The sequence below is a fragment of the Meriones unguiculatus genome, chromosome 8, assembly GCF_030254825.1.
Source record: "Meriones unguiculatus strain TT.TT164.6M chromosome 8, Bangor_MerUng_6.1, whole genome shotgun sequence".
NCBI classification, from domain to species: Eukaryota; Metazoa; Chordata; class Mammalia; order Rodentia; family Muridae; genus Meriones; species Meriones unguiculatus.
Window position 1 is genome coordinate 3,856,918 of NC_083356.1, and position 114,194 is coordinate 3,971,111.

General features: G+C 49.4%; 3 protein-coding genes across 11 annotated transcripts; 2 read left to right on the forward strand and 1 right to left on the reverse strand.

The window, feature by feature from the left end:
* The first annotated feature begins 15,887 nt into the window (after positions 1-15,887).
* On the forward strand, positions 15,888-68,163 carry Fmnl3 (formin like 3). Its single transcript, XM_060388633.1, is given in 28 exon segments — positions 15,888-16,183; positions 47,897-47,980; positions 49,674-49,754; positions 50,567-50,643; positions 53,399-53,482; positions 55,968-56,120; positions 57,216-57,324; positions 57,482-57,558; positions 57,804-57,897; positions 59,214-59,288; positions 59,394-59,504; positions 59,855-60,004; positions 60,349-60,450; positions 62,020-62,302; positions 62,729-62,797; positions 62,883-63,007; positions 63,202-63,404; positions 63,696-63,930; positions 64,057-64,125; positions 64,233-64,313; positions 64,407-64,536; positions 65,046-65,206; positions 65,437-65,538; positions 65,863-65,955; positions 66,211-66,334; positions 67,091-67,132; positions 67,135-67,209; positions 67,212-68,163. Coding segments are annotated over 28 exon segments (3,270 nt in total). The 5' UTR covers positions 15,888-16,057; the 3' UTR covers positions 67,367-68,163.
* Positions 68,164-68,352: 189 nt separating this feature from the next.
* Prpf40b (pre-mRNA processing factor 40 homolog B) lies at positions 68,353-89,686 on the reverse strand. Of its 9 annotated transcripts, none has more exons than XM_021634948.2 (26): positions 89,547-89,686; positions 82,043-82,123; positions 81,204-81,347; positions 80,859-80,924; positions 80,186-80,213; positions 79,931-79,956; positions 79,692-79,802; positions 79,277-79,397; positions 79,164-79,188; positions 78,776-78,979; positions 78,445-78,571; positions 78,296-78,360; positions 77,647-77,811; positions 77,438-77,546; positions 76,990-77,140; positions 76,123-76,256; positions 75,526-75,640; positions 75,289-75,380; positions 70,793-70,909; positions 70,487-70,624; positions 70,181-70,276; positions 69,896-69,982; positions 69,544-69,721; positions 69,229-69,290; positions 68,995-69,138; positions 68,353-68,913 (listed from the first exon to the last, which is right to left on the reverse strand). In XM_021634948.2, the coding sequence occupies exons 1-26, from the start codon at positions 89,547-89,549 to the stop codon at positions 68,821-68,823; spliced, it is 2,682 nt and encodes an 893-aa protein (XP_021490623.1). In that variant the 5' UTR covers positions 89,550-89,686; the 3' UTR covers positions 68,353-68,820. The 9 variants fall into 9 exon arrangements, with proteins under 9 accessions (XP_021490623.1, XP_021490619.2, XP_021490620.2 ...); XM_021634944.2 differs by having other exon boundaries at positions 69,884-69,982; XM_021634945.2 differs by having other exon boundaries at positions 69,896-69,985.
* A 7,448-nt stretch (positions 89,687-97,134) lies between these two features.
* Positions 97,135-111,371, forward strand: Fam186b (family with sequence similarity 186 member B). The gene is made up of 8 exons (XM_021634918.1): positions 97,135-97,230; positions 98,315-98,540; positions 99,810-99,992; positions 102,708-104,301; positions 104,936-105,128; positions 108,368-108,549; positions 109,143-109,330; positions 111,262-111,371. Exons 1-8 carry the CDS (start codon positions 97,135-97,137, stop codon positions 111,369-111,371), a joined length of 2,772 nt encoding a protein of 923 aa, XP_021490593.1.
* Positions 111,372-114,194: the final 2,823 nt, after the last annotated feature.

Here is a 114,194-nt window from a genome sequence, read left to right on the forward strand (position 1 = left end):
CCCACCCCATCTCCTCTCTTTCTCTGAGTCCTTATTCCTCTAAGTGGTGAGAAAGTGAGGAGTCTTAGCCACATACTCCCTCCCTCGTGAAGCCACAAGCCAGTATGCCTTCACCCTTGTAACAGGGCTTTAGACTAGCACAACTGACTCCATGATGGAAGTACCATTCAGGTGACAATCAGCTCATAGACAGCACCACCTGTCTATGGCCCAATCCATCAAAGCCCACAGTTCTGGGAAAGTCTCTAAGTGCCCTAACCTTGCTTTTTGGTTTCTGTAGTTCTGTTCTGTCTAACTGTCCTTGTTAACGGAAACATGTCCACCCAGGACATATTCTTTCTGTGATTAAAAGCTCACCCCAAGAGAAAAACTCAGTGCAACCCTGGGATCAGAATGCCCGGTGTAGTTGCTGGCTGGCTGGTAGCCTTTTCAAGCTAGACGTGGTGGCGCACACCTTTGATCCTAGCACTTGGGAGGCAGAGGCAGGTGGGTGTCTGAGGCCAGCCTGGTGTACAGAGTGAGTTCCAGGATAGCCAGGGCTACAACAAGAAAAAAAAAATCCATGTTTGAGCAGTTGGCTCCCCTACAGCACCTATCAGGATGGCCTACTTGCTGTCAAACAGAGTCAAAATAAACTGTTCATCCATTTTGTCAGGTACTCGGCCAACAGCAATTAAAAAAGTAACAGACAGAAAATTAGTACCAAGAAATGCAAGTGCTGTTGTGATTCTGTGGCCATGTGGCTCTCAAGACAATACAGCTGTTTTACAGGAGGAATATGAGATAGTTGGGTGCTAGGTTTGCTAGCAAACCCTTAAAATACAGTAAGCAGAGCTACAGTGGGGTCTCTGATGGAAGCTGAGAAAACCAGGATGCCAAGAGAAAAATGAAGGCCAGGTTTTGAAATTTCAGAACAGACCAAGCCTCTATCAGGTTCAAGTTAGAGGCCATTCATAGTGTCTGGCAAAGAATATGGTTACATTCTGCCTGTGTCCTGAAACTTTGAGTGAGGCTGAATTTACAAGTGAGGAGCCAGCTGGGCTCCATGGCACAGGCCTGTAATCCCAGCACTCGGGGAGGCAGAGGCAGACGGATCTCTGTGAGTTCGAGGACAGCCTGGTCTACAAAGTGAGTCCAGGACAGCCAAGGCTACGCAGAGAAACCCTGTCTTGAAAAACAAAACAAAACGATAACAACAAGAAAAGTAATGGGCCAAGTTGTATAGTAGAGGAAATGTCAAAGCTGCTTAATAGCTACATTGTGGCTTGGTTTCGACTTGCCACTCTTACCCATATTTACAGTAAGAGAGAACAGGAAGAGATGTAAAACGGATGCTGGGGTAAGGAAAGAAGCCTGAATGTCAAGTCGCTGAGACAGGTGGACAGAGCACGGTGCTTGTTAATGAGATCAACACATTAAAGAGAAACCACAGACTTTACGCTGGGACAGTAAGATAAGTGTCTTGTCCTGACACATAAACTCCAGGGCATAGAAATGCAAAGTCATTTGGAAAAAATAATGCTCAGAATTACAGAGGCATGGGGTATGTCATGCTAGAAAATAACTGTGTGAGTGAGGCAGGAGCTTGGCTTCTGTGCAGATGAGGGGAAGCATGTTTCTCACATGTGTAGGAATAGACAGTAGGGGTAAAGGGAACGTTAAGATGGCGCAGCGTTTCCCGGAGCATTAGAGATGAGAAACAAATAGCTTACAGAGAGCTATGAGGTGGTCAAGTGTACCTGAGGAAGAGACAGACAAAAACTCTAAAGAGCAAGGCCAGTGTTGGCAGGAAGCTTTCCTGAGGTTTCTCCGGGACACCTAGGCTGCTTCTGGGCACTGTTCTTTTACATAATCTTGCCCCAGCTGCAGCAAACTGTGACAGAGTAAACATTAGTTTCTAAGAAAGCTTCAAGAAAGGGCCCAGAGACCAAAGACAAGGAGTTAACTAGGATATGCTGGCACACACCTTTGATCCCAGCATTTAGGGGGCAAAGGCTATGTACAGAGAAACAGTTTTCATGGTTTTTCCTACATATTTCAGTTTTGTCGGTGAGCCTTCAGTAATTTCAGGAGGCTTAACTCGTAAGGTGAGTCAGCACAATAGCTTGTCACCAAGCAACACAGCCTTGCATGGTCCTGGGACCCCAAAAGGTAGAAGGAGAGAACTGACTCCCGAAGCGTGTCCTCTGACCTCCACTCTCAAACCACGGCACAAAGGGCATGTACGTACATACGCTTACTCACACACACACACTGAAGAGACAGATACATTGATAAATAAGATTTAAAAACAAGATTCTTAAATCTTTTTTCCATATCATTTCCTGTTTTTTAGAATCCTAGTCTAGCTGCTGTTTTTCTTTTTTTTTAATCATTTATTTATTTATTATTTTAATGTAGGAGTCCTCTGTCTGCATGTACCCCTGAATGCCAGAAGAGGGCATCAGATCTCTTCATAGATGGTTGTGAGCCACCTTTTGGTTGCTGGGAATTGAACTCAGGACCTCTGAAAAAGCAGGCAGTGTTCTTAAACGCTGAGCCGTCTCACCAGCCAACTTTGCTGCTATTTTTCAGAGGCAGAATGTCAGTTTGTATATATCACTCCCCACAGAAGCCTGGAAGTCCTTTTTCAGAAATTGTAAAAGCGTGCTTAGGAAACAGTCCCTGGCTCTACAGACAAAGTGTTCAGGGAAAGGCCATCATTCAGATGGCCATCATTTTCATGAGCAGATGTCCGGGCTAAACTTAGAATCCACCTGTAGGTCCACACGTAACCAACCATTTGCCTGGACCGGGGGTTGGCATGGGATGAGGAACTTTTTTTTTTTTTTTTAGATTTATTTATTATTTATACAGTATTCAGCCTTCATGTGTGCCTGCAGGCCAGAAGAGGGCACCAGATCTCATTACAGATGGCTGTGAGCCGCCGTGGGGTTCCTGGGAATTGAACTCTAGATATTTGGAAGAACAGCCAGTGCTCTTAACCTCTGAGCCATCTCTCCAGCCCCAGGATGTGGAATTTTTGAGTGCCAAAGCCCTCTGCTAGAACTGGGACAGGCAAACTAGAACGGTTGGCCACCCTAAATTCAGGGTGGAGTCAACTGGAGAGACAGGAAGACAACAGGAGAAAGCTGCAGAGCTTCTCCACAGAAATTACCTGGAGGAAAATCTGTTGAGTTTTTAATCATTTCAAGAGAGAGCACAGATAATTAAGTAAGGAAAGCAAAAACACGAAAGGCTTGGAGAGTGTCTTGAGCTTTGTAACCCTCATATTTGTAATTTGAGACCCTTATCTGTTTCCTATTAGCAGAATTGCAACCTTGCGATTATCGGCTGTTGGACTTTTCTCCTTAAGTCAGGAATGGTGCTATGAGCCTGCAGCATCAGCTACTCAAGACGCTGAGGCTCCAGATCAAGCCTGTGTGGCATATAGAGACCCTGTGTCTCAATCTTTCTTCCAGCTTTGGCTGGTCTGGAGCTCACTATGTAGACAAGGAAGGCCTTCTTGAATTCATAGAGATCTGCCTGTCTCTACCCCTTGAGTGCTGAGATTAAAGCACTATTACGACACCTGACCATTTTTTCCTTTTTAGAAAATGTGTTTGCGTGTGTGCATGTGCATGTATGTGTAGCTGGGGAGATGGTGTACTTGCTGCTTTTGCACAGGCCCGAGCTGATTCCCGGCACCCCATGGATACAGCCATCTGTAACGCCAGTTCCAAGGGATCTGACACCATCTTTAACCTCCATGGATACCAGGCATATATATGGCACATATACACATACATGGAGCAAAACACATAAAAAGTAAACAAATCTAAGAAAATTAAAATGCATTTTTTGTTTTATTTATTTGTATTTACAGTTCTGGAGCACAAACCTAAGACCTTGTGCATGGCGTTCTACCACCAAGCAAAACCCCCACTTCATTTTTTCTTTTTTTTTGGGGGGGGAGTTCCTTTTAAAATAACCCTGGCTAGCGTCTGTTGCGTAATTATCCAATATATTCATGGTGCTTTATATGTAAACAATTAGTCCCCGCAGCTGCCCGGCAAGGTCGGAACAGTGATTATGTTGCAGATTAGAAAAGGCCTAAATAGTCGCCCAGTGTCAGAACCTGAATTTGAGCTCTGGTCATCCACTCTGGAGCCAGGCTGTTAATCATTACACACATTAGTCACGCTTCTCACAGCACAGCATTGCTAATGCAACTTTATAACATTCTATGAATTTTTAAAAACAAATGAAACCTTCGTAAGAAAATGGCAGCTCTGCTTAACTTTGCCAGGGGAGGAGAGACCAGAGAGGGGAAGAAAGAGAATAGCAGGTTCCGTTTTTTTTTTTTTTTTTTTAAGGTTTATTTATTTTATGTATATGAATGTTCTATTTGCATGTACACCTGCACAGCAGAAGAGGGCACCAGATCACACTATAGATGGCTGTGAGGCAGCATGTTGTTGCTGGGAGTTGAACTCAGGACCTTGGGAAGAGCAGACAATGTTTTTAAGCACTGAGCCATCTCTCCAGCTCCAGGTTCTGCTTTTTAAAAAATTTTCGATTGAATCTGAGTGTTTGCCTGTGTGTATTATTCACGCCAAATGTGTTTCTGGTGACCATGGAGGTCAGAAGAGGGCATTGACCCCCTGCAGCTGGAGTCGTAGACAGCTGACCTGTCTACGTGGGCTGACCTGGGCTGTCATGCCAGAATGAACCCCAGTCCTCTGCAGCTTAAGTGCCCTTAGGCTGCCCAACCATCTCTCCAGCCCCAGCTCTGCGTTCCTGAGGTTAGGGATCAGGGTGTGATAAACAGAAGAAGCCTCAGTGTAGCACCAGGATGGAAGAAGATAAAGTGAGGGCCACTTGGGGACAATTTGGGGGACCTACTCTAATTTTAACCTTAGGCGTGCAAGCGCAGATCCTCCAATATGTAAGGATAACATGGCTCCCGTAAGGTAATTTCTGTTTCTTAGAACTGTCCTTGTCTACTTTTTTCTTGTTTTAGGTTTCTTTTATGTGATGGGTGTTTGGCCTGCATGTGTGTCTGTGAGCCAAGTGCATGCCTGGAGCCCTAGGAAGTCGGAGGGGGGCAACCGGGTCTTTCGAAACCAGGGTTACAGATGGCTTTGAGCTGCCATGCAGTTGCTGGAGCTCAGGCCCAGGCAGTCCGAAAGAGCAGGTGCTCTTAACCACCGATCCATTTCTCCAAACCACTTTGCACCTTAGCTTTTTCTGACTGCTCCTTCTCTCAAGCCAAGTAAGTGACCTTGTTTTACCCAGTGACAGTGACAGCGGAACTGCCTCCTTCTGCTGGTGGACTTCTAAAAGCTGCTTTATTTGGATTTCTTATGCCGTTTTCTTATACCCTTCTTTACCCCAGTCTCTCCCAACACCAGATAGAGAAAGAAGGTTAATGGGGAGAGGGGACAGAGTTCTCTTTAGCTACTCCCTGCTGGTTAGGGTTCTTGGCTTCCTTTGGGCAAGTCCAATCTTTGTTTTAGAATATCTCTGACTTTTTCTCATCAAACTGAAACAACAGCAACCAGGAGCAGCAGGGGGGAACAGCAGCCTTCTTTCTTGGAGCCCCCTTTCTCTCTCTTCCTTTCTCTCTCTTCCTTTCTCTCTCTTCCTCCCTCTCTCTTCTTCCCACCCCCTCTGGGCTCTGGCATTTATTTTCTCTCCAGAGTCCTCAGAATTAAACTATCTGCAGCTGGCAAAGAGCCCCTCTCAGAGCCTGCACAGGACAAATAGTCCGCTGCTGTGGACCATCTGAATCAGCCCCACGTCCCACACCTGGGATTAAAACATGTTTACACAACTGAGTTTTTAAAGACACCAAAACTTTCCACTACACCCTTCTCTGTAAGTTTTTCAGGACGAAGCCCACACTGGCCTTGAACTTCTGAAGTGGCCCTGAGTCCCTGGTTGGTCCTCCCCTCTCAGCCACTGGGATTGTAAGCCTGTGACAGCATCCTCAGAAATGTAGCAGTTCAAACTCCACATAACTTAGGTCTTTAGCTCAGCTGGGGAAATGTCAGGCGTGTTGAAGAACTCAGTTAAACACCCAGCACAGCATAAATTGGGTATTGTGGCGTGGGCCTGTAATCCTAGCACTTGAGAGGCAAAGGCAGGAAGATCAGAAGTTCAAGGTCCTTCTTGGCTATTTAGGGAGTTTTCCTAAAAAAACTTATCATGGATGTGTCATTCTCATGGGTTAATGGCTTCTTCCCATGTCTTGGTCAGCTCCTTCAGCGTTTCCAGGAACGCTGATATTTGCTGGTGCTTTCGCTCTTCTAGCTCCATTGCACAAGGCCCCTGGGAACACCACCACACCATACACAGACACACCCACACAGACACACACACTCCACACAGACACACACACACCCACACACACCCCACACACGATATAATGAACATCACTCTGTCTTCCTTTTTGTTTTTGTTTTTCAAAATAGGGTTTCTCCGCTGGAGAGATGGCTCAGAGGTTAAGAGCACTGGCTGCTCTTCCAGAGGTCCTGACTTCAATTCCCAGCAACCACATGGCGGCTCACAACCATCTATAGTGAGATCTGGTGCCAGTGCACATGCAAACAGAACACTGTATAAATAATAAATAAATAAATCTAAAAAAAAAAAAAGCCAAAACAACAAAATGGGGTTTCTCTGTGTAGCCCTGGGCGTCCTGGAGCTCGCTCTGTAGACCATGCTGGCTTTAAACTCATAGAAATCTGCCTGCCTCTGCCTCCCAAGTGCTGGGAGCAAAGGCCTGCGTTCCCCACACACTTACTTTTCTGTTGAATTTTATTGTTATCAGTGTTCCTAACTGCTAAACCCAAAGCCCTGCTGGCCCTCTCTAGTCTTTCTCCCCATGCAGCCGCTGCTCTGTCTGGCTTCTCACTCCGACCCTCTCTCCGACAGTCCTCTCCACCTGCTTAACAGCGGCACACTCCCCTCTCCACGGTGAAACTGGAGTTGTTCCCAACTCTCTTCTCTCTCTTTCCTTTCTTCAACATCTGCCACATCTCTCTCGTGCACCAGACGCTGAATTAAATATTGGACATGGCCTTGTGCAGATGGGCGTGGTCCCAAACCTTACGAAGTTTTCACTTTTGTGGAGAAGACAGATGTCTAACAAATACATAGGTAAATACAGTCAGGCCTAGTTTTATCCCAGTCCAAATACCTGCTTCCTTTATTTTTTCTTTCAGTTTTTTGAGACAGGGTTTCTCTGTGTACCCCTGGCTGTCCTGGAACTCACTCTATAGACCAGGCTGGTCCCTGCCTCCTGAGCTCTGGGATTAAAGATGTGCGTCACCACTGCCCGCCTTCCCTTTTAAAACAGTTTTATTCAGACATAATGAACATATAGCAAATGATAATATATGTAAACTTCAATTTTGACAGGAAGTTATGATCACAGCCCTATTCGCACCACCATTTCCTCAAGCCTTTCTGTAACCCCTCCTGCCTTCATCCTCCTCTATCCCAATCGCTGATGTGCTTTTATCAGGATAGATTGACTTGGACTCTTCCTAATTTTACGAAACTGGAGCCATCAGCATGTACTCTCTTTTTGGTTGGGCCTCTTTGACTTAGCAAGGCTAGTTTAAGAGCTGGCCATACAGTAGTACAATAGCCCATCACTTTTTATTGCTGGGGGCACTCTGCTGTATAGATTATCATACGATATTTATCTGCTCACCCGCTGATGGACTTGTGCATCTTCGCCAGGTGCTGTTTTGTTTGCTTGTTCGGCAACGGTGTCAGCACAGATTCTGGCCGCCCTGAAAATGCTGGGTAGACCAGGCTGGGAGACCTGCCCGCCTCTGTGTCCAACTCCTGGGGTTCACATTAGCTCCGGATCTTTGGCTGTACATGCGTTTTCTTTTGGGTAAATATCAAATGAAACAAAGACAAATGACTGTATCGTATGAAAGGTATATGCTGAGCTTCTAAGGATGTTCATTTTTGCTTTGTGTATGAGTGTTTTGCCTGCATGTGTGTCTGTGTATCACGTGTTCAGTGCCAGGAGAGACCAGAAGAGGGGGTTTGGGTCCTCTGGAACTAGAGTTACAGACGGTTCCCAGTCAGTGTGGTGGTTTGAGTGAGAATGTCGCCATGGGCTCAGATGTTTGAGTACTTAGTTGGGGTAGGTTTAGGAGGTGTGGCCTTGCTGGAGGAAGCATGCCACTGAAGGAGGGGCCCTTCCATGTCACCCTCCGCTTAATGCTTGCAGAAGCTCTTAGCTTCCTTCCAGCTATAGCCACCATGCCTTTCCTCCGCTGTCACTGCCTCTTAATCCCAAATAAACTCCTTCTAGGAATTGCTTTGGTCATGGTGTTTTACCCCAGCAATAGGAAACTAATCCTCCCACTGTGTGGGTGTTGGGAACTGAACCTGGGTACTCCGCAAGAGTTAAAAAGCTCTTAACCTCTGGGCTATCTCTCCAGCCCCTACTTATTTTATTTTAAGATTGTGTGCGTGCGTGCGTGCGTGTGTGTGTGTGTGTGTGTGTGTGTGTGTGTGTACAGAAGTGTTTTGCTTTGGTGTGCATATGTGCATGCAGTACCCATGGCGGCCAGAAGAGGGCATAGGAGTCCTCTGAAACTGGAGTGGCCATTTGTTGAGCCGCTGTGTGTCCTGAGACCAGAAGCCCAGTCTTCTGCAAGAGTAACAGGTGCTCTTAGGCTCAGCCCCATCTCTCCAGCCCCGAGTATTTATCCCCGAAGCAACTACCAAGCCCTTTTCCCAGAGGCTCTGTATCATTTTACACTTTTACACAAGCAAGTCCCAGAAGTTTAATTTTTCTCTGCATAGTCACTAATAGTGTAGACAGACTTTCACTTTTTAGATATGTAATGTTAGCTCATTGTAAACATGTAGCCGTGGCTGTCCTGGAACTTGCTTTGTAGCCCAGGCTGTCCTGGAACTCGCAGAGATCCAGGCTTGCCTCTGCCTCCTGGAGTGCTGGTATTTCAGGCAGGGGCCACCGCGCCTGGCTGTTTTACCTTTCATTGTGATTTCCCTAATTTGTCTTGTTTTTTTTTTTTTTTTTGTATTAGGAAATGAGTTAGGGCCTTGTGTGTGCTACCATGGGGCTCTACTCCCAACCCTCCTCACTTGTTTTTAGTTCTCTCAACAGTACCTTTCAAAGAGCATTAGTCAGTCACTCATGGCTCCTGAATATAATCTCTGTATTCATAAGGCTGAGGCAGAGGGGTCACCATAAATTCAAAGTCAGCTTCAGTCACAGAGTGAGATCCAGAGCAGCCTGAGCTAAGATCTTATCTCAAAAAACAAATAGCAAATAATTTTAGTTTTGCTAAGTGTGGTGGCTCATGCCATTTGGGAGACTGAGGCAGGAGAATTGACATGGGCTCAAGGCCAGCCTGAGAGATAGATAGCATGAGGCCTTGTTTCAGTTATATAAGAATTTAAGCCTGGTGGTGGTGGCACACACCTTCAATCCCAGCACTCAGGAGGCTGAGGCAGGCAGATCTCTGTGAGTTCGAGGACAGCCTGGTCTACAGAGCAAGTCAAAGATGGCCAAGGCTACACAGAGAAACTCTGTCTTGAAAAACCTAAAAAAAAAAAAAAAAATTAAGTAGAATTTTGAGGCCTCTGTGTTGAATTCCTAGAGGGGAAAAAAGGCTTTTTGCATTTTGTTTCCTTGTTTTTGTTGTTTTCCCTGAGTGAGAGTGTCATTTTGTGGCCTTGGCTGGCTTCTAGGATTATAGGCAGAAGCTTATAATTAGCCATGTTTGGCTATTTTTTAATTCTGGTATTCTGGTGAACACCAACAGATTAATTTATTATTTTATAGATTGCACATTTTGAATCATAGCTAAAATCTTTTGCCAAATCTAAGAAAAAGAAAGGGACACACTCTAGCCTGAAGGGCAGGCTAAGGCAGCACCAGACCCTGAAGCAGCCTCAGGAGAAAACTGGCAGCGGGAGTCGGTGCAGAGGAAAAGCCCCGGCTGCAGACGAGCCTTTCCCACCCACCGCCATCGCCCCGTGGACTTCCACAGAGTGGCTGAGAGCTGTCCTCAGGCTGACTGGTAGCCAGTCGCAGGGACTTGCGTCAGGTTCAGAAGTGACACGAACGACGTCATCCTCTGACTGCTTCACAGGCAGGCTGTGGGGACATGCTTTTCGACCGCGGCGAGTCTGCGACACCGTAGCCGTGCAGACCCTGAGAACCCGTCACAATCACCAGCGGCGGTGTCCTGACAGCTGCAGGAGCCCTGGATCGCAGCTGCGGTCAGCAGAGACCTCGGGGGCCTTCCATCCTGGGCCGGCAGAAGGAGCCGAGCACTTTCTCTGGCAGAGAACTTCTGAAGTGTTCTAGGAATCATTTCTGGAGTTGGAGCCCACTTGAGCGACTCCGGACTTTATTTTTTAACGTACTTTGTGTGCGCATGTATAGCACTTGGAAGGCTTCTGTTTTCCTATGCTGGTCCTGGAGTGACACAAGCGCCGCAGTCACGTCGTACGTGGGAAGAATGACAAAGAACAGAAGGCCGCCCATCATGTGGAATGAAGCTGAGGGCAGGGGCTACTCATTTGTTCTTGAGCATGTAGCTGACGCTGTGACACTCTGGCTATACAAGGAAAAGCCTTTCTGTCCTCAGGAGCTTACCTGATGACATCATGGTACGGGAAAAGAGACATGTTAGGATACATGCTCGCAGGGGTGTCCCTGACCATTTTTGGTAGAGAAGTCATGAAAGAGGTGATCTTTAAACTTGGTTTTTATGCATGAGTAGGAATTTATCTAAAAGGAGGAGGAGAGAGCATTTTATCTGTAGGGTTTTGTTTGTTTGGTTGGTTGTTTGTTTGGTTTTTTGAGACAGGGTCTCTCTGTATAGCTCTGGCTGTCCTGGAACTGCCTCTGAGATCAGACTGGCCTCGAACTTGGAGATCTGCCAGCCTCTGCCTTGTAAGTGCTGGAATTAAAGGTGTGAGCCACCACCACCTAGCAGCAGGGCATATTTTTTAAGGTGAGGTGGTGCAGGCCTGTAATCCCAGCACTCAGGGAGGCAGAGGCGGTGTATCTCTGTAAGTTCAAGGCCAGCCTGGTCTACAAAGAGAGTTCCAGGAAGGCCAAGGGTACACAGAGAAACCCTGTCTCAAAACAAATGAAAACAAAATCAAACCTACACATGTATGTATGCCTAAAAAACCCAAATATATATGTATATATATATATATTATTTTTGAAACGGGCTCTCATTATACAGCCCTTGTTGGTCTAATTATGTAGACTTGCTTGACCTCAAATTTGTGGCAATCTTCTTGTTTCTTCCTGGGATTATGGGCATGTGCCACCAAACTTGGCTAAGAAGAAAATTGAAATGTCTGTGTTCACATTTCCAAGAAAAAACACAGAAAGAAGTGCATCTCTCTGTCTTTCTCCTTCAAGACAGGGTCACACTATGTACTTCTGGCTGTCCTGGAACTCACTATGTAGAGCCTCAGACTCACAGACTCCTCCTGTCTCTACCTCCAAGTGCTGAGGTTAAATTGCACCACCAGGCCTTGCAGAGGGGATGTTTCTAAACACCCAAAGAAAGGGTTGGGAGTAACATGGATTCTATATCATTGCATCTTATATGTATATTATAGAGGCTTTAATGCAGGCTGAAGAGGGGTGGTGGGGTCCATGAAGGCAGGGATGGGGTGGAGGATGGAGAAAAAGCAAGAGTCAGTGCAAGCAGCTGGATTAAAGGGGTTCTGAAGGACCGGAGAGATGGTTTGGTGGATATGAGTGTGAATTGCTCAGCTGGATGTGGTGGTGTACCCCTGTAATCCCAACACTCAGGGAGGCAGAGTCAGGTGGATTGCCGAGTTCAAGGCCAGCCTAGTCTATAAAGCTAGTCCAGGGCAGACAAGGCTACAAGAGAAACCCTGTCTCTAAAATCAGGCTGGCCTCCAGCACACAGAGATCCGCCTGCCTCTGCCTTCACGGCGTGCTGGGATCACAGGCGTGCGCTATCATGCCTGGCTAGGTTGGGTATCCTTAAAGTAGACTCAACCCTCCAATCTTCATTATTCTCTCACTTCTTACGAGAGAATTAGAATGATATGGGCACAATGAAACTAAAGCCCAGGGTCAGTGCCAGGTTAACGGACTGTGGCCTTTTAGTCTGTTTATTTCCCCACAAAATTAGGGTAAGGATGCGTCCCTCTGATGAGGATGTAAGGATCAAATCAGAGGACAGACAACATTTCAAATCATAAAACATACAGCAGAGAGGTGGCTCCATGATAAAGGCACTTGCTGCCAAGGCTGACGACTGAAACCCAATCCCAGAACTCACATTCTAGAAAGAGAGAACTGACTCCTGCGAGCTGCCCTCTGACTTTCATACTTGTGCCATGGTGTGCGCACACACACACACACACACACCCATGTCTTCTAGCCACGGTAATAAATTTACATTTCAAAATTAGAAATACTATAAAGCGTTTTGTGCCATTCTTTATCTGATAGTTAACTAACTCTAGTTGAGTTGGTTATGACTCTTCAGCTTGTTTAATCTTTCTGTCCTGATTTGGTTCGTCTACATTCTCCTTCATACCGTTTCTGCAGACCTTTCCAGATTCTGAAATGCTCTTAGGAAAATCTTCCCAAAGAGTGTATTCAAAAGCTGTCTAAACTGGGTGTAGTGGCAAACACCTGTAATCTCAGCACTTGGAAACCTAAGACAGGAGGATCACAAGGTCAAGGATAGCCTGGGCCGTATAGGGAGACTTTGCCTCAAACTCATAAGGGACCTAACCTGGGACACAGAACTATTTACAGAGCAGAGTGTGAATTCTTCAGCCCTGTCCACGATTTCCCTTCAACGGGAGCCAACCTGCCTTTGTTCTCTTTCTATACACTCTATCCTTTAGCCTAGTTAAACGTCCTACCGTTGCTGAGCTCCCTCACTCTTTCACAGTTCCTTTCCTTTGCCTCTCCCCCTTCCTGCTCAACATTCCCGGGAGCTCCAGGGTTCTCGCTTTCCCAGCCTGCCATCTTTTCTCCTAAGGCTTTGCCTTCAGCTTTCTCAGCAGTGCTTTATTGCAACACTTACCTCACTGTTTTGTAAACTTTGTATACATTTCTATTGCAACATTTATTGCACTGTTTTGTAAAGATTAGTTTGGGTATCTACTATGAACTTCCAAACTTTGAACACCTGGAAGAGAGACACCTGTTTATCACTGGATCTTCTTCACGATTTGGATGGAACAAATGAACCTTTCTGGCTGAAGAAGAGTTCATTTGAATGATTAGAGCTAGGTGAGATAGGAAAAGTGGAATAAAAGGACATTAAGGTTTGGAGTTTATTATATAAAAATCTTTCAATGACAGAAGGAAAAAATGGCTACCAGTAAGCAGGGAGTTTATTGTGAAAGTGGTCATCCAGAAGATCCTTAGAGCTCATAGGTCTGCTGGTTAAGCACATGCAACCGAAAGCAAACCTCTGGCGACTCAGACACCACACAGGGAAGACATGCTATTGGCTATCCCGTCAAGTTTCTCTTTCTGCTATGTGTTATACAAGTATCCACGATAAATGAATAGCGATTTATTTCTCCTCTTGAATTCTCCATTTTTATTTACTATGGGTCTACAATTTTATCAGGTCTCTGCTCTAGAAGTGTCTTTTGAAGGGATCAGGAAAGGGGGCTAGAGGTGGCTCAGCAAAGAGGCTCTGCTTTTCCAGACGACCTGAGTTCAGTTTCCAGCAGCCATATCAGGTGGCCCAGAACTTCCTGTAACTCCAGCTCCAGGGGAGCTAGCACCTTCTTCTGGCTTCCTCAGGTACACTTGTGTACATATACACAAACACATTATATATTAAAAGTGTTTGTTTAGAGTAGTGGAGAAAGAAAAGAGGAAGACATGAATTCGGTTGATTTGTCAACGTTAAGAAGAGGGACCACACAGGGATGGAGGCAAGCTGTTGGGCGTCCTGTCAAGTTTCTCTTTCTCCTACATGTTTCTTGAGTATTCTCTTTGTCTGCAGATGTATCTTCAGTGCTCAGAACACTCCCTGACATGTAATAATCTCTTCAATAAATATCTGCTGAATGAACAACTAAAGTATTTGTGTGCTAACTTGGAAGAGGTTAGATCCAGTTTCTCAGTATGCCACTTGAAGTCTGCCTTGACCTTTCAGCTGTTGTTCTCCATGCACTGGCTTCACACTCAGCCAGGTTTGGGGGTGACGAGTGATCGTAAGGTAAGCAAGAATAGCTGTAGGTTTACATTCTAACAGTTCAGAAGCCCAAAGGACAGAGCCTCTTTCCTGACTCTTCCTTCAAAGCCTTGACTCAGCTGGGCTTAGGTCTCTAAAACTGGGCAGTCCTGGGACAAATCCTGCTGCTTGATAGGGGTCATATCAAGCTCTTTTTTTCAGCCGAAAACAGGAACTAGTGGTTCCCTAAAAGAAAATGGGTTCTATCACCAGAAGAAGGAGGATAAAGGCGGACAGAAGTGACAGATGTCCATCTTCTCAGCAGTGGGGACAAGGCAGAGCATAGCTGTCCTCCTTTCTCTCTCTGTTCATACAGCCCAATGAACTGTGCTTCTGGGTGTTTATTGTAAATGTCTCTCACCTGTCTCCGCCTGTGCTAGAAGGCTTCCTCCTCCCTGGACGCCTGGTTCAAATATATTTCCCTCATGAGTCATTTTTGAATGGAATCCCGTCCTTCCTAATGCCAAGTCCAGGACCTAAAGTCATGTATGACCTACACTGAATCTCCTGACCTCTCCAGAAAGCAGGCTTTACCACCTTCGCAGTGTCCATGAGACCTCCAGGGTCTGGAGGTGAGCCCCTAGTCTTCATTTCTGCAGAGTTGGAATACTGCAGGCAGGAGTGTGTGTGCACATGCGTGCATGTGTGTGTGTGTGTGTGTGAACCTGACAAATCACTTTCCACCAAACCCAAGCCATTTCCATAGTCTAACTTTCTCTAGCTATGCTGTTTTCCTGTTCTATTTGCATTGTACAGGAACTTGAGACCTGGAGAAGAAAGTGTTTGTTTAAGGCTCCAGGCGCATTAAGGAAGGTCTGTAGAAAACAGAAACCACCACTGGATAATAAAGGCCTTCTGTGAGCCAGGCCTGAAACAGACATTAGGGCGCAGTAATCATCTTCTTTTTTTTAAGATTTATTTATTATGTATACAGTGTTCTGCCTGCACATACACCAGCACACCAGAAGAGGTCACCAGATCTCATTATAGATGGTTGTGAGCCACCATGTGGTTGCTGGGAATTGAACTCAGGACCTTTGGAAGAACAGCCTGTGTTCTTAACCTCTGAGCCATCTCTCCAGCCCAATCATCTTATTTAATATGTGCATTGGCGTTTTGCTTATATGTGTGTATCTTTGCAAGGATGTTGGATCCTCTGGAAATAGAGTTACAGACAGTTGTGAGCAGCTATGTCGTTGCTGGGAATTGAACCAGGGTCCTCTGGAAGGGCAGCCAGTGCTCTGAACAGCTGAGCCATCTCCAGCCCCGGCAGTAATCATTTATTCCCCGAGGCAGAGTCTTGCTATGTAGCCCAGGCTGGTCTCAGATTCAAGCAATCCTCCTGCCGCAGCCTCTGCAGTGCTGGAATTCCAGGCGTGAGCCACAGACGGTGGTCTCGTGGTCTCCGTGGGGTCTGCACGCTTCGCGGTTAACTTTGCGGTCCGCGCCCTTGGCCGACCTCCTCCGGCAAGCACGGTGATTGGAGGCCCGTCCAGGCCACCAGGGCGCGCTCGCAGCCAGGCTTGAGGCCGCGGGGGGGCGGGAGGCTCTGTGATTGGGAGGCGCGGCTGTCGGTCAGCCGCGGGGCGGGGCGCCGGCCGGGAGGCGTGGCCTGCATGAATAAGGCGCGCTTCAGCGCGTCGAGCGCTCCGCCGCCGCCGCCCGCCCGCCGGACTGCGAGGCGCCCCCTGAGGGGCGGAGGGAGCGGGCCTGGGGAGCGGGCGTTGAGGGAGGAGCCAGGTCGCCGCGGCAGAGGGCCCTGGCGACGAGGTGGAGGGCTGAGGCCCGGAGGAGGCCCCGCCGCGATGGGCAACCTGGAGAGCACCGAGGGCGGCCCGGGCGAGCCGCCCTCCGTCCCGCTGCTGCTGCCGCCCGGCAAGACGCCGATGCCCGAGCCGTGCGAGCTGGAGGAGAGATTCGCCTTAGTGCTGGTGAGACGGACGGGCGCTGCTGCCTTCCCGGCCGCTCCCCCACCCCACCCCACCCCACCCCCGCCGGGTCCCGCCCACCCCCGCCGCCCGGTCGACGCGGGACCCGGCCCGGGAGCTCGGGGCGGCCGTCGGGGGGCCGGGAGGGAGGACGGGTCGCCGAGCCCCGGACCTGCCCGAGGTCCAGACTCCTCCTCCCCACTTCCTCAGACTTCCCGGTCCGCTGCCGGAATTCCATTCCCGGGACCTCGCTGGTGGTGGCACGGCGTCGGAAGCGGTTGGGTCCCCAGCCCAAATCAGGCTTTTTAAAACTTCTCCCTCGTGAAAGTGGGTCTCGCGTCCAGACCAGATGTTTCGGGGAAGAGGGGCAACGGGCTCTCGGGGTGGGGGTTGGAGTAAGGAGCGATGCCATTCTGCTTATTTGAGAACCGCCTGCAGGCATCCTGCTAAGTTAGAGTGGATTCGCCTAGGCTGAACATGTGGATAAGCCATTTGACTAAGGCATTTTTTCCCCCAATTGAAACAATACACAAACCATCCCGCCTGATTTTTTTCCCCCTTCTCGTTTCATGTTAAGCTTTGGTGACTGGTTTGGGTTCCATTGCCTGGGGTTCTTTGTAGTCCTTCTGTGGTTTCCAAAGGGATGGTCTGTTAAGATGAACTCAGAGCTGACTCGGGGCTTTTCCTTTTGCCCTGGGACTTGGACACTGATGTCAGTGGCTTTGTGAGTGGACAGGCTCAGTAGCAGGTCCGACTGACATGAAGCTGGACCATGTGTTAAATAAAGGTGAAGCTTTAGAGAAAGAAACTTGAGCATCTGCTTAACAGATAGATCTGAAAACTTGTGGAAACAACCTTCAGTTCCCCCAAAGAACTCCGAAGAGATAGTAATAATTCTGGTGTGTTGTTGGCATGGCCCGGAGGGATAAGTTGTAGACTTAGCAGCCTTATTGGATTTCATCTGCCTTGGAAGAGGGAGATTAGATCTGTTGGCAGCAGTGGAGCTGTCTAGAGATCCTGGCCCCTGCAGTATGGAGAGCCTGACATCAGCTCACTGGCACCAACTTGGACTCAAAGAGAGTCCAGGATGTTCCAAAGAGGCGGTCTAGAAGGAAGCAAGGATCCCAGCTTCTGTACTTGTTTCCTATCAGGGTGCACCTGGAGGGGATCAGCCGGGAACTTCAGCTGCCCCTGGGAAGAAGCAAAAGCAATCTGCTGACACTCCTGTGCTGTGTCTGCACCAGGATAGAGGGTGCCTGAGTTAGAAATCCTGGGATCCATGTTCTGAGCAAACCACCTCAGGCCTCAAGCTCTCCAACCTCTGCCCAGTTCTGTGTGGGTCAGATCATGAGTCTGTACCAGAAAGCCAGGCGTCGTGGTCTTGACTCAGCGCTGATACAACTTTCCCAAGCCTGCGTGTTTTTCAGGAGGGGCTCCGTAAATACAGCGGGGTGTGGGGTGCCCTTGTCAGACAAGAGCAGGCACACTTCGTGACCAGGTTTATACCACAGGTTAGCCGCCTTCCTTAGATTTCTGCCCCTCACACTTTTGGGGGTATACAAGTGATCTCAGATCTGAGTCACTGATGAGATAACTTTGGTTAGCATTTACTGAGCGGATAGTGCTAAATACTTGACTTCCACTTTCATTAAATCTGCACCACAGGCCCATGTGGTAAGCGCTGTTCTCACCCACATCGAAGGGGGTTGAGCAGTGACTTAATGACCACCGCCTGACCAGAGACTGAAGAAAACTTTGAGCTAATTCTGACTTGAGAGCCCATCTCCATCCTACACCTACCACGTAGCTTTTCCGCACACCCAGTCAGCAGCACTGAGGCTGACAAACGGAGAGAAAATGGTAACCAAGGAGCAGCTGGCAGCCCACACTGAGCACGTAGTCAGCCCTCACACACCTTGTTCTCACAGCCCTACCAGGACGAACTCGGCAGCCTTGGCTTCTATTTGCCTTCACGAACAATGCCACCATGTACATCCTTTCACTGTGACATTCTCAGAACTTTTCTTAGAATAGAAACTTCAAATTGAACTCAATGACTCATAGGTTATAATTGTTTTTTTATTCTCAAAATTTATTTTATTTTATTCTATTATTTTTGTGCGCTACCACCGCCCAGCCAAAAAAAATTATTTTTTATTATGTGTGTGACTGCAGGCATACAGGTGTTATGGCGTGAGGATAAAAGTCAGATGGTAACTTTTGGGAGTTCTTCCTTCCACCGTAGGTTCTGGGACTTAAACTCAGGTTGTCAGGCCTCCCTGGCAGGAGCTTTTACCTGCTGAGCCATCTTGCCAGCCCTATGAATTGCTTTTAAGGTCCTAGATACATATTTCCAAATTATCTTTTACAAACAATAATGAGGTATGGTATGGTGGCATATGCCCATAATTCCTTGTGAGGCTGAGGCGATAGAATTGTACATTCAAGACCTGTCTCAGTTACATAGTGAGATAGTCTCAAAACCAAGTCTTCATCCAAAAAAAAAAAAAAATGTGTCCTGCAAGTGAGAAAAGAGGGTTGGGAGTGACATTCTCCTCTTGATTATAAAGTAATATATATTAATTAGGTACATTTGGAAATTACTGAAGGATAGAAAAATCATTATACTATGGTCTAGTGATTTTTTTTCCTAGAAAAGAATTTGACATACTTAAATATATTTTAACAAATAATACTCTTCAGACTGTGTTGTAAACTGAGTTTTTCTTTTTCAATTGATTTTTTTTTTAATGAGAATTAATTGTTTTGCTGGCATATATGTCTATGTGAGGGTGTTGAATCCCTTGGAACTGGAGTTACAGATTGCCATGTGGGTGTAGGTGGTGGGAATTGAACCCTGGGTCCTCTGGGAGAACAGCCAGTGTTTTTAACCGATGGGCCATTTCTCCAGTCCCCCTCCCCCCTTTTTTTCCCCCTGAGACAGGGTTTCTCTGTGTAGCCCTGGCTGTCCTGGAACTTGCTATGTAGACCAGGCTGGCCTTGAACTCAGAGGTCTGCCTGCCTCTGCCTCCTGAATGCTGGGATTAAACATACTCACTTGAGTTTCTCTTGACAATTTTAAGCATTTTCTAAATTTGTATTTTTTCTGTTTTCAAGACAGGGTTTCTCTGGCCTTGGCTGTCCGGTATTCAATTTTTAGACCAGGCTGGCCTTGAACTCACAGAGATCCATCTGCCTCTTCGTTTTCTAATTTTGAAAACATTCTTTTGTTTGTTTTTTTGAGACAGGGTTACTCTGTGTAAAAGCTCTGGCTATCCTGGAACTGTAGACCAGGCTGGTCTTGAGCTCACAAAGATCCGCCTGTGTCTGCTCCTCAAGTTCTGGGATTAAAGGCATGTTGTTCCACCATGCTTATGGATTGTTGTTGTTGTTTTTGTTTGTTTGTTTGTTTGTTTATTTGTAAAACATATCATGACTTTATGGCTACATAGTACTCCACAGTAGAATATTTTGTTACTGTGTTTTTTTTTTACTTCTATTTTTGTTTTGTGATAACTTTCCTATACACAAATATTTGTCTTCATCTCTGATTATTGCCTTAGATTTCTGCAAGTGGTGTTATTGGACCATCGGAGAAATGTTCTTTCAAGTCTATTGAGACTTATGCACTTTTTAAAACATGGATGTGCGTGTGTGTTTGTGTGTTGTGCTGTGTTATATATGTGTGGAGGTAAGAAAGCAACTTTTGGGAGCTGGTGTGGGCTTCCAGGATCAAACTCAGGTTATCTGACTCTAAAGCAAGCACCATAACCCACTGAGCTATCTTGATCCCCAAGACCTATCTATACCTTCTCTTAAAGTTGTATCAGTGACTTTTTCTGTCCACTATAGTAGTGTCTCATTTCCCTCCCATTTCCTCCCTCCCTTCTTTCTTTCCCCCTCTCCTCTCCACTGTGCCTGGGATCTAACCCCAAACCTCCTTTATTCTCGGTGAGTGCTCTCCCACTTACCTTACTTATCTTTGGCTCTCCTTTTTTCTCCATCTATCTGTATCTGTCTGTCCATCTGTCTGTCTGTCTGTCTGTCTGTCTGTCTGTCTTTCTCTATCTGAAACTGGGGCTTTCTACATAGTTGAGTCCAAGCTAGCTTTGAACTCACAGAGATCTGCCTGCCTCTGCCTCTGCCTCTCGAGTGCTGGGATTAAAAGTATGTGCCACAAGGCCTGGCCCTCCTTTTCTTTATAAGCAACATCTGGATAGTTTAGATTTTTGGGAACTTTAGTCTCTTTGATTAATACGAAATACTATCTTGTTTACTTTGCATTTTTCTGAATATTTTGTCGTATGTGTTCTGGCTAGCTTTTGTGTTTTGTTCTTTGTTGGGGGTTTATTCTGTATCCATATGTCTATGTAACAAAGGCATGTTTTCTACAGTTTCACATTCTAAGTCCTTCACACATGAAAGAATATAAATAACTGTTCTGTAAGGGTGAATGTGGAGTTCTTGGAATTGCTCTTGCCCCTTTCGCTCTGTACCTTCCCAGCCTTTAGTGCTGGGCTTGTCAGGCCTGTGTCCACAGCTGGGCAGTCCAGGTGGCAGCTACATACTCCGAGAGAATGCCTGCCACAGTGAGAACAGGAACAGGGCTCGGTGGAAATAACCAGTCTTCAGTGAAGTGAAAAAAGAAGCCAAGGTGGAGAGGAAATGAAACCGCAGATCTTCCCCTGAGGCTTGTGGGAAGACCAAGTCAAGGTCTGCCCATGGTCAAGACCAAGGTATCTGCCCCAGAGCCGGCTATGGTGAACCTATAGGCCGGCAGTGGTGCCGGCCTGCAATCGGCATCATGCCTGCTTTGCTGGGCATCTGGCCTCTATTTTGGGAAGACATTTTTCCTGCATTTGAGCTGAGTTGCAGCAGTGACAGGGAAAGGCTAGGGGTTCATTCCAGTTTAGAAATAGCTTTGAAGAAGAGAAAGACCATTTTCTTTGAAGATGGGAAGGTGCTGTGGTTGCTTAGCCTCTGGGAGTTCTCTTGTCCCCTCTGGGCAAGAGGACTTCAGGACTCCCTCTTTGAATAGCTGTAGCCGGAACAGGGGGTTTTAAGGTTCTCTGGTTGAGGAAGTGGGGTGGGCAGGAAATTCTAGAGTGGAGCTTCATGAACCAAGTAGGGAGATTCTGAGTTTTCTCTGCTTTCCTTCCTCCCGGGGCGAGTGAGTCCCCTAAGAAAGGTGTGGAGGTATCCAGCTGACTCTTGGGCCTCCTGGTGCCCCTCCCACACTCCTGGCTACTTATGTCTTCAGAGTTTGTCTCATTCCGTCCTCTGTCCTCCTTTCCTTGCTCTCTTAGAGGTCTTCTGTCACCTCACAGGAAAGGTATGGCTTGAGAGGTTGTGTGTTGGTAGGACAGGACCTAGAGAAGATTTGGCACATGGAGGGGAAAGTCTCAAATCCTGAACCTAGCTAATCTGAGTTGCCTTAGTTTCTAATGTTCTCCGACACTGAAAAGTGTTGTAAATGGCTTTTAAGAACCGTAGAGAGAGCAGCTGAGTTCTTTGCTTGGCAGGGCACAGGCTGTGCTATAGCAGAGGGAGTTTAGTTCTTGTCTCTGTCTCCTCTATCTTTTTAATCACCTCTGACATTCCTTCAGGGCTGGAGTTGCAGCCTGTTGGTTTTGGCACCAGGTCCCCAGGACACAGTAACAAGAAAGATATGTGCTTTCTTTCTTTTTGTTTGTTTTTTGAGACAGGGTTTCTCTGTGTAGCCTTGGTTCTCCTGGAACTCACTCTGTGGCCTCAAACTCAGAGATCCACCTGCCCCTGCCTCCTGAGTGCTGGGATCAGAGGCTGCTGCTGCCACCACCACCACCTACGTGCTGTACTTCTCCTTTTGTCAGTCTAGAATGGACTCTCTTCAGTTACCTGCCCTTTTCCAAGAGCTGGGCTTGAGCCTGGGATTTGGTTATTTTAAGAGATGGTAATTGTGTTTTAAGAACCACTTAGACTTCAGAGTGTAGCTGCTTTTATCAATTTCTTTGCAGGGAACCAGAGAACCAGTCACTCTCCGTGTGGTCCCTATTTTCCATGAAACCATTAAAAAAGTGCTCCTCACTCCTCAGTGGCCCCAGGAAATAGCTGGTCTGAGATTTGCCGGCTCAGACTTAAAGAAAGGTTGTTAGTTTTATAATGAGGAGGCTTCGTTTCTGATTCAGTTTTGTGGTCTGTTTTTTATCTGAAAGACTGTGGGCAAAGTTTTTAGCTTAATTTTTTGTTACATTTAATTCTGTTTCTGTTCATTTATTTTGTGTTTGTGTGTGTATGTGGACACGTGTGGGTCTGGAGGGCCATGGCTGCCTTGTGGGAGTCTGTTTCTAATCTGTGAAGTCAGGTCGTCAGGTGTGGTGTTAAGTGGCCTCACCTGCTCCCCATTTCACCAGTCCAAATCCTGTAACTTTTCTGAGCCACTTTTGTTCTTTGTGACATAAATGAGGGAAAGACTTATCCACAACATTTTAAGGATACTCCTGACTCCTAACGTGGTTTCAACTGAGAGAAGGGTTGGCCTGTGTTGGAGTTTTGGGGAGCAAGTGGAATATTACACTGACTGCTGCTGTTTGGTACAAAAGTCCAGGGATGTTAAACAAAGCGATTGGGTCTGACTCCCATACTACTTGTAGTCCCAACATTTGGGAGGCCAGAGTGAGATACAAAGGGAGGCCTTGTATTAAAACAAACAAACAAAAAACATGTTAAAGAATAAAAGTAAAGATAGAGCTATATCTTAGGAACTCATACCTTAGGAAAGAAATAGATGTCTTTATTACTCTGGTGCACAGGGTTAGTGCTTGGTTTTTCTGACACAGTAGGCTCCCCCTAAAATCTATCAAAGAAGTTTGGCATATATATATATATATATATATATATATATATATATACACACTCTATCTTCCCTCTGGTCACCCCTTTACACTAGTGTATAAAGCCTTTTTATTTGAGAATGTGTTATCAAGAAGGATTTTTGCATGGCTAGGACAGAGTTAAGACAGGATCATTTGTAGCTCAGGCTAGCCCAGAATTCCTAATCCTATGGCTTCTACCTCCCAAGTGCTAAGATTATAGACATGTAGTGCATGGCTAGCTGAATTTTTAAGTAAAATTGATAGTGCTTCTCTACTTTTTGGATAACAGATCCTTTTGCAAATCTGTTCAAATCCATAGCCTCCTTCATACACGTGTTCATATGTGCAGTATTTTGAGGGCTTTGGGCCTGTTCTTGGCTCGACCAGGAAAATGTTGGCTTTGCTTGTAGAAGGGTAGAAAAGGAGAGAGGTGAGGAGACCAGCTGGAGCTTTTCAGTGCCCACCGTGATCTGAGTGTGTGGAAGGAGGGAGCCTCTTAGTACAGGTAAAACGGTGCTCAGGTGGAGAGCAGGCATCTTGTTGAGGTTTGCCTGGTCCCCATTCAAGGGAGACCTTCAGACTCTTTTGTTGACTTGACTTTGATTGAGGATCTTTTGTAGTGGGTGGGGGTCTAGCCCCCAGATTCTGGGAACACCTAGGTGGGCCTAATTGGGTGGGGAACCAGTAGCCTCTCTCATAGTCACAGACAAAGTTTTTTGTTTGTTTGTTTATTTGTTTTTGTTTGTTTATTTTTGAGACAGGGTTTCTCTGTGTAGTCTTGGCTGTCCTAGACTCACTTTATAGACTAGGCTGGTCTCTGCCTCCCTGAGTGCTGGGATCACAGGTGTGCACTACTGCACCAGGCTTTTGGGGACAAATTTAAATGGTGATTGGAAACCTTGTCCACTTAATGACAACAGACTGACCGGTACCTTTCTGGACTGCTTATAATTAAAAAAAAATTCATAAAATATTTTTTGAAGAAAAATTTACATCTTTGTGGGCTATATATTCAGATATATATCAGGAATGATAGCACATGTTTTAATCCTTAATTGCTCAGAATGCAGAGGCAGCTGGGATCTCCTAATTTGAGGGCAGCCTGGTCTATATAGTAAGTACCAGGCCAGCCAGGGCTCCATAGTGAGACTGTTTAAAAAGTTTCTTTCTTTCTTTTTTTTTCTTTCAAACAATGCTAACTTGTTTTATTTCTGAGTAGAGTTCTTCCTCTTCTTTCAGAAATGGCTGTTTTTAATACTCAGTGTATGGCCTGGACTTAACTTGTAGAATTTATGCGTACTTACTGGATATATGGCATTCACTGTTGCATGGGTGACTTCATTTACCTTGACGACAACTCTGTAAGGCAGTTATTTTACTTGTGTTTTACAGGAGATGAAGGCAAGGTCCAGAGGGCTTAACCAGAGAAGGTCTCCATTTAAATGTCACTTAGGGAGACCATCATAAAGAGATTTTTAGTTAGACTTTCTGTTTTTGCTAAAAGGACTACTAGAAAAACAGTTTCTAAAGTGATTTTTAGTTTTCTTTATGTATTTCAAATCTGTAGAAATTTTTTGGTAAAAAATGTGAACAAAATACCACACATGGTGGCATCTGTACATATCTATAATCTCAGGATTTAGAAGGCTGAGCCAGGAGGATTGCAGCAGCTTTCAGGCCAGTCTGGGGTATAGAGTAAGACCCTGTCTCAAAATAAACCTGAAACAAAACACAAGCTAAATAATATCCATGGCTGTTGCTATTGCAGATGCTTTGGAAAGCTGTTGGTGTTTGGTTGTTTTAAAACAGGGTCTTGCTGTGTAGCAATGCCTCACCTAAGTGTGTAAGCCAGGCTGTCCTTGTACTCTTGGGCTATCCTCTTGCCCCTGCCTGGAGTAGTCCTGGGGTTTTACAGACACACCCCACTAAGCCTAGCTCTTAGGTGACTTTTATGGGTTCTGTCAGTTTGAAATGCATGTTTCTTTTTCTTCCTCCTTTTCTTTTGGTTTTTCAAGACAGGGTTTCTCTGTGTAGGCTTGGCTATCCTGGACTTGCTTTGTGGAGACCAGGCTGGCCCCAAACTCACAGCAATCCGACTGCCACTGCCTCCCCTAGTGCTGAGATTACAGGCGTGTACCACTTTACCTGTCTGAAATGCATGTTTCTTTTAACTCAGCAATCTTTACTCTGGGAAGTATTTCTGTAGAGCTAATTATATGTGTGCACAAAGGTCCATGTCGTGGAGACCTTGTGCTGCTGCTTTATGGTATTTTTCTGTTTGTTTGCTTTTAAATTGGGAGCAACTTGATTCTTCATTTTACCTAGCTGCTCAAGGCAAATCCTGTGAGTTATTTAAAGTTTTTCTCTTCTTTCTCAGTACACAATCCATATGGAATCCCTGCTGGTTTCTTCTCCTAAAATATGCATCATTCTCATAATTTTTTTCCCCTTCTCTGCCACTGTTTCCATGTAAGCCAGTATCAGTCTTGCTTGTATTACAGTCAGGTGGCCATCTTCTCTCCGTTCTCCAGCTGTTCTTTACAAAAGAACTAAGTTTAAAAAGTTTAAAATTAAAGTGTTCATGCAGAACATTTCTCCTTTAGGGCCTTTGCACAAGCTGTACCCATCTGCATAGGGCGCCTTTTGCCTGCATCTTTAAGTGACTCCGTTTATAACTTAGGCCTCAGCCTTTAAACCATCACCTGCTCCCAGCCCTGCTCGTTGTTTTCCACCTTAGAGTCCTGTTCATTCCTTTGTGTTATTTTTCATTTTGAAATTATTTATTTAATTGCTTATCTTCTTTTTACATTGCTGACTCCCTGAGGGTGGAGACATTACATTTGCTTATCATTGTATAGCAAATGCCTGGTAGGCTTAGGCCTCATTTGATATCTGTGACTGATGAGATATGACTGTGTGTATATACAAAAATAATGGTAATAATAATAATGAGGTGGTTTAGATTATAATGCTTTATAATAGACTATATGCTTGGGTGTGAATGTGTTAAAAAAAAAAAAAAAAACAACAAAGGTCTAGAAGAATCAGTACCAAATTGTGTTGACCTGTGGAGGGGAATCAGTAGGTTGAGGCTGAATAAGACTATAAACATCAGGGTAGATTGAATTTAAAAAAAATGTACTTTTATATTATACATTATTCTTTTAAGGGAAGTGGAAGAATGAAAATGGAGTTGGAGGGGAAACTTCAACTTTGAATGATCATGATGAAAAGTTTCTCTTACTTTACACTGAGCCAAAAGATGAAAAGGAGAAAGAAGGGACACCCTGGGGATTTGTAGCTAGCTCCTGCCTGTCACCTGCCCTGTGGGAACCTGGGCATTTGTTGTCACGGATGCCCTTCTGCCCCAAGGCCACATTTTAGGCTCGAGTGGAGGCATCCTGGTTCCTCAGACACAGGCAGGTTTTGTATTTTTATTCTCTTTCATTGCAGGCTCAGCTAAAGTTGCTCCTCTTGCCTTGGCAGAGCTGCAGTGACATCAGCAAAGGAAATAAGCCCGATCTCTGCACTCAGAGTTGGCCCAGCAGTTTTCACTGCTATGGAAGTCATTTTCTTTAGATTCTTAGGAGAAGGATAAATAATAGTGTTTTTAAGCAATGAAAAACAGAAAAAGAAGATGTAATAAATGTAGCTACCTTGGAAAGAGGGACAAATGACATCCAGTGACCTTCCACCAAAGCACTATTCCAAATAATTTTGATAACATTTATTGGATGGTAATGGAATGCCAGCACCAAGCAGTCACTTGGTACAAACCATCTTATTTTTTTATCATGACCACCTAAAACAGGATTTATGTTTCTGTTTTTTAGTTTGTTTGCTTTTAGATGTGTGTATGTGTGCACGTGTGTGCGCACGCGTACACACGCACGCATGAGACCCTGGATACGGGGTCTCAACCATACTATGCACATGCTGTACCACTGAGCTACATCCCTAGACTGAAGCAGTTATTTCTATTTTGTAGATGGGAAAGCCAAGGGCCAGGTGGGTTTAATGGTTCAGGATTAAACAATTAGTAAGTAGTCAGGATCCGAATCTAAGCATTCTGACTCTAGTTTGTTTTGAAACATGATCTCACCCTGCAGCACCACACTAGCCTGGAAGTCACGAGCCCACACAGGTATCTGACTCGTGCCTTACCCTCCTGATGCTGGGATTATAGCCTGAACCACCACACTGGCCCCACACTCCACACTCTTCATTCCATGAGCCTCTTTTCAGTTCTGACCTCTCCTTGCCTACAGTTTGGCGTGGTGACGTATCCCTGTCATCTCAAAGCTTGGGAGATGGAGGCAGGAAGTTCAAGGTCAGCCTCATGTATATACCATGTTTGAGGACAGCCTAGAATAACAAGAAGCTGTCCAAAAAATAAAAAACAAAAACAACAAAAAACAAAACCATAATTACAAGCTAGGAGCCAGACTAGGTATGCTGGCACATGAGCTTGGGTGGCTTGGAGGCAGGCGGGATCAGGTTAGAGTCGCCTGGGCTCTGTAGTGAGTTTGACACTAGCTTGGGCTGTAGAATGACTTAGGGGCAGGCTGGGATACACAGCAAAACCCGAACTGAAGCAAAAATAGGATTATGTCTTTGGGAGGCAAAGCATAAAGTAGGAGAGCCAAGCAAAGACCTCATGTAGACTGGCAAGTCTCACATCTGCTCTGAAGGTTCACTTATTCCTTTCTGTACACGTGCCACTCTCCTGAGTGCTTGGAGTAAACCAAAGGTGTCTCAGTGCTCCCTGAGTTGGAGAGACAGTGTATTGAGAACGGGAGCTTTAAGCCAAGTGTGTATTCTCAGGTTGCCTGAGGCTTCCACGTCTCAGAGTTGCATAGGAGAATACGATTTGCCTTGCTCAGTGACGTGTTTCTGAGGAACAAAGACAGTTCTTGAGGGCCAGGATATAGCTCACATGGTAGAGGACTCTTTGAGCATGGGTGTGGCCCTGACTTTGATCCACAACATGAGCGTGGCTGTGTGTTCCTGTGACCCCAGCACTTGGGAGGTTAAGGCAGGAGGATCAGAAGTCCAGGGTTATCTTCACTGCATAGTGAATTTTAGGCTAGCCTGGGCTACACAAGATCCTGTCTCCATAGAAAAAGAAAACAAACAAAAGCCACTCAAAGGGAACTCTTGAGGTACTGAGATGTCAGTCAGTTGTAAGAACACAGGAATCAGAGGGGGCAAGATCAGCCTGGTATAGGAAGTCAGGCACTGCTTGAGGTCTTGTGTTAGAAGTGGCTGGGGTAGCCCGCTAGAGAGAAGGCTGTGCCAGGCTAGAGATGGGAGGTTAAAGAGGAAGGATGGGCAGGCTGTTGGGGGGAAGCCTGCCTTTTGGAGTAGAGCAGCCTGGTTACAGAGACGTGAGCCTGGGTCAGGGTGGGTCATCAGTCCACAGTGTTCTGCCTGAAGATTTACTGATGCTAGAAAAGGCTCTGTGGAGGGGGGAACAGAGATCAGGCCGTAAGTGGTATTCATGAGTTTGCTCATTAAAAGTCGAATGGTTGAAATATGTGAGAAATGAACATTTAATCCTCAGAGGTCAGAGAAGGAGAATAATTTGAATAAAACTGAATTGAAAGTAGTCCCATGCTCGGTCTTCATGTGGGTGGCCTAGTAAGGGGGATAGGGGCTGCCTCTGACATGGATTCTGTTGCCTGCTTTCTGATCACTTTCCTTTAGAGAGGCTGCCTCGCCAGGCCGCAGGGGAAGAGGATGCGCTTAGTCCTGATGAGACTTGATGTGCTTGGGTGGGTTGATGTGGGGGCTCCCCTTTTCTGAGGAGATGGGGGGATGGAGGGGGAGAGAGGGAGGATGACCAGGAGGAGAGATGGGAGGGGGCTATAATTGGATAATTATAAAGTGAATAAAATAAATTAATTAAAATATATTAATATAAATTAATTAAAATGTAAAGTGAATAAATAAATTAATTAAAAGAAAATGGTCCCACACATTACACTTGAACATGCAGACTTCCATTTATAGTAACCAAACTTTAAACGCATTTTCTTTTTCTAACTATCTGGCCTTCTTTAAAGGTGGAAGAGCATCTTCTACTGAGTAATTTGTATTACTAACTGTGCTTGGGGTTGGGGAGATGGCTTGGTTGGTAAAGTGCCTAGGGCCCGAGTTTGATCTGTGGAACCCTTGTTAAAAGCTGTGGGTACAAGAGGACCCTGGGTCTTGCAGTTAAGCTGTTTTTGCAGAATCCTTGAACTCCAGTTCATTGACAGACCCTGTCTCAAAAAGTAGGATGGAGAGCCATTGAGGACACACCCAGTGCTAACCTCTGGCCTCAGCAGTCACGAGCACATGTGCACAGGCGTGCTTGGGTACAAACACACACACAGAATGCTTATTGTGGTAGATTCTCAACATGTATTTTCTTCTTTTTTAAAGATTTATTGTTTATATTATGTACACAAGTGCTCTGCTTTCATGCACACCAGAAGAGGTAGGCAGATTCCATTGCAGATGGTTGTGACCCACCGTGTGGCTGCTGAGAATGGAATTCGGGTCCCCTGGAAGAGCAGCCAGTGCTCCCGACCGCTGAGCCATCTCTCCAGCCCGCAACAGATGTATTTTACTGTCATGATAGTGACTAGTGGCTGCTGCTGGTGGAGTGTATGCTCTGTTTGGGGGCGGGGTGAGATGAACCCTTGTCTAGCTCACCCAGCGAGGTCTCCGTTCGCCTTCCCTCCATCTGCCACTACTGCAGTTGGCCTTCAGCTCTTGCTTGGTACGTTTGAATGAACTTGGTGGTTCCCTTGCTTGAATCTGTTCTTCACCCACTGTCATAATCGTATGCTTACAACTGAGGTGTGTTGAGGGGAGCTTTCTTGAAATAATGAAATTTCAGGAGACAAGAAACACCTGCACATTCAGAGAACTGAAAGGAGACTGGTTGATGAGGGTCCTACAGAGGTCTGAGCAGCCACCCAGGTGAGCAGGACCCAGACCATCTGGGATCTTGCCAGCCGTAATAAGATATTTGAAAATACTTGTGGGGACAGTTTTCAGGCATGGCAATGCCCTACTGTGCTTCATAGTGTTAGGTTCACTGTGGCTGCTGGGACAGTTCTGGAACCTGTACTGCTCTGGGCAGCAGCCTGCCTGAGGGCCAGGTTCCTTCTAGACTCTGCCAGAGAGAGATGGCCCTCTTTATCTGTCACTTCAAGTTTGACTGGTGCTCTGCCCTAAGCTGCTGTACTTACCCTCAGGCCAAAAAGGGCAGTGTCTCTGCTAGGCTGGCCCCAGTGTTTGGCGTGCCTTATCCATGACCTGGGCCTATAATTTGGTGGGTTGGCCGGTTACAAAAATAAAAAGTGCGACCTATAACTAAAGCTGAGTGGATTCAGTGAAGAGGGAGCTTTTAATTTGCCTGGGCTGTACTTACTGGAGAAGCAAGTCTCCTCCCCAGGCACAGCTCCAGGTTCTTAGTACCTGCTGTAGGGCCCAGTTAGGGCTTGTGCCTGGTGGAGGAGACTTTCAGGCAGGTATTTCAAGGGGATCTTGGGGTTCACTAGACATTATTCAGTCTTGTCTCACCTTTGTTTTTCCTGTTTAATTAATATCCATCCATCCATTCAACAATATTGGGTTTTGTATTTTAGACATTAGTGATGCCACAGTGAACAAGAGAGACAAAGACACTGACCTCAGAATTCACGTTGTTGAAGAGAACAGTGCAAGTATACAAATCTATAAAATAATATTCAGTTCCACATAAAAAAGGAAGATTGAGAGTGATGGGGGGATGTTCGGATAACATGGGTAGGTGGCTTCTGTGTTGAAGTACAGAAAAAGGTGAAGAAGGGAAATCTACTTCTGTAGATTCTAGGTCCCAGCACCCGGACGTGCCCCTGAGGAGAGCTCCCAGTCAGCCTGGGGGAGATCAGAGCTAGTGCCCTCTGGGCCAGCTGATTCCTAGTCCCAAGTGGGCCCCAGTCAGAGCCTGTGGTTGTTTCTTCCTGGCTCCAAATGCCAGAACTGTCTACAGGGCTGGCAGGGTGCTGATTAACTGCAAATAGACACTTGCCTTCTCAGGACTTCTCATGTCTGATTCTTGGGGTTTCTGAAGTGACTGTGTTCTGGACAGAGGAGGAATCTGAAGCTGGGCCTGGGAAACAGCTACAGGGGCTAGGGGGCTTCTCTTTGGAGTATCGGGGTATACTTTTGCAAGAGCTTAGGGGCTTTGGATTTGGATTTGAATCTTTTTGTCTTGGTTTTGGTTTTTGGAGACAAGGTTTCTCTGTGTAGCCCTGGTTGTCCTGGACTCACTCTGTAGATCAGACTGGCCTAGGACTCACAGAGATCCACCTGCCTCTGCCTCCTGAGTGCTGGGATCACAGGCATGTGCCACTGCATCTGGCTGGATTTGAATTTTAGTGCTGCTGTTTATTAGCTCTGTGACCTTGGGTCAGTTCTCAACTTTCCCGAACCTCATCTTTTTTTACCTGTATAACAAGTATAATAGTCCTTACCCTCTAGGAACTTTCTAGGGGTCAAATGACATGTGCAAAGTATCCAAGGCACTCTCTGGCATAATGGGGTGCTCAATAAATTTTAAGAATTTTTTTTTAGTCAGAGTTCATATATCTTGGCCTGATCTCAAACTCCCTAAGTGGGCCAGGGTGAACTTGAGTTTCTGATCTTCTTGCTTCCATCTTCTGAGTACTGGGATTGTAGGCATGCTCCACCGAGCCTTGTCTATGCAGTGCTGAGGATCAAACCCAGGCAATCCTCATACATGCTAAGCAGGCAGGCACTGTACCACCCAACTTACACCTTCAGTCTAAGAGGGAATATTGTAAAGGCATTAACCTTTTGAATCAGGGGTCTTGTATTAGGAAGCCAAGTGAAAATGTTCAAGAAAATGAATTATTGGGGCTGGAGAGATGCCTCAGCAGTTAAGAGCATTTTGTTCCTCTTGAGAGGATCTAGGTTCAATTTTCCCCACTCACATAGCGGCTCACAACCATCTCTAACTTCAGTTCCAGGGGATTTGATACCCTCTGACCCCTCTGGACACTGGGTGCACATGTGGTATGCATACATGTACATAGACATGTAAACACATTCTAAAGCAGAAGTGTGAGTTACTCATGGTAGAGATTGTGTTTTCTGTCCTCTAGTTACAGAATCACTGAAGTACCTGTCACATTCATCTCTTTGCTTTGTCATTGGATGTTAGACGAATCATTACTTGCAATAGCCTTTAGAGACTCCAGGGACCGGGTAACCCTTGGTTCCTGTCAACCTGTGCTCAGTACATGGTCTTTCTGGTGCAGTATGGAAGGCTCTGATGTTGAGAGCATCATGAGCTTTGGGGCTTTTGTCAGGGCCAGGACAGCCTTCACCTGCCTGCTGTGGCCGAGGACTGTGCTCAGGTACTGAATGAACTCTGGGTTGCTACGTGGATTTTATGGGCTGGAGATTCTGCATCCCTTTCTACTCACATAAACCTTGGGGATGATACTCTGTGATAGATGGGCCAGAAGATACTTAACCAAGGAAGAGTCCCTTTGCTTTGGACAGACGTGTTTGTGGTTGTAGTTGTTTTGTTGTCACTTGCCACTCGGGAGCCTCACGCAGCACTCGCTACCCGCAGATCCTGGCAGGCTGGACTTGATGAATCCTGCTCTTTGAGAAGTGCTCACATCTATCTGCAGGTTGTATTCGGGTGCATCTAGTATGAGTTCTAGATTAATAGTTCAATAATTGCTTCCTTTGGACTTTTTAATTACTGCTGGCACGGTTACTAAGGAATTAGGAATCTTCTGTACATTTACAGAGCAACAAGTTGTGGTACGTTCCCAAAGCATTTATCTGTCATTTCCACAAAATATCCATGTTAAAGTTGTGAACACAACCTCTGGGCTCGAGGTTTGGCCAGCTGAAGAGTCTCAGGTGGCATTTGGCCTCACAGTTGACTCCTTGCAACAATTGTAAAGAAACTGTCTAGTCCTTGCTGCTCTGGGTGCTCAGGAGATGTCAGGATGATGCTGTAGCTGCATTGCTGCTGCTGGCTGCCTCACTAGAAGCAGTTTACTCCTTGCCTTTTTGCCTGAAGCAAGGCTGGGGAAGATTCCATTCAGTCTCCTTCAGGGACTCTGAGGCAGGGAGCTGAAGATGCTGATGTGTCCTCTACTCTGCCGGGAGATGGGGAGAGGGACAGTGTTTCAGCAGCAGAGGCTCAGCAGTCTTTCACTGGCAGCGTTTATGGAGGGCCCCGAACTGTGTTAATTGCCAGAGAACTAAAGATGACTAAGACAGTGTCTACCCAGGAGTTCAGGCGGAAGGGGGAGCCAAGCTCACCGAACATGTGATTACATTCTGTAGTTAGGTGAGGCTCTGGCACAGATCGGCTGCAAACATGGGTATAGGGCTCGGGGAGCATTGCCTGCAGGAGAAAAGCCCCTTTGGCTGATGGACTAATAGGATTTGGACGGAGTCTGGGGGAGAGAAAGCACTGCGGATAGAGAGGAGAGTACTCCGTAGACATGAAAGGGGAGAGTGCATGATGTGCTCTGAGAATCTCTTCAGAGCAGCTCACTGTTCTTCTGTAGTGCAGGCCGAGAGCAGGGGAGTGAGGCCAAATTGTTCAGGAGACCTTGGATGTCACACAGAAGGAACTGAACCTAAGGTTTTTCCCTAAAGTGTCACGGTCAGATTTAGAGTTGTGTGTAGGACAGTCCGTGAGTCCTGTGGGGAGAAACCAGCAGCGAGGGGCAGTTGACCATAGTTGGCCAGTATATGATGCTGGTGGGAGGCACAGTGGAGACCATAGGACACATCTGATTTTCAGGACTGATGAGGTTTGACAGGGTGCATGGAGAGGAGAGAGGATAGCACCTGAGATTTCTAACTTGCTGGACTAGCTCAGTGGAAGTTCCTTCAGCTGAGGAAGCACAGGAGAGCAACCTGAGAATGGTGAGTGGTGAGGCCAGTCTGAGACACGTGAGGGCACAGAGCCCGTGTGTAGGAACAATAGCTACTGGGAAGCTGAAGACTTACGGCTGGAGCTCAAAAGAGATACCGGTGACCCAGTAAAACCCACAGCCTACCCTTCAGGAACCGACACTTAGAGGACTCACACAGTGCCTCGGGAGCAGAGCAGAGTTGTTGAGAAGAGTGCTAAGGAGTCTGAAGAGAATGATTTATGGTGGAATGAGTCCTTGGGTTTGCAGACCACAGGTTGAACTAGAGGAAGTCAGAGACAGTTGGGAAAGTGAGGGATCAGAGGTAAGCCAGGAATGCTGGAAATAATCTGGCGGCATCTTCCCCTAATCTCCACAGATAACCAAACGGTGGCCCCACACGTTGTGTGGAATCATCCCAGAATCCCCCAGCTGTTCCGATAGTATGGTAGCTTAGTCAGCTCTTCTGTCCTGTCTGGCTGAACTCTGCCAGTCTGGTAAATCCCTGGATAGCATGTGTGAGGCTGCTCTGCCCTGGAGAGAGGATGACTTGCAGGGATAATGGGCTGTCTCCTGTATTAGCTACGTGCATGTGCTTTAGAGCATCTCGATGAACAGGTTGTCATATTCCTGTTTTGCAGGTGGAAAAACGGAGGCTTAGAAAGCTGATAACTTTTCTAGTATCTCATGACAAATATTTTAAAACAAACGACCCAGATTCATGATCCTAGTTAGGGTCTCCTGACTAAGATTCAAATATGAGTCATCCCTTGGCCCCAAAGCCTGAGTTGCTTTTGTTTTGTAGTTTTCAGACAAGGCCTCACAGCCAGTTCCTGGCTAGCCTTGAACTCAGAGATCTGCTTGCCTCCGCCTCCTAAGGTCTAGGATTAAGTGTTTTTGCCACCTGCAAAGCACAGCCTGGGCTGTTATCTGCAGTATTTTGTAAAGTTTAAAATGTTACTCAGCTTTAAGACCATGCTGTGTCTAAGAGGACAGTTTCTTTTCTCTCTTGTTCTGCATAGTAACTCTTATGAGAAGCTTTGACCTTCAGGTGTCTTTACACATGCCTCGCTCAGCTGGTTTCACTCAGTCTTGCTACACAAGGAAGCATCATTTAATGATCAAAGCTGTCAGACAAACCCAGTGGGACCTTCCTGAATTAGAAATGGAATTCCCCCACCCCCTTCTTGAAGGCTCTTGGAGGACGAGGCAGAAGGCTTGTGTGTTGGGAACTGCATGTCGGGGCTTAAATTTGGGTTCTAGTACTTTTTCTCTCCTAAGTTTTTTTTTGTTTGGTTTGGTTTTGTGGGGCTGGCTTTGAGACAGGGTTTCTCTGTGTAACAGAGTCCTAGCTATCACTCTGTAGACCAGGCTGCCCTCCAGCTTACAGAGGTCCCCCTGCGTTTGCCTCCACCTCCACCTGGAATTAAAGGCATGTGCCACCACTCCCAGCTGGTTCTAGCACTATGTAACCTTGAGCCAGTGATGTGGGTTCCAGCCACATTTGAAGGAGCATTTGCCTCCAGGGGTTGCTGAGGGCAGTGAATGAAACAAGCGCCCAGCATGTGAAATGCTTGGTAGTCTTTGATCCCGAGTGAGTGTGCCACTTGGGGTGCCACACACTTTGATAAGGTCTCACTGTGTAGCCCTGCTCAGCCAGGTACTTGCTGTCAATACCAGGCCTTAAATTTAGCAACAGATCTACCTGTCTCTTACCCCCACTTGTACTAGGATTAGAGGTATATGTCAGCACACGTGGCCGGAAGTTACTCAGGGTCTCTTTATTTTTTTCAAATGTCACCTATACGTTTAAAATTTTCTATGTATATGGATGTATATGTGTCTGTGCACCATGTGCTCACCTGCAGAGGCCACATGAGGGCATTGGACCATGTGAAACTGGGTTACAGATGGTTGTGAGTCCCGCATGTGGGTGCTGGGAGTTGGACCTGTGCCTTCTGCCAGAGCAGCCAGTGCTGTTTCTTACCCACTAAGCCCTCCCTCCAGCCCCTCAGGGTCTCTTTAGGTTATAGGAAAGGGGCGCCTATTAGGGCAATTACAGGGTTGTGTTCTCATCTAGTTGGATAGTCCAGTGAAATACAAAAAGGCTGGGACAACTAAAATAAAATGGCATGGAGATGTCAGTCGTTGTGACCTCTGTCAAGCTGTGGCCTTGAGGGTGGGAGGGATAACAGCATTGGAAGACTGCTCAGAGATTAAGAGTAGACTGCTTTCATTCTAGTTCCCCCCAAAGAGGCCAGAGGCACTGTGGACAGGCTCCATTTAAGAGCCAGTCAGAAAGCAAGGAGAGACAGAAGACTGGGATTGCCTCTTCCTGGCTGATGTGCTATGTGACAGATACGTGCCTGCCCTGGGCCTCATTTACCCTTCTATAAAGCAGGAGTCGTGCCCCTCCCACATGTGTTTAGAAGTAGGAAGGGATTCATTAAGTTTTATGGTTGGATAATAAGCTCCTGCATTTATTACAAGACTCCTGGAAAGTCAGAGCTGGGCCACAGCAAGCAAGCCAGGTGCTGGAGTACTGCCTCCCGTCAGCCTCTTCTACCCTTTGGACAGCCCACAGTTTCTGTTACGTTCCTTCTGCAGATGCCATATATAATTGCTTAGTGACATGTGTGTTTCTATGCCAGGTCTATGCCCTCATGGAGTGCACAGTTTAGTTCAGGAAATCATACAAAAGGTGAGCAGTGAATAACTAAGGAAAGTTTTTTTTCCTATGAAATTTTATAATTAAAGGGATTAGCAAAGGGCCTAGGCCAGAGTAGATGTTTATAAACTACAGCGTCCCCTCTCTGTAAATATAAAAAGTTTTTTGCAAGGCAAAACAGATTTTCTGGGTGGGGAGATAGCTCTGTGGGTAGATGATCTGCATTTGATCCCCCGTATACATGGTGGAAGGAGAGAACGGACTCCACAGAGGTTGTCTTCTAACACACACACACACACACACACACACACACACACACACACGCTCTAAAAATGTAAAACAACAGCAACAACAAACAGGGTATAAGACACTTACAGCTGTTGAGAGATCGAGGACCCACAGGTGCTGTCACCTGTAGCCTCTTGCTGTCATCTGTGCTCAGCTCCACTGGGTTCTTTGACATCACTGCAGATAAGTCCTTGGTCAGTGTCTCCTTTGAACTGTTTGCAGCCAAAGTTCCAAAGACGAGAAAACTTTTTCTTCTGAGCAGTGAATACAAAGGAGTCTATTACAAGGGTTTCTATTTCACAGCATCATTCCAGGATTCATGTGCCAGGATGGTGACCTCACATGCTAGTCGCACTGGCTGCAAGTCTGTGTACAGGGAGAAATTTGAGGTTGAGAACGTTATTCTGAAGCAGCCAGGCCCTGGCATGTTGTTCATGGAAAATGCTGTACCAATGCCAAAAGTTCCTGGTTTTAATCTCCCCTGCTAAGACTGCATGGTTGAATGGCAAAGTCTGTGGTCTCTAGAAAGGTGAGGGAAGCCAGGAGCCTCATGGAAGCCATGCAGTGCTTTGAGTCCAGGTACAGCAAGAATATAACTATTGCTGACATTGGACAGTTCTGACACTTTTGACTTGTGTATTTCTTAACCAGATCCTTCCTTTCCATAGCTCAGGAGAAACCCTCTGCCCATCTACTCAGTATCTATGGTGCTTTGTTTGGCTTTGTGTGTGTGGTTTGCTTTGCTTAGTTTGTTGTTGGTAGTGGTTTTGTTTTGTTTGAGACAGGGTTTATATTTTGTAGCTCTGGCTGTCTGGGAATTTGCTATGTAGATCAGGCTGGCCTTGAATTCACAGAGCTGTCTGCCTCTGCCTTTCAGATGTTGGAGTTAAAGCATGTACCACCGCTACCCACCTTCACTGCAGTTCTTTGGGTTCCACATTTTCCTTAGTCCTCTCTAAGTAGCTGGATGGTGAAGTTCATGATTATGAATGGAAACTAGGAGAAAAGATGTTTGAACATAATTACTAACAGGTAATAAACCTGCAGAAGCTCAGAAGACTAGTACACAGAGGCTGGGTCATTCTTCTCCAGGTTAGCTGTAAGGGGCATATGGTTTAGAAAGGTGGTCACGAGGTCTCAGGCACTTCCTTGTCTCAGCATAGGCCCTATGTAGGAGTAAAGTTCAGGATTAGGGCTTAGAGCTAGATTCCGATCCCAGCCTTTCACATGCTTGCTCTGTGACCCCAGGCAAGTCCCACAGGCTTCCTTAGCCTTACCTGTGCAAAAAAAAAAAAAAAAAAAAAAAAAAGAACTAGCTTACAAGAGTATTATGAATTTGTGAGTAGTCTCTAGAGAGCTCATGACAGTTTTCTCACTAAATGTTAGCTTGGGTCATTATTACTATTGTCCTTAGTAGTGGTAGGAGCCTGCCTGCTGACCTGATAGCTCACAGGCCCCTTTGTTATTGGACTGTTTTCTGCCCACAGTGATTTCCTAGCGCACACCACTAACAGCAGGTCACTTGCGGGCTCCCGGCCTTGTTAGATGTGTGCTTCCACACATCTGCCTAGACCATGTCCTGACCTGGAGTGTGACCATCTTCTCTGTTACTTTGCCTGACCCTCTCCTGCTTGATATTTAGTACAGAACCCTGAAACTTTCCTTCCAGTAATCCTGCTTGCTTCCTTGTCTAGTTAGATGCTATCTCCTTGGGTCCCTTGGGCAACCTCTGCGTCTTCCTCAGCAGAGCCTGCCACAGCTCACCCTAGTTTTCTGGTTGACCTTGCCTCAGGATATGAGCTTTCCAAAGATGGTAATCAGTCCTAGTTTGTCTCACTCTTTCCAGATTCTAGTTTGGTGTAGTTTCATGAGGAAATGTTGGAATTAAAAGCCTGAGCATAGTTCGCCTTGTGTGTAACATTTTTTTATGTGGGTTCTCCTGTAGATGCTTAAATATGCTAATTTAACTTCCCCAGTCCCCATAGCAACTCCCCTAGGTGGGCACTATTCCTATGCCGTTTTACAAGTGAGGAAGGAGCTTGGGTCCCACAGACATGACATTCCTTTCCCAAGGAATAATAAGTGGTGGAGCCAGGACTCCATACCTGTAACCACTCCCCTGTGTTTCCAGGGGTGTCACTGAAATTCATCAGAAGACTGTTTATTGAGGGTCTAAGAAAGTGAAAGAACATTAGCCACGAGGTACAACTCTATGACATTTAAAAAGAGTAAGTGTGTGGAGACTGTTGGAACCTCTCACTTCAGGAAGACTTGCTAGAAGAGGCAGGCTCTCACCTGCTGTGAGGGGAGGAGGGTTGAAGCTGAGCTGTCCTGGAGCAGGAGAAAGAGGAGTATATGCATGGGGAAATGCAATTTCCTCAGTCTTTATTGAGTTGTGGGGACTCCTGAGATCAAAAGCCATTGTGTAGCAGGCTATAAAAATCTGGTCAAAGAGATGGAAAGGGACAGGAGCAGGCTGATAGGCTCGGAGGATGCCTGAACTGAGACTCTGAATGAGGCTACCGAGGGATAAATAGCCTAGAAAGAAAGTCAGTTGAGCTATGACACAAAATGCAGATTATAGGTGAGTGCCCAGAAAGCCCAACGACAGTGTGAGATGTCCACAGAATACTTTCTGTCCTTGAATATTTTTCCTGGGAATGGAACAGGACCAGAACAAGGGACCTTGAGGTCCTAGTGGAGGGTTGTGCTTCAATCAGCCACTTATTAAGCACCAACATGATTTAGAACAGAAGCCTGAGTTTTGCTTTTAGGAATTCCTGTTCTAGTTGTAAATAGATGAACAGAGGACGCAAACCAGAAAATACACCATATGGAATGTATTCAGACGGCACTGGTGGTCTATGGCTTCCGTGACTAGGAGGCACTTCTTTCTATCCTCTTTCCCACCGAGCTTTCTTCCTTCTTCGAGATATTCTTGCTGAATTTTCCCTGGCTGGCTTTGAATTCACAGTCCCCCTGCCTCGTTCTTGTAAGTAGCTGGGATTATCAGCGTGCAGCATTTTGCCTGGTAGCGGTGACAACAGCAGCTGCTGAGGTTTTGTTTGTTTGTTTTGTTTTGAGACAGGGTTTCTCTGTGTAGCCTTGGCTGTCCCGGACTCACTTTGAAGACCAGACTCACTTTGTAAAGTGAGCCAAGGCTACACAGAGAAACCCTGTCTCAAAAAAAAAAAAAAAAAGTATCTGCCTCATCCGTTTAATGCTTCTTCTCAGATCGTATGCACTGCTGTTCAGATTCCACGTGGTCATGGAGCCATACCCGAGTGAAAGCCATAGTGGAAGAAAGCTGAACATTATACGGGCAACTAAACATTGCTGAGGAAGATGGGAAACTGGGGTATAGCTAGCAGGCCTTTGCTGTGTCAGTTTTACATGTAATTTTTTAGGATTGTGATTTGTGACAGCTGCTGAATTTTTGAGACAGGTAATAATGGATAGGAGGGATTTAGAAGACCAAGGAAGTGTTGGTCACAGCAAATCCTGGGGCCAAGAATTAGCAAGAGGCCTCGTTCCACAAGAACCCAAAGGGTAAGCTGTTCAGAGATGCTGAGGCCAGCCTGGACAGCTTAGCTCCCGAGATCTGTCTGGGGAAGATGTGAGGAGCCAAGGACTTCTGTTTTATAAATGACCAGGAGCCAGAATACTTCTGAATCAAGAGAACACGATTTATCTTGCATGCTCGGGATTTGAAAGCCCCATTTCTTTTCCCCAGGGAAGAGGAAAGGAGGTGTTAGAAGCAGTGATGCCAGCTAGAAGGTCAGTTGCCCTGAGGCTAAAGTGAACAGTAAAGGCCGCTGTGTGCTGACGGGAGAGGAAGGTATAGGTAAAGGCCATGCAACGGGGACTTACTGCAACTCAGTGAGGGAGCGGCTGTGCTGTGAGGAGAGAGGGATCTGATGCCTAAGTCCCGGAGAGCGGGAGGACCCTGGTGAGCTAATGGAGAGCAACAAGCTGTGCCCAAGACTCCTTGGCTTTGGAAAACCTGTCACCCCCATCGGAATAGTTTCCGTGCTCTGTAACTGGGGAGCGTGTGGGTCTAGCTAACCACGAGGAGGACCTGGGGAGGCGGTGGGTGGATCAAGTTGCTGTGGTGGTGGTTTCTTAGCCAGGGCCAATGGCTCAGTTGGAACATGACATCAGCAATTTTATCTGAAATCGGGTACTCCTTAACTGGTAGGCAGAAGGGTGTTCCTACCCAGGAGCTGGGACCAGGCCACCAGTAGAAGTTCCCTGAGATTTAGGTTTAAGAGCAGTGGTATGGCAGAGGGGAGCGCCTGGAGTTTCCTGACACCGTCACTTCCCTTTGCCCTCAGCATCCAATAGAGGAATTCTCCAAGGTGATGAAGAGGCCTCAGGGGTATAATTGTTGGGAAAAGTCTTTTCATTTAGTGGTGCTGGCCTTCTAGACCTTTCCTTCATCTGATTTGCCTGGTGTGAATTGCAGAGCTCAGCTGGGGACAGCTGGTGAATCCATTTCTTTTTCCTCCAGGCTGCTTAGGGACTTGGCCCATGACTGAGTAGCAAGTCATTTCTGGTTATAGAGTCATCAGTGACCACAGGAGCACGTTCTCCAGACATAGTTCTGTGCTGGCAGCTTGTTCCCAAAATGACGGCTTCAATTAAAGCAAATCAAGAAAGGCACACTGAAGCCACTGTACACACTTAAGTCAAAGAAAAGCACACCTACTTTCCTGATGCCGCCAGGAGCCCCAGCAGCTATGTCTAATAGAGCTCGGCGCCCGAGAAGACTAGAGGAGAGCTGTACACTCTGTCCTCCTGGGTGGAAGGTCCTTTTTCCCGGGAGTGAAGGAATGGGGTGGGGGCTGGGTCGCTGTACTGTTAACTTACGGAGTTTGGCAGAAAAGGACTGGAGTCTCAGGGTCCTCGGAGGTGGCTGTTGCCCCCCCTGCTTCCTGTTTTAGAACACAGGCAGCCGGGCAGGGGGCTGGCTGGATTGTTTGCCCTGCTCATCACTTCAGTCAGGGAGGTAGCTAGCTGTGCTGAGTGCCTGCTGTTGGCCTTTCCTGTGACTCTCTTTCTGGAGTGGGACAGCTCTTGTCCGGAATCTTTTGTCCCCGACTCCGAGACATCCCCTGAATCCTGCTCTGGAAAGGATAGAGGAAGTGGGCAAGAGGAGCAATACTGAGCTTTGTTTCCCAGGCTTGGCAGTCAACAACTGGATGCTGGGTCACTTAGAGCCGCACTCAAGTCTGCCTGTCCATGAGTTTCCTCTCCACCTCTGCACTGCCCCAGCCAGTCATGGGCTTGGGGAAAAGTGTGGGTGTTTGAAGGGGCTGCTGTGTTTGCCAGGTCTGTGTTTTCTAATGTTAGCCCCTGGACCTTTGATTGAGCTCTGATTTGTTTGTTTCCTTCTGACAGGATTGTAGTTTCCGGGGTGTTGGGAGGGGCTGTGCTGAAACAGTGAGGTAAACAGTGATGCAGAGGTGGCAGCAGCATGGGTCGGGTGGGGCTGGCCAGGCAGCCCCGCTGTCTGGGCGGGCTGGGTGGAGGAGGACTCCTGCCCAGCACACTGGCCAGCTGGCTTGTGTTAAAGCACTGGCTGAAAATAGCTCTCATTGTCTGGGAGCTGCTACTGCAACAGGGCTGGCTGTGGCCGCCAAGGGGCCAAGGTAGGGAGGGGCCGGTGCCTCCTGCCTCTTGAGCACTCAAGCTTTGGTAGCATTGCCCAGCTGGCCACAGCTGTGTCCACTGCCTACCAGTGGAAACATGAGGATGGCTGGCCTGTCCCAAACACTCTCCTCCCGAGGCCTGCTCATGGACGTTGTGCCTTGTGTTATCAGCTTTGTCACTGGTTTGGTGCAGACTTGGGGCAGACTTGGTGGTTGGTGACTATAGGCTGGGAAGGGCACTAACTCTCCACCTAGAGCAGCCTCCTCAACTCCCAAGCTTTTGCTTCATCAGATGCCAGGGAGGCCTTGGTGGCAGCTGCATCTAGAGTACAGCAGCATGTTGAGAGGCACATGGTACCCCGGAGAGCACTGCATGTCCCCGGTAGGGGAGACTCAGCTATCCAGGAGTCTCCATCCCACAGCCCAAGCACAAGGCCTGGAGCTTCCATACTTGGAGACAGGTCCAGCTTAGAAAACCTGCTAGGATGTGGTTCTGCAAGAGAAAACACTAAGAGATCACTAACTCGTCTTTGCTGAAAGTAAATGCCGTTTGTAGCTGTCTCTAAAGTCTCACAGTCCTTTTCCCGAGGATGTCTCCAATGTTTCTAGCCGGTCTCTGCGACGTACACCATTTTTGTGTCTGTTCCTAGATTTGTCATGATCAGCTGGGACCAGGAGAAGCAACAGAGCAGGGAATTTTGGGTACTTCCTATTTCCGTGAGTTGGGTTTTCCCCAGGCCTGGCCCAAGTAGACTGGCAGAATAGGGGTGAGTCCCAGAGTGGACATGCAGCCTTCAAGGAGGCATCAAACATCTGGCACTTCCCTTTCCTGGCAGTGGTAAATAAACAGGGAAAGGGCTAAATGGACTTGGGGGTACAAGGCAGACGGAAATGGAACCTCCAAGAGCAGGACCCAGGGTTAGGGATTTAGTTCAGTGCTAGAGCGCTTGAGGCCCTGGATTCAGTCCTCAGCTCTGGAAAACAAACACAAAAACTCCGAGAGCAGAACCCGTTCCTCCTCCCCCGCTTTTCTGGGGTGGACAGCCATCAGGTTGGGGAAGTAAGTCGACCTGCATGGAGCCTTTACGTACACAGGCTCCAAGTGGGAAGCAAGCCTGAGCAGCCTTGTTGGAGAAGCATCAGACCCACACCTCTCAGTGTCTTCCTTTGTTAGGAGGCGTTTTGCTGGTTACCTCTGACTTGGAGATCAGTGTCCAGAGTTGCTTTCAGCTTCCCCTTCTCCTGTCTCCTAGTGTGACTTTTTGGCTGTGGTTTATTTCTCTTCCTCCCTCCCTGGGTGGGGTGTCCCTCTCCCCCAAAGATGGTGATGTTGAAATTGTTCCTAGTCTTGCAGGAAATCAGAGAGAAATTTAAAAGGGGCTTCAAAGGGTTACACTGTAGTTTCAGTGTTGAGAAGATGATGCTGAAGGACAAATAGGAACAGACAACCCAGAAGTAAGAGGGCAGGTGTGTGGACACCAAATACCATACAGGCTTTCTAGAAGGAAAGTAGACCTTGCCCGTGCCCACCATATATTCCATGCCTGTGCTGGTTTGAAGCATTCATACCTGAGGCTCAGAAAACCTTGGGAGGTGGTGAGAGTAGCTTGATGGGCTCAGTGAGGCTTGATGGCTCAGAAGCACCCTGTGGGGCTAGACCCTTGGGCCCCACAACCAGTGCCCTCAGGGACTTAGCAAGAATTTAGCTCCTGCCTCTGAGAGCCCAGGAACCGCAGTCAGAAAATGGTGGGGAACAAGGTTCTGCCTGAGTCTAGTTTACCTGTCAGCATTATTCCCTGGCTGTGTCTGGAAGCCAGGACCTTGGCTTCCTCTGGATATTGGACCCTGGACCCTACCAGATTTATACACTTTATCAGGTAGAAAGAGCCTTCATGCTCTTGTCTGGCAGGAAGAGAACTGTCTGGCCCTCCGCCTTAGGTGGTGGCTCCCGCCGTGGTCAGTGCTTAGCTTGGTGAGAGAGCTAGAGGCCGGTGGTTTTCCTTCTCCATCTCCTTCTCGTTATACTTTCAGCCCTGATAGAACGGGGGCTACTGTCCAGGAAGAGCCACCAAAGCTCCAGGCAGGACATGGACCTGTGGCCAGGGCTGCTTCATGCTTTTGATACCTGTGCCCACATTGCAGGGAAATCTTCTCTAAGGATTTAATTTCTGACTGGGTCCATGTTTTTAAGGTAGGAGTCCCAGAGGAGGGGCCTGACTTTGCCCAGTCCTGAAGCCTGGAGAGGGTCAAGCATTTGCTCGATGGCACACCTGTCAGGGAGATGAGAAGCCAAAGCAGCCCACTGTGGTTGGCCAAAAGAGGAAGTTGGTATAGGTGGGCTGTGATGTCTGCCACAACAGCAGCAGACTATTCCTGCTCTCTACCAGCACCTAAGGTTTCTATTGCTGTGGTGAAACACCATGACCAAAACACAACTTGAGGGGAAAAGAGGTCACTTCCTTCCTTCCACTTCCCATCATACTATGTCATCAAAGGAAGTCAGGGCAGGAACATGGAGGTAGGAACTGGTACAGAGGCCAGAAAGATGCTTCTTATGGGCTTGCTCCATGTACTGTGCTCAGACTTGGTACCTAACCTCAGTGACGGAATAGACGCACCTACATCACTCACTAAGAAAAACGCCCTAAGGTTTGCACACAGTGCAGTCTGAGTGGGGACATCTTCTCAAAAGAGGTTCTTTTCAAATGACTCTAGCTTATGCTAAGTTTAAAAAAGAAAGAAGTTGGGTGGTAGCACACCTTTAATCCTAGAGGCAATGGATGTGAGTTTGAGGCCAGCCTGGTCTGCAGAGTGAGTTCCATGATAACCAGGGCTATGCCGAGAAACCCTGTCTTGATGACCCCCCCCCCCCAAAAAAAAAAAAAAAAAGGCCAGAGCAACCGGCATTTTTCTTCCACAGGAAACAAAATAGGAAATTTCTTTCCTGGCTCAGACTTGGTGGCAGTCTCATTAGAGGACAATGCTGTGCCCAGATGGTAGAGCCAGGACTGGTCTTGGAGACTCCTGGCTGAGGCAGCTTTGAGCTTCGTGGCTGCTTCTGTTCTTCTGTCCACACAGACATGCTGGCCATCAGCAAAGCAGTGCCAGTCGTGTTTGCCCCTCCTCTCATAGCTGTAGTATCAGCTGCGGGAAGATGCAGCCCCTCCGTGTAGTTCACACTGATTCCCAGGCAGCAGGCAGAAGCCATGGGAAAGCTGTGACGAGGGGGTCTGTCCTTCCCTCCTCTAGTCTGTTTTGGCTCTCTGGTCCTAAGTTCTTCCATTTTGTAAATGCTGACTGGAGTCTTCAACCTGCTTCCTGTTTTTGAATTGTAATGATTCTGTTTTCAGCTAGGACATGATCCCACAGTTCCCAGGGCCCAATACCCATCAAGTCACCATCAGCTTATGTCCATGAAGTGTGTTGAGAGGAGGAGAATGAATGTAGATTGAGTCCTCAGGGTACGATGAATATACAGGTGACATAATAGTATGTGTGAGATATGTGCATGATAAATAGATTATGTGACAGAAGTGAATAATATTTAAGGGTTTCCTGTTGGTTCCTTAAATAGAACACCTGTCCCCAGGACTCTTTCTTCCTTGGAGATCCTGAATTCATTCATAGAAAGATGAGGAGCCAAGAGGTGGACAGGGGGGTGAGAGCCAGGCTTAGGGTGGCTGGTGGAGGTGAAAGCACTGTCCTCCAGGGCTCTGGAAGCATGGGGTCCACATGGGGAGGTCAGGTGGCTCAGACAGCAGTGCCACCTCAGAGGGGGCATCCTGTTTGAGTCAGAAGTGGGGTGTGCAGGTACTATGATCTGATCCAAGTGTCAGACTACTATTAGAGGCACCCGTGACCTGTGACAGAGGCGGTCATGGCTTTTGGGGACATCTGACTGGAGAGAGGGGGCCAGGCAAGGCTGCAGGAGACACAGGAGAGAGGTTTGCTTTATACCTTGTGCAGGCAGGCTTTAGGCCTTCCTTGTACTGCACTGCCTAGTCATTTAGTACATAGTAATCAGCAAAGGAAAATTATTCATGATCTAGCTTTCAGTATTGTATATTAGGGTGCCTCGGGGTCTGGGGAGTGCTGTGTGTTGGTTAATTGGGAGGGTAGTAATTTGTAATTAGTAGCAAGTAAATTGCTGCTGCCTTTTATCATTCTGAAGTTTCGTAAATATTTTTCTAAAAGTGTGTGAGTGGTTCTCTTTATATGAATGACCATATTCACTTGAATCTGATTCAAGATACTTGGTTCTCAGGTTATAGCAGAAAAGCTAATTGAGAGTGGCTTTCGAAGTCTTAGTCTGTCTTATGCTAAGAAGTTCCTTTTGGTGCTGGAGAGATTGATGGTTCAGGGGTTCAGAGTGGGTGCTGCTCTTGCAGACAACCCAAGTACCCACCTCAGGCAGCTCAGAGCCGCCTATAGCTGCAGCTCCAGAGGATCTGACACCCTCTTCTGGACTCTGAGGGTGTCTGCACTCACACATGCGCACACACACACACACATGCTTTAAAAATAATAAAAAAATCTTTTTTAAAAATTGTCTTTTATAGTGTGTCCTTTCCCAGTTTGACTTGTCTCACATTATATGTAGTACCTTTTTGTTTGTTTGTTTTTTAAGACAGGATTTCTCTATGTAGCCCTTGGCTGTCCTGGAACTATATAAAGGAGGCTGGCCTTGAACTCAGAGATCTGCCTAACTCTGCCTCCCGAGTGCTGGGGTTAAAGGTATGTGCCACCACTGCCTGGCACATGTAATACCTTTAAAAGCATGACTTATGTATGTATGAGATATGTGGAATGTTAAAGAAGGCTTCATAACACTTTTATGCTTCTAGTTGCAGTGAATCTTGGTGTCTTTCTACTTAACCCTTACTTGCATTTGTATTTTGTGTGTACTTTTGTGTAGGTGTGCGGAAAGGTATGCCATGATGTCCCCAGAGGTCAGGGCACAGGCTATATGAATTGGTTCTTGACATCCACCACATGGCTCTGCTCTGGGGGTAAACTCAAGACAGACTTGGTGGCAGGCACCTCACTTATATAGAGCCACCTCACAGCCATTGCTTCACATTTCATAGAATGCTCATTTTGATCCACTAGATTGATTCCATGACTGTTAGTTTGGAAAATATTGTTCAGCCAAACTTGACTATCCTGGTGGGGAGGCAGGAAGAGTGTCCCCTCCTGTCCACGATGCCTTAGCAACAGCAGGAAGCGAAAGAGGACAGCTTCCACCTTCCTGCCCTCCAGGTGTGGGTATGGTGGAGGCACTCAGCTTGTCCACTCAATTCTCTCCTCAGAGCTCTATGAACCTGCCTCCTGACAAGGCCCGGCTCCTGCGACAATATGACAATGAGAAGAAGTGGGATCTGATATGTGATCAGGTATGATGTCGGCAAGATCAGGGAGCTGGCAGTCCTTGTCTGCCGGATGACACAGTAAGGCCAGAGGTATAATGCTATGCTGGCAGGAGCCAGCCTTGACTTAGCAGAGGGTGGCCTGACTTGGTTTCTAGGGACTGCCTGGCCAAGACGGCTGGTAGCCTGAGTCCCCATGAGGGGCTGCCCAGTGGACAGCGATGTCGTGAGGGCTTGGGCAGGGCCGGCTGTGGACAAGGTGGGCAGTTGTCCCAGAAGAGTTTGTCAGGACTGTGGCTGGGCCTGCCTGCTGAAGGGCCCTCTTACTCTGGCCCACACATGGCAAATAGCGGGGTGCTTCTCCTGTCAGCCACAGACTTCTAGAAGGGGGATGCCCTTGTCCCGTTGGCTCCTGCTGTCAGATATCAGTGTAGTCAAGGACTGCAGCTGTCTTTGCTTGATGGTGTTCAGAGCTGAGCAAAAGGAGAAAGTGTTTCTTTGCTGAGAACCCAGACTTTACAACACTCACTGCCTGACTCTTTCCTCAGCATGTGCTTGGAGGTCACAGGTGGCAAGTCTTTGGATGCAGAGCTTAGCGTGGTTTTGGTGGACCTGGAAGGACCTGGCACAGTGTGAGGGCATTGTGTTTACATAGCACTCAGTCGCCAAGCTTTGTCATGAGCGAATCTGTTCTTTCTTTCCAGGCTCTGAGCAAAACCACACATACTGAAATGTCTCATTTAATCTGACCAAAAGCTCCGAGTAAGGTGCTTTCATTCAAAGAACCCACAGCCAGATTGGGCCAAGACAAACAGGTGCCAGGTCTTTCTTGGCTGTTTTCTTCTTCCATGTCCTGTGCTTTCTCTGAGCCTGCATTATGATTCTGAGGTCAAGCTTTCACCAGAAAAGGCTTATTTCCGTAGACTCTGTGTTAAGTGTTGGCTTTGGAAAACAGCAGCCCTTTGGTGCTGAAGTTCTTTACTTGATAAATTCTGTCTCTTTTGGGTCACATAATTTCAGTTTTTCTCGGAGTCTTTTTGTTGTTGTTGTTGTTGTTAGGTCCTATTTCCTAACATGTCATTCTCCTGGACCTCTTTACACATCTCTTCTCCTGAGCTCTTCACATAGCTTCTTTGTGGAGGCCTTTAGAGGACCGGAATGCTGAGGGGTTTGCTGAGTTTCCTCTTGGGTCGGCCTGAGTAGAGCAGGCATAGACCTGTGCTCTGTGTGGAAGGGTATTGAGAGCAGCCTTCAGTGTTTGGTTGCCAGGGTCCAGTTCCCGGGCAAAGAGCAGACAGTGTACTTGCCCTGAGTGTAAGTAACACATTGAACTCAGCTGAGCCCCTGCTGCAGAGGTTAGAATTACAAAAACTAGGTTCTTTGGGGCAAAGCTCTCCTAACTATCTGTCAGTCAGCCAATCACATAGCCACCTTAGGTACTAGTCATAGCTCTGTAGTCTCTTCAAGTGGCTCTGAACCACTTCTGACAGAGAAAAGCACCTTAGGCATTAGGGAGCACTAGCTGGAGGAGATCACAGCCACAGGTGGGAAGTGCCTAGGATGGGTCAAAGAAGGGAGCTGGGGTTTGGATAACTCTAAGGGACAGGTGGCAACTGGAGGCCGGCTTCCCTCAGACTGCACACTGTAGGCATTCTTCCTTAGCACCCTCCACAGACTGTGTGCTCCCGTGTGTGTTCATGTGTACTTTCTTTCCTTACAGGAACGATTTCAGGTGAAGAATCCTCCTCACACCTATATCCAGAAACTCCAGAGTTTCTTGGACCCCAATGTCACACGGAAGGTGAAGTATAAGATGGAAAGGCCCTGTCTTGTTGCCCTTCATAGGCCTGTGGGTTTGGGCACAGACCTTTTGGCTAAGTATTCTGACGTTGATTTTTGAGTAATAGGAATTGACTATCTGGCCTTTGAGGCCTAAAGTGACTATCCAGTGCTGGAGGGAAGGTCTGCAATTGTATGTGTACTCCCTGTGCTTTCTTTCTGCCTCTTTTCTTTGTAATATAAAATTGGATGTCTGGGTATGGTAGTCTGTGCCTGTGATCCCCAGTGCTTAGAAGACTGAGGCAAGAAGACTGTGAATTCCAGGCCAACCTGGGCTACATACCCTCTTCCCCAAGAAATAGACAGCCAGACAAAGCTGATGGAAGAAGGGAGGTTAGAGAAGTGACTCAGCAGTGAAGAGAACTTACTGTCTTCCCAGATCAACTCCAGGTCCAGGGAGTGCAGCCGTCTCTTCTGGCCGCTGTGGGCAGTGCCTGCATGCGGGCATAGATATCGACGTCGACATACACACGGGCAGAACATTCACACTCAAAAATATAAATCAAGTCTTTTTTTAAAAAAGAAAGAAAAATGGGTGTGTGATACACACCTTCAATCCCTGCACTTGAGAGGCAATCAAGGGGATCTCTTGAGTTTGAGGCCAGCCTGGTCTACAGAGTGAGTTCTAGGACAGCCAGGGCTACACAGAGAAATCCTGGCTCAAAAAGAAAAAAAAAAAAAAGAAAAAGAAAAGAAATAATGAAAACAGAAAAAGAAAAGAAAGATGGTTGCCAGAGAGTGTCTATCAAGTGACAAAAGATTCCATGTTTACAGAAGTTCAGGAGAAGAGTACAAGAGTCTACTAAGGTCCTGAGGGAGCTGGAGATCTCACTTCGCACCAATCACATTGGGTAAGTCAGGTCTGCATCAGCTGCTCTCCCTGGTACCAGGCCTTGCCTACCACACAGATTTCGATGCCCTTCATCAGTTTGTCTTTCTTGCCATGAAGGGAGGTTGTCCCTTGAATAGCATCTGCCTCTACAGAGCTTTACATGTGCCATTTCTGGCTTCTCTGCCCTTCCGCTCTGCCAGATGCTGACCAGTTACTTCTGGCAAGCTTGTGGCCTCTCTTGGGGTTCTGTGGCTTTGAGTAGAAGACATTCCCATAGCAGCTGAGACCAGAGTCTGCCTGTGGTCTGGTGCTGGGCCAAGAGAGGCCAGCAAAGGCTGGGACGTGAGGACTTGTTACATTGAATAGATGAATCGTTCCTGGTTGGTGACTAGCTAGACACTTTGGTGAACAGGTTAGTTACTTGTCTGAGGGAAAATAATCCTGGTACAGCAGCAGAAGAGGCTTCCTAAAGCACCAAAGAAAGATGCAAGATAGAGGGGATGAGGCACTGGGTGGCTCTTGTCCTCACAGAGCCTCTGGCTGTCAGTGCATTGAGAGGCCTCCCAGGATCTGTGTGAGCCTCTCAGACTGCGAGGGGAAGCTCAGGGCTGATGCAGGGAGGTTCAGGGAGAGCACAGTGCCTCTGTCCTGTGAGGATGTTCCAGTAAGAGTGAGAAAGACAATTGAAGAGAGCGACGCAGAGGGTCTGTGTATACCTGTGCAGGAAGGACAATGAGTAGCACTTCGGCACTCCAGTAGGGGCACCTCAGCGAGGGCGCCGTAAAGGGGGAAGTGGGGGGCTTGAATGTGGGGTTTCTGGGCAGCCGCCAGCCTAAGTCCCTGAGCTTCCTGAGAATAAGGTGGAAAGAGCCAAGTGACATCATCAGCTTTTCCTCTTCTGTCAAGACAGCAGCCTGCTTGTCTACCCCCGTCCTGATGTGCCCGGAGCTCTTTAGGGGAGAGGATATCTGTAGGTAGCCAGCTGCAACAGCAGTCCAAAGGGAAGCAGCATGGGAGAGGACAGGAAAGGGACAGTTCCTGGTGTTGGGAGCTGTGCTGTGGTAGCCAAAGCACGTGGGCATGTGTGTGCTTAAGAGTGACACTGTGGTAGTCCTGAGCACCAACCAGTACCTGCAACTCTCCGTGGGGCCTCTCCCAGGCCTTGCTGTCTTCTCCAAGTCCTGCTGTAATTTGGTGTGAGGATGAGCGTCTGCTTTCCTTAGGAGAGGACCACAGAGTAACAGTCCCCTGTGATTAGCATCATTCCCAGGCTCTGGGGCTTGTTGGCACTGGCTCACAAGTTGGAGGTCCAGACCCAGCCCCTGGCTCCCAGGGACCAGCTAAGTAAGCCCTTGTCATCTCATCTGAGGCTTCTCTGGTAGTTCCGTGAGGAAGATAGGATCCTTCTCTTCAGGAAGTTTGTCAGGCTAGTCCGGGATCCTGGGGGAAGGAGGCCAGGACAAAGTGAGAAGAAGGTCCTGCTTTGGTTTCAGCCTGATAGACGGGTCCTGTAGGAGTGAGTCTGCCAGTAATGATGGGGACTCTGGGGCGAGGCTGCCTGAAAGTAGGATTCCAGAGCCCTCTAGCTCTTCTGGTTTGTATTGGGTTTTCTGCCTCATCAAAGTGGCCTTTAACCTCTCCTCAAAGTGTCAGGATCCCGAAAATAGCAGTGTAGACTCAGACAGGAAATGAGAAGGGGGTGGGGAGCTGGAGAGCAGACAGACAGGAAATGGGAGGCCTGTCGGCCCCCAGAGAGGAAGCTAACTTCAGGCAGCTCCAGTGTCCGCTTCAGCTGGAGCTTGCTGCCAAGTCAGCCAAGCCGGCACTCCAGCTCCAGCCTCTCTCAGCTCCGGGTGTGGCTGGCCAAAATGGAGCTGGTGTTCCAGCGTGGAGAGAGCACGGCCCCACAGGGCGGTCTGGTCACACCTGGTTCTTGCAGCCCCGTGGACATTCCAGTGTGAATAGAGTTCTCAGGAGAACAGGGGTTTTATCCTGAGTGGTTTGTCCCTGCAGTGAAAGGAGCCTGTCATACAACAGCCCTCAGCCCCCTCCCACCAATTCTGAGGGGATTTGCTCTTCACTTTTGTTCCAGAGTTAGCATAGTCCAAAAGGAAAGCAAAAATGCCCTAGGTCATTGTCCTTCTGTCGGCCCACCTGCTTGCCTTCCCACATTCTCCTAAGGCTGTGCGAGTCAGGACGCCCAACTGTTCCCCAGTCTTTTCTAGTTCTACTAGACTCACTCCAGTTGAACACAGAACTCTCACAACCATCTTTGCCCATTGCTTCTCAAGACTGAACTCAGTAGAGAACCCTTTGGCCCAGTAATGCTCTCTCTGACTGATTTATGGGCTTGCAGACTTTCTCAGGCACAGCTCTGTGAGTGGTGAGTGCTCTGGATGCCTCCCAGTTCTTGGAACACACAGTGGGAAAGGGCTTCGTACCTTGCATCTTAGCAGAGCAAAGGGACTTAGGACATAATCAGGTTATAGCCTGGCCGGAGAGAAGAGACTGGCTGCAATCTTGTCTGGCTGCAGTTCATTTGTGGTAGAGTGAGTGATGTTGCCATCCCTGGCACCCCTGCCTGTGGGACATCCAGGCGTGATCACCAACGGATCCATTGAAGACTTTGGTTTTCAGGATTTTTGCATCCTGAAAGTGGGTTCCAGGAGGATACAGGAGAGCATGTTTGCAGAGGGCTAGGTTGCTGGGTCCGTGCCCTCCACCTGAGCAAAGCAGTGTACAGACTCCATCCTCTGTGTTTCCTGTATCTGCAGGTGGGTGAGGGAATTTCTCAACGATGACAACAAAGGCCTGGATGTGCTGGTGGACTACCTGTCGTTTGCCCAGTGTTCTGTCATGTAAGTACCAGGGCCGAGGTTGGGGAGCACACAGCCCCAGGCTATTCAGAGGAAGAGCGAGGGCTGGGAACGTGGAGCAGCAGAGCATTGCCTGCCGTGTGCTGAGGCTGAGGGTTCAGTCTGGAGTATGGGAGGAAACAGGGAATGGGAAGGGAAAAGGCAGAGTGAGATTCCAGCAGAGAAGATGGGAATGGGTATCTCAAGGCAGGAGGAAGTAGCTCAGGTTTGCTGTAGGAGTGAGCAGGCAGGACAAGGAAACCTCAGGAACTGGCAAGGATTGGCTAGTTGGCTGGAGTGGAAGGCGTGCTTTGAGGGAGAAGGAAGAGAACAATATGGAAAGGGAACTTGCAATCTCAGTGCCAAACTACAGGCTGACCAAGGAAATATCCTGGCTTCTTAGGGAGACGCCTTGGTAGGGTTTAATAATCTCTACAAAACTAAGTCTTCATGGGGCACCTTGGGCCCTGAGATGTGAGCATTAGGATAGGCCTGTTGTTGAGAAGTGCAATGAGCATGACCTTTGACTTGAGCACATAGAGAAAGCATTTGGAAGCATTTTCCAGATGTCCTTTTCACATGGAGGCAGTTAGCCGTGGGTTAGCACAGGAGAGACAGCATGGCGAGGTGCAGTAAATGAGAGCTTTGAGTTAAACAAAGTTGGTTTGGGGCTTAGCTGTGTTGTGCACTATCTGTGGAACCTCAAACACTGTTGTCCTCCCGACTGAGAGGATTAGGTGGGAAGCTGTGTGTCACAGCATTTAGAATGTACCAGGCCTCCTCTGTGGTGGCTGCTCTGTTGTTAATTGATTACCCAGGTGACATGCCCGCCTGTAGTCTGACATCTAGAAAGGAGGCTGACTGTGATAGTTAATGCAGTTACCACATGTGCAGGCTTACGCCCTAGACAAGTCAGCCCAGGGAGCACAGGTCCCAATTTTGCTCTCAACTTGCCATGGTTCCTGAGCACTGAAAGTTCCTGAACACTGGAGACTCCCCAGGCTTGAGCCTTGGACCTAGCCTGCACTTTTGCTTTTCTGCTGTACTATGGTCTTCAGCAGTTTCCTCAAGGACACATACAAAGAACTCTCCAAGGTTCGGCTTCCCCGTTTCAGCCTTCCCAGCTCACTCTGTTTAAACCTGGAGTAGGCCGCTCTCTATCCTTGTCTGTGGAAGTCATGCTTTACGATCCTCCTGTCCCTTTAAATAATCTTTTTTTAAAAAAAGAAACGGAAAAAAAAACTGCTTAAGTGAATTTTTAGTTCAGAACTTTTATAGTAAAAAGATGTAGATCATTTCCCCAAATATGTCTATCTTTCTTGAAAAAACAAATCCTATTGCTTCAAACCAAGACTACATTGGACATTTAATGCCTTGGTGTCCAGGGAAGTGCCTTTGAAAGTATAGAGCCCAGGGAACAAGAGAGAATGTTTCCGGAAGTCTTGAGAGGACAGGGGTGAGAGCACATAGTTAATGTGAAGGCATGCATTTGTAGATGGTGCGTCCAGTGCCCAGGAATGCCGTGGTGGGCGGGCGGAAGTCCCCAGAAAGCTGTGTCCCTGTCGGGATCTTTCCTCTGAAGTTGGCTGGATTGCCCTGCTGGCACCCGTGTGGGTGTTCCTCGTTCCAGAAAGTCCCAGCCTTTGACCGTGGGCAGTCACACTGGGCAAGATGTCCTGTGGGGAAAAGCCTTGGGGAGATGTGCCCAAGTTCTTAGAGGCTAGAGGGACACAGGAGAGGAGGGCCTGGCGGACTGCTTCTTGGGGTGTGCACTCCTGTGGCGAATGCAAGAGAGTCCCTGAGTGCTGTCCTCTCTGCCAGTCATAGAAAAGCTATAAAGAGGACTAGGCCTGAGGGACACCTCAGGCTCACTGGGACACCTCCTATTAGCAAATGAGCCCAGCAGAAGGCCCTTGACTCACTCCTCATCACTGAGCAGCTAAACTAGCCAGACCACAGAAGCCAGGCCGGGCGGGACAGTGGTGTAGTTGCTGAGCCCAAAGGACCACCTTTGGCTTTTTGGGGACCTCATTTTTTTTTTCTTCAGACACATCCAGCTCTCAGTGACCTAGGGTGCCCTGAGTCTTCTCACTGCCATTGGCTGTTGGACTGCCGTTGGCTCATTCCCCTCCGTTCTCTTTGGTACAGATTTTTAAAGTAGAGTCACGGTTACTTGAGGTGTCCCATTTGAGTCTAGGAGCACAGGAAGCCTGCCAGCCCCACAGCCCTCAGACCATTGAGAAGTCTCAGATCCACCCCCCTACCCCCCACCCCCCAACGCTGTCTTGACCTTCTCTGCCCTTGTGTTACCTTGGTAGCTCCAACCGGCATCAGGTCTCTGATGCCTAATTCTGTTTTCTCTTCTTGTTGCCCTTGCTCTTTGTTGCTATAGAAGTCTGAAGCGTGGGAGGTGGGCTTGCTGAGGCTTGGCACAGAATTTTGCCTATATGTGCCTGTGTGTGCGCATGTGTGTCCTTTCGTGCTCCAGGTTTGACTTTGAGGGTCTAGAGAGTGGTGATGACGGTGCATTTGACAAGCTCCGGTCCTGGAGCAGGTCAATCGAAGACCTGCAACCACCCAACGCCCTGTCGGCCCCCTTCACCAACAGCCTCGCTCGCTCTGCGCGCCAGTCCGTGCTCCGGTATGTGTGCGCTTTCTCTGCCCACCTGCCTCCCAGCCCCAGCCCAGGTCTTGGTAACCTGGTGGGCACTCATGCTCCTCCCTCCGCTCTTGCTTCCAGGCTCAGCTCTCTTGCCTTCTGCCTGCTCGCCTGTCTCTGATCTGTCCTCTTTGTCTCCCTGACTGCCCAGCGGTCTGTCCTGGGTAAGTACGAGGCGCTCAGCTGTGCTGCCCCACCTGATTGTTCCAGCTTTCCGCTTCCTCTAGTCCTTGCTCTCTCAGCCTTTCCTTCCCAACCTTGGCTAGGGCTTACGCTGTGCTGGCCAAGTCAGCTCCTTCCCTCATGACCATTTCCCTCTTAGCTCTCACTCTTCCCATTTGCTGCTTAAAGACCAGCCCCAGCTACCCGCTGGCTCCTTTTTCTTCTGTTTTCCTTTCAGGTCTTTTCTCTACAAAGTTGTTGTGCCTCCATTTGTGTGTGGTTTCTCGAGCAGTACTGTGGGTGGACTGGCTCACTTCTCAGAGCTCCTTTTACTCCAGAGGTTGTCTGTGCAGATCCATAGCCTTTCCTCTGACCTGTGTTTCTTTCATGGCTCTGCTTCTCTCCTTGGATTTTGTGTCATGGACACTGCTCACCATTCTGGTCTTAGAGGAGCAGATTCTGTATATTTCCTCTTCTCACAAAGCATTAAAGTAGTAGAGGGATGATACAAAGCCAGGCCTGGCCCCTTGCCTGTGTAGGTCTGCTCTGCCTGGGGTGGGGGTGGGGGGCTTGAGAAAGAGATGAGAACAAAGATACACCTTCCCCACTGAATATGCCAAAGATGTGGTAACTAAGAGGGAGTGCACCTCCCTCAAGAACTACAGAGCCCTCAAGACAATTCTGCATTTCAGAGGTCTCTGGTGTTAGCACAGTTTTGGGGTCCTGGGCAGTTGCTGACAAAGGCCTGTCCCTAAGAGGTAAATGGCTGACTTCCCTGCCTTCTGCACCCTGTCTGTCTTGGCATTTGGTACAAGGTCCTCTTCTTTCCAATTCTGCTGCCTCTATGGGGCAGATTGATGGCCTGACCTTTGATAGCAGCCTTGTTCTGCCTGATCACTTGGCCCTGTCCCCCAGGTACAGTACTCTCCCTGGCCGCAGGGCCCTGAAGAACTCCCGCCTGGTGAGCCAGAAGGATGATGTCCATGTCTGCATCCTCTGTCTCAGAGCCATCATGAACTACCAGGTAAGGGCTGCTGTTTGTGATGGATATGCTGCTCCTTCTGCCTCATCTGCCAAACCAGGGCAGCAGAGCTCCAGCCTGTGGAAGGTGGGTTTGCTGGTGGGAGACCTGCTGGCTTCCCCTTTCCCACCAAGGCCTCTTCCTCCCCTTTCCTTTGCAGTATGGCTTCAACTTGGTCATGTCCCACCCCCACGCTGTCAATGAGATCGCACTTAGCCTCAACAACAAGAATCCGAGGTGTGTTGCATCCTTCCTCACTATGCCCAGGTGTCTGAAGAGCCTGTCTTGTCTTTGACAAGTCTTGCATGCTTTGGGCTCCTTCAGCCAGGATCTCCTCAGCTGGAGGAGAAGTGTCCTGGCTTCATTCTTAAGCCTCATAGCCTAACAAGGGAGCAAGTGTCCCCTTTCTGTCTTCTTCCTAAAGGGCTTGAACTGTAGTGGCTTGGATAGGTCTTGAATGTTAATCTCCTTCAATCTCTTAGGACCAAAGCCCTAGTCTTGGAACTGCTGGCAGCTGTGTGTTTGGTGCGGGGAGGTCATGAAATCATCCTTGCTGCCTTTGACAATTTCAAAGAGGTTGGTCTCCCTCTGTGTGTGTGTGTGTGTGTGTGTGTGTGTAAAAGATCGGGAGCTGGGTAGATCGACTTTCCTGGGTTCTCTAGTGACTTTAACTGTGCTTAACTGAACAGCCTGCTTCAGAAGGAGACAACAACTAAAGCAAAACCAGGACATCTCCCACTTGGCCAGTTAATGATCCTTTGGGATCAGAGTCACCAAAGGATCTTGTTGAAAGTGCCGACAGGGGTTGGAGAGAAGGCTCAGTAGTTAAGGGCCCTTGCTGATCTTCCCAGAGACCCTGGGTTCAGTTCCTAGTATCTAAATAGGGGCTCAGAACTGTGTTCACTTCCAGTCCCAGAGGATCTGGTGCCCCCTGCTGGCCTCCACGGGCACAGCACACACATTCATATACACCCTTACAGGCACAGGCTTTTTTTCTTCTTTTTAGGCACAGGCTCTACTCCTGATCACTGGAGTGGAGCCTGTGCATCCTCACTGTATGGCTCTCCAGGTGGCTCTGCTGCCGTGAGCCCACAGGTGGACTCCAAAGTAAGTGTACTCTCAGGGAAGAAGGCTGGCAGGAAGGGAAAGAGAACTCCTGTGTGGAGATTTCCCATCTTCAGGTCTACCTCTGAAACCCCAATTTGCTTGAACATGGGATTCCTCAACATCCAGCCATAGCTGTGGTCCCACCCCTTCCTCCTCTCTGGGCCTCTTCCCTAGCATCCATTGTTTGGTTCAGGAAACAGCTCTTCCTCCTTAAAAGTTTAGAAACTCAAAGGAACCCCTGGACACTTTTCAGCAGAGGGCTTTCCTGCACACTGGCTCCTCCTCTCTCTCTCTGTGGAGCCCCCAGCCTCCTGCTGTGGCCATGGCTTAACGCCTTCCCCCCTTTGTAATTTGACAGCTGCCTGTCTTTCTGGCCTAACTTTTAGAGGCACCTAAATCCTAGGCTATGCTAAAGCCAAATTCCAGTTTCTGGGCCTTCTTTTGGTGTCCAAAAATGGCATGGTTCCTAGATAGAGTTATGGTTAACTTTTTTTTGTTATTTCTATTTTATTTACATATTTATTTTGATATCTTTTGGTTGGTTGGTTGGCTTTTGTTTTTTAAGACAGATGTTTACTTTATAGTACAAGCTGGCCTCAAACTGTGGTAGCCCTCCTACTTCAGCCTCCCGAAGGTTAGCTAGGATGTTAGCCACCATGCCCTTCTGATTGTGGCTAAACTTGGTCTGAACCATGCCTTTGCCATCATGTTCCTGGGAACAAGAGTTTGGGGATTTAGATTCTGTATGGTAGAGATCCATCTTTTGAGAATGTTTGCGCCTCCAGGTGTGCAAAGAAGTGCATCGATTTGAGAAGCTAATGGAGTATTTCCGGAACGAAGACAGCAACATTGACTTCATGGTGAGGACCTGAGCGGGGACAGGTGCATGCCTTGCCCACAGGAGCTTTGTGCTGCTCAAGCCAGGGCCACAACGAGTGCTTTGAAGGTCTGCCTCTTTCCCCCAGGTGGCCTGCATGCAGTTCATCAACATTGTGGTGCACTCGGTAGAGGACATGAACTTCCGGGTCCACCTGCAGTATGAGTTCACCAAGCTGGGGCTGGAGGAATTCCTGCAGGTGAGCTGCCTGTGGTCGTGGAAAGTTGAAGTGTTTCCAGGTAGAGAACCAACTCAGATGCAGCACAAAGAGGTTTTTAAATATGTAATAATACTCGTTTAAGAAGAAGTAAGAATGTAGTCCTAGGGAGATCTGGAGCCTGCCTATCTTCTTTGGCCTGGGACTGGGCTCTTCTGCCAATGGCTGTCTTCCCTGTGAAGCAGCTGTCTCGGGACCAGCTGGGCATGGGCGGCAGCTGGAAGACCCTGGTCGCATGCTCTAGGAGGCAGTTGTGAAGCCATGCTGGGATACTGAGATTTTCCAGGAGGCCTGCGCTGACTCCTGCACCTGCTGCTCTCTGCTTTCCCTAGAAGTCAAGGCACACAGAGAGTGAGAAGCTGCAGGTGCAGATTCAGGCATACCTGGACAACGTGTTTGATGTGGGTGGTTTGCTGGAGGATGCTGAAACCAAGAATGTGGCCCTGGAGAAGGTGGAGGAGCTGGAGGAGCACGTGTCACACGTGAGTGTCTTCTTGCTAGGGCCACTGTGGATGGCTGGGCAGGCACTGCCAGGTGCCAGGAATCCTGAGCTGGCTACCCGCTTCCAGATTGAACCTCTCTAGACCACACTCTGATCCAAGCCACTAGCCGCTGCTTGCTGGAATGTGCTGACCTCTATGGCTGGGTTTGGCCTTAAACTTGGGATAGAGTGCTGCCATTTGCCTGTGTTGGGGCTCCTTGCCCTGAGTCATGTAAGGAAGCCACCTGAAAAAGGCTGCCTTTTCAGCACAGCATTTTGGGTCCTGGTTTTGGCTTCAAGTTATGTTGAGTGTACAGCTCTGAACATGCCTTCCCTGTTTTGTAGCTTACAGAGAAGCTTCTGGACCTGGAGAATGAGAATATGATGCGGGTGGCAGAACTGGAGAAGCAGCTGCTACAGCGGGAAAAGGAGCTGGAAAGCATCAAGGTGCCAGTGAAGGGAGGGGGCCGTGGGGAGGCCTCGGCTGACCCGGCTTCCCTGCCATGGGCTTCCCTTTTCTCCCCAAATCATGTCACGGGAAGATACTGACTTATCCTTGGGGGCTTTCTGACAAGGGTGACCTGGTGAGCCACCCCCACTGCACCCCCTCCTCCTCCTCTTTTTTTTTTTTTTTTTTTTTTTTTGAGACAGGGTTTCTCTGTGTAGCTGTTCTAGAACTCACTCTGGAGACCAGACTGGTCTGGAACTCAGAGATCCTCCTGCCCCTGCCTCCCAAATGCTGGGATTAAAGGTGTGCCCCAGCACCCAGCTTCCTCCCTTTTTATCTTGAGAGAGAATTTTGAAGCTAGAGTTGGCCAGACCTAGAGGGGAGCAGGAGCAGGCACTGTGCTCATGGTCCCCTGAGTCCAGGGCAGGTTATCTTCTTTCTGCCCACTTGCTGGCCTTTTCTCCATGTGCTGCTCAATTCCTTTTACTGAGGATGGTTAGAGTCACCCATCTGTCTATCACACTGTCTTTGCAGGGCAGTGTTTCTCATATCTCCAGCTCTGTGTTCTTTCTCTGACTTTAGTTAGGGAGCCATGCCATAGCCTCCTTTTTCTTAAGGAAGAACATGGTTATGGGGACTCCTGAGCTGAGCTCAGCCTGTGTCTTGTCATCCCCGCTAAGCACTAGATAGGAGCCAGGGAGGGTAGAGAGCTCATCACGACAAGACCTATCCATGAGGCATCCACCTGAGCAGTCATCCAGGAAATAAAAGCAGCAACAAAGACCTAAGGTCTGAGGAAAGATCAGCAGAACCCATCTGGCTGGGGACCAATGGGAGTTTCCAAGGGGCATCCTTTTCCTTCAGCCTTGAGGGGCCTATGCACTGAGAACAGACTTGAGCAGAGAAGGACATGTCAGAATACCAGTGGAAGCAAGCTTTCTCTTCCCTCCTCTGCTCTACTGCACTTCAGCTTTGCTGTTCTTTGTAGCCTCTCCTTGCTACTCTTTTGGGGAAAAGGGTGGTTCTTTTTCCCTTTAACTCCTTTTATCCCCGTTTTCACCCCCCTGGATAGGAGAGACACAAGGATAGAGGGGCCAGAGGAAATACGAAAGTCCCTGAATCTAATTTGTTTCTTCTTTGATCATGGCTGTATCAACCAATCTCTCTAAACGATCAACATCCCCACACCTGGGAGTAAAACAAAAGTGCTTTCTCATATTTTTGTGGGGTTGTTGTTTATTTGTTTTTTCTAAGACAGAGTTTCTCTGTAGCCTTGGCTCTCCTGGACTCGCTTTGTAGATCAGGCTGGCCTTAAAATCACAGAGATCCACCTGCCTCTGCCTCCCAGAGTGTTAGGATCACAGGCCTAGCTATTTGTGTTTTTTAAAGAAACCAAATTCCAGAATTCTCATATAGTTCCTCACCTGGTTTTTCTATTTTGAGCACCCTCACTGAGATGAGCCTTTTTGAGAGTCTGGTGGGCACGGCTGGGACTCTGACTCCCAGGGGAACCAGGGAAACAGCGCCTTCAGCCCATTCTCCCCTCACTGTTGCCGTCTGCCTGTTAGGAGACATATGAGAACACAAGCAACCAGGTGCACACTCTTCGGAGGCTCATTAAGGAAAAGGAGGAGGCCTTCCAACGCCGATGCCACCTGGAGCCAAGTGCCCGGGGCCTGGAGTCCATGGGTGGTGGTGAGGCCCTGGCCAGGGTAGGCCCTACAGAGTGGAGTGAAGGCACACCATCCTCTGATCTGGACCTGCAGGCTCCAGCCCCCCCTGCTGAGGAGACCCTTCCTCTGCCTCCTCCGCCAGCTCCGCCTTTGCCCCCACCCCCTCCTCCACTACCAGGTAACCAGGACTTCCAAGCTGGGAGGGGCAGGTTTTTTGTGAGGCCAGGACCCTAAGTAATCAGCAGAGTCTTTCTTGGGAAACAGCATCATTTAAGGGCTGGAGAACATCAAGTCAGGAAGTGAGGGCTAGGGGACGGCCAGTATTTGGGTGAACAGAAGAAGGAATGTGGGGAGCAGGTTCTGCTTCCAGGATTTTTGCGGTGCTGCTCTAAAGTTCTCTGAAGGCAACCAAGCAGAGGGTTAGACTGTGGCAAGAGAACTTCCATCAGGGACGAGCTAAAACTGTCCTTTCAGTGCACTTCCAGGACTAGTTTGACCAGAGTTTCCATAGTTTTCCTCTCTGGGTCTCTTGAAGGATAGGAGAGGCAGGCAGAGTTTGGGCAGTCTTGGGATCATGGATCACTATGACATCTTTTCTTCCCAGACAAGTGTCCCCCTGCCCCACCTCTCCCTGGTGCTGCTCCTTCTGTGGTGTTGACAGTGGGTCTGTCAGGTGAGTGTCCTCAGGGCTCTGGGAAATGCTGGTAGAGTGTTTGCTCGGCCCTTAACCTAACACCTGGCCTCCTTCCAAATCCCAGCCATTCGGATCAAGAAACCTATCAAGACCAAGTTCCGGCTGCCAGTCTTCAATTGGACAGCACTGAAGCCCAATCAGATCAATGGCACTGTGTTCAGTGAACTTGATGATGAGAAGATCTTGGAGGTGACAGGGGCCTGGGGACCAAGATGCCCTTAGAGCCGTATCTTGTCTTAGAAAAGCGTTCTTCAGGCCGAGCAGGATTGACACTGTATCAACTCTAGGAACCATGAGTGGGACCTTAGAGGCAGATGGTCGGTCTGTGGGTGTTGTCATTGTTCGGACCTTCAACATTGTCCCCTCTTATCCACTTCTGCCAGGACTTAGACCTGGACAAGTTTGAAGAGTTATTTAAGACAAAAGCCCAGGGTCCTGCCCTTGACCTCATCTGCTCCAAGAATAAGACAGCACAAAAGGCTGCCAGCAAGGTGACCCTTTTGGAAGCCAATCGTGCCAAGAACCTGGCTATCACCCTTCGCAAGGCTGGGCGCTCAGCTGAGGAGATCTGCAGGGCCATCCACACGTGAGGCTCCCACTAACTTGGCCCTGGTCCCCAGACAGCTGTTATCCCAGTTCTCCCCACAACAGCTGGTTTCCCTAGATTCCAGGGCTCTCAGTCATCCACTGGCCTGAGCAGAGCACATGGACTCTATGCTGAGTGTCAGGCTCAGTGAGGAGCTGCACGTTCAGCTCAGGAAACTGTGGTAGGATTAGTATCGACAGGGTACCACTTGTTAGCAGAGAGCAGAGACAGGAGAGCCAGGTCGCCGGGCAGATGTCAGACCTGAAGTGCTGTGCTGTTCTTCCCACACAGGTTTGACTTACAGACACTACCTGTAGACTTCGTGGAGTGCTTGATGCGCTTCCTGCCCACAGAGGCTGAGGTGAAGCTGCTCCGGCAGTATGAGCGTGAACGGCAGCCCCTGGAGGAGCTGGCCGCTGAGGACCGCTTCATGTTGCTCTTCAGCAAGGTGGAACGGCTGACCCAGCGAATGGCTGGCATGGCCTTTCTGGGCAATTTCCAAGATAACCTGCAGATGCTCACACCGGTATGGTCTCTTCCCTCTTCGCTATCCTCTTCTAGCGTTAGTGGCTCCCACTGTCCTTCCTTCTGGCCCCGCCCCTGGACTTTAACCTCCTAGCCCGGGTATCAGAGTGTTTGTCTTGCCTTTCAGCAACTGAATGCCATCATTGCAGCCTCTGCCTCCGTCAAGTCCTCACAGAAACTGAAGCAGATGCTGGAGGTTGGGAAAGTGGGGTGACTGGGTGCTGGTGGGTCCTGGCACTACTACACAGGGGATGAAGTCCTTGGGCCTTGTCGTGACCCACCTTCCATGCATCTTCTGCACAGATCATCCTTGCTTTAGGGAACTACATGAACAGCAGCAAGCGAGGTGCTGTGTATGGCTTCAAGCTCCAGAGCCTGGACCTGGTAAGCTGGCGCAGGCAGCGGGTGCAGGAAGCTGGGAACACCGGTTATCAGAGCCAGGGTGCTTAGCTCTGCGCTGCCACCCCTCCGTTCCAGCTGCTGGACACGAAGTCCACTGACCGGAAGATGACGCTGCTGCACTTCATTGCCCTGACAGTGAAGGAGAAGTACCCAGAGCTCGCTAACTTCTGGCATGAGCTGCACTTTGTGGAGAAGGCTGCAGCAGGTGAGGGGTTCCCGGCCTCCAGCCCGGGACAATCCCAGGAAGCTGAGCAAGAGGAACACCTGCGCCCATTTCTGGCTTTTGTTATCTTCTTTCTTACTACTTCAAAGCTTTCCGCTAAAGCCATGAGCAGGGGCCGCTGCAGAGGGAGCCTTCCCTGAGACCGGCCCAGCGATTGCAATTCTCTGTCACGTATGTGATGTGATTAGGAAACCTGTGAAGCTCCCTGCAGCCATGCAGACAGTACTGCTATTTCCATCTGCCCGTGAAAAAACCACAGCAGACCCCAGGCAGCTCCAGCTTGCAGACCAGCTGTCTCTGGTTTTCCTTCCTTTGCTGTCTTGTTCTTTGGGGCCATGAACTCTGAGCCCCCATTCCTTCCCACTGCCTGAGAGAGCCCAACCTGCTTGACCTGGGACTTTTTACATGAGCATCATTGTTGGTCTGTGCCATGGGGAAGATAGATTTGCTGTTGTCCTGGGGAACCCTCAGTCAGGCCTCTTGATACACAGTGTCCCTGGAGAACGTGCTGCTGGATGTCAAGGAGCTGGGCCGGGGAATGGACCTGATTCGGCGGGAATGCAGTATTCATGACCACAGTGTCCTTCGGAACTTCCTCAGCACAAACGAAGGCAAACTGGACAAGCTGCAGCGTGATGCCAAGACTGCCGAGGTGAGTAAAGAGCTGGGGGAGGGACCAGAGCCAACACCCTGGGCCACTTCAGGCAGATGTCCAACTACAGTAACGGAGAACTTTAAAGATGTCTGGAGTTATGACTGGGGAAGGGCTTGGGTAGCTGGTTTTCCTCCCCTGGCTCTAGGCTTTGCTCTCTGTGGGCCTTCTGTCTACATGTGAGCGCTGAGCTCCCCGCTGGGATGACCCTCTGTCTGCCCCTCACCCAGGAGGCCTACAACGCAGTTGTGCGCTACTTTGGCGAGAGTCCCAAGACCACACCCCCTTCTGTGTTTTTCCCAGTATTTGTCCGGTTCATTCGTTCTTACAAGGTAAGTGGAGGAAACGCTTCTGGAGGAGTTTGGCCGGGAGAACATGATTAGTGGAGAGAGGCTGGGCTTCACTGGGTCTCTTCCAGTTCCTGAGGCCTAGGGGAGGAACCATGGAAGCTGGCCACAGGCCTCTTAACTGGGAACTGGTGGGCAGGGTGGGGGCCAGGCCCTTCCTTCCATTGTTTGTAGCGGGAAGTGCCCCTCCAGAGGGTGGCCACCTGGGGTCGGCTGGTCCCGCTGCCACCCACTCTCCACACTAGGTGCCAGCCCCTCCCTTCTCAGCCTGAGAGAGCCTCAGGCTCCCCTGTCTTGGTTCTCTCCAAGGAAGCAGAACAAGAGAATGAAGCTCGCAAGAAGCAAGAGGAGGTGATGCGGGAGAAGCAGCTGGCTCAGGAAGCCAAGAAGCTAGATGCCAAGGTGGGTGGGGCCAAGAGCTGATCCAGAGGGCAGGACAAAGAAAGATTCAGGGAGCCAGAGAGGACAGGGAAGCTATAACACACACCCCTCCCTCCTTGCCTGCCTCCTTCCCTCCGAGTGCCTGAAGGCAAGAGTGCAGAGGGAGAGGCAGACACAGATGGACAGGACACAGGGCTTCTCTCAGCATCTTGGGACAGGAACCAGTTGCTTGTCGGGTTAGTGATGACTTCCTTCCACTTCTACTTTTGGCCCTAGACTCCATCTCAGCGGAACAAATGGCAACAGCAGGAGCTAATTGCCGAGTTGAGGCGGCGACAGGCTAAGGATCACCGGCCTGTTTACGAGGGGAAGGATGGCACCATCGAGGACATCATCACAGGTGCGACATTTGCCCTTTGGGCCCAGCTCCCAGCGCCTGACCTAAGCCCCTTGGGCCCTTCTTTCTAGTCTGTTTCCCATAAACCTGATCACTTGTCTCTCCTGGGCCATAGTGTTGAAGAGTGTCCCTTTCACGGCCCGTACTGCCAAACGAGGCTCACGCTTCTTCTGTGATGCAGCCCACCATGATGAGTCAAACTGTTAGCCCTCGAGGCTGGGGCCCCTGACAGGTACCGGGCACCACAGCTGCCGTCTGCATGCCTTGAATCAATTAGCAGCCTCCCAGTGACGGAGACACAAATCTGCTGCATGCTGCATGCTCTGAGAAACAACTTATCCTCTGCATGTGTCCTCCCTCCTTCTGTCCTAGCTACTAAGAAAGATCCATGGACTAACGAGCCTCTGGGCCAGGGTTGGGAGCTGTGCCAAAGCAGGCGAGACCAGACCTACTGGTTCAGATTACTGAGGCTCCATTCATGGACCCAAGGTATCCTGGGTTCTGGCCTCCCCTAGAGCGCTCCTAAGAACTCTAGCAGGAGCTGCTACTCAGGGACAGGTGTCCCCTGACCCCTGCTTCTTGGTATCTAGGGTCCTATGCTACCCTCTGAAAATAGCTCCAGCAGTTGTCCTAGCTGGTCCTCACGCCTCCCTCCAAGATCCTCCTGATCCTCTTCTGTCCTCCTGACTCCCTGTCTTCCTGAATGTGCTGTACCACCCAGTCTCCCTGTCGGCTCACATGCATCTGTCTTCCCCACAGGCTTCAACCACCAGCCCATGGTCATTCGCAACCAAGCCAGGAGCGCTGCACCGCCCAGTGGCCCTCCTCGGGCTCCGGGTCCTCACTGAAGTCCTCTTGGAGGCAGAAGGGCTTTAGTTCTCAGACAGTGGACCCAAAGCCCAGGGCCCCGCAGGAGGCTGTGCTGCTCCAGCTCTGAGGCAGAATCGTCCCTGTGCCACTTTGGGCACTAGGTCTGTCGGGGCCTGGCACTTCTCTAGTGGCCCCCCATCGTGCACTTTGTTCCCGCAGTCTTGAACATCATTTCCTGAAGGATCAGTCAGGGCTGGGAAAAGGGCACAGGAGGGCACGTGGCCCTCTTCTGCTAGAGTCTTGTGGGATAAGAGGAGAATGCTGGACTCCTTTTTTTTCCTTTTTGCAGTCCCACATCAGCTCTGGTCTAGAAGAATCCAGGTTTACGGATCCCTGGACTCTGCCAATATCAGATCATCTCACAGAGTGAAGCCTTTCTTTGCCTCTGCCCACTCTGCTGAGCCCTAGTAACGGGGTAGAGGAGCAATGTCAGGCCACTGGCCTTCCTGGATGTGCCACCTGGGTCTCCTAGACCTGTGGTCCCACCTTGGCATCCAGCTTCTCGGCTTCCTGAGCCAGCTGCTTCTCCTGCATTGCTTCTTGCTCCACTTCCTTACAACCAAAGGGGTGTAGGGGAAGATTTGAGGCTTTCAAAGGTGGGAAGGGAGGGGCTGACACTGAGCATGGCAGTGGGACCACCCTCTGGAGGGGCACTTCCCGCTACAAACAATGAAAGGAAGGGCCTGGGCCCCGCCCTGCACACTGTCTTCCCACTGACTGAAGACAGAGGCACTGTCTGCACCGGCTCCAGGACTGTTGGAGGAAGAATGTGCCGACAGCCTCACCTTCCTCATCTAGGTGCACTCTGGCCGGGAACGGACAACACAGAGGCTCTTCCGAGACCATCTGCTCAGTTCCCTACTAGGTTTCTCTGACCCAGGAAGGGAACTCAGGGGCAGTTTGTTTTGTACATGTACCATTTCCTTTCTCTCTTGTACATAAACCCTAGACCTCTCAACAAAGTCTTGCGCACCAGGCTGTTCTCTTTCTCAATTTGGGTGGGGTAGCGTTTGCCTGCATTTCAGGAGTGATGAGCCTAGAGGGCAGGGGAAGCCTGGCTGAGCAAGCTTCAACTACAGAGGGAGAGAGGATGTCAGAACAGTAGCGCCCTCTGCTGGTCCCAGTGGGTAGTACATGAAGAGGACAAAGAGTTGTAGATCATGTTATAAATATTATTTAAAAAACAAAAACAGAACACATACATCAGGGCCCAGGGACAGAGGAAGCAATGGTGGAGCCCCAGGGCCAGGCCAGGCAAGAGCAGGCACTGATGCTAAAGGGTGAGGACCCTGCCCTCTGCCTCCCAGGCTGTGTCCACCAGCCTGTCTCTTTCCTGGAGACCCCCCTCTCACACTTTACCTACTGGCATCACCCACCCCATGTGGTATGGACTGCCCATCGCTGGGCTGGGGCTGAGGGCAGGACTGCACTAGTTGTCTGAGAACTAGGGGACCCTTGAACACCGAGAGCAGCCTTGCGAGGTGCTAACAGCAGTGTTTTGGGTGGGTTGCTTTAGGAAAAGTGGACACAGACCAGACAGACGAAGAGTCTGAGGCAGATGGTGAGGACCCTGGAGCCCCTGCCTCACGAAGTCCCAAGGCAAAGCGTAGCTCGTGGGGTCATTGGTGGTCGTCCAGCTGCTGTAGGAGTGTCCGCCTTCGCCTCTCCAGCTCCCCCTCACTCAGCTCGCTTTCGGATGTGTCCCAGCCTGTCTGTTGAGCAAAGGTGTGGCTTACCTGAGCCCCCTGGACAGTGTGTCACAGGCTGGGCGAAAGCCAGGTCCTCCCATTCACCTTCTCCTTCTTGATCCCGAAGCCTGGGGAGCGGTTAGGGAGTTCCGCCTGCCGGAGCTCCCTGTCCTTATCCTGCTCTTGCTCTTTATCTTCACTCTCCTTGCCAGCTTTCTCTTCAGGGTCTGTCTCACTGTTGGGACTGTTCTGTAAGGGGTCAGGGCCCATGTCAGCAGCTGAGAGCACAGCTGGGAGGCAGGTGCGATGACCCCACAAATCCAGAGCTCCTCTACTCACCGACTTGTGTCTTCTTTTCTTAGTTTTCTTTTTTGGTTTCTTGACTTTCCGAAGACCGTGATCTGCAGATCAACACATCCCCACTGAGTCCCACTGGGAGAAATCACCCTCTTCTCTGTGTATTCCCTGCAGGTGCTCTTGGTCTGAGGAAGGCTCAATCTGCCTTTACCCAGCTCCTCACCTGGGCAAGGAGAGGAAGGCTTGCTCCACAGTGAAGCCTTCCCATCCTGGTCAACCCTCAGAGGGGTCTGGGACCTGCTCTGCCTCTACTTCGCACCTATCACTCCAGCTCCTGGGCTCCCAGCAACTGCTTACCTGACCCAAAGAGAAGGTGGGAGGATGGGGAGCCTGGTCCTCCAAGGGCAGCACCCCCACTTTCAACCGAGTCAAGTGAGGATGAGGGCTCAGAGCCAGACTCTGAGGGGTTCCGTCGCCTCCGCTTGGGGGGCCGGAGGGATGGTGGGGGCAGCTCCTCTTCATCGGACTCAGAGCCCTGGACAGATGAGTAGACAGTGGTCAGCCCGGAGGGTCTGTCTTCCAGAGGCCCTCATCTGGGGACTGGGGACGGGGACTCCAAAGCCAAGGACAGTGATGTACAGGGGAAAGATGTGTTCAGTCTATCTGGAGCAGTCCAGCCTCACCCACATCCCTCTACCTGCTGACTCACTGAGGGTGAGTGAGAACGCTTGCGATGGTGTTTCTTTCCCTTCCTGCCATGCTTTCGGCCTTTGGTGTGGAGGTGCTGGCATTCAGTCTGCTAGAGGCAGAGGGAGAGAGGTGAGATGAGAACACTGCCTTCCTGTCTCAGCTATAGCCGTCTCCCTGTTCTAGGGCACCCTCGGTCCTCCCCGCTTCCTTGGCTGGCCAGGTAAAGAGCCTTCATGGTAATAAGGCAATGAAGGTCTCACTCAGGCCTGGGCCTTCAAAGGTACAGAGGAGCCCAGTACCTTACCTCCAGCACCTGCAGGAACTCCCGAAAGAGCCGGATCCGCTCCGACTCCAGGGTGATCTGCTCAAAGGCTGAGTCGCACACAAAGCGCTCACGGACCTTGAACGAGGAGAGCACTGCTGATCAGACCAGGCCCTGCCTGGCCCAGCTTGGACACCGCCACGAGAACTGGGCAGGGCTAGGGCAGAGGAAGGAAGGGAACTGGAGCTGGCCCAGGGCTTGTGCTGTGACTGGGGTGGGCCCTCAGTGGTGGAGAAGCTCCGCTGCCCTCAGGCTTGAGGGTGATTGGGGCCAGGCTGTGCTCCTGACCTCTTCCCAGGCAGTGCCCAGCTCCAGAGCAGGCACGGCCTGCCTCAGCATGCTTCGAAAGGCAGCCTCTCTGCGCCGCATCCTTCGGGCCTCCTCCTTTTCCCGTTCCCTCTCCCGTGCCTCTGCTTTCTCCAGCAGCTGAGGGCAAAGGGAAACAGAACAGGGTCAGGCATACCTTAAGAGATAGGAAGGAGGGGTCTGGACTTCTGCCATTATTCCCCAAACCCAAGATAAGTCAGCAGGGTAGTGAGAAGGAACAAGACACTGGGATAAGTGAGAACCACCCAGCCCTGCCCATCCCCTCACACTATTGAAGGTCAGCTTGATGTTGCCTGCGTCCAGCGCAGCAGCCCTCTTGTCAAAGCTTATGACGTGGGCGAAGTCCTCAAAGGCTGTGTTCACCTCCACACAGAAGCCCCGGTCCTGTGGGCACAGCAGTGCGTGAAGGCCAGGGGCACCACAGGCCGAAGACCCAAGGCCAATAGGCAGAGGGTCAGGCTGCAAGGTGTTCAAGACTCTGCCCTCCACTGGGATCCACAGACTTGTGACACACCTTAGACACCATGCTAAGTCCTCGTCTGACAGGCCCCATTCCCACTGTGTGGATTCGTGTGGAGCCGAGGAGTCAGGAAGTCTCTCTGCTCTTGATAGATGACTGAGGTTTTACAACTAGGTCTTCGCTCCTCTGGCCACAGCTGGGCCTTCCTGCTGCTCGTGGAAGCTGCCAAGCATTCTTAACATCTGGTCTATGCCTCTTGTACCGAGTGCTTACTATGTAATAGGTCCTCTGCTGAGCACTATGTAATAGGTCCTCTGCTGAGCGCCCGACATATTTCTTCTTTAATCCTCCCTGCTATATTAGGCCAGTCTCTAATTTTAATGCAGGTAAGAAAAACAAAATCTCTTGTTCTACTGTTAATCCCAGGTCTAAATCCCAAGCCGTGATTTCAAGCACCACACCCACCCTGACTGCACAGTGGCTCTCCAGCAGTATTAAAACTGTGTCCATTGTCTTAAGGACATGGCCAGGCTCTCTATTTGTCATCAGAAAGACCTCCATGTCCCAGTGAAGTCAAAGTGCAGAGAGTAACCTCACTTGGCCGCGCTGACATGAGAGGTAAATGGGAGAGAGTGTCACAGGCCAGCTTTCCTGTCCTTCCACACAGCTGGCTTCCTTCAGTCTTCCTGCTTGATGACAGAAGTATATACTCTCGCTTTTCCCCATAGTCCTTTCTCAGTCAAGGCTCCAGCCCTTCCCAAAACATCCTCTCTCGGCGAGTTAAGACACAGCCAGAGGACTGTGTCTTAACTCAGTCTCCCCTCCCTTGAAATAAGTCACAGACACTGAAGTGCTCCGCCCTGCCTCAGTGCTGGGACTGTAAGCATCCCACTTTACTGGGTGCTGAGGATCAAGCTCAGGTCCTTATGCTTGTGTAGCAAGTGCTCTCCCTAGGGAAGGCTTGACTATATCCTCCTTGCTCTCCCCAGGAACACGGCTCACTTCACTTACAGTATCCCCCATCCTGCTTTTAGCTTCTCGAGCTAGCTAACTGCTTCTTTTTCTCACTTTCAATTCCTCAGACACAGCACAAGGGAAAGATATATTTATCAATATCCCATTAAAAGCAAGACACTTGACAAAAATTTTTAAAATCTAAATGTTATTTATTTCTTACACTATATATTATCCCTAAATTACGGAGGCTGAAGAAACTGGCTCAAAAGCACTAGATAAACTTGTGGTGGTTTCAGGACCAATGAAACAAGGAAGCCAGTTACTTCCCTTGTGTGGATATGTGTTCTGCAGAATTGCCCTTACACTAATTTTTTTTTTTAACTTACCTAATCTACATTTTCCCCAGCAGTTTCAGACCCATGCCAAACTAGCTATTCTTCTAATGTATCACTGCCGCACCCATCATTTATCTTCTAGCCCAGATCTCCAGGCTTCTACTGCTTCAAGTTCAGGGCCCTGCACTGTCCTAGGAGACAAGAGGTGATCCTACAGTCGATGTGACTAGATGGCCACAGGAACATGCCAGATCATCTGGGCTACAGCTGGGATCCCAAAGGAAGGACTAGAAATCCAAGCTGTTTTCTCAGTATGGACAAAACCCAGTAGGCCATTAGTTCCTCTGGCTAAAAGCTGACTATCTAGTAAAGTCTACCTGTTTTAGGACAAGTGTCTACAGTTTACACCATTAGCCTGTATAAGACACTTCATTGGGTTTATTCTTTCTGTCCAGGTTGCTTACATGGAATGCTTGTGTTCTGCAGCCAGGTGTCTGCTCAACCCTCACTGCTTAAATCCTTAACACTTAACAACAGTGCTGCCATTCGCTGCTTCCCTGAACCCTTCCATCCTCTCCCTCAACTTCACAAGCCAACCTGGCAATTTTACTTCAGTGCTTCTATCCCAGTGATTTTAAACTTCTACATTTTTTAAACATTTATTTTGCATGTGTCTATGTAGGCACCCATGTGCCATGGCACATGTAAAATTGGTTTTCTCCAACGAGTATCAGTTCCTGAGATCAAACTCAGGTCATCAGGCTTAGTGGCATTCCTCTTTATCTACTAAGCCATCTGTTAAGCCATCGCACAGCCCAGTTTTCACCTTTTTGCTTTTGTTTTTGTTTTTGATTTTGATTTTTTCAAGACAGCTCTGCCTGCCGCGGGACTTACTCTAGACCAGGCTGGCCTTTAACTTAGAGATCTGCCTCCCGAGTGCTGGAATTAAAAGCATCTGCCACCATGCTGGACTCAACCATTTTTAACAAAAATCTTATACATAGTACCTTAATGCAGAAAACAGATACAAGTTTTTATTAGAAAATAAGAAACGATCCCCTTCCAAACTTGGCCTCGACACTTATCTCAAGGGACCTATGGCATCTTGCTCTTCCCAGAGCTGCCGGGCTGGTCCTCCTCCCTGCCCTCCTCTACCTCTGTAACCCAGTGTCTGGCATGGGATGGTTCTCCAGCCTCTGTATCAAGGAGCACTGAGGGCAGGAGTGAGATAAAACATGCAGCTCAAGTACTTGTTACTGTCACTTTTGAGAGCTGGAGGCTTTAGGAGCTGAACTAGCTCTTCACTGCCACTTCCCCTGGGGATACTGAGAGACTGGGAAGAACTTTTCCAAGACCATCTGAGCTGATCACTTAAAATATAAAAACCTAAGCCTCTTATTTTAGCACCCGAGTCCTTTGTAAAAACTCTAGTGGGCTTGTGGCTCCAGAGAAATAGAGAAAACCCCAGGACAATATGATGCATCTCACTCAAGACTTCGAAACATTAAACTCTTTGGGGCATTTTTTTTTTCAGGTTTTTGTTTTTAGAGATAGGATCTGTTGTGCAGCCAGGCTGACCTGCAACCCACCATTTTCCTTCCTCAGCCCTCAAGCACTGGGATCAAAGGCGCGATCCACTGCACTTGGTTTAAGTCCATATGGACGGGGTAACTGTGTTACAGTGCAACATCCATGGCTTGCTAAGGCAATGTGCCTAACAGTCCCCATGTTCCTTTCAACTGAAGATGCCAAGTTGCTATCCTCAGGAACTGGGGGTTCCCTGGGGGGACACTCGCCATTCCTGAGACAAGGAAACTGATGCTGAGAAAAGTTCACACGACCACAGGGCTTAATCTGGACTTTTACCTCAAGTCCTGCTTCTAGTCACGGTGGCGGATGAGATCTTCAAATCAGAGGACTTATTAGAATATGAGAATGGTGTTTACTAGGAGAATTACTATTGGTTACTAGCAGAATTACATATTAGAATAGTATCTACTTCCATAAAGAAATAAACTTTTCTTCCTTTTGGAACACAGTGCTCCCTCCACTTGCTTACATTTGTAACTAGGACAAACATGGACAACTATTTCTCCAGTAGAGAAAATGACAGGGCACATGGGCTAGCGGACAGCAGCTGACACCTGCCAGCACTGAGGCAGTAAGGCGGAGTGAGGGGAAGAAGGCCTCACCCTCTTCCTCTAAGAGGGCAGTGGCATCTCAGCCAGTGTCCATGGCAGGCCTTGCAGAACGAGCCCAGGGCTGACAGATCGTCCAAACTGGCAAGAGACACTGAAGATCCAGATTTTTATGTGAAGCCAGGCATAGTGGTGCACACCTATAATCCCAGCATGTGGGAAGTGAAAGAAGGATCAGGAGTTCAAGGCCAGCCTGGGATACATAAGACCCTGACTCAAAAACCAAAACAATACATTTTTATGTGAAATCTCCAGATTTTAAAGCATTAGCAACAAATTCCAAATTGTTCAAAACACCATACAGGTAGGAAGGAGTATGCTGGTGGGTATAAGTTTGCAATTGCTGTGCTTGCTCTCGGGCCTGCTATGCCCTTACCACCCACTTGCCTTCACTCCTGCATGCCCTCTGCCTCTTCCACCTACTTGTCCTGAAGGTGAAGGTCAGGGTCGGTGTTTCTTTTCCTATCTCCGCAGTCACATTTGCCCCTGGCTAACACTCCCCATGTCTGTTTTAGGTCATGAGCTCCTATGAGCAGAGAATGATTTGCTACTTTGGTTTTTACTTTTCTGACACAGGGTTTTCAACCTGGCTGGTACACTATTGCTCAGACTGGTTTTGAACTTTTGGCACTCCTCCCTCAGGTTTCCAAGTGCTGGGAATACTGACATGCATCACTACAACTGGCTAGAAAATGTGTCTATTTGTAGCCCCAGTGAAATCTGCCATGTTTCTGAAAAACGTGACTTTGGGAGTCCCGGTCTAGAGAGTGGCTTGCACACAGTCTGTCCATACATAACCCCAGTCTCCCTCACCTTAAGAATGTCCTTTATGATCTTCTTCTCATCATGAAATCGAGCCTTCAACTCCTCCACATAGAACTTGAACAAGTCCAGAGGAGTAGAGCCTGCAGAAAGGGAGAGATGGGGGCCTGGCGGGCGGCAGCTTCCCAAGGCCCAGGGTAGGGTCAAGGACAGGACCAGGGAGTGGGGTGCAGAGAGGCTGACAGGGTAGGAAGCCAGACCAGACAAGGAGAAGCCTGGCTGCCTTACCCGGCTGGCCCAGCATGTTGGCAAAGCGGACATCAGTGCTGACTGCTGGGTACAGCTCCATCCAGGTGGACATGGAATGCAGCTGCCCTGTCTCATGCAGCTCGTCCAAGAAGGTCTGAACAGGGAAAGGCCAGTGATAGGAGAATGAGATAGGGAGGAAACATGGCCAGGGACTACGGAGGAGGGAAGGGAATGGCAGAGGGAGAAGCAGGGGCAATTCAGGCAGAGGAAGCAGAGATGAGGAGACACAGGCAGAGGCACCACAGAAGGAAAACCGTGAATATACAGCCAGCAAGCCAGCCTGGAGGCAGTGAGTCAGAAACCTTCAGGCAGCACGATGTTCTGACTTGGCTTCAACTTCCTGCTATGAACAGCTTAGTCAACCAACTACTACCATTCCCAAGCTAAGGAAAAACTGCCTTTCTGGTTCCCACCCTGAGGCGGAAAGGACCCTTGGTCTGGCTGGCACTCATGTCTGAGGGTAGAACACACATCCTGTCTCCCTGAAGGAGGGTTACTGTACAGTGGCCTTGTGGAATGTGAAAGAGACCAGGCAACAGACAACCTGGTTCAGAGGCAGGCTACTGTATGAAATACCTGAAATGCCTCCCGGTTCTTCCGTTGCTGGCGCCGCTCCCGAAGCCGGGCCCGTTCCCGCTCTTCTTCCTCCTCTCTCTCCAAAGCTCGGATATGCTCCTCAAAGCAGATCAGTGCATCTTCCTTATCCATGTCTATGGGCAAGGAAGAAGCAGCTCAGCACGTGCCACCTCTCAAGAATGCTTCCCCTGTGGGTGCCAGGACTCCCAAGGGGGTGAGAAAAGTGAAGCAGGGCTAGATGGGAGCAGTCACTGTAGTGGCAGTTCTTGGGCAAAGTGTTAATTGCACTGGAAAAAAAAAATCAAGTATTCAACTCTGCTGAATCCAGCTTTTAGAAAACACCATGTAAACCTAGTTATCTTAGAATCAGGGCATCAGAGCCTGGGGAGCTGGAAGTCGGTTAGGCTTCGGTGCAGCTTCAGAAGGTGACCACAGTCAACAGTTCCTTACTACAGTTAAGGCCCACATAAGACCTCATCTTCACAGGAGCCACAGATGCCATCACCATCACCTCTAGGATTTTAGATTTCTACCCAGGGATCTTCCTTCAAGACACACAACACCCAGGTAAACAGTGGATACCAGGGCTGGGGGTTGAACTCAGCACTTGCCTAACTGAGGGCCTTAGTTCAATCCTTTCACCACAAAATAAAAAGGTGAAAAATCAACAAGACAGAGGCTGTTCTGAAGTCTATGTAAGGGCCAGGGTTCAAGCCCTAGCACCACGCAAATAAAACCAGAGGGTAATCTGAAACATCTGGAAACAGCAGAGTCCCAAGAGGAGCAGTAATCATGTTAAGGTGAGCAGGCAGGGATAGGCTCTAAGGCCTCAGCTCAGTGAGGAGGAGAGCAGAGAGCCAGGCTTACTCTGCAGCTGCTGGTCCTGAGCAAAGCTGGGGTTATCCATGAGGTACTGCTGAGCCTGGGACCACGTGGTCTGGAAGTTGACACTACTCATCCCATCCAGGATGCTTTTCAAGGCCTGGATATTTCGGCGCCGGAGCTGCTTGGCTTGCTCCTGGAAAGCCACAGGATTCAAGTGAGGCAGGGCTGGGAAGGGAGGTAGCTACACCACCCCAGGAGGGCAAGCCTCCAGACTTGTGTCCCAGGAAAGGGAAGGAATTCCAAGTCACAGACCAGTGTCATCCTTGCCCTCCCACACCCAGGGCCATTGGCCCAGTGCAGGAACAGGGAAGGTAGAAGTTCCACACCAGCTTCCAACTCAGAAGGGACACTGGCTGAGTAGAGAAACAAATAGCCAGATCCACAAGAAATTGAGGGCCAGGAGAATCCAGCTAGTGACTGTGACCATTACCTTCTCCTTCTTGGCCAGGAAGAAGAGGACATCATCATAAACTTCTTTTCGATCCCTCTCAGGGACCACAGCCCAGACCTCCAGGTCCCCAAAGGTCTGTTCCGCCCGCCTGTGGAGCACATGGGGCTGTGAGTGGGCAGAGAGCAGGCCCACACACCTGTGTGTGCTTGGGGCACCTAGCCCAGCCCAGCCCAGTTACAGGCCCTGACCGGTAGCGGGTAGTAGAGGTCATGCGTTCATGCTGCTCCAGGAAGTGCTGCAGGGTCTGCTTGGCCTCCTTGGCCCTCAGCCGGGCCTCTTCTTTCTCCTCTTTCTCCCGCTGTGCCTTGTAAGCATTAAACGCCTGCTTCTTCTCGCTCAGTTTGGGCAAGGCACTGGAGTGGACAAGTTGAGAAAAGGGAAGGACACAGCTGGAATTACCCTGCACAGCCCATGACGAAGGGACACAAAACAAGGGGAAAGGTCTCCACGACATCAGATTGGGGACCCATGCATGGACTTAGCATACAGGTGTCCAGGTGTCCATACAGGTGGGTGGGGTGAGGAGTACAGCCAACAAATTCCGGACCCCTCTGTCTCCGTGTTCTCGAGTTACCATCAGGCGCCTGTCTTGTTACGGCCCTATTTCTCTAATTTCAATTCAGCTCAAGGCAATAATCACTAAGTGTCTCACAGCTTACCTTTCCCTCTTCTCATCCTGGAGCTACTCTAGCTTTTCCTTTTCTTGTACCCCATTCCAGCCACGTGGACCCAAGCGTCAACACTCAGTTGGGAGTCAGCTCCAGCTGGGGCATCTGAGGGAGCTCCTGACCCAGCTGCTGTCACCAACAAGGATGACGCCCTCCTGCTCAAGCCTACCTGTAACGGGGGTCAGTGACTACCATCTTCATAGCCTGTTCCCACGAAGCGTTGGAAGGGACAGCCTAGAACAGAGAGGCATAGGTCTTGGAGCCTGCTCACTTCCAAACCCTCCTCCAGGCCTTCCCTGGGAGCCCCACCCCCAGCACCTTGTCCCTTAGCAGCTCTTTGAATGCCTGCTTTGCCTTCTCCCGGTTGCTCCAACTGAGGCTAGATCTCTCTGGTTCTGGCTTAGCTTCCTCCTCTTCCTGTGGTAGCCGATGCTGCCCAGTAGAACTGGAGAGTAGAGAGGACTCAGTGGCGAGGTCCACAACCCTACAGCTTTCAGTACCCTTCACTCTAGGCAATTTATTGTCCTTTTCTTACTCCCCAGAGAGCCTTTCAGAGGTCATGTTTAGCTCTTCATCTGTCCCGCCCAAGGCTCTCAAGAAAATGAAGATTGAGAGCTTGAGGCTGCAACAAAAAGGAGGTAACTCTTACCTGCTGGGGCCCTCTTCCCGCTGTAGGAACCCCTGCTCCAGGGGTTGGGCAGCCTCCAACACATCACAATCTTCACTTCGCCCTGGCTCAGGTTCCAGGAGGGCCATGGGCACTGGGATGGGACCCGGAGGTATAGGTGGAGGGTCAGGTTGTGGCTGAGGTGGCTGTGGCTGCAGTGTCTGTGGCTGCTGGGTCTGCTGTTTTCTGCAGGAAGCCAAAGGGTGGTGGCGTATTAAAGCAGGAACAGGCAGGTAGCTGAGGAGGCTGGATCTAAAGCAGCTGACCCCAAAGAAACAAGACTCCTCTTCCCACAGAGGAAGGATGACATGCTCCCACTCTCTCCCCCAAGTGCTCCATGGAAGGAAGGACACATGGGCAAGACACTCACCCTGCAGACTCTTGTTTGACTAGGGCTGCAAGGGGAAAAGACAGCCGTCACAGGGAAGCCAAGGACGCCCAGCACCTTGCCCCATCCTCCCCTCTACCTCCAGGACCCCTTACCTTCCAGGTCATCCAGGTCCTTGGGCCGGGTCCAACGGGACTCCTGACTCTGGTTGTTGTAGTAGTAAGGCTTTCCTGTGTCTGATTTGTATTCTTTCCAGGGACACTGGGACAGGAGCAGCTGTAAGAGGACAGGTCAAAAGTCATCAGCAGCTGGAGGGCTCTCCAGCCCATGAGGGGAGCTAAGGGGACCCAGCGAAGAGAGGACACAGTAGTCTTTAGTTGTCACCTGGCCTTGCCTGCATGGGGGAAAGTAGACCTCCTAAGATCATAGAGTGGTAACTCCAAGAGGCATGGAGGTGGTCAGGGATCTTGGGGTCAGAGGAACCACAATGAGAATGGTTAGAGGTTCAAGGCCAAGGACTTGGAGGGGCCAGGGAAGCTGGAAGGGAGAGCCAGGAAGCACTCTCAGGACCTCTGCCTTGGACTGGAGCACGCGGGGCTTCTCCCACACGGACTGCTTGTCGTCAGCATTGTAGTAGTAGACACGCCCATCAGGGGCCACATGCTCGCTCCATAAGGCCCTCTGCGGAAGAAAGAGGGAGGCACAGAATCCTGGTGAGACTCCTTCCCCAAAACGTCTCCTCACCCAAAGACTTAACCATCAGCCTCCCTCCCACTTTCTACCCAGAGACCTAAGCTAGAAGCACTCACCGGAGGGCCTGTCCCAGCCACAGCAGCTAGAAAAGAAGGCAAAGGAGACCTACTTAGCCCTTGCTCCAAAGCCCCATCTTCCCACTCAGTCTTCCCTTACTCCATCCCATAAATGTCCCCCTGATGCCATCATCATCCCAAAATCCCTGGCATCCCAACAGGCATGATCCAGCGTGGGCTCCAGTCCATGGCCCCCTCTCCCCTGTGTCCCCCCAACCTCCGAGCCTGGGGGGAGCAGGCCCCCAGGAGACTCACAGCTGGCGGTGTCCGCACCCGGAGCCGTCTGCCGAAGAAAGAGGAGGGGGAAGGGTTGGGGCCAAGCCCAGTGGCCCCCAGGACCCAGGCCATGGGGGATGGAGAAGCAGGCCAGGCCAGGATCTGTGTGTCCTGTTCCCAGGGATCTCTGCCCTCTAACAGTCCTGTTCCCTCCACCCCGCCCAGGGCTGTGACTCAGATCCCAGGGGTTGTCGCACAGTAGCTCCTTTCTTCATTCTCCACAAGAGTGTTTTGTTGAATCAACTCCTGAGATCCATCTCTTCACAGTAGATGTCAAAATTCTACACCCAACTCAAGACTCCACTACACTGAGCAACAGCACAAAGAAGGTGCCACTGCCCTTTCCAGAGGGAAGAAGATGTGATAGGAAGAAACCCTCTTAGCGTGTCTAGAATGCAGGAGTGTCTGAATGGGTGTGTTCTTTAAGGTGTTGGGTGTATCATGAGAAGTAACAAGATAGAGAGCATATTGCCTTTGTCCCACTGCGGGGGAGTGGGACACTAGAGCTGCTGAGTGTGTGGCTGACGAGGATGTGAACGTGAGGAGTGCTGCCAGGGACCACGGCAGATACAACAAGAGGGAGGGAGCACAGTCCACATCTGTGCACAGAGTGCAAGATACAGCCTGCTTCCTGCTAGCCCCTACCGCTTACCGCTGCAGTGACGGGCACCGCTGGCATCAGCATCCCTGGCATCATTGGAGGTACCATTCCCGGTATCTATGGATAGAAAGACCAGCAGCCAATATTAGAGTAAGTAAGGGCTAAGCAAAAATAGTGTCAGAGTCAGGCTCCCTAAGAGATCCCTTTGGGTTTCCGACCCTCACCTGGTGCACAAAGGGTCTGGACACTCACCATGCCTGAGAGCGGTCTTACTCACTCAGCAGGCACACTGGCACAAGTCTGGCCCAAAGTTCCCTTCCCTCCCCAGTTCCTAAAGCCCAGATCCTTACTCTTGCCTCTTTCCCAGCTAAAAACCCCTGGGGAAAGAACAATTACCTGGGTAAGTGGTGGTGGCGCCCCCATTGGTGGAAGCATTGGGGGTAGTATGCCAGGTGGCATGGGGGGAATGGCTGGTGGTCTCTGACTCATAGGGGGGAGCCCCATCGGAGGAAAAGGAGGTGGGATCCCTGGAGGGGGCATCTGGAAACAAGTAAAGAAAAAGAAACTCAACAGAGGGCACTGTCTTATGATGGCAAAGCCCACCTATCTCAAGTACTACCCAGCCCTCATCTCGGCCTGCAGGTGATTACAAGACTTTCATTTGAGAAGGAAAAGGCATAAAACTGTCTCCCTCCTCACTACTGAGAAAGACAGGTAACCGAGGAGTTTTCGGGTGTAATGGCAAGCACACAGCTTCCTAAGAAGGAAGGGAGAGGAAAAGGGCAAGGAGACACTACAGACTGGGAGGCTGAACTCCCCCCAGAGACCTTCAGGTGAGTGAAGGAGAAGGCAAGGGTCCCAGGCTCCTGCCTCCCATCCCTTTCTAGCTCATGAAGGCTATTCCAGCCCAAACTCAGAGGCCTTCTTAAGAGCACAGTAAGGATGCTTCAAAAGAGTGAAGCCTCCCCAACCCTCACTCTACCAGGAGTCTTCTTCTTCCACCTCTCCTACCTCCAGTCCCCTGGTATCCCAAGGACAAAACAAACAGGGAGAACTGTCACTCTACGGACTAGAGCTTGAGAGCAGCTGTCCCCACCCCAGAGCTCAACACTACCCATCTTCCAAAGGCAGCAAAGGGGTGTGTAACAGGTCCTTGCTGGCAACACAGCAGTGGTAGGGTAGGGGCTGAGGGTGCAGGCTGGAAAAGCCACGCCCAGGGAACACAGAAAACTTACGAAGGGTGGTGGCATCATGGGGGGCCCCGGTGGGAAGGGGGCAGGCGCTGCTGGGGGCCGGGGACCAGAATCGGGAACCGACTGTTGAAGGAGAGAAAAGTCATAGGACCCAGGATGGGCACAGAGATGGGCTTTTGCAGAAGGCAAGCAGAAAGGATGAGGATGAAAGAGAAACAGGTTCAGGAGGGAGTTTCCAAGCCCCATTTCCTGCCCATCCCAGGCCTGAGCCCTTCAGAGCTCCGCTCTCCAGTGCTAGCCCAGAAAGCCAGCTGACAGAGCCTCCATGTCATCTTTATTTTGGGAGTTCCCACTGTGCCAAAGCCACAGCAGAGGCCCAGGAGGCTCTACAACAGGCACCTGTTCCTCCCAGGCCTTCAACATGCTCTCTTGCACCTCTCACGCCACTTAGGGGCTGACTTTTTCCTTGTTCAGCTCACTGGTTTGCAGATTCAGTCCAAAGCTGCTGTTCCTTTACACTCTCTGGCCAGATGCACGCTCACTCATCCACCTGCTTCCACTTCTCCCAAACTGGACCATCCTCCCCACCTGTGATGGCACCATCCTTTACAAACTCTCAACATGGACACAGCTTGCACAGCCTGAGTGTTCCTGTCTTCCCCCTAGTGGCTGACCACATGATGCTGTTTAAAATGGCTTTCGATTCCTCCTTTATCTGATCCCCCTTCTTAGTTGCCTCACGTACACACTTTTGTTATCACAGTGTTTGCCTGGGTATGTTTTCCCGAGTAGAGGGCAATGCCATACCAGAGGCTGGGATCACATGACTTGCTGAAAGCTGGATTCCAGGTCCCTGCCTCAGAGTCTGGCACATAATAGGTACTCAATAAATACTGAATGACCGTAAAACAAAAGCAAATCTCTGTATAAAAGTTTCCAATTCCAAAGTACAATTCTACGTATTATATATGTGCAGAATGATAGATGTGCAAATCTGTGTGTGTATATGCATAAAATGATAGATGAAGAAAATCTTCATTCCAACATGTAGACAGAGACGAGAATAAGCCTAAATAGTCATCAGTAAGGACTCACCAAATGCAAACAGAAAGTGGAACTCTACACAGTCCTAAGAATGAGGAAACTCATTACTCAGATAAGGATCAATGCCAATGTCTTCCGATGCACTGATAAGTTGGGGGGAGGTGGGGCGCAGCGAAGCTTTTCGAGTATATAAATACCAGTGATAAGATACAAGAGACAGAAGGGAAGAGACTCTTCACAGCATGCCATTTTGAGTCTTATGGATATGGCTTTTTATGGATAAATACATGGCCTTATTACCTGCTCAAAAATATCTGGGGGTGGGACAGTTGTTCAGCACTTAACACGCTCGCCTGCTCTCCCAGAGGACCTGGGCTTAGCTTCCCTGCACCCACATAGTGGCTCACAACTATATATAACCCCAATTCCAGGACATCTGACACTTTTCTGGCCTCCATGAGTACCAGCAGACATGGTGCACAGAAGTACATTCAGGCAAACACTTAAATACACAAAATCTTTTTTTTTTTTTTTAAGTATTTTGGGAGCTGAAGAGATGGCAAGATGACTTAGTGGTTAAGACCACTTGCTGCATGAGTATCTGGGTTTGGATGCCAACATGCACGTGCACACACGCGCACACGCGCACACGCGCACACGCACACACGCAAACACGCGCACACGCACACACACACACACACACACACACACACACACACACACACTATGCATGGTTGTAATCCCAGTGCTAACTTCAGTGAGAGGCCATGTCTTGAGCAAAGAAAGCAGTGAGGGATGAATAAGATGCCTGTCATCGTCCTCTGGCCTCTGTGCACACACAGACAGGCACATTTGTGGTTACTGTTTTGTTTTTGTGACAGGGTGTCACTACGTAGCCCTGGCTGCCCTGGAACTATCTCACTCTACAGACCAGACTAGCTTACAACTCAAGAGAGCCTGCTGCCCCTGAGTCGGGTGCTGGGTTAGAGGTGTGCCCACGCCTGGCTAGTGAGGGGTGAACTCGTGGTAAAGGGCTGCTCTTTTTCTTAAGTGGAGGCTGAGCGCAGCACAAGAGCTCCAGGGAGAGGAGGCAGCTCGGACGATCAGGAGGCGCCTCACAGCTGATTCTCCGTTACCCACTCCTGAGGAGGCCTGGGCAGTTAAAACTGCTTTCTAGCCTTTGTCTCCAGACATAATTTCTTTTACCCCGTCCTAAGCAGTTATGTGCCAAGCTACTGTAATTCTCTCTTCTTTGTCTCCAACTAACTGTGCTGTGCCTGTCCTCTGGAAGTTTATCTATATGGAATGTCAGAAATGACTTGCCATAGGAGGAAATCAAGTTCTGTGTTCTACTCTTCCACCTGAAGGGGCTTAACAGCCTCTTTCACCTCCCAAGTAATCAGCCTTCAGTCTCATCAGGCCCAGTACCACAGTGTCATCCAGTCATCTGTCAACAGAGAGACTTGGGGTCACTGTCTATTGCTTCTTTGATAATACATTACCAAGTTCTCTTAGTTTTAGCTCCAAAATATATAGTTAGTCTAAGTATTTTTCCATTTCTCCCCCCACTTTTTTTTTTCTCCCCCCACTTTTTATCCAACCCACCTGTTCCATCTGATTTACTCTGTGGCCTCCAAACTGCTCTGCTCAGATCCACTTCAGTCTGTACTCACAGTAAACTCTTCAAACTGTATCTGAGACCCAAAAGTACCTGCTTAGAATTCTCCACTGGTTTCCCACTGCTCTAAACACCGAAGCCCAACCATGCCTTTGAGTCCAATGACCTTGCCAGCCTCTTCCACACTGTCCTCTGTGTCCCAGCCACACCCAGTTCTCCCGCCTCAGGCATTCACCTGTGCATGTGGTGCCACTCCTACATCCTAGATAACACTTCACAGCCAGCAACCACTGCCAGTGACAGCCTTTACCAGCCCACTGCACCAGCCAGAGCCCTTTACAGGCTCAACACCACACACTTCCTGCCAGGAGTCATCTAGTGGAAGTCTACAATCATTAGTATAATTCCAAATATGCCGTCTCATGTGACACTAAAACATAGACTCTGTGAAACATGGATCCTCACTACACCTTAGATTTCGTGAACTATAACATTTAGTGCAACCCCGCTAAAATGAAAACTCTAAAGCAAAGAGGTAAATCCAGCATGGTAGCTCAACACTCTAATCCAGCACCTAGCAAACAGAGAGAGGAGGATCAGGTCGGTGTGGGCTGCAGAGACTCTGCCCCCCAAAATAAGTAAGAAATGGCCACTCACTAGCTCAGTGGATAAGGAACTTGCCTTCAAGCCTGAGGACCTGCACTTGATCCCTGGAGCCACATGGCGGAAACAGAGAACCAACTTCCACAACTTTCCTCTGACAACACCTGCACTATAGCACATGCACAATCACACAAAAGGAGTAATAGAAATGTCAGGGAAAAAAATTAAGGTGGGAGGGCAGGAGAAGGCAGGCGCTGACACTTGTTTGTTGACTTTGCTGGTCTTACTGAGCCCCACTAAACTTGGGGGCCACTAATAAAGGCCTACTATCAATACAACACAACTGCCCAGCCATGGTGGTGCACCTTTAATCCCAGCACTCAGGAGGCAGAGGCAGGAGGATCTCTGTATTCAAGGCCAGCCTTATTTATAGAGTTAGTCCAGGACAGCCAGGGCTGCACAGAGAAACCCTGTCTTGAAAAACCAAAAACAAACAAAACACCCCCCAAAAGAAAAACAACAAAAAAACCCCACCACAATTAGAGCTTGAGGAGACCTGAATGTCATCACCCCAAATGCTCCCCTCAGCCACTTTTGAGACAGGGTATCACTTTACAATAAGGCTGACCTGGAACTCACTATATATCCCTCTATATCCAAGCCTGGCCTCCACCTTGCAACAAAACAACCTGCTTACCTTAGCCTCTCAAGTGCTAGGGCTCCACACATGTGCCAGGGTTTGTTGTTTGGAGGCAGTGTCTCCTGTAGCCTCCACCAGCCCCGAACTCCTGATCCTCTCGCCTCCTCCTCTAAGTGCTGGAATTACAGGAGCGCCAGCAACACTCCTCTCTTGTCACATGAGAGAGGTGAGACAGAGTAACAGCCAAATGCTAAGACAGTTCTACAGCTGGCTTCAGATGAAGCTCAAATGAATCCCCTTGTTCTCCTATAGAAGCACAATGCCTGCCACAGAAAGCAGGTGTTTTTCATACTAACCTTTCCAAAAAAACAAACTACAAAGGTACCTATTGCCTACCCTATAAAATCCCTCATCTTAGAGCCAGGTATTTTTTATTTGGCATGTGCCTTTAATTTGGGAGGCAAAGGCAGGTGAATCTCTGTAATTTCAAGGCTAGCTGGATCTACATATTGAGTTCTAGGACACCCAGAGTTAGAGGGACCCTGTCTCAAAATAAATATATGAATTAATAAATTGGGCATGGTCAGGAGGCAGAGGCACTCAGGAGGCAGAGGCAGGTACATCTCTGGGTTTGAGGCGAGCCTGGTCTACAGAGTAAGTTTCAGGTCAGATAGGACTACACAGAGAAATCCTGTCTCAAAACACAAAACTTTCTTTTCTTCATCTACTTCCAAAACCGTTTAAAACAATCAATCCCATATCTGGCCTTTCCTGTGCCTGGGGCTTCCAGTTCCCTTCTGTACCCTCTTCTGTTCATGATGAGGCAACATTCACTCCTTCATTTTATTCCCTCTACCACCCCACACACACGCAGAATGGCATGCTGCTCTGAGAACGTTCACTGGGCTCTGAGAGTACCCACCTCCCCCTCCAGTCTGCTATATCTTAGAAGTGAGCTTTCTTTTTCTCTTTTTCTTTTCCATTTCATAGTGTTGGAAGACGGCGGGGGGTGTATATGAGCATGCAGAGGCCCAAAGCTGATGCTAGGAATCATCCTTGATCAATCTTCTACTTCAATCCCTGAGGAAAGCTGGGTTTCTCAATCAAACTCAGAACTCACCGATATAGCCAGTCTCACTAGCTATATTGCTCTGGTGATCCAGTTTCTCTCTGCCCTCAAGGCTAGAATTATAGGGAGGTTGGCATTTCTGTAGGTTCTAGGGACCTGAACCCTAGATCTGCTGACACAGAAGCACTTAAGCCGCTGAGCCACCTCACCAGCCTGAGTTTTCTCTTTTGTAAACTTCCCCTGATTGTCTAGACAGGGCCCTCACCTGAAGTGCTTTGATGAACCAGTCTCATTCTTAACCTTGGTGGATTTTTGCATACAACCTAAAACAGTTTGCACTAAGTTTTTTTTTTATGTAAACTCTCTGAGTACAGTCTGTGATAGGAACCGGTAGAATAGCAGAGATTCTTTACCTTGGTGGAAGGCAGCTGGCATCAAATCCTCATATGGGAAAAGTTACATGAGAGAAAGCTAACTCTATAGGAACTGCATGTGAATACGAGGATGGAGACTTCTGGATGGAGACACAGGCTTATTTCAGCCACTACCCGGGGAAGACAGAGCAATGGGGTGACAGAGCAATGGGGTGACTGTAAATGGAACTTCCGAGACTTCCCTTCCCCAGGCTTCCCCTGTGCCGTGTCCTTTCTTTCCTGCCCCCCACCTGCTGTAATACCAATACAACTCTAGGACTCTTTACTTCTAATGAACTCTGAAATGACCAGTGCCAAAGGACAGAAGAAAGGAAGCTGAAAGAGAAGCAGACCTGTCAGTCTTCTCTGGGGAGAGACAGTGAGGAGACACTCGGCCATCTCCTCAGCCAAAGGGAACATCCTGACACAAAACGTAACCAATTCTAAGCCTTCAAATCTAAGGGGCACCTCAGAACTGAGCTTTCAGAAGAAAAAAAAAAAAGACAAAAATAGAGAAACAGAGGGAAAAGAACAGAAGTAACAGCTAACAGGTAATGTTTACTGGGTGCATATTATGAGCCAGAATCACACCAAACCGTCATTTAATCCTTACAACCATTTTATAAGTTATCCCCACTTTATAAAGAAGCTGAGGCTGTCACAGGCTACTTGCTTGGCCATGGTGCTAAGAGATTAAATGGCAGAGGCCGGTTTGGAATCCCGGCAGTCTGACCCCGTTAAAGCTGCCTCCCAGAAAGGAGGACCGTGCCACGGATGACATTTCTTAGCCTAGACTCCATTCTTCTTATCCCAATCCTCGCGCAATCCTGAGCCTGGTGACCCTAGGTAGGCCTCAGCTGCTTTACTCTCACGCACTGAAGGAAATGGTAGAAAATGAAGGCCAGGAGGTAGATTTCTCAGAAAGAGGTGACCATCATCAAAAACAATAGCGTTGGGAGTGTGGCTCAGCAGCAAAGCCCTTGCCGACGTTACCAAGGCCCTCGTTCTTTCGGTGTCCAGCACTGCAGAGCACAGCGCTGAGCCCAATCACCCCTAGTCTCCACTGACCTGCCAGCCCGAACAGGACCGGCCCCTCCCCCACCCACTTCCTAGCCACGCTGGTGTGAGAGAGTACCCTAGCATTTCTCCTGCTCCCCCAAAGAGCCTGGAGATCGTTCTAGCTTCCCTATCACCTCTTCACTCTCTTGAACTTGTTACTTCTGGCTCTCATCTTTCTGAACCAGGATTCCACTTCCTCTATTTTCAGAGCTCTCCCAATCCTCCCAAGAGGATTCCCAAGGCCCAGGCAGGCCAGGACCCGGCCTTGCAAGCTCTAAATCTCTGAGCCACAAATCCCGGTCCAGCCGAAGGTCTTCTCCTCTCCAACTTCATGCTTCCCTCATCCCAGTACCCATTCGCCTAAATTCCCTCCTCAAATCCCGCCCTCTCTCGGAACTGATGGAGGCTCAGTATATCACATCGCCCATTTTCCTTTTCAAAAGTCAATGGAAAATCCAAGGCCCAAAGAAAGGTAGTGACTTGCCCAAGGTCACACAGAGTTATCACGGTCTGTCTGAAGGCAGAGCCAGGGTTGGGACCAGGGGCCTCTGCTCATCCATTTCTTGGATTACTCCAGCTCTGAGGAGGAAAACCAGGAGCCTCTGTTTCCTCAGAAGCCCCCTCCTCACCTCCGGAGACAAGGTTTTGTGACCATAGGAGGGTCCCCTAAGGTCCTAGGACACTGAGGGTTTCCACAAGAACCAAGCTGGGTCTGGGGGAGGGGCACGGGGCACGCCAATAGCCCGGGATTGGTAACTGTGGTTTCCATCTCTCCCCGCCTCCTCTCCCCCGACCTTCCTTCAGACACACCGTTCACTCCATCCCTTTCTCCCGCTCACACGGGGCCTCAGCTCGCCGTCCCCTCAGCCCCCGGCCGCACACCCCCCGCCAAGCTCCATTATGGCCTCCCCGCCCCTTCTACCCCAAATCCCCGCCCCCACCCCCCTACTGAGCTCCTTTTCCTCAGCCCCCCGTCCCCTCGCCCTCCCTCAGGGTCCCGGGTACCCCGGCGGCACCCCCGCCTCCCCGGCCCGGGCCCGGGCCGCAGGGGGCGCTGTGGGACAGCCCCGGGCCTCTCCACCCCCGCGCGGGGACGTTACCATGCCAGAGCCTCAGAGCAGCTGGGCCGGCTCGGCCCACTCGCCAGTAAAAGCAGCTCTGATTGGCCGGGCTTCGGCCGGGAGGGCGGGGCCAGCGGGGGGTCGCACCCCTTCGTGGCCGGGGCTCCCGTGGCCCTCGCCGAGGAGCGGAGCCCCCAACCGGCTCGGTGTGCCCGGCCCGGCTCCGCCCCCGGCGCGGAGAGCCAGGCACCGCCCCCACGTGCGCAGGGTCCTGGGCCCGCCCCCGGGGGCGGGGCGCGCCCGCTCCCGCCTCTGACTGACAGCGCGCCTGCCGAGCGGCGCGGCGCGGCGCGGAGCTCGGCCCCGCCGCGCGCGCCCCCGCGGCCTCCTGGCGCTCGCGGGCGCTCGCGGGCCGTTCCCTCCCGCACCGCGGCGCCTCACGGAGCGGTTTCTCGTTCCTGAGTCTCACCTTTCAGTTCTTAGTTCAAGAACTCGCAACTGAACACCTGTTCCGGGAGCCGTCTGTGTCGGGCGCGGCCGACCGAGGCCCCAAACCAGTGCCCACGTGCTTGCTTAACCCCGAGGGCACGTCCGGAAAACAGGCTCCGTAACGTTTATGATGTGCAAAAGATGCTCGGTTCTGGGGACGGGGGAACTCGCGGCTGCTTAACGGTGTGCTGAAGTTCGTGGGTGGCGCCTGGCCACTGCTGGCCCGGGCTGGAGGCATGGCACCTCTTTTCCCTCCAAAGCCGGGGTGAAGAACTTGCCTGTTTGCTTTGGCAGCTTTGTGAGCCCGACTCAGGAAAACGCCCTTCTAGGTCTATAGACAATTTTGGCGTTGTCAATAGTGTGTTAAGGTTCCCTCTGTTCCTCAGGCAGGAAGAACGTCAAGGGGGGAAAAGGCAGACATGAGGAAAAGAAGCCCTTCCCCCGGGATCTAATTTGTCTGTCCTGAAGCCATCTCAAATAAGTGTGTTCTCTCCTTTAACTTTTCTTGTTTTTATTTTGTTTACTTATGGTGTGTGTGTGTGTGTGTGTGTGTGTGTGTAGAGGCACTTCATGGAGGAAGAGGGTAACCGGCAGGAATCAGTTCTCTTCTTTGACCATGTTGGTCCTGGGGATCAAAATCATGGTCAGACCCGGCAACAATCGCCTTTTCCTTCTGAGTCCTCCCATCTTTAATAAACTCACCTTTTACCTCGCTCTCATTCATCCTAATGTTTTTCTGCCTTACCTGAGTAGATATACCTAAGAGGGAAGAGAACTCGGGCTATTGGCGGCAGTGCTGGGCTTCACCCCCGGCTCCACTGACTATAGCTGGACTGCCTCAGATGAGAACCTTGTCTTACACTTTACAGCGCACTTGAGGCAAGCCTAACAGAAGTGGTTCAGAGATTCCATGAAATTTTGTTACTTTTATTTGTTTGTTTGTTTGTTTGTTTATTGAGACATGATCTTGCTATGTGGATGAGGCTAGCCTGGGAGTCTTGGGCTCAAGTCAAGTCAATGCTCTTAGCCTCCTCAGTAGCTAAGAATCTGGGCACATGCCACCACATCATCAGGCCTGCACTAACACAAGTCACATGACTGTTTTTGTACCAGAGATTGTGCGGGTACATGTGGAGGTCAGAGGACAACTTAGGGTGATATTCCTTAGACACTGCCGACCTTTGCTTGCTTGCTTCTCTTTCTTTCTTTCCTTTCCCTTCCTTCCTTCCTTTCCTTTCTTTTTCTTCCTTCTTTCTTTCCTTCCTTCCTTTCTCCCTCCCTCCCTTCCTTTCTTCCCTTTCTTGCTCAGGTCTTTCACTGGTCAAAAACTCACAAAGTAGGCTAGACTGGCTAGCAGGTGGGCCCCACTGCAGCCCAGCGCTGGACTTAGAGACTCACCCTAACTGCCAGGCATGGCAGTGCACACCTATAGTCCCTGTACTCAGGGAGGCAGATGCAATTGGATCTCTGCGAGTTTGAGGCCAGCCTGGACCTGGGCTATAAAGTCCAGGACAGACAAGACCACACAGAGAAACTCTGTCTGGAAAAAACAAAAACAAACAAGGTCACCTTACCATGCCCAGTCTTTCTACATGGCTTTTGGGAACTCAGTTCCTTGTGCTTTTGAGGCCAATAACACAACTGAACTACGTTAGATTTTGTTTGTTTTCATTTTAGTCAGGCATTTGGACATACAAAAACCCAAATCAAAACAAACCATGGTTTGCTGTTAGCTTAGGGGCTTCATTTTTTTGTTGTTGTTTTGTTGTTTACTGTGTAGTCCAAGTAGACCTGGCGTTTAGCATACAGCCAAGACTGGCCTTGAATTCACAATCTTGCCTCTGCCTCCCAAGTGCTGGGATTATAGCATGAGCCATCACTGTAGGCAGACAAATGTTTTCAAAGGGCAAATGAATATATTAAAATTTTTCAAGACAAACAACAGACCCTTGCCTTGTTTATCTTCTCTCTGGAGACAACCATTTTCACAACTTTTAGTGTTTTGTTTTGTTTTTCTGTTGCTATTGTTTTGGATTGGTTTTTGGTTTTTTGTTGGTTGGCTGGTTGGTTGGTTGGTGTATCTATGTCCCTTTCTAGCTTCACCCCTTCCCACAGAGTGAGGAATCCAGGAAGATCCCCCAACCCAAAGCTACTTACTCCCTTATGGATCATCTCTGAATTCAGGGATGGTGGCATCGCCTACCCAGCTGTTCCTTTGGCCAGCCCCATTTCTGGTTGGATTCTCCCATTCCTCCTCAGGGAGACCTTGCTGATGATGTGGGCATCCCTGGGCCTGAGGAAGAACCAAGGGCAGCTATTGGCAGAAAGAGTTTCAGCACAAACTGGAAGTCACTGCCCTGTGGGGTTCTCTCCAGACAGGACTCGGCTAAGAGCAGAGCGGAGAGGAGCAGAGTGAGAAAGGGCTGGTACTGCCATTTCTCCTGCAGAATTCTGTAGAGCCCAAAAAACTCTAATTTAGAATCTGGCCTCTCAGGTACATTTTTATGAAATTAAGTTTTAGAATGTATTATACTTAAGAGTTCCTTGTCTTACAGTGTTGAATATATAAATATTGATTTATAGTTTTGCCCCAGTCCCAGAAATAATAGGGCAGATATAAGGATTTAGCTCATTTTCCTTCCCTTCTCATAACTTATACATCATTTATCACACCCATCTGCAATATTCATTCTGTAATAGTTTTTGTTTGTCAGTTCTTACAACACTGTGATTACTGTTCACAGCTGAGCCATGTAGCAAACTGATGCGACTCTTTTTCAGAGCAAATTTTCATTATTTCCTGGGATTAATCACTATCTGCTTTTCATCTTGTCTGTTTGCTTTGTGTTATGTGTGTTTAATTTTTTATTAATTTGTTTGTGTGTGCATGTTGGTATGGGCCCCATAGAAAAGCTGTGGCGTCAGTCCTCTCCCTCCACTCTGTGTGGAGTGCTGGGATTGAACTCAGGTCATCAGGCTTGGCGGCAAGCACCTTTGCAGCCGGGGACTGGCCCTCCTTTTCTTTCTTTTCTTTTTTCTTTCTGTTTGTTTGTTTTTGCTTTTTGAGACAGGGTTTCTCTGTGTAGCCCTGGCTGTCTTGGAACTCACTCTATTGACCTGGCTGGCCTTGAATGCAGAGATCTGCCTGCTTCTGCCCCCCAAGTGCTAGAAAGACACCCCAGCCAGCTTACCTTGCATTCTTTTGTTGGTGTTTGTTTTTTTAAGATTTCTTTATAATTTATAGTGTTTTGCCTGCATGTATGTCTGCACAGCAGAAGAGGGCACCAGCTCTCACTATAGATGGTTGTGGGCCACCATATGGCTGCTGGGAATTGATCCTGGGTCCTCTGGAAGAGCAGCCAGTGCTCTTAACCTCTGAGCCATCTCTTCAGCCCCCTTGTTGGTGTTTTTAACATGATAAGTTTATTGTTCTCATGCATGCTCTGAATATCTTTTTTTTTTTTTTTGCATCTTATTTGTTTCAGGTTGCAATAACCTGTCTTGAAAACTACCAGGTGTTGAGCGACTGTGTTTTATCTCATCCTCTTCTCCCCAAAATCTTTATTTGCTCCAATTTTATTTTATAACATTCATCTAGAATGAAAGAGAGAGTAGTATTTGAGACTCAAACCCAGAGCCTTGCGCATGCTACACAAATGCTCTACCTCTGCGTCACAGTCCCAGATAGAAGGTTTTGAAACAATACACTTGTTCTCCTGTTCTTGTGCATTTCTGCAGTGGAAAACAAAACATAACATAACAAATCTTGAGGCTAGGGAGCCGGCTCAGGCTGTGAGGTACTTGCCTTACAAGCTGATGATCCTCAGAACCCTTGAAAGCCCGGCTTGGTGGCTCACGCTAACAATCCCCGTGCCTGGAGACAGGCGGATCCCTGGATTGCTGGCCAGTCAGCGTGTTATAAACAACAAGGCTGTTTTCCAAGGTGGTGATTCTCCTTCACATTCCCACCATTCTCTCCAGCACTTGGTGTGGTCCTGCTTCTTTTTCATCCTGTCTCACCTTTATCAAAGCTGGTATGTGGTAATGGTTGCAGCTTGCATTTTCCCAGTACACCAAGTAATGCCACTGAGGATCTTTTCATGCCTGTATTTAAAGGGTTTTTTGCCGGGAGCCAAAGCTATCTACTGAAACCAAAGTCAAACAGTGAGCCAAAGCTATTTAGTGGAGACAAAGCTATTTACTGAAGCCAAAGCCGAGTAGTGAGCAAAGGTCATTTAGTGGAGACCTAAAGCTATTTAGTTGAAGAGTTACCTAGGACCCGAAATCATGGGTGATAGATTGTGAGGACATCCGTCTGTTAGTTTTAGAGCATCCGTGAGATAGCTTAAGAAAACATCCTTATGGTATCTTGCAGGTGCAATATTTAACCCATGGAAGCACTCTTCCTATTTCCTGCAGCAGTAAATTAACCTTCCCCCCTTTCCTGCCTTCTCCCTATATAAGTTGGGTAAAAATTTTTAATAAAGGCTTTGATCAGACGAACAGACTTGGCCTTCATTTCTTGTGCTTCTCGTCCCTTCCCCCCATTCCTTCCAATCTCCTCCTTAGGAACCCCGTTGAAGCCCCAAGGGACGGGGCAGTTTTTTGTTTGTTTGGTTGGTTGATTTTGAGACAGGGTTTCACTGTGTCGACCTCGCTGTCCTGGGATTCATTCTGTAGACCAGGCGGGCCTTAACTCACAGAGATCCTCCTGCCTCTGCATGCCAAGCACTGGGATTAAAGGCACAGGCCACCACCGCCCGGCTGACTAAACTGTTTTTACTTTATGTGCGTATGGGTGTTTTGCCAGGTTGTCTGTCTGTACCATGTAATGGACTAAGTTCCAGAAGAGGGCATTGGATTCCCTGGGGCTGGAGCGATAAGCAGCTGTGAACCTTCTCAGGTGGTCTTCTATGAGAGCAGCAGGTGCTCTAACCATGGAACCATCTCTCCATTCCCCCAGCTACCTTCCTCATTTATGGTTGTGAGCCTAGCCTTTAATGGCTGAGCCATCTCTCCAGCCCCAGCTCCCTTTTCTAAAGACAGGATCGCTCAAAAAGCCCAGCCTTGAACAGGCTATAGTCCCAAGGATGACCTTGACTTCCTGAGCCTTCTGCCTCTCCTGAGCTAGGATTACAGGCTGTGCCATAAGCCCAGCAGTATGTACCTTTCACATTTAAAGTTCCTGGTCAGTACTACACAGTGTGGGTCTTGGGTCTCTCTCCCCCTCCCCCCCAACCCTGCTCTGTGTGTGTATGTATATGTGTGTCTGTCTGTCTGTCTGATCAGGGTTTCTCTATGTAGCCTTAGCTATCCTAGAAGTCACTACATAGACCAGGCTGGCCTTGAACACACAGAGACCCTGCTGCCGCTGCCTCCAAGTGCTGGAACTAATTAAAGGCATTTCCACCACGCTGCTCACAGAAAGGCTGGGATTGGGTGAGTCTCGCCCACTCTGATGAAGGGGCCAGCACCTCAGCATATTTATTTTATACACCAGGTTGATGAGGTGTCTTGGGCTTTTCTTAATTAAATCATACACTCTCTGTGTTAATGGGCTTGTTTATTTATATACAGTCTCCTCATCAGTGTGGTTGAACTTAAGGAAACAGAGAGGGGTGAAAGGGGACAAGAACCCGGTAAGGAGCTGGAACGAAGGGAGCAGGTTAGAGTCCTAACGCCGTCCCTGCCAGTGTAACTAGGCGCCCCATCACCCCCCAGCCTCGGCCGGCTTAGCTGTGTTGGAGCAGGGAAGCCACCGAGGCTGGGTGTGCCCGTCAGTAGAATGTGTACCTAGCATCCACAAGGGCCTGAATTTGATCCTTAGAGCAATAGTGTCAACAACCGAGAGAGGCTAAATTAGAAAACTTTAAACATAATCAAAGTAAAAATAATTTAAAGATGTTTTGAAATCATAAAGGATTAAAGGATGTAAATACCCAGTAGCCAGGCTTTGGGTGTGGGGCTCACGCATTTCTGCTTTGCCGGCACTTAGCTCCCTGCACAGCACCTGGAAGGTTACCAAAGGTGAGGGTTCGGTGAGTGAATGAGCGATAAAGGAATCGGCATTGCCTTAGCAAATGAGCAGCAGTGCAGTGAGAGACAGGTGAAGGTCAGGGAAGTCTTAAGTGAGCTAGATACCACATACAACTAAACTTACCTTAAGTTGTTACCTATTAAATGGGAATATTCTTGGCAACAAGGAGAATAATTTTCATGCATACGAACCTGCACTTCATCCATTTCATATCCAGTCATTCAATACGTGTTTAGCTAGTACACTAGTATGTACTAGGTACAATTCTAGGTCCTGAGCAGACAGTGATATTAAAAAGAAAAGGGAAAAAAAAAAACCCTCCATCATGCTTATCAACTCTAACTAGTAAGAGTGCTGATCCTTGGGGTGGAAACCAAACATATTTCACTTAGTTCTTGATCGGCTGCGATTTTAAAATCAAACCTTCTCTTTAGAAAAGTGTTTAGTCAGCCTGCTGACGCTCTAGTGAAATAGTTGAGCTAATTGGCTCAAAATGACTCACGCAAACTCCAGCCCATCATCAGACAGCCCTTTTGTTTCTGGTGTGGTAGAACAAAACCCTGAATCTGGGGAGGAAGAAGAGTGAGGACAGGCTTAAGGCCCACCACGCCCTTCGAGGGTACACAGTGTCCTAAGGCCCTACGTCCAGTGCTCCACCCCTTCCCTGTGGCACCACGTCGGCGTCCAAACCTTCCACAGCCGGACCTTTGGGCGAACCAAGATCTAAACTAAGTCATTCCCCCTAGTTGCTTTTCTTCCTGAATTTCACCATTAATATTTAGCTTGGAAACATAACAGTTAACGCTTAAACAAACAAACAAATGAAACGGGTCCAGTAAAGATAAGAGCAAGCAACGGATGAAATGCAGATGAATGGCAGAAAGTTTAATCTTCTGATTCTTTAAATCAAACTGATGATGTCACTGGGGAAAAGAGAGTCCGTTGGAACCTGCTATCTGGCAGTTACTAGAAGAGCTGTGGCTCAGCAGAGGTTGCCGGGAAACCTCCCGGGGTCCTTAGCCCGCAAAGCTGCCGATACTGTGTGTTCAGTTCTGTGTATGAGAGAGACAGAACGTCTATGGACTGAGAGGGTTATCTAGAATGGAGAAGGACAACCCCCCGCACTTGGTGACCCCCACCTCAGTGAAGGCTATCATTTCCAAGATTGAGACTGCCCAGCTAATTCGGACTCAGGAGGTAACCCCAGAGAGGAAGAAAACAGCCTTCTGTTCAGGTCTGCTGTGGAGGCTGGGGCCTGAGTTCACGTTTCCACAAGATTCCAGCCTTTGGGCCTTTGGGGGGTCCTGGGATACTTGACAAGCTGGGTTTGCAGAGACATGGATTCAGGATGCCCACATCCTATATTTGACTTCTGTAGGGTAGGCTGAGCCCAGCCAGCCCTGTAAGGCAGGGGTGTAAGGTCACAGGCCCTAGGTAGGTGGGCAGGAGGCCCCTGGACAGTACATACTGATGGAGCCCAAATGGGGTAGGGTGGGGGCAGATTTTAAAAATTCAGACTCTGTTGGCAGAATGCTAGAATCCCCTAATCGATGCCCTGGAAACGCTTGGGGTGATGTCCAAAGGCTCAGCTCACTCTGTCTATAGGCAGTTCCATGCAGCTGCTGCTCCGTCTCTTCCTGTCTTCACCTAAGTCAGCACTTGCAAGGGGGGGGAGTGGGAGAGGTGGACGTGGGACGGCAAATGACACATTGCTTGAACCTTTGATCCAGAGCACTTCTCTGGGATTCGTTGTTTGTTTTTTTTTTTTGTTTGTTTGTTTGTTTTTTTCCCCATGCTGCCTCTCAGTCCCTGTGAGATTCCAGAAGTCTCCAGCAAGTTCCAAAATTCTAACAGTGTGTACACTGTGGATCTGTAGTGTCCCCGAGCTTAAAAACTAAAATGATGGGGTTGGAGAGACGGCTCAGTGATTAAGAGTTCAATCCCCAACAAACACAGTGGCTCCCAACCACCTATAATGAGATCTGATGCTCTCTTCTGGCATGCAGGTGTACATGCAGATAGAGCACTCATACATAAAATAAATTTTAAAAAATTAAAATGACAAGAGCTGATGCTCTCTGTACGTTCTGGGCACAGTTCTAAACACTTTCCAATATCAGTTCATGCCATTCTCATAAGAGCCTGTGGTGCTGACTATACTCAGGTCTACTTTCTCTCGAGTTGAGCAATTTGTTTAGGATCACACACTGCTAGACCACGGAACACCGACCCCAGGACCTAAATCCTAACCTCTGCCATCCACCATCTGTGCCCCACACAGGATATTTCCACTCAGCTCTCAGACATCTTGGACAATGTCAACTCTGCCATCAATCGCTTCCAGAAAGAAATGGGATATGACTTAAAAGAAAAGATAAAACCTCACCAACCAGAGCAAAAAGGCAGGAAGAGATTCATCTTGCTGGAGAAAATTGCCTCCTTCTCCAAAGATGCTAAGGCCAAAGAGAAACATCTGTATGAGCTTCTTGACTGGCTGGGTGACTGGGGTGAGTCTGTGGGCTTGGCACAGCCCTAAGGGCTGGTGCCTCCCTGCAGGCTGGTCCCTGCTGGCTCAGGCTTTTCCTTTCTCCACCTAAGTCAGCGTTTGCAGAAGGAGGGGAATGGGGTTGGTGGGCGTGAGAAAGCAGAGGGCTTTTTTCTAACATCTCTTCCCCAGTGACGGATTCTGGATTCTCACTTCCCAGCACGCAGCCTCCCCTCCCCAGAAGGGCTCTGTCAGTCAGGCCTGTTGTTGATCTGACAAACACCTGAGAGAAAGAAAGGGTAAAGGCTCATTTTGGCTTCTGGCTTCAGCGCTGTCAGAGGTGGTCTCCTGACACTATCACTTTAGGCCTGAGGCAAGGCTGAAGGTCATGGTGACAGTGGGATTGTGGAAGAACAGGCTGCTCCACTCCCACAACCAGAAAGCAGAGAACAGGAAGACACCACAGAGGCATTTAAAGGCATTTAAAGGCACACCTGGTGGCCCTCTTCCCCAACTTAGTCTTAACTTCCATACACTTCACCTCCCAACAGTACACCTAAATTTTGACTTTATCAATGGGTTAATTCACTAGTTAGGTCGAACCCTCATGTCCTGATCACCTCTGGAAATGCCCTCGCCCAGAGGTGTGCCTTCCACCAATCGACCTGAGATTAATCACCACACACAGGGCTGGGAAGGGGACCCAGGGGATAAGTGCTTGCTATGCAAACTTGGAGGCTTGTGTTCAGACTCCTGGAGCCTACAGAAACCCTGAGACTGGCAGTATGTGCCTGTACTCGCAACAGTGGGGAGTGAACGGGTGGGGATCCAGCCAGGCGAGCACGAATGGAAAGGTCCAGGTTCAGAGAGAGGAGACAGTCGAGTGTGATCTCTGGGCTTCACACCCACCCACACAGACAAGCACAGCAGATAGCCAGGCTCTACCTCAGGCAAGCAGACAAGCACAAAGAAAGCTGCTGGTTCTACTTAATTCACCTAGTTGCTCCAGAGGCTAGATTATACAACTGGCACAGATTAACTAGCAAGATCCCTGGCTGGCCTCACACTTTAAAAATCTCTCCTCATGTCAATCACTTCTTAAGTGCCACCTCCTCCAGTCCTCACCCAACCCTTTTGCAGGGAAGAAAACTGAAGTTCCAAAGAAGGGACCTGCCCAGTAGCTAGTATACAATGTAACACGTCCACCCTCAGGTCAGCAACCCCCTGTGCTGTGGGGCTGCGTGGGGGTCCCCGGAGGACACTTCTCAGCCAAGCCCCCAACCCTGCCCAGGTGACAGTCTGACCTGTGAGATGGCGAGCAGGAGAAATCTGGAGGAAGAGGAAGCCCTTAATGAATGGATCGAGGTGATGGAGAAAGTGTTGCCTCTCTCCCTCATGGCCACCAAAGGAGGCATCGAGTCTCTCGTCTCTCTTTGCTCCTCTCTCATTGAAGAGCAAAAGAAAAAGGCACTAAGTAGGTTCCTGGAGCTCCTGGGGGGGCTGGGTGGGGAGGGCCTGGGCATCATCTCAGAGGAAGCAGTCACAGGGGCTTTCGAGCTGGGGTATCAGACCCATGCTGGTCACAAAGCTGTTCTGAGCTGCACAGCACAGGCTGATCTCCCAGAGGACCTGGATTCAATTCCCAGCACCCACACAGTAGCTCACAACTATCCGTAACTCCAGTTCCCGGGGATGTCTGACACTCTCTCCTGTCCTCTACAGGCACTGCATGCACATGGCACACAGACCATAATACCCTAACACATCCCAGCACTTGGAAGGCTTAGGCAGGCAGGTCTCTGAGTTCAAGGCCAGCTTGTTCTACAAAGTGAGTTCCAGGACAGCCAGGGCTACACAGAGAAACCCTGACTTGAAAAACAAACAAACAAACAAACAAACAAAAGATATAGGTAGGAGTGAGGTGAAGATGAACCCTCAAATGCTTCTGGGAGTTCTGGTGAACAAAGCCGAAAAGCCAGGAAAGCGGAAGTTTATAGACTGAGCTTGAGGGCACGCTTTCCTCCATCTGAACCCAGCCCAAGCCAGGGTTAGGAAAGCTCCAGCTGGACGTCCTTCTACAGCTTCCTGACTGTGCTGGTCAAGCCTGGTTAAGAGTATTTATTTCTATCCACTCTCTACATTTTGCAGAGGAGAGCCCTGAAACTTAGAGAGCAGAAGGAACCACAAGTAAAGCGATTACAAAACCCAGTCCCCTGCTTGGTGACTCCTCCTCCAGGGCTTTGGACTGAACCAGGTCTCAGTCCAAATCCCACCTCTGCCAACTCTGAGCTGTGTGGCTTTGGGCATCTTTATTCTCTCTCTATTAGCCTGTTTCTTCAGAGAATATTATCTGCCTTCAGGGCGGGTGTGTGTATGTGTGTGCGTGTGTGTGTGCGTGCGTGGGGTATGAGATGTTTGACACCAAGCCTGGAATATTCCAGGCTTAATAAACAGTGGCTAAAATTAGCATTTCCATGGGTTCTTTTGGACAAGTTAATTATCGTTATCAATTAAAGATGTTGAAGCCAGTATGGTGAGCTCACCTTTAATCCCAGCACTTGAGAAGCAGGAGGATCTCTGTGAGGTTGAAGTGAGCCTGGTCTTCACATTGAGTTCCAGGACAGCCAGAGCTGTTTGTAGAGGAACCCTGTCTCAAAAAAAAAAAAAAAAAAAAAAAAAGAAAAGAAAAGAAAGAGAAAGAAAGGAAAAAAGAAAAAAGTAAGCTAGGACGTCGAGGGAGGAAGAATACAGAGAATGGAGACTATCTGTGCCTGTAATCTTTGCCATGCTCTATCTTAAAATATAGTTGTTTGTATACTTGTTTTCTTACGAGAGTGTAAATTTCCATGGCGTGTTTGTGCGTGGGCCAGAGAATACTACTCTTCCTCAGTCACTTTCCACCTTATTTTTTGAGCCAGAGCTTCCCAGTGGGCTGGACTGGTTGACCAGCAGGGCCGAGAGTGCTCCTGCGTCCGCCTCTGCGGCAGTGGGTAGTGGGACTCCAGCCACACCAGCGTGTCCAGCTTTTTACGTCAGAGCTGGAGAGGTGAACTTGGGCTTTCCTGCCCACACAGCGAGCAGCACCGCCTGAGCCTGGCGCAGTGCACACTCCTTTTGGTTTTGTTTTGTTTTGAGACAGGGTTTCTCTTCGCAACCCTGGCTTCTTAGGGACTCACTCTGTAGGCCAGGCTGGCCTTGAACTTACAGAAATCCACCGCCTCTGCCTCCCAAGTGCTGGGACTAAAGGCATGCATACCACTCTCCTGCTTGTGGGGATTATTTATTGAGCACTTTAGGACTATACTTGGCCTTAAATATGTATGTGCACTCTAAGTTCCAAGAACTAGAATCTACAGTTGTTCCCATTTTTCCAATGAGGAAAGTAAGGCACTAAGAAGTTAAAAAAATGTACCCAAGGCAAATGGTAGAAATTTGATTTGGATCCAAGCGAGTTGGTCTCAGAACTCTGAACCCTAGTCGTATGGCTTGCCTGACATAGTGAGGTGCTAGGCTGAGCTCAGTATCACTCAAGCTCCCTATGCCCTCTTGCCCCACAGCCAAAGCTAGCCACGGTTCTCTTTGCCATCGACATTTGGGAAGACGCCCATTCTGTCAGCCCTCTGCATAGCAGTAGGCACGGGGCTGTATGACCCTGGCCAGCCCTGAAAGAGCTGAGATGTGTGTGACCCCACAGCCTGTGCTTAGTTTATTTTCTTGGGGTGAGGGTCTAATGTGATCCCCTGATATGGGCAAAGACAATTACTAAAATAATAATGACATGAGAAGAGTTGTAAAAGAGTCTCCATAGGCACAGTTCGGGGGTGACAGGAAGAGAAGCGAACTTGTACGTGGGGCTGAGGGGTTGGGTAGCTGGCAGTAAGGAGCGCAGCACGGATATAGGGAAGGGGCTTGGTTAGAAAGGTAACTCCTTGCTAGAAAGCAGGCTGAGCGGAGCGGAGCTGACACACTGTGCTGGGCCCATCTGCGTTCCCCTAAGGCTGTGCTTGGCAATCTCAGGCCGGGCAGAGGTGTCTCCTCTGCAGGGCCAGCCCCTTGCTCTCGCCCATCCCAAACAGGCGTGGGTGAGAGTCCAGGCTCGGCGGGGTCTGGAGGGTCGGCACACCTCCCTTCCAGGAGGTGCTGCCTCTTACTGGAGGCTTGCTGCCTGTCTCCTCTCCACCTCTTCTAGCATCCAGGCATAACTTCTGGCAGGAGTGGCAGCAGAAAAGCGCACAGAAGTCCCCAGAGTCCCCTCAGCCTCTGAGCCCGGAGCAGATGCTACAGGACAAGAACACCACGTGCATGAAGGTCTCGGAGGTGAAATCCATGCTTCAGGAGCTCCTTGACTCCACCATGTTCAAGAAAGGGGAGGTCAAGGCCATCAGGTACATGTCTACTGTGCTGGAGAACCTCAACAAGGCCTTGACACTCCAACACAGGGAGAACAAGAGTCTGGAGACGAAATACAAATACATGCAGGTGGAGATGAGCAAAGAGCTCAGCACCCAGAGGCTGTATTTCCAAAAATCCATCCAAGTCCTGGAAAGCCAAAAAGCTGCACTGCAAAAACAGTTTGAGATCCTAGGGGAGAAGTACCGTGACCTCCTCTTGATAAAACAAGCCTTGGAATACCAGCTAAAGAAGGCTCAGATTGCCAGGGGCCTAGAACGACCAGCTGAGCTTACAGCCCTGGAGGAACTGCAGCAGAAGCTCTACCAGGAAGGACCTTTGTTTTCAGCACTTTCTCCAACTCCGCCAACCCAGGCCTGGGACAGTGACACTACCCCCTCAGCTCAAGAGCCGCTCTCCACCATGGCCATGAAGTCAACGGCTGCAGACGCGTTCACCGAGCACCCGGAGCCTGAGCTGCTGCACTCAGAGGCCCTCCAGCTTCCCACACAGTGGGAAGAACCGGGAGCAGAGGCCCCAGACCATGAAGGCAAAGACCAGGGGGAGGACCACTTCCGAGAGAAGGAAGCCATCCAAAGCAAGTCCGATCCCCAGAAGTGCCCGTCTCCAGAGAGCTCCAGGAGGGTGCTTTTGGAGACTTCCTTCCACATGGAGCACTGGAAGGAAGACCTGAGCTGGGAGGCGAGGAGGCAGCAGTGGCTGCAGGAGGAGGAGATGTGGCTTCAGCGGCAGAAGAAGTGGGCCCTGCTGGAGCAGGAGCACCAGGAGAAGGCGCGGCAGTGGGAGGCCGAGGCAGCGGCCAGGCAGCAGTGGCAGAGACTCTCCCCCCCGGAAGAGAAATCCAGCCCCAGGAAGGGAGATTCGGAGAAGCTGATCTTCACAACCACCACCCGGTGGAGGAACCTGGTGAAGACAGAACAAGCATGGGCGCCTCCCCAGGGCCGAACCCAGTCTGCTCGCCCAAGCAGGAGGTCACACTTACCCATGCCCAAACACACCCAGCAGCCTGGCCAGAGAAACCAGAAGACCCTGAGTTCAGCTGAGCTGGGGCAGATACCGCAGGCCTGTCAGGCTTCTGCTAAGCCCAAGAAATGTGCCTCCTTTCCCGTCACTGGGCTATACATCCAAAGGGTGGCCCGACCCTCTCCACAGAAAGACCCAGAAAGCCCTCAGGACACCATGTACCACATAGACATGGCAGCCCAGATGAAGAACCTGCAAACCCTGGGTGGCTTGGAGTCAGAGCTGGCCCTGCCACACCACCAGCGCAGCAAGGCCCTGGAACTCACTGTCATCGCCATGAAGCTGAGCATCCTCAGGCTGCAGCACCTGTTCCAGAAGTACATCCACTACAGACACTTCCAGAGCCTCCGGTAGGCGCCCGGGCAGCCACCGGCACCCCACCCCTGACCCACCTACACCCACTGACAAATAGGGGAGGGCCAGATCGCAGGGGACACATAAAGGAATGTGGGTAGGAAACCACAAGGGAAGTTGCCTAGGTTTCCCGGGGAAGGGACTAACAGGACAATACTCAAAGGTGTGTTTTTCTCATGTTGGCTTTCCTCCAACACCCCCCCATCTCCCACCCCTGTTTTACTGTCCTTCATCCAATATGCTCCCTACCATTTCCTTGATTTTTCTTCACCAGCTCTGAGGTACTCCCGTCCGCCCCTCATAGCCCCTTCCACCTTTCTGCCCCTTCTCATAGACCCTTTCAAAGATTAACAAAACGGGGGCTGGAGAGATGGCTCAGAGGTTAAGAACATTGCCTGTTCTTTCAAAGGTCCTGACTTCAGTTCCCAGCAACCACATGGTTGCTCATCTATCTATCTTGAGATCTGGTGCCCTCTTCTGGTGCACAGGCACACATGTAGGCAGAACACTGTATACATAATAAATAAATCTTTCTTAAAAATTAACAAAATGGAGGTGTCTCCCTAGTCAACTGACTTGGGGGCCAGCAGAAGTCTCTCTAGCTCCTGAGTTTCTTCTTTCTCTTCTCAGACAGGAAGTGATCAAACACATAGGATCTACTCCACAGACAAAGGTCACCTATAAGAAGCGGGACCTCTACGTGTTCCTGGAAAACATCGACCGTCAGCAGAGCATCCGGCTGCAGGCCTGGAGAGACAAGCAGAAGGAAGTGGAGGAGAGGCTCCAGGAATGCCTGCACAAGATGGTGACCATGTTCCTTCTGGTGGGTCTCCAGGGCTCTTCAGGGGAGCAGGATGGGGGTTGTCAGGTGATGGGAAATGGGGGGCGTGTGAGAGCCTCTGGAGTATGAGGGAAGGCAACTGTCCCAATCTATGTATGAGAAAGGGGCCCTTCAAAAAACAGGAGAAGAGGCTCCTTCAGGGCTGGGGGAGCTGAGCCCTGCACTGTTTCCTTGGTACTGGGGTCCCCCTGCTCCCTTTAGCTCTGGTTGCCATCCAGGCTTGAGGCACAACTGTGTCTTCACCCCCTTGCAGAGCCCCAGCTTTGCCCTTGCCTTCCAGATTCCTCCTTGATCCACTTCCTTGTCTTACTGGAGACCTTCCAAGCTCTCCCTGACAAAGAATGCAGAGGGTAAATTGTGGCAGGCTGTGTTGCCTCTAAAAGTGCCTCTTTCCTATCTTTTTATTTTTGTCTTATGTGCATTGGTGTTCTGCTTGCATGTATTTCTGTGTGAGGGTGTCAGATCCCCTGGACTGGAGTTACAGATGGTTGTGAGCCCCCACGTGGGTACTGGGAACTGAACCCGGGTCTTCTGGAAGAGCAGCCAGTGCTCTTACCGGCTGAGTCATCTCTCCAGCCCCCTACAAGTGTCTCTTTTTAAAAACTATTTGATTTGGTGTACCTGTGTGTCCCCTTCCACTGTAGGTTCTGGAATGGAAATCAGCCCACAGGCTTTCCTGGCAAGCACCTTCACAGCCATCCCAAGGGCCCCGAGTGTCTTTCCCTGGGACGGGCCCAGCTTCTGCTTGATAGGCCATCTATTTATGGAAGCCAAAGTGGGCTTCACCGCCTCTCCAGATTTGCAGGCTCCACTTAGCACCTTTTCAGTTTTGATGCTGTTTAGAACCCCAAATCGTCCTGAGCCCTGCTTCTTTGGGTCTGACTTATTGTCCTTCCCTCGGTGACAGTCAGCACTGTCTCATAATGACGCACCTGGTTGGGGCCTACTTTTGTTGGCTTTACTGGGCATTTGGTCAACCATTTTAACTTGGTTCTAGCACATTTTCTTAAATTATACAGTAGTTCAGGTATGATTGGCTGGCCCTGGGGAGTCTCACAACTAACCTGTGGTCTGTATGCACCCAGCAGAGCTATGAATGAAGCCTAACACAAATCATAACACTAATTAAAACATTAAGGAAACCTCTTACCCCCCCCTCACCCCCCGTGGTTCTAGAGTGTGAACTTTGTCATTCACAGTGTTAAAAGCCTGGGCATGCCTAGTTGAGTCTACAGTTTTCCAGGGGCTTTGTGAGATAAAAGTTATTAATGTGTCTCCTGATTTATAGTGAATTTTTATTGTGTATGTTTGATGTAGAGTACATAAGATGAAATAAGATGCCTATCTGTTGTAAAATGGTTACTGCAGTAAAACAAATTAATACGCCCACTGAGGCAAAACAGAAAGTACAAGAGAGAATCGTGGGAACATGGGAAGAAAAAAGAGGGCGATAGGTCTATAGACCTATGCAGCTCTGATCAAGACGTGGGCCCTCAGCGCTTGGCTCCACTCTGTCCTGCAAGCTGTCAGGGCTGGTGAAATCCATCCTGCGAGGCAGGCCCGTCCTCGGCTTGCACCCTCACTTTAGCTTTCCCTTCCCCTTGCGTGAGGTCCCTGGGGAATTCCGACTCTTTGGGGACCATTTTTCCTGAGTCTCATAAAAGGTGGCGTGCAAGTGTCTCTCTTTAGAACATCTCGGTCCCTTCAAAGACAGTGACAAGTGGAGCTCTTCACCCATGCTGCCTTCTCTGTGTCCTGTGGTCTATACCTCCCCACTTCTTGGCCCACACCCCAACTTTGGTAACTACTGTTTTATTTTTTTTACCTCTGTATATTTGACTTTTGTTTTTCTATTGCATTCTGCGTATAAATGTGAGGTGGTGAAATATTTTCTTCCTGCATCGGGCTCATTTCACTTGGCATGGATGTTGTAGCAAATCGCAGGGGCTCCTCTTGGGAGGGGCTGGGGCACAGCAGACTAGATGGTCAGAGAGTGGTCAGTGGCGGGGAGGGGAGGTCCCTTGAGCACTGCTGGTGGGGATGGAGATTTGGTGGCAGCCATTGTGACATGGTGTGGAAGTTCATCTCTCTTCTGGCTTGTCATGTTGAATTTAAAATGCCCCCACCCACAGCCCCATGTTTTGGATGTTCAGTGTCCAGCCTGTGGCACCATTTTAAAGGCTTCGGAGCCAGTAGGAAGCGGGGTCTGCCTAGAGGGAGTAGGTCATTAGAGTCAGAGCTGGAAGGTCATGCTCATCCCTGGTTTTGGTGGAGCTCCCTGCTTTGTCTCAGCTACGCGAACAATGACTATGGTGGACTGAAATCTCTCTGAAACTGGGAGACCAAATGCATGGTGTGTGCACAAGAGAAACAAAGTCACTGTAGCATTCTTTACGAGCAGGTGAGCTGTGGAAACAGCTTGCTTTGCTGCTGCACGCCTGTAATCCTAGCATTTGGATGGCTAAGTATAAGATGAAATAGTGAGGGTGTGGAGATGGCACGGGGTGAAAGGCACTTGCCACACAGTTTGGTTTTGTTTTTTGAGACAGGTTTCCTGTGTAGCCCTGGCTGTCCTGGACTCACTTTGTAGACCAGGCTGGCCTCAAACTCACAGAGATCCACCGCCTCTGCCTCCCCCAGTACTGGGATCACAGGTGTGCGCCACTGCTCCTGGCTGCCATGCATGTTTGACAAACTCGGTTTGATCCCCAGAATACACGGGAAGGCAAAAAAGAGAATCAGCTCCATGAAGATGTCCTCTGAATGCCACGTGCACGCCATGGCACACGCACGTGTGCACGCATCAGTAGTAGCAGAGCATCAAAAAGAACTCTGAAATAGTACGCAGCCTCTTAAAAAGGCCACTGTTTGTGTAAATAGCGCTGTGCAGGCTCCCCCGCACCTGCCAGCTTCACGGGCTTGTATAAGGCTGCTCCGCTGCAGGTGCTGTCAGTGTTCTGCTGCCTGGCTTCCCTCAGCTTGCTTTCTTCTGTTTTGTCCATTGTCCAGATTCTTTACAGCAAAGGAGAAAGTAGAAAGTGCCCCAGCAAATGAGAGCTGAAGGACTTTCAAGGAGAGTGCCGTACCTGGGGAGCTGGGGTTCGTAGTCAAAGGGCCTTAGCATGCGCCCAGCAGGGCCAGTGACACTCAGACAAGACCCCCGCCCATCCTAGAGGGGCCTCTCTTCCCATCTTTCTCATGCCCTCTACTGGCTCCCCCAGCTCCGGGAAGAGTGCAATGTCCACCTGAACATCCCTGTGACGGGCACCACGGGCACCTCGGCCAGGCCAGGGAAATGCAAGTCGCCTCCAGTCTTACTCCAGAGAGTCCGTTCCAGTGCTTCAACCAACAAGCAATCCTCTATGCCCAAGCACAGGGAATCCACGCCCCTGTGGGTATCCAGGTAGGTATTGGCTGGCTGAGGGACAGCCAGTAGGTGAGTGGGCAGCCTCAGCAAGCCAGGACATGGGCAAAAGCCATGTCACTGGCTTCAAGGGCCTCTCTTCAGCTGCCCCGACCAGCTCTGGTGCTCAGATCCAGGGGGAGAATGCGTATGTCAAGGGGCGGTTTGTGGGGTGGCTTGATGGACGTTGAGAAGGCACACGAAACAACCTACGTTTCAACTCTGGGCACCCTGACCTAGCATGGACCATTGGTCTATCCACATAAACAAGCCTGCTTCTTCCCACCAGGTGGGTTCCAGGCTCAGGCGTGGTGAGCCGCAGGGCAGCCGAGACAATCCACGTGTACACCTACTCCAGCGGGACCTGAGTCAGAGCCCCAGCCCCAGCGCACATGCCTAGAAGTAGAACCTTGGGAACTAAGACACGGCGCCTATTTGGGGAGGGGAGGGCGACAAGATGATGGTGACAAACTCTTTCAGGGAAGGAAACAAGGCCCAGTGTCTCGGACCTTAACGGCTGTGAAGAGGGTGTGGCCTCAGCCTATTTCTGTGCCTCTCTGTCTCTCCTGACATTCTCTGTGCTCTCCCACTAGCACCCAACAAGAAAACCAGATGGAAGCCATATGGAAGGCTGATGTGGCCTCTTCAAGTTACCCAATAGAAAGAAAGGTACTACTCACAAGCCTGCCCTGGGATCATCTAGGGGGATACCCAGATATCCCCAGGCTATTGGCAGTGGAGAGGCCTTCCTACCACAGAGGCATGCTGTCCTTCGAGACTCGGTAAGGAGCAAGAGTGGGTGCTTGACCTGGACTGGGAGACCTGTGCAACCACGGGTACACAGACTGTGCTCCACAGCCCCGGCCCCTTCCCGGACACCAGTCCTCGACTGCTATTCTCCACAGCAGAAAGGAAACGCTGCTCGCCTCAGCCACTCACAGGCCACCAGCTTGGGTCCGAGGAGCAATACTACCTCAGTCTCCCACAGGACTTAGGTTGCTGTACGAGGGTTACCTTTACACAAGTTCCTGGGTCTTACATGGTTTTCTTGGGTGCCCTGGCTTGTGCTTAGTCTAAGGCTTGTCTAGAGAAACAGGTGGAAGGGCAAAGAGACTGAGGGAAACCAAGAATTGTGTGACAGACCTAAGCTGGGAACCTGGGCCCATCCTTGTGGTTTGCGTTTCCTGACTGCCTTCAAGACCTGTCACTGGGAAGCAGCTGGGGCCCAGGTTTAGGGATACACACCTGCACGCCAGTACCGGCAGGCCAAGGCAGAGGCCCTCCAGTTTAAGGGCAGCCTGGGACAGCAATGGAGGGGCGGTGGCAGGACTCAGGACCCAGCGGGCCAGCCAAAGGCTTCTCCGGTTAGAAAAGGTTTCTCTCTTTTGCCTCCCTTGGCTTGAAGATGTTAGCACTGAAGACTCAAGGTTCTTTCAAGGGACCTTCTCATGCTCACCTGGACCTGACCCTACCCCGAGAAAGATCTGTAACGAAAAGAAGTCACTCCGGGTCCTTCCCTGCTGGGAGCCTGCACTGCAAGCCCCTTCCGCGTCCCCCTCTGTACTCCTCATGCCGCCCTGGCTTTCAGGGAGCCTGAGGTCCACTTTGTTCTTCCCATGTATAAGTGAAAGGACAGAGCAGCTGGGGTGATGAGACGGTTCACTGCTTGTTGCACAGGTGTGAGGTCAAATCCCCAGCTCCTACACAACACGACAGCACCAGGAGGTGGAGACAGGTAGCTCCCTGGAGCCCGATGGCCAGCGTAGCTAGCCAAATTGATGAGCTCCAGGTCTAGGGAGACCCTGTCTCTAAACACAGAGAACAACTGAAGACACCCAGGGTCAACTCTCCCATGTACTCACACACTCGTAACATACATCCACACCCACATGAGCAAGCACATGCACATGCAGCTACACACAAAGAGAGCGGATGATGGGAAAAGACAGTGAAGGCACTCAACAGCAGCTTCATTTCTTTCCTCCTCCTCCTCCTCTTTTTTTCCATTTTTGCTCACACTTTGTGGTATAACATGGAAAATTCTAAGATCCCTTTCCCGTCTCAAGCAGAGCTGCTCCACCCACTGAACCTCCACCGGGATCTCAGCCGAAGGCTGAAGCGCATATCAAAATATTGCTCCCAGCAAAGACAGCTTTCTCTTTGTGAGAGAATTTAGATGAATACAGTTTTCTTCCCCCGTTTACAACCACACAGGCGTCTACTCGATTCTCACAGTTCCAGCATAGAGGCAGGACCCTGCTTCTGTCTTCGCCTGAACCCTGGCTAGATCCCCTCCGTGTGTCGGGCTTCTGGGTATTTTTAGGAGGGTTCCTGTGTTGCCTTAGGACCTTGTTGTTGTGGCCTGAGGCCCAGCCAGTATCCTTTTTCTTATAATGGAGGGGTGAGATAGGGTCTCAGCGATGGACCATCTGTAATTGTAGCATTAGGGAAGCAGAGAGAGGACTGCAGGAAGTTCAAGGCCAGCTAGGCAAGAGGAGAAGGTGGCGTATGACCAGGGGGCTCTGTGGGTGCGTGCTGTCAGGGGTAGGCGTCACTTTCAACCACAGCCTCATCCAGCAAGTGAGTGCGCCCAGCAGAAATGTCTTGCTAGGCAGTTTTACATTCAGGTCAATTCTGAGCCCAGCTCTGGGTTTCCCCCATGGGTGGGCTGACGGGCCTTGTCTCAGTTGCTACCCAACTTGTAACTGTATTGTTCTTCCAGTGCCTCAGTGATCCAAAGAAAGGTATCCCAGGAACCCTCGGAGGAGCCACCTGGGCTTGTCAGGAAAATGTCCAGCCAGTCGCTCCCTGAATCCCTATAAAGCCAGAAGGACTGGACAGCTCCAGTTCCCACAGTTACTGAGTCTCAGACTTCTCACCCACAGTTACTGAGTCTCAGACTTCTGGGTTCCTAAAAACTTCACAGCAACTTGTTCCCAATGCAGGTTTCCAGCTGGTGCTTTTAAACACACACAGCTAGTTGTATTTAAAAGTTGTCCTAAAACTTTGAGGAACACCATTTTCTTTCTTCAGTCCCCAAACTGTTCGTTTTTAATAAAATAGAGGTTGGTTTAAAGTCTTCTGTGTCATTGCTGAAAGCCACACCCCCTGACTCCTCTTGGGAACCAGGTCCAAGGCCATCTGACAGTAAGCCGAGTATCAAGCAAAGAACTTCCCAGGTGGTGTCACTGGCTCTGGAGGCCATCAGCCAGAGGCATTACCAGCGCCCCTCACACAGTTAGAGATTCTAGTTAATTGAGCACGAATAAGTATCTGATGTTCAAGTGACTGACAGCTCAGAGGAAAGAACAAAAGGCATGGTGGCACACGTCTGTGATCCCAGCACCTGAAGGCAGAGGCAGGAGGATCAGGAGTTCATGGCCATCCTTGACTCCCTGGGTAGAAGAAATGGAGCTATGGGAGGTTCCGGGTCTGGAAGGCAGGGGCTCAGGAGGCCATCACCAGCAGCTATGTGTCTGTTCAGTTAACAGGTTTGTCTAGGACACCTCCCTGCCCCCCCATCACACCCCCCCTCAGTCTTTCCCAGCCCTCTCCTCTCCACAAATGGCCCGGAGATCAGACATGGCAAGTAGCAAACATTCTAAGAGGACCATATCTAGGTTCTCCTCAGGAAGAGTGCCCCCCCTTTTTATTCCAGCAGAGGCTAAAATTGAGGAAACAGCCAGGTATGGTGCTACATCCCTTGAACCCCAGCACTCAGAAAGCAGAGGCAAGAAGACATCTATGAGTCTGAGTGTAGGAACAGCCAGGGCTGTATAACGAGACCCTGCCTCAAAAGCAAAGGGAAGCTCTGGGAAGAGAAGGAGAGGGTGGAGTATGACCCTGGCTCTGTGGGTGCTGTGTGGGTCAGCATCACCTTCAGCCACAGCCTCAGCCAGCAAGCGCACCTGGTCAGGGAGGAGGACAAGGCGGTCAGGTGCACGTCGCATCAGACGCAGGTCGGGTTGCAGGGAGGACAAGCTGTGGCAGAAAGAGGCACTTTCCAGGCTTACTCTTTCCGGAAGCCTCATTGCAATCACATCCAGCATTAGAACATACCCACGGCCGGCCTGTGGCTGGAATCCCAGCCCTTTGGAGGTGCAGGCACCGGGCAATGAGTTCAAGAACAGCCTGGGTGACACAGTGAGGGCCTGTCTTTAAAAAATAATAAAAGAGCCAGGCGGTGGTGGCGCACACCTTTGATCCCAGCACTCTGGAGGTAGAGGCAGGGGGATCTCTGAGTTCAAGGCCAGGCTGGTCTATAAAATGAGTTTCAGGACAGCCAGGGTTACACAGCAAAACCCTGTCTCAAAAAACCTAAGTGTTCCTAGTAGCAAATCACCAGACAGAGGACTTCTTATATATCCTTTAGCAGGAGCTCTGGAGAGCAACCTATGCAGGACGGATCCCTCTCCCGCTCGGCTAACAACCTGAGGAGGTGGGGTGGGTTTTTAGCAATGGGGTTGATACACAAGCTTCATCTGTTTTTCAGAACAGAGTTACCTATCTGATCAAACAGGATATAATCTGTAAAACAATAACCTGAGGGCTGCCAAGAAAGGCTTGAAGGGGACTATATTTGGGATGGGCCATTTCTTTGCTTGCATGGTTCATGACCTCAGGAGCCTCGAGATGAGGATTCAAAAGTAGTGTAGAAAACAACCGTAGATAAAGGCCTTTGTTAGCCCTAAGTGTGACTGCAAGAAAGTGTGAAGAAAAGGGGACAAGAATCTTTTGGAAATAACCCAAGCAAAGAGGCAGGGATAGAAAGCATGTACTCCTGTCTTGCTCACCGTGGGAGGCTGACTCAGGAAAGCAGGGCTTCCTGATTAGATAAGTCATCTCCGTGTGCATGGCTGGGACACTGCCAACGTCAGCGGGCACTGTGACGGAGCCAGAGCTAATGTGCGTAAGGGCCTGGTCTAGCGGAAAGGTGGACAACACACGTGAGTAGATGAGGACTTTGAGTAAGGAATAGAAAATTACAGAAAGGGAAATTAAAGATGGAGATCCTGGAAATAAAAAAGTTAGGGGCTGGAAAGACGCTCAGTGGTGACGAGAATGCACCGCTCTTGCAGAGGACCTTGAGTTTGATTCCCGGAACCCACGTCAAGAGGCTCACAAATGCATGTAACTCCAGCTTCAATGCCTGTTCCTGAACTCCACAGTCACTTCACACATGCACAGGCACAAACACACAGACACATGACTGAAAGAGAAAGGCAGGGTTGGGAATGTAGCTCAGTGGTAGAATGCTTGCCCAGTACATGAAAGGCCCCAGGTTCAGCTCTTAGACACACAAAATACTAAATAGAAATCTTTTCAAAAAGTAGATACCAGAAGCCAGGTGTTGTGGTACATGCCTGTAATCTCGGCACTTGGGAGGCAGAGACAGGCAGATCTCTCGAGTTTGAGGCCAGCCTGGTCTACAAAGCAAGTCCAGGACAGCCAGAGCTACAAAGAGAGACCTCGTCTCAAAAACAAACAAACTAAAGTTAATACAAGAGATGTTTAATCCCTTCAACAAGGCTATTGCCAATCTAGACAAAACTAAAGGGGGTAGAAATCCATGAACACGGGTCTGGGTCAACAGAAATGGACCAAATGTAACACCTACTAAAACCCGACGTCCCAAGCTAGGCACT

Bases quoted from the DNA above. Each gene is read 5' to 3' on its own strand.
- Prpf40b (XM_021634947.2), bottom strand. The intron at 81,348-82,042 runs GTAAGTTTTCTG...ACTTGTTTCCAG, and splicing joins CCATGATGCCACCACCCTTC to ATGCCCCCTCCAGGGATCCC. The intron at 79,957-80,185 runs GTGAGTCTCCTG...CTTCTTTTCTAG, and splicing joins GGGTGCGGACACCGCCAGCT to CTGCTGTGGCTGGGACAGGC.
- Fam186b (XM_021634918.1), top strand. From the start codon at position 97,135: ATGGAGAAGGACAACCCCCCGCACTTGGTGACCCCCACCTCAGTGAAG. The intron at 99,993-102,707 runs GTAGGTTCCTGG...CACCTCTTCTAG, and splicing joins GCAAAAGAAAAAGGCACTAA to CATCCAGGCATAACTTCTGG. The intron at 104,302-104,935 runs GTAGGCGCCCGG...TTCTCTTCTCAG, and splicing joins AGACACTTCCAGAGCCTCCG to ACAGGAAGTGATCAAACACA.